The sequence below is a fragment of the Salvelinus fontinalis genome, chromosome 29 (assembly GCF_029448725.1).
Source record: "Salvelinus fontinalis isolate EN_2023a chromosome 29, ASM2944872v1, whole genome shotgun sequence".
NCBI lineage: Eukaryota > Metazoa > Chordata > Actinopteri > Salmoniformes > Salmonidae > Salvelinus > Salvelinus fontinalis.
The window spans coordinates 11,929,505-12,073,683 of record NC_074693.1 but is presented as its reverse complement, the minus strand read 5'-3'; the positions used below and the strand labels follow the sequence as shown (position 1 = coordinate 12,073,683).

At 43.2% G+C, this 144,179-nt stretch overlaps 6 protein-coding genes across 7 annotated transcripts in view; 1 reads left to right on the top strand and 5 right to left on the bottom strand.

The window, feature by feature from the left end:
• The first annotated feature begins 40,784 nt into the window (after positions 1-40,784).
• On the top strand, positions 40,785-43,094 carry LOC129827214 (uncharacterized). The gene is made up of 4 exons (XM_055887951.1): positions 40,785-41,188; positions 41,543-42,074; positions 42,220-42,346; positions 42,625-43,094. Exons 1-4 carry the CDS (start codon positions 40,785-40,787, stop codon positions 43,092-43,094), a joined length of 1,533 nt encoding a protein of 510 aa, XP_055743926.1.
• Positions 43,095-73,929: 30,835 nt separating this feature from the next.
• On the bottom strand, positions 73,930-94,826 carry LOC129827246 (homeobox protein EMX1-like). Its single transcript, XM_055887982.1, has 3 exons — positions 94,041-94,826; positions 76,531-76,715; positions 73,930-75,303 (listed from the first exon to the last, which is right to left on the bottom strand). The coding sequence occupies exons 1-3, from the start codon at positions 94,381-94,383 to the stop codon at positions 75,133-75,135; spliced, it is 699 nt and encodes a 232-aa protein (XP_055743957.1). The 5' UTR covers positions 94,384-94,826; the 3' UTR covers positions 73,930-75,132.
• A 6,042-nt stretch (positions 94,827-100,868) lies between these two features.
• Positions 100,869-108,616, bottom strand: LOC129827429 (beta-1,4-galactosyltransferase 7-like). Its single transcript, XM_055888271.1, has 6 exons — positions 107,820-108,616; positions 106,128-106,460; positions 105,655-105,880; positions 104,091-104,174; positions 103,391-103,495; positions 100,869-103,245 (listed from the first exon to the last, which is right to left on the bottom strand). The coding sequence occupies exons 1-6, from the start codon at positions 107,957-107,959 to the stop codon at positions 103,090-103,092; spliced, it is 1,044 nt and encodes a 347-aa protein (XP_055744246.1). The 5' UTR covers positions 107,960-108,616; the 3' UTR covers positions 100,869-103,089.
• Positions 108,617-108,762: 146 nt separating this feature from the next.
• Positions 108,763-112,891, bottom strand: LOC129827428 (transmembrane emp24 domain-containing protein 9-like). The gene is made up of 5 exons (XM_055888270.1): positions 112,704-112,891; positions 111,939-112,039; positions 111,656-111,781; positions 111,323-111,469; positions 108,763-110,799 (listed from the first exon to the last, which is right to left on the bottom strand). Exons 1-5 carry the CDS (start codon positions 112,849-112,851, stop codon positions 110,650-110,652), a joined length of 672 nt encoding a protein of 223 aa, XP_055744245.1. The 5' UTR covers positions 112,852-112,891; the 3' UTR covers positions 108,763-110,649.
• Positions 112,892-113,183: 292 nt separating this feature from the next.
• LOC129827427 (vesicular integral-membrane protein VIP36-like) lies at positions 113,184-133,903 on the bottom strand. Of its 2 annotated transcripts, none has more exons than XM_055888267.1 (8): positions 133,692-133,903; positions 117,134-117,252; positions 116,834-116,951; positions 116,570-116,652; positions 115,903-116,064; positions 115,506-115,620; positions 114,664-114,783; positions 113,184-114,408 (listed from the first exon to the last, which is right to left on the bottom strand). In XM_055888267.1, the coding sequence occupies exons 1-8, from the start codon at positions 133,855-133,857 to the stop codon at positions 114,248-114,250; spliced, it is 1,044 nt and encodes a 347-aa protein (XP_055744242.1). In that variant the 5' UTR covers positions 133,858-133,903; the 3' UTR covers positions 113,184-114,247. The 2 variants fall into 2 exon arrangements, with proteins under 2 accessions (XP_055744242.1, XP_055744243.1); XM_055888268.1 differs by lacking the exon at positions 116,570-116,652 and adding an exon at positions 116,439-116,518.
• Positions 133,904-144,091: 10,188 nt separating this feature from the next.
• LOC129827426 (cyclin-J-like) overlaps positions 144,092-144,179 on the bottom strand; it is a 26,333-nt gene continuing 26,245 nt past the window's right edge. The window contains exon 6 of the mRNA XM_055888266.1: positions 144,092-144,179. This exon is cut by the window's right edge and continues 3,622 nt beyond it. The gene's annotated coding sequence lies outside the window, so the exon portion shown is untranslated.

The window sequence follows — 144,179 nt, the reverse complement described above, 5'->3', positions numbered from 1 at the left end:
GATCACGGTAAGGAATTATTTCCAAATAATATAAAAAATGGAAAATTAACAAATGTACAGAAAGATCAGTGTGAAGGAAAAATTACAGAGGAATAACTTTTTGAGGCAATTAAATCCTTTCAGTCTGGAAATACCCCAGGGGTTGATGGCAAACAGGTAGAGGTATATCAATACTTTTTTGATATACTTAAAACTCCATTGTCAGATTGTTTTAACTACACCTATAGAAATGGTAGTCTGTCAGGTAGTCAGCAGGAAGGTCTGATTTCTCTATTATTAAAACAAGACCCAGATGGAAAATATAAAGATCCAGTCTATCTAAAAAACTGGAGGTCCCTTACACTTCAATGTTGTGATGCAAAAATACTATTGAAATGCATAGCAATCAGAATTAAAAAGGTTTTACCAGGAATTGTTCATCCTGATCAGACAGGTTTTTTACATGGACGATACAATCGAGATAATATACGACAACTGCTAGAAGTAATAGAACATCATGAAACATCTAAGAAGTCAGGCCTGGTATTTATAGCAGATTTTGAAAAGGTAATTGATAAAGTAAGATTGGATTTTATTTATAAATGCCTTGATTTTTTCAATTTTGATGATTCTCTTATAAAATGGGTAACAATAATGTATAGCAACCCCAGGTGTAAAATAGTAAATAATGGCTACTTCTCAGAGAGTTTTGAATTGTCAAGAGGAGTTAAACAAGGGTGTCTGCTGTCACCATATCAATTCATTATGGCCATCGAAATGCTAGCTTTTAAAATCAGATCCAATAACATTAGAGGACTACAAATCCATGGCTTAAAAATAAAGCTGTCCATTTGCTCAAGATGACTCAAGTTTTATATTAAGTCTGCAAGCTAGATCCCTGCAATGTCTCATTAAAGATCTCGATAACTTCTATGTACTCTCTGGACTAAAACCTAATTATGATAAGTGTACAATATTACATATTTGATATTTAAAAAATACAACTTTTACATTACCCTGCAGTTTACCTATAAAATGGGCTGATGGTGACGTAGACATACTTGGTATTCATATCACAAAATATATAAATAACCTATCCATAACGAATTTCAATAGAAAACTTGTAAAAATAGACAAGATCCTGCAACCACGGAGTGGTGAGTACCTGTCTATTTATGGAAAAATTGCCCTGATTAACTCCTTAGTCATATCTCAGTTTACTCACTTACGTATGGCGCTGCCTACTCCTGATGATTCGTTTTTCAAATCATATGAGCAAAAAATATTTTGCTTTATCTGGGACGCTAAACCAGACAAAATAACACGTGCCTATCTACAGTGGGGCAAAAAAGTATTTAGTCAGCCACCAATTGTGCAAGTTCTCCCACTTAAAAAGATGAGAGAAGCCTGTGATTTTCATCATAGGTACACTTCAGCTATGACAGACAAAATGAGAAAAAAAATCCAGAAAATCACATTGTAGGATTTTTAATGAATTTATTTGCAAATTATGGTGGAAAATAAGTATTTGGTCAATAACAAAAGTTTATCTCAATACTTTGTTATATACCCTTTGTTGGCAATGACAGAGGTCAAACGTTTTCTGTAAGTCTTCACAAGGTTTTCACACACTGTTGCTGGTATTTTGGCCCATTCCTCCATGCAGATCTCCTCTAGAGCAGTGATGTTTTGGGGCTGTTGCTGGGCAACACGGACTTTCAACTCCCTCCAAAGATTTTCTATGGGGTTGAGATCTGGAGACTGGTTAGGCCACTCCAGGACCTTGAAATGCTTCTTACGAAGCCACTCCTTCGTTGCCCGGGCGGTGTGTTTGGGATCATTGTCATGCTGAAAGACCCAGCCACGTTTCATCTTCAATGCCCTTGCTGATGGTAGGCTTTGTTACTTTGGTCCCAGCTCTCTGCAGGTCATTCACTAGGTCCCCCCGTGTGGTTCTGGGATTTTTTCTCACCGTTCTTGTGATCCTTTTGACCCCACGGGTTGAGATCTTGCGTGGAGCCCCAGATCGAGGGAGATTATCAGTGGTCTTGTATGTCTTCCATTTCCTAATAATTGCTCCCACAGTTGATTTCTTCAAACCAAGCTGCTTACCTATTGCAGATTCAGTCTTCCCAGCCTGGTGCAGGTCTATAATTTTGTTTCTGGTGTCCTTTGACAGCTCTTTGGTCTTGGCCATAGTGGAGTTTGGAGTGTGACTGTTTGAGGTTGTGGACAGGTGTCTTTTATACTGATAACAAGTTCAAACAGGTGCCATTAATACAGGTAACGAGTGGAGGATAGAGGAGCCTCTTAAAGAAGAAGTTACAGGTCTGTGAGAGCCAGAAATCTTGCCTGTTTGTAGGTGACCAAATACTTATTTTCCACCATAATTTGCAAATAAATTCATTACAAATCCTACAATGTGATTTTCTGGATTTTTTTTCTAAATTTGTTTGTCATAGTTGAAGTGTACCTATGATGAAAATTACAGGCCTCTCTCATCTTTTAAGTGGGAGAACTTGCACAATTGGTGGCTGACTAAATACTTTTTTGCCCTACTGTATAATATGAATTGGGTGGGTTGATATTATTAAATATAAAACCACTACACCTCTCTCTAAAAGTTTCACTTATTCCAAAGTTTTACTTGAACCCTAAATGGTTCTCAAGTAGATTACTAATAAAAGCTCATCCATTGTTTAAAAATGTCCCTTTTGCCTTTGTGCAGATTGCCATGTCTCATTTTCGATTAATTGAAAATTATACTTTTTTAAAGTATCTCTCTTTTTCAAACAAGCATTGCAGAGCTGGTTACAATTTCAATTTCATCCCCCTGAAAAGATAGAACAAATATTATGGCTGAACTCAAATGTGCTGGTTGATAAAATACCTGTATTTATGGGAAAGATGTTTAAAAAGGGTATTTTGTTCTTAAATGATATTGTAAATTGTAATGGTAGCGTTATGTCCTTCATGGAGTTATCAGATATTGTACAGGAAGGTCTGCTCAAACCAAGAGTACAACCAGTTGATTACAGCATTACCCGAAAAATAGTTGAAAGATATGTGTTGCATAGAAATCCCAAGAGGTGGCCAGCAGAGATAGATGGGATGGGCTGAGGGAAGCTGAGGGTTGGGATGTGGAATTGGAAACAAGTGGGAGTGGAGTTGCTCTGCGGGAGATAGAATGATGGTCAAAGATAAAAGTTTAAAAAATAAAACATAATAAAAAGTATGTTTGAATGACACTGAGGGGCCAGTGTTTTTATAGCTAATGCCGGTTTGCCTGAGGCTGATGCCGTGCAGGTGTTTGTACACATGCATGTACACACACTCTCGTTCAAATAAATGTATACAAGAACACACACGTACATGTAATAGTGCCAGACATACACACAAATATATACAGTTGGCATTGCTGTGATTATTTGAGTTGTTCTTGATGTCCTTTGTTTTTTAGTTGTTTTATTTGATTTATTTTTTGCATTGTTGTTTGCTGTTCTTCTGTCTTCTTTTTTCTCTTTAGTTCATTTTCTTGGTTGTTGGTGCGTTGGGGTTCTTGGGGTTCTTGGGGGAATGGAATTAATTGTATTTTTTTTTTTTTTTTAAGTATTCTTGTGGGAGGGGTCTCGAATGGTTGAGGGACAGCTATTGGGGAACTGTGGGGGGGATCTTGGAGGGTTTGGGTTCACGTTTTTTGGCCTTGTGGGAGATCTGTCAACGTGGCCTTGAGCAGGGCATTGACCCTGGATGCTTCTGTGTGTCGCTCTGAATGGGAGTCGGTTAGATGACTGGTATGATGTAGTGAATCGGCTTCACTGCAAGTATATTTTATGTTTCAGATATTCAATTAAAAAAAATGTATACTTATGTAAGTGTATAATTGCAGTTATTTTATATTTAATACATTTGCAAACATTTCTAAAAATCAGTTTTTGCTTTGTCATTATGGAGTATTGTGTGTAGATTGATGAGGGAAAACAACAATTTAATCAATTTCAGAATAAGGCTGTAACGTAACAAAATGTGGAAAAAGTCAAGGGGTCTGAATACTTTCCGAATTCACAGTAAGTACACTTTCTTTCAGAACAGTGATATACATGCCCTAACCACATTCTGTCTGTGACAACATCACAGAGACACGTCTTGCACCTCATCATTCTGCGTGCGCAACATCACAGAGAGACTCATCATTCATTTGAGTTCACTCTGTCTGTCAGACGCTTTTCAGCTCCCAGGCATTAGAAACAGTTTGGAGGTAAACCGTCATTCCGTCAAAGAGAAATGTAGTGGGGTTTTTTCTGCGACAATTGATATGAACACCTGTACAGGAGTGACATAGAGGATTACGTAACAAGTTATTAGATCATGACAATGGCATTTAGTGATGCAATATAATGTGACATTATGCTAGACATTTGACATTATGAGAAATGGCAATTACATTTTGTAATGCCAATTACAAGATATAAAACTTTATTAAACATAATGACAAAAGAAGAAAAGATAACTAAGCCTGACCTGTTTTTAAGCTTTTGTGTTTTTTCTAATTCATCAAACAAAAGACATTTCCTTCCTTCAAATACAACAGCGTTGAAACAATCGAGAGGACAGACAAACAAACAAGTCATCAACATAAAGACCAGCTGCAAAACAAACAGAGCAGGAGCACTGAGGTGTTTAAGGTGTAATGCTGTTCCTCCGGGGACCCGTTTGGGCTGGTTAAAGCCCCACGCCCTCCTGGGAGACAACTGGAAACATACGCCACCACAGGAACACCCTGGGGCCTTCAGGAGGAGGAGGAGGAGATGCATCTTTCACTCCTTCCCTCTGGCTGGGGGAAGACAAAGGTTGAGGCGGTCTTCTAGGCCCTGACACCTGTCAACACATTAGGTGTCAAATAAACAGCCTTTCAACCTGGGCCAGCAGGTAAACCAGGTAGATGAAAGTGCCAGTCTTCTGACAGGCTGGGTGTGTATCTGGCAGATCCAGCTCCAAGACCAGGTTGAAGAATAATGATCTGGCCTAGAGAGCATGCCAGAGGAGCTGTGATATGGTGTGTTCTATTCAGATACAGTCTCTGAAGTGAGAGCCCAGGAGACTGATAGTAGGAGACAGACCCATAGACTGGTAGTAGGAGACAGACCCATAGAGACTGGCAGTAGGAGACAGGCCCATAGAGACTGGTAGTAGGAGACAGGCCCATAGAGACTGGTAGTAGGAGACAGACCCATAGAGACTGGTAGTAGGAGACAGACCCATAGAGACTGGTAGTAGGAGACAGACCCATAGAGACTGGTAGTAGGAGACAGGCCCATAGAGACTGGTAGTAGGAGACAGGCCCATAGAGTCATTATGGTGATCATAAGACAATGCTCATGGCAAGTGTTATAATGTATAATAATCATGTTATAATAGTAATAATAAGTAATAATAATCATAACAAAATCACAAAGCGCTTGTTAAGCTAAATAAGCAACAAGAAGTAATTTAAAAATAAACATAGGCCACAACAGTAGCTAAATCCAGTCTGTTGGAGTGCTTCTAGATCCAGTCTGTTGGAGTGCTTCTAGATCCAGTCTGTTGGGGTGCTTCTAGATCCAGTCTGTTTCAGTGCTTCTAGATCCAGTCTGTTGGGGTGCTTCTAGATCCAGTCTGTAGGGGTGCTTCTAGATCCAGTCTGTTTCAGTGCTTCTAGATCCAGTCTGTTGGAGTGCTTCTAGATCCAGTCTGTTGGGGAGCTTCTAGATCCAGTCTGTTGTAGTGCTTCTAGATCCAGTCTGTTGGGGTGCTTCTAGATCCAGTCTGTTGGAGTGCTTCTAGATCCAGTCTGTTGGGGTGCTTCTAGATCCAGTCTGTTGGAGTGCTTCTAGATCCAGTCTGTTGGGGTGCTTCTAGATCCAGTATGTTGGGGTGCTTCTAGATCCAGTCTGTTTCACTGCTTCTAGATCCAGTCTGTTGGAGTGCTTCTAGATCCAGTCTGTTTCAGTGCTTCTAGATCCAGTCTGTTGGGGAGCTTCTAGATCCAGTCTGTTGGGGTGCTTCTAAATCCAGTCTGTTGGAGTGCTTCTAGATCCAGTCTGTTGTAGTGCTTCTAAATCCAGTCTGTTGGAGTGCTTCTAGATCCAGTCTGTTGTAGTGCTTCTAGATCCAGTCTGTTGTAGTGCTTCTAGATCCAGTCTGTTGGGGTGCTTCTAGATCCAGTCTGTTGGGGTGCTTCTAGATCCAGTCTGTTGGGGTGCTTCTAGATCCAGTCTGTTGGAGTGCTTCTAGATCCAGTCTGTTGTAGTGCTTCTAGATCCAGTCTGTTGTAGTGCTTCTAGATCCAGTCTGTTGGAGTGCTTCTAGATCCAGTCTGTTGGGGTGCTTCTAGATCCAGTCTGTTGGAGTGCTTCTAGATCCAGTCTGTTGGGGTGCTTCTAGATCCAGTCTGTTGGAGTGCTTCTAGATCCAGTCTGTTGGGGTGCTTCTAGATCCAGTCTGTTGGGGTGCTTCTAGATCCAGTCTGTTGGGGTGCTTCTAGATCCAGTCTGTTGGGGTGCTTCTAGATCCAGTCTGTTGGGGTGCTTCTAGATCCAGTCTGTTGGGGTGCTTCTAGATCCAGTCTGTTGGGGTGCTTGGTGAAAACCAACCTGAAGTCAGTAGCTGTAATTCAAATTCAAACAAACACTGGCTAGCTAGCATTAGCTAGCTTGTTGACAACGCCGTCACCGTAAATGGTCGCCGTGTCTAAACACATATGGGACACAATTTGAGGTATTTTAAATGATATTATTAGTAACCAATCAGATCAATAGGACTGTAGATGTTTTCAAAGTGAGGAGAAAAAGACAGGAAATGTTGATATTTTCATAAATTTACTCTGCACTCATTTAGCTATTGAAAAATAAAAAGTATAAAAATATTGACATAAAAATTATAAAAAATGATTAAATATGTACAGAATTTACATGAGCTCTCTGCCTAGGCTGCCACTAGGTGCCATGACAACTACAGCAAAATAGTTATTCATTATAGTTCTACTGCAGAAGAATGTGTTACCATTATTATTATTATTTAAAAAATGTATAGGTCTCTTGCATAATGTTGATGTCTGTCGGTCCAGTATTTATTTTTAAAATATGCATTTGTCTGTTTGTCCAAATGTCATGTAAGCTAAGCAGCCTACTCACGTCTGCCACATAAAACCTTCTTTTCCACTCTGGGGAGCTAAGGGGATGATGCCTGAAGCTGTCACAGATTGCCTTGTCAGGTATAACACTAACTCTGGGTTTATGGCTACTTAGGTGGTAATATATAGTTCCAGAATTCCACAGGTGTCTCTTCCCTTCCCAATTTGGTCTGGATCAGATAAGGCCTCTCTCCCAGCCAGTCCCTCTGCTCTCCGTCCTCCATCAGTTGCTGCTCGACTCTGCTGTCCTTCCCCAGCCCCCTACCCCCTGCTCCAGGCCTAGCTGTGTGGAGAGAAAGGCTGTATCAGACCGGAAGGAAATGTGAAAATAATTATATATTTAACAGAGACACCTTCCTATAAATCCACAGACAAATGGCTGTTTCTCAAATGGAACCCCATTCCCTATGTAGTGCACTACTTTTGATCAGGGCCCATAGCATAGGGGTCAAGAGTAGTCACTTTAAAAGGTAATAGGGTACCATTTGGGACGCATTCACAGACAATCAAATCAAACTTTATTGTTCACACGGGACGAATACAACTGGGTAGTAGACCTTTACAGGGAAATGCTTACTGACAAGCCCTGAACCAACAATACTGTTTTAAGAAAAAAAAGTGTTATGAAAGTATTTACTAAAAATAAACTGAACTAAAAATAATAATAATTTAAAAAAATAAACCAAGAGAAAAAGTTATTAGGAAAATAGAAAAATAACAATAGCGAGACTATGTACAGGGGGTACCGGTTCAGAGTCAATGTTGCGGGGGCACCGGTTAGTCGAGGTAATTGAGGTAATGTGTACATGCACGTAGAGGTAAAGTGACTATGCATAGATAATAAACAGAGAGTAGTAGCATCGTAGAGTGGAGGGGGGGGGGGGGGACAATTCAAATAGTCCGGGTAGCCATTTGATTAGCTGTTCAGGACTCTTATGGCTAGGGGGTAGAAGCTGTTAAGAAACCTTTTGGACAGTACCTCCAGCTAGTCCATTAGAGGTGGTGTGTTCCTACAGAAGTATGAAAATGACCCAATACGTGCAGAGACAGCAACAGAAACTACTCTTTAATGACAGGTATGTTACAGTGGTGAGTTGATGATTGTAGTGAAAGTTATTGGACGGGGGAGGCGTATGCCAGTTGGAGGTAAGCCCAGTTGCGACATGATGCGGCCTCAAAGCGTTTCCTAAGATGTCTATTTACCTGTGGTTGATATTTTTAGACAAATGACTACATCCCAGATGGCACTCTGTTCCTTACATAGTACACTACACAACACAACAACACTTCACTACACTACACTACACTACTACTACTACATAGGGCATAGGGTGACTTTTTGGATGCATTTTCCCTGCCTATTTTTGTGCCCAATCAACATATTTCAGTGACAATAACCACATGTCCATCCACAGTTTTGTATCAGAGTAAAGTCATACTTCTGTGTGCACTACCTCATCACCTAATTTTATCCGCACATTGTTTTGATGCAGATGTTGAATAATCGCATGAAAATCTGTCGCCAATTGGACGGAAACCGAGCTAGTATCCCTGAATGCACGTAGTAGCGATCACATGTACCTCAGCATACACATATTTGACTGAGACAAATATAGACTGTGGTTGCCACTTGCCACTGATCAAAACAGAGATGTTATGTTCGCATAATGCAGGGGTTCACAAACTTTTTTGTTGCTTCGTGACCCACTAATTGAGGTGTCTTTTGAGTCCACCATGAGGCTTGAACGGTGAAAAAACATACACAGATCAAAGAATAAATAGAAAATATTATCTTGGCAGCAGAGGGACAATGCTGCAGTTTGAAAACGAACCTTTTGCGATTCCACACATCTTGCCCTGGAGCTGAGATAAAATGTTGCAGTTTGAAAGCTAATTTCCTGCGATTCTGCACATTTTGACATGGCTAATGTTGTGTCTTTTTATGCTTAAAACATTTTATAACAACGTCAATGGGAGCCTGACTGTCTAGCTTTTATTTTGTTTATTGTAAATTCTCCAAGATTATAGGCTATTGTTGATAATAAATAGGTATACTATGTTTTCTACCTACTTTCTATTTGGTTTTAGTGTCACGCCCTGACCATAGTTTGCTTTGTATGTTTAATGTTTTGTTTGGTCAGGGTGTGATCTGAGTGGGCATTCTATGTTGTATGTCTGGTTTGTCTATTTCTATGTGTTTGGCCTGATATGGTTCTCAATCAGAGGCAGGTGTTTTTCGTTGTCTCTGATTGGGAACCATATTTAGGTAGCCTGTTTTGTCATTTTGGGTTGTGGGTGATTGTCTATGTGTAGTGTTTTTGTCAGCACGATTGTTCATTAGCTTCACGGTTGTCACTTTGTTGTTTTGTAGTGTTCAGTTTTCCATTAAAATGACGAACACTTACCACGCTGAGTATTGGTCCGACATTTCTTACTCCTCAGATGAGGAGGACGAAGACAGCCGTGACATTTAGTCATTTACGTTTACACTGAAATTATTTTTCTATCCTGAAAAATGTATTAAAATATATAATATACTGTATATATATATATATATATATGCACTTATTTATATAAATATATTTATTTTGCAATGCAATGCACAAACGTCATCCCGCTCCCCACCTGGACCCCTGCCCCCGACCAACAGTTTGGGAACTTGTTGCTAATGTAGATTTCAACATTGTGGGCAGATCTGTACACTTTATTCAATAGGGTATGATTGGAAAAGTTGCTTGTGTACACTAACGTATTGGTGTGTCTAACTCTGCCCTAAAATTACATGTTGTGCGTCAATAGCATGTTACTTTTTAGAAACTTTAGCAGAGATGGTAGTATGCCACGGTGTCAATTATCTATCTAGACCAACGCTAAACTGCCTAACACACACCTATGTTCTGGAGTGAACGCAACAAAATGTAATAATTCTGTCAAAACCTTTTTGCCAGAACAGGATAACAGGAAGTCATTTAGGTATCAATAGACACAATAAAACGAAATATAACATACCACAATGTTGTTGGCTTGAGACTTTGTTCAACCTAGCATTTGATCACGCCTGTCATTCTTTTGTCTTAATGAAGCTACGGTATTCCTTTGGATAAACTGTAACTCTGTTCCAAAGGCCACACTACTGAGAATGAAGCTTTATATTAGGATGTATGTATTCACTTTCTAGTCTGGTGGCATAGTCTCACATCTAGTCATTATAGAATCCTAACTTTTAACAGTGGCGGAGATTTAACAACGTGAGATAATGTCTTAAGCATTCCCAATTTATAGACCAAACATCTTCCTCAATTGTATGACGCCAAAGCTCTGACGTTTGGTCAAACATATGAAATGACTGCTGAATAAATCCAGCCACAGATTTCAGGGAAACCTAGATGTTACTTAGCCATGAAGGGATCTTAATCACACTGAGATGATCTTAAATACAATTGTATCATGAATACTTTCGCTGGCTCGTAGAGCTGTCATCCCAGGCCCAAACTTGCACTATTTACCTCAACATCAACTTACTATCAACTATTTAGCAAGTAATGTTTAAAATTAAAAACCCTTCAATGTCAGGTGGTTTGGTGTCTGACAATTCATAACTGACAGATTAGCTTGAGAAGAAAACACAACCGTCTCAGTTCTCTTGCTCAAGGCTCAATCATCGTTTTGCCCCAACACTTCTCTCTTGTCGGCTTAGTTAAGATAATATGGTGACATATGCACATCATGCCTTCAGGTCCTGAGCTACAGGCAGTTAGATTTGGGTATGTCCTTTTTAGGCACTTTTTTTTTTTAAGGTTCCGATCCTTAAGAGGTTTTAAGATAATATGGTGACATGTGCATATCATTGCTTCAAGAGAGGTTTTAAAGAGGTTTAAGATAATATTGTGACATGGTTGTGCAACTGGATAATTCCAAGGTACCAGTCTAAATTGAGGATTGCATTACACGCACGTCATACTTAGGATGTACTTTCTTTCTATATAATTTATATAGAAATATATACTATGTTTTCTTTGTATATACTTTATATACAAATATATACTATACTTTCTTTCTTTCTTCCTTTCAATCATACGTTGTATCTTGGTATTGTATTTGCTCTCGTCTTTCTACATCGAAGACTTCGAAACTTCAACATTTATATACCGTGATAGTAGAAAGACAAGATGAAATAAGCACAGAAAGACATTGTGTTGAGAGAATATTGACCCCGTGCAACAGAAAGACATTGTGTTTTGAGAATATTGACCCCATGCTGCAGAAAGACATTGTGTTGAGAGAATATTGACCCCGTGCAACAGAAAGACATTGTGTTGAGAGAATATTGACCCCATGCAACAGAAAGACATTGTGTTGAGAGAATATTGACCCCATGCAACAGAAAGACATTGTGTTGAGAGAATATTGACCCCATGCAACAGAAAGACATTGTGTTTAGAGAATATTGACCCCGTGCAACAGAAAGACATTGTGTTGAGAGAATATTGACCCCATGCAACAGAAAGACATTGTGTTGAGAGAATATTGACCCCATGCAACAGAAAGACATTGTGTTGAGAGAATATTGACCCCATGCAACAGAAAGACAATGTGTTGAGAGAATATTGACCCCATGCAACAGAAAGACATTGTGTTGAGAGAATATTGACACCGTGCAACAGAAAGACATTGTGTTGAGAGAATATTGACCCCATGCTGCAGAAAGACATTGTGTTGAGAGAATATTGACCCCAGGTTAAGACAGACAGGTTGAGACAGACAGGTTGAGACAGACAGGTCAGATAGACAGACAGGTTGAGAAAGACAGATCAGACAGACAGGTCAGATAGACAGGTTGAGACAGACAGGTCCGACAGGCAGGTTGAGACAGACAGGTTGAGACAGACAGGTCAGCCAGACCGGTTGAGACAGACAGGTTGAGACAGAAAGGTTGAGACAGAAAGGTCAGACAGACAGGTTGAGACAGACAGGTTGAGATAGACAGGTCAGACAGATAGGTCAGACAGACAGGTCAGACAGACAGGTTGAGACAGACAGGTCGAGAAAGACAGGTTAGACAGACGGTTCAGACAGATGGGTCAGACAGACAGGTTGAGACAGACAGGTCAGACAGACAGATTGAGACAGACAGGTTGAGACAGACAGGTCAGACAGACAGGTTGAGACAGACAGGTCAGACAGACAGATTGAGACAGACAGGTTGAGACAGACAGGTCAGACAGACAGGTTGAGACAGACCGGTCAGACAGACAGGTTGAGACAGACAGATTGAGACAGACGGATTGAGACAGACAGGTTGAGACAGACAGGTCAGACAGACAGTCTGAGACAGACAGGTTGAGACAGACAGACTGGTCAGCCAGATATGTTGAGACAGACAGGTCAGACAGACAGGTTGAGACAGACAGGGCAGACAGACAGGTTGAGACAGACATGTCAGACAGACAGGTCAGACAGACAGGTTGAGACAGACAGGTTGAGACAGACAGATTGAGACAGCCAGGTTGAGACAGACAGGTCAGACAGACAGGTTGAGACAGACAGATTGAGACAGACAGGTTGAGACTGACAGGTCAGACAGACAGGTTGAGATGGGACAGAGACAATACACACCACCTCTTAGTTTTCTGTCATAACTGTTGTATTGTGATTGGGTGTCTGGCTGGCTGCTTCACCCTGGATGAGCGCAGTAAAAAATAAAGTAAAAGTCCAGAGGAGAGAGCTGTGAGATCCGGCTCAGTATAATACTTTCATTTGTGGTTATGCTACAAGCCTCACTAGAAACCAGCAGGCCCTATTGAGCACAGACAATGGGAAGTCATCACGCCCGTCACCCTCTGCAAACACAGGGAGGATTAGGGAATCAAAGATGTGAGAACTGACTGTGACCGAAATGAAAAGCGACTCTGTCAACTCTTTCCACAAACATCACCAACGCTAAACAGAAACCATTGTAATGGAACATGGTAATAGTGTGTGTGTGTGTGTGTGTGTGCGTGCGTGCGTGCGTGCGTGCGTGCGTGTGTGTGTGTGTGTGTGTGTGTGTGTGTGTGTGTGCGTGTGTGCGTGCGTGTGTGTGCGTGCGTGCGTGCGTGCGTGTGTGTTGCGTGCATTTGCCTGTATCCGTGATGAGCTATCGTCTACAGAGACTAGTCTCCACACAGAAGCCACAGATGGGAGAGTGATTTTTTCCCATTTAGCTGTGTCACTCAGGGAGGGAGAGAGAGAGGACTCATGCTTAAGCATCCTAAATGCGACCTTATTCCCTATATAGTGCTCTGTGTGCCCTGGTCAAAAATAGTGCACTACATAGGGAACAGGGTGCCTTTTGGAGCACAGCCCTGTTGAGTCCCTCACAGCCCCACAAGGGAACAGAGGTGAGCTTGACTAGAGCCTTCAGCCGTTGGAGGTGAGAAGTGTTAATCATGAATTAAATGCTCTGGCACTTTACAAAATACGAGACAATTACAGGGATAATTATACCAAGCCTTCACACAGCGCCCGTGGGTCACAATTATCATCATAGAGTAGGCTTCACACATAGGAGAGCTGTTTCAGCATCAGTCTCCTCTCTCCAAGTATTACTGTCACAGTGGAGGGGCCCACAGACCAACAGTAGAGAGGTGGAGGGTGGAGGGGCCCACAGACCAACAGTAGAGAGGTGGAGGGTGGAGGGGCCCACAGACCAACAGTAGAGAGGTGGAGGGTGGAGGGGCCCACAGACCAACAGTAGAGAGGTGGAGGGTGGAGGGTGGAGGGGCCACAGACCAACAGTAGAGAGGTGGAGGATGGAGGGGCCCACAGACCAACAGTAGAGAGGTGGAGGGGCCACAGACCAACAGTAGAGAGGTGGAGGGTGGAGGGTGGAGGGGACCACAGACCAACAGTAGAGAGGTGGAGGGTGGAGGGGCCCACAGACCAACAGTAGAGAGGTGGAGGGTGGAGGGGACCACAGACCAACAGTAGAGAGGTGGAGGGTGGAGGGGCCCACAGACCAACAGTAGAGAGGTGGAGGGGCCACAGACCAACAGTAGAGAGGTGGAGGGTGGGGGGGCCCACAGACCAACAGTAGAGAGGTGGAGGGTGGAGGGGCCCACAGACCAACAGTAGAGAGGTGGAGGGGCCCACAGACCTACTGTAAAGAGGTGGAGGGTGGAGGGGCCCACAGACCAACAGTAGAGAGGTGGAGGGTGGAGGGGACCACAGACCAACAGTAGAGAGGTGGAGGGTGGAGGGGCCCACAGACCAACAGTAGAGAGGTGGAGGGTGGAGGGGACCACAGACCAACAGTAGAGAGGTGGAGGGTGGAGGGGCCCACAGACCAACAATAGAGAGGTGGAGGGTGGAGGGGCCCACAGACCAACAGTAGAGAGGTGGAGGGTGGAGGGGACCACAGACCAACAGTAGAGAGGTGGAGGGTGGAGGGGCCCACAGACCAACAGTAGAGAGGTGGAGGGTGGAGGGTGGAGGGACCACAGACCAACAGTAGAGAGGTGGAGGGTGGAGGGGCCCACAGACCAACAGTAGAGAGGTGGAGGGTGGAGGGGACCACAGACCAACAGTAGAGAGGTGGAGGGGCCACAGACCTACTGTAGAGAGGAGGAGAGTGGAGGGTGGAGGGGACCACAGACCTACTGTAGAGAGGAGGAGAGTGGAGGGTGGAGGGGACCATAGACTTACTGTAGAGAGGAGGAGAGTGGAGGTTGGAGGGGACCACAGACCTACTGTAGAGAGTTGGAGCATGGAGGGTGGTGGGTGGATTGGACCACAGACCTACTGTAGAGAGATGGAGGGTGTAGGTGACCACATACCTATTGTCGAGTGATAGAGGGTGGAGGGGACCACAGACCTACTGTAGAGAGTTGGAGCATGGAGGGTGGAGGGTGGAGGGTGGATTGGACCACAGACCTACTGTAGAGAGATGGAGGGTGTAGGTGACCACATACCTACTGTAGAGAGGTGAAGGTTTGAGGGTGTAGGTGACCACAGACCTACTATAGGTAGGTTGAGGTGGGATGGGTGAGGGGGGGAATTGCTTGGTTGATATTGGTTTATATGTTTGGCCCTGTCCGGGGGTATCATCGGATGGGGCCACAGTGTCTCCTGACCCCTCCTGTCTCAGCCTCCAGTATTTATGCTGCAGTAGTTTATGTGTCGGGGGGGCTAGGGTCAGTTGGTTATATCTGGAGTACTTCTCCTGTCTTATCCAGTGTCCTGTGTGAATTTAAGTATGCTCTCTCTAATTCTCTCCTTCTCTCTTTCTTTCTCTCTCTCGGAGAACCTGAGCCCTAGGACCATACGTCAGGACTACCGGGCATGATGACTCCTTGCTGTCCCCAGTCCACCTGGCCTTGCTGCTGTTCCAGTTTCAACTGTTCTGCCTGCGGTTATGGAACCCCTACCTGTCCCAGACCTGCTGCTTTCAACTCTTAATGATCGGCTATGAAAAGCCAACTGATATTTATTCCTGATTATTATTTGACCATGCTTGTCATTTATGAACATTTTGAAAATCTTGGCTCTCTCTAATTCTCTCCTTCTCTCTTTCTTTCTCTCTCTCGGAGGACCTGAGCCCTAGGACCATACGTCAGGACTACCGGGCATGATGACTCCTTGCTGTCCCCAGTCCACCTGGCCGTGCTGCTGCTCCAGTTTCAACTGTTCTGGCTGCGGTTATGGAACCCCTACCTGTCCCAGACCTGCTGTTTTCAACTCTTAATAATCGGCTATGAAAAGCCAACTGACATTTATTCCTGATTATTATTTGACCATGCTTGTCATTTATGAACATCTTGGCCATGTTCTGTTATAATCTCCACCCGGCATAGCCAGAAGAGGACTGGTCACACCTCATAGCCTGGTTCCTCTCTAGGTTTCTTCCTAGGTTTTGGCCTTTCTAGGGAGTTTTTCCTAGCCACCGTGCTTCTACACCTGCATTGATTGCTGTTTGGGGTTTTAGGCTGGGTTTCTGAACAGCACTTCAAGATATTAGCTGATGTACGAAGGGCTATATAAAATAAACTTGATTTGATTTGATTTGATTTGATATGTGTGTGTAAAAATGTAATAGACCTTGAATTTCTCGTTTGTTCACAGTAAGGGTCATTTACAGTAAGGGTCATTTACAGTAAGGGTCATTTACAGTAAAGGTCATGATTCACTGTTGAGACAGCAGGGGTTCAAAATGTAGAACCCAGTTCCTACATTTGAATATACAAATTGATTTTATCAAATGAAAATATGCTGCATTTTATCTCATGGACCCTCTGGATGACAAATCAGAGCCAGATTACTGAATGTAAGTACATTATTTAACTTCAGAGGTGAACTTATCAAACCAATTGCCGTGATAAAAGTGTTTTGTTGTTGTGCACTCTCCTCAAACAATAGCATGGTATTTTTTAAACTGTAATAGCTACTGTAAATTTGACAGTGCAGTTAGATTAACAAGAAATTAAGCTGTCTGCCCATATAAGACATGTCTATATCCTGGAAAGTTGGCTGTCATTAGCAACAACCGTAACGGTTTAGATACACCGATCCCGTAGAGGATATTAAATGAATGCACTCCAAACATGTTATTGGCTGCACAGCGTTCTACAATTATCCCATTCTAATTATTCACTAACGTACCAAAGAGATACAGTCGCCTCAATTGTGCCTCTAGGAAACATTGAAAGTGATAAACCATTTTAATAAATGTCACAAAAATTATCATATCATAATTTACATACATTTAAAGTCACAGTTGTATGTAATTTAATTTCAAAAACAGCAATTAAAAATGCAGTGTTTTCCCAATAAGAGTTTGTTTACACCTGCAGTATTATATGTAATTCCTCATTTAGTCGTCATTCAGATAGCAAATGTCAACGACGCTCCCTACAGACAGTAAATACTGAAACAAACACACACACACCACACACACACACACACAGCTCTCCTGCTCTCTCTCTCTCTCTTCCCCCCTTTAAGGCTACTGAAATGACTTTAAGGCTTCTGATATTTCCAAAGAGAGCAGAGCAGCAACTGTCTGTCCTGCGACCACCATAGCACCATCTGTCTAAGCAGCTTGGCATCAGTCATTAGCCACGCTACAATTATCTACAGAGAGAGAGAGAGACGAGTTCTTTTAGCCATATCCCAAAACACCTGTCCCTGTACTGCTTAGTTTAGTGACAGTAGGGTTGCAGTTTAGGGACACTTTTTTTCTGATTTTAAATGAAGGTATAAATGTACAGGGACTCATTTTCACTTTTGATAAATCATCTGATTTGTTAGTGCCTAAGCAGCATGATAATGTTGTTAATAGGTGGGGTTGTAATGTTGGCAAGGACATCTGAAGCCAGTCGGCGACAGCATATGGAACGACCTCAACTTGTCTTAGTATTATATGTCTAAATCTGCCTAGCGCTAATTAGCAGTTTATATGCCTGTGATAATTGTAGGTGATAATTGTAGGCGTCAATTTACACTCTAAGCAATTCGCCACAGCATATTGCATTAAATGAACATACTGCCTGTGTCTTTAGAGATTATGTCTAATTCTTGAGTGGACCAACCGGTGTAATTTATATGATGGCCTAAAATGTAACAAGTGCCCATAAACCTTACATGTCAAGTGGTTGAGTCTTCATAGCAGAGACAAAAACAACCAGTGGACTATTTATTTTGGCCAACAGTGCCTTGACAACCAAGCTGACACGCGTCTGTACTGGGTCTGGCCTGCATCTGGCCTTGGTCTGGCCTGTGCCTGGTCTGGGTCTGGCCTGGGTCTGGTCTGGGTCTGGCCTGCGTCTGTCCTGAATTTGGCCTGTGTCTGGCCTGGGTCTGGTCTGGGTCTGGCCTGGGTCTGGCCTGGGCCTTGTGTGTCTTCTCTCCTTCCTCATTAATTCATGCAGGATCCTAAAAACTTGCCTTCGACCGGTTCTGTCGTTGTTATAATGGACATTTGTCCTCCTTTTTCCCTCCTTTCCTCTCCTTTTCCTTCCCAAACAACTGTGACTGTTTTAATTCTCTGTTCCTGATTAGTCTGGATCAATTAAATTCTCCCTGCTGGGCTCAACAGCTACACAGCAGGGGACACTTAGACTGGCATTCATCAGGACCAGCTTCTTAATCATGTCTTAATTACTCACTGGTACTAGAGTGATAAAGGAGGACGTTAGTGGACTGTTCTGGTCTGGATGAATGAGGACGTTAGTGGCCTGTTCTGGTCTGGATGAATGAAGACGTTAGTGGCCTGTTCTGGTCTGGATGAATGAGGACGTTAGTGGCCTGTTCTGGTCTGGATGAATGGCGACGTTATTGGCCTGTTCTGGTCTGGATGAATGACGACGTTAGTGGCCTGTTCTGGTCTGGATGAATGACGACGTTATTGGCCTGTTCTGGTCTGGATGAATGACGACGTTAGTGGCCTGTTCTGGTCTGGATGAATGAAGACGTTAGTGGCCTGTTCTGGTCTGGATGAATGACGACGTTATTGGCCTGTTCTGGTCTGGATGAATGACGACGTTAGTGGCCTGTTCTGGTCTGGATGAATGACGACGTTAGTGGCCTGTTCTGGTCTGGATGAATGAGGACGTTAGTGGCCTGTTCTGGTCTGGATGAATGACGACGTTAGTGGCCTGTTCTGGTCTGGATGAATGAGGACGTTAGTGGCCTGTTCTGGTCTGGATGAATGAGGACGTTAGTGGCCTGTTCTGGTCTGGATGAATGAGGACGTTAGTGGCCTGTTCTGGTCTGGATGAATGACGACGTTATTGGCCTGTTCTGGTCTGGATGAATGAAGACGTTAGTGGTCTGATCTGGTCTGAATTAAAGGGAATGTTGGTGGCCTGTTCTGGTTTGGATGAAGGAGGGTGTTAGTGGAGGTGGAAATTAGTTCCAGGATCAATGACCTCTTAAACCCCATTTATACCTGGTTATAACCAGCATCCTTTGTCCTCATCTTGTCCACATTCTGACTCTGCCCACATTTTCAGATACTGTAGGTCTAGATGATTTAAAGACACATTGTGATCTGATTGTGATCAGATCTTCTTGACCATCTCCGGAGGTAATCAGGGACCCATTGTGTCTGGATCATACATGTGCAGACAAATCTGGATCGTGAAACCATTGAAATCAACATTATCCCACCTTTGGGTGGCACCATTGACTTATTGGATCAATGTCTTGAATATCATTTTTTTAAAGAATAGCCGGCCAATAATTTGCATACAGGAAGGGACCAAGAAATCTGGACACATTGCGGATGGATATAAGACACATTTTAATATCATGTGTAGACATATTTCTGAAAATGTGGGTCCAACCAGACTGTGGAAAAGATCAGCACAAAGGAAAGTTTTAGAACCCCTAATCATTCAAGGGTTTGTCTTTATTTTTACTATTTTGTACAATGTAGAATAATAGTGAAGACATCAAAAATATGAAATAACAAATATGGAATCATGTAGTAACCAGAAAAGTGTTAACCTGTTGGGGATGGGGGCGCTGTTTAGACTATTTATGCTAACTTGGCTAATTTTTTAAACGGCTTCCCACAAAATCCTTGATCGTACAATATGCATATTATTATTATTATTGGATAGAAAACAGTCTATAGTTTCTATAGGAGTTGAAATTTTGTCTCTAAGTGGAACAGAGCCCATTCTACAGCAATTTCCCTGACATGGAGTCAGATTTGAGAAATGTTGGCCACTCTTCTGAAGTCAGTTAAAAGGGCACTGTCATTGCTATGACTACACGGACACTTCTTACGTCTTCCCCTGGATGCCTTTACGTGATGACGATTCCAATGGGGTCGATTGCGCGTTCACAGGCCCCACAAATGAAAAAACCCTGAAGCTAGTCATTCTTTTGGAGCTGCGTCATGCGCCTAGAGGACACCGGCGCGCACCTGTTCCAAGCGTTAGTTTAGCCTGTTATATTTCTCCGGTCATCTTTTCACTCGTTATAGGAGTTAAAAACATCATAAGGTAGTTAATTTAAAGCGTTTTATAGCAATTTATATCCGTTTAGTGCGATTTTGGGACATTTATTTTTGCAACGATGTGAAAAGTTGGGCACGCTTTTCAGTTCATCCCGAACGCAGTTGACATTTCCACATGGCAAGAGGACAGCTTTCCACCAAAAGACGATTTCTCCCAAGAAAGGATCCTTTGCCCAAGATACTGATGGAAGAACAGCTCAAGGTAGGACATTTTTATTATGATAAATCGTGTTTCTGTCGAAACATTTTAGTGGCTTAGGACGCCATGTTTTTTGACGTAGCTTCGCTTGGCGCAAACTGTATTGAAAAGTAAGGATAAATTAAAAAATGTAATAACGCAATTGTATTAAGAATTAAATTGTCTATCAATCCCTGTCCACCCTATATTTTTTAGTCACGTTTATGAGTATTTATGTATAAGAGTAGATCACTGTCTAAGTGGCGCAAGGACTTTTTCTTTACCAGCTTGTCTACATTTCACATTGTCTAACCATGATTTTGGTGGCTAAATATAAACATTTTCGATCAAACTGTATATGCATGTTGTAATGTGATGTTACAGGAGTGTCATCGGAAGAATTCTGAGAAGGTTAGTGAAAAAATTAATATCTTTTGGCGATGTTGACTTTTATCGCTCACTTTGGCTAGAATCAATGCTGGGCTGCTAATTGCTATGTGCTAAGCTAATATAACGATTTATTGTGTTTTCGCTGTAAGACACTTAGAAAATCTGAAATATTGTCTGTATTCACAGGATCTGTGTCTTTCGATTCGTGTATGCTGTGTATTTTTACGAAATGTTTGATGATTAGTAGTTAGGTAAACACGTTGCTCATTGTAATTATTCTAGTCCATTTGTGACGGTGGGTGCAATTGTAAACTATGCCATCTACCTGAAATAGGCACTTTTTTCTAACAAAACCTATCCCATACCATAAATATGTTATCAGACTGTCATCTAATGAGTTTTTTTGTTGGTTAGGGGCTATAAATATCTTAGTTTAGCCGAATTGGTGATGGCTACTGGTGTTGGTGGACAAATAAAAGATGGTGGATTATGCTAATGTGTTTTTAGGTAATAGATGTACATCTTTACATATTGTGTCTTCCCTGTAAAACATTTTAAAAATCGGAAATGTTGACTGGATTCACAAGATCTGTGTCTTTCATTAGCTGTATTGGACTTTAACCTGTCTAGGATCAGCGTGGCGCTAGCGGCACCCCCCCCCCCCCCCCCCACTGAAAAACCAGTGCCGCGAAATTCAAAAAAAATATTTTTTAAAAATATTTAACTTTCACACATTAAAGTCCAATACAGCTAATGAAAGACACAGATCTTGTGAATCCAGTCAACATTTCCGATTTTTAAAATGTTTTACAGGGAAGACACAATATGTAAAGATGTACATCTATTACCTAAAAACACATTAGCATAATCCACCATCTTTTATTTGTCCACCAACACCAGACTTAACCCCATGAATCAAAATGACCTGAGTTCTATCACTGAGATAGTCGTTAAACCATGAACCGGCGTCAGAGCTCAGGCCTATCGAGGACAAAGTATTCAATAACATAGCATGATCAACAGTATCAAAAGCTTTTGACAGGTCCACAAACAAAACAGTACATTTCATTTTAGTGTCAAGATCATTAACAACTAAAGTGGTTGCTGTAATAATGCTATGCCCAGGCCTAAACCCTGATTGGTTTACATTCAAAATACATTTCTGAGAAGAAGAAAAAGAGCAAAGTTGTACAAATGTACCAAGGATTCTAGAATCTTAGCTAGACAAGGAAGCCTTAAAATAATGATAATGTTGAAAATCTCTACTCTCCTCATCCTTACAGACAGGCAGCACAACAGCTGATTTCCATCGGTTTTTGGAGTATTTCCTGATAACAATGTTGAATAAAAAATATGGGTTACTGAGCCAACAATGATGGGAGCTGCACACTTCATAAGCAAACTGGGATCCTATTGGTCGGCCCCTTTGGATTTCTTGTTGTTTATTGTTAGCAAAGCATCCAGTACTTTTTGTTGTGTAAATAAATATAAATGAGGCTTTAGAAAGTATACCGCTGAGTGATTTGTTATACTGTTACTGTTTTGTGAGGGATGCGGAGAAGGTTCCCTTCTCACAGAACCAGTTCATGTGTATGTGATAAAATATTACCATCGCAGAAGTTGTCATTTCTTTGAAACTGTATGGATAATACGATGTCAAGGAAGGGCAGTAGTTGTGAATTTTGGATCACTGGAAAAAAGACATTTCCAACATTTCAGTTTACAGTTCATGTAAATTCAGAGTCCGTTTTTTTTTTTACATTTCATCTGTTAGGAGAAAAAGTTGAACATCTTTTTTTATAAGGTGTAACTAATCCGTTTGTCCTCTCTTGTTCCGAGTTCCTAGTCCATCAAAGCAAACGGCAGCTAAGGAATAACATCATTTTGCGGTCCAATCAATATAGATAAACTGCAGTCTGTTAATTAAAGCTCCTAGTCAACTAATCCCCAATGGCATTGTGGGAGTTTGGAGGGAATAAAGGAAGAAAAAGCGAAACGCTTTAATGCCATCTAATGACGTTACCAAACGAATAGCCCCATACCGATGGGAACAAGCTAATCCAACCCTGGTCCTTTTCTAGTGGTCGTGTTCAAACCAACCGCCTCCCCTCCTACCCTCCTACTCTTAAACCCCTTATGGAGAGTCGCCTCCCCTCCAACTCCTAAACTAAACCTCTCATGGTGAGTACACACAATAGGCACCTGCAGGAGCCCCCTGTCAGCCCCGACTCTCACAACACCTCACTCCTTTACTGGGCCGTGACAGGGGGATCAGGGTGTTATTTTCATCAATTAGTAAAAGCTTGTATTGGTCACTTCCTCTCTGCCCTGAAGGTGAGTGGAACATTCCCGTATTCATACTGTCATTAGCAGAGTTATCAATGCCAACAAAGCTTGGAAAAGCAGTTTTTTTTAAAAAGCTTTCGGGACTATGCAATTTAACAAAAAATATAAAAGTTGAGTCTGTTAGTAGAGCTATTAAGACATCTATTATAGTAACTAAAGGGAGGTCAGTGGAATGGGACATCTTTACTATCTAATCGAGGGATTGCAACGTGGACTCACTATCAACCACCATTTCCAGTACACTGAATTACACATTAACCCACTATATGCATTTCATGTCACGTACAGCGTGTATTGTCTAGCTTGAACACAGACAGTTAAATAGACAGAGTGAAGCAGGCTCTCAAGAGTCCCTCCTCTCCCATTCAGTCCAAGCTACAGACGTCGCCCTCATTAGCAGCTAGCCATTATAACCCTGAAAAGAGACAGAGATGAAAGCTTTGATTTAACTTCTCCTCTCATTTCCTCTCCAGTGTTTAACTCCATTTCCTTTTGTGGAATTAGGGACAATCTGGGTGGAGTGGTGTGGGGATGAAAAGTGAGGTTGAATTGTATTGAGTGTATTACGTACGTTTACGTTTTAAGTTATTTAGCAGACGCTCTTATCCAGAGGAGCCTTGCTCAAGGGCACATCGACAGAATTTTCAACTCGTTTGCTCAGGCATTCAAACCAGCGACCTTTCACACATACTTATTAATACACACTTGTACGTGTGTGAAATAGGACAAATATAAGCACCCACCAAATTACTATTATGGTTACTGGCCCAACGCTCTTAACCGCTAGGCTACCTGCCGAGGCTACCTGCCGAGGCTACCTGCCGAGGCTACATGCCGAGGCTACCTGCCGAGGCTACATGCCGAGGCTACCTGCCGAGGCTACCTGCCGAGGCTACCTGCCGAGGCTACCTGCCGAGGCTACCTGCCGAGGCTACCTGCCGCCACGTACTAATGCCGAAATTATACGCCGCCATTTCCCTAGTATTTTTAACATGAATAGGGCTAATGGTCAGACGAACTTCGTGGTGTGAACAGAACAGTGCATAAGCCATGTGTGTCGGATAATATTCAGTTGATTTCATTTGCTGGCAGTGTCATAAGCACCATATCTGGACCCTTTCTACAATGAGATCTGTCTACAATGAGATCTGTCTACAATGAGATCTATATACAATGAGATCTGTCTACAATGAGATCTGTCTACAATGAGATCTGTCTACAATGAGATCTGTCTACAATGAGATCTATATACAATGAGATCTGTATACAATGAGATCTGTCTACAATGAGATCTGTCTACAATGAGATCTGTCTACAATGAGATCTGTCTACAATGAGATCTGTCTACAATGAGGTCTGTCTACAATGAGAACTACCTACCTCCCTACCGCCCTACTCTTCTACATTTGCACACACTGTAAAAAAATATATATTGTGTTATTGACTGTACTTTTGTTTATGTGTAACTCTGTGTTGTTGTTTTTGTCGCACTGCTTTGCTTAATCTTGGCCAGGTCGCAGTTGTAAATGAGAACTTGTTCTCAACTGGCCTACCTGGTTAAATAAAGGTGAAATAAAAAAAATAAATGAATAAAAATATCTGTATTTTGTCCACTTTACAATGTCCCACATATTGTACTTCCAATGTTGCCTGTTTTCTCTCAAATTTTGGGGACTATATTTGGATGAGCAGTTGCCATTTAACTTGTCTGTGGAGACTGCTTTATTTCAGAAAGGCGTGGAAGAGTGGCTTGTCCCTCCGTGCCAAGGAAAGCTCTCGCTGCCGAAGAAAAGAGAGACAGATGGCTATTCCATTTAAAAACAGTGGCTCAGCGCACAGCGCTTCTCTAGACTCTGTAGATACTCTGCCGTTCAGTTTGCTAGAAGTCACGAGAAAGCAGATGCCGGTGCATATGGTTTTCTTCAAATGATCCGCTTCACTGGTGGGATGGATGGACACTTCAAAACAAAGTTGTTATTGTTTTTTCTTCCCCCGCAGTCTAGTCTGCGATCTGTCCCGTCTGTGATCCAGGACCCAAGGGTCAGGTATCATTTGATTTGGTAGAAGTGGTCTAATGTTGGGTACTAATAGCGCTTGAGCGGGTGAATGGGTGATACAAGGAACAGGCAGCCCCATTAAAAAGGCAATTAGTGAAGGGGAAGTGGGCGGATCACATCCCTATGGAACACTGGGAACACTACAGAACTCTGGGGACACTACGGAAAACTGGCAACACTACGGAACACTGGGAAACACTACGGAACACTGGGTACACTACGGAACACAACGGAACACTGGGGACACTACGGAACACTGGGTACACTACTGAACACTGGGAACACTACTGAACACAACGGAACACTGGGAACACATCGGAACACTGGGGACACTACGGAACACTGGGTACACTACGGAACACTGGGTACACTACGGAACACTGGGTACACTACTGAACACTGGGAACACTACTGAACACAACGGAACACTGGGAACACATCGGAACACTGGGGACACTACGGAACACTGGGTACACTACGGAACACTGGGTACACTACGGAACACTGGGTACACTACGGAACACTGGGAACACTACTGAACACAACGGAACACTGGGAACACTACGGAACACTGGGTATACTACGGAACACTGGGTACACTACGGAACACTGGGTACACTACTGAACACTGGGAACACTACTGAACACAACGGAACACATCGGAACACTGAGGACACTACGGAACACTGGGGACACTACGGAACACTGGAGACACTACGGAACACTGGGAAACACATCGGAACACTGGGAACACTATGGAACACTGGGGACACTACGGAACACTGAGAAACACTACGGAACAATGGCAACACTACGGAACACTGGCAACACATCGGAAAACTGGGAAAAACATCGGAACACTGGGGAACACTAACGGAACACTGGCAACACTGGCAACACATCGGGAAACACTGGGAACACTACAGAACACTGGGAAACACATTGGAACACTGGGAAACACATCGGAACCCTGGGAACACTACAGAACACTGGCAACACTACAGAACACTGGGAAACACATCGGAACACTGGGAAACACATCAGAACACTGGCAACACTACAGAACACTGGCAACACTACAGAACACTGGCAACACTACAGAACACTGGGAAACACATCGGAACACTGAGAAACACATCGGAACACTGGCAACACTACAGAACACTGGCAACTCTACGGAACACTGGGAAACACATCGGAACACTGGGACCACTACAGAACACTGGGAAACACATCAGTACACTGGGAAACACATCGGAACACTGGGAAACACATCAGAACACTGGCAACACTACAGAACACTGGCAACACTACGGAACACTGGGAAACACATCGGAACACTGAGAAACACATCGGAACACTGGGAAACACATCGGAACACTGGGAAACACATTGGAACACTGAGAAACACATCGGAACACTGGGAAACACATCGGAACACTGGGAAACACATTGGAACACTGGCAACACTACGGAACACTGGGAACACTACAGAACACTGGAAAACACATCAGAACACTGGGAAACACATCGGAACACTGGGAAACACATCGGAACACTGGGAAACACATCGGAACCCTGGGAACACTACAGAACACTGGCAACACTACAGAACACTGGGAAACAGATCGGAACACTGGGAAACACATCGGAACACTGGGAACACTACAGAACACTGGGAAACACATCGGAACACTGGGAAACACATCGGAACACTGGGAACACTACAGAACACTGGCAACACTACAGAACACTGGGAAACACATCGGAACACTGGGAAACACATCGGAACACTGGGAACACATCAGAACACTGGCAACACTACAGAACACTGGCAACACTACAGAACACTGGGAAACACATCGGAACACTGAGAAACACATCGGAACACTGGGAAACACATCGGAACACTGGCAACACTACAGAACACTGGCAACTCTACGGAACACTGGGAAACACATCGGAACACTGGGAAACACCTTGGAACACTGGCAACACTACAGAACACTGGGAACACATCAGAACACTGGGAAACACATCAGAACACTGGGAAACACATCGGAACACTGGGAAACACATCGGAACACTGGGAAATACATCGGAACACTGGGAAAAACATTGGAACACTGGCAACACTACGGTACACTGGGAAACACATCGGAACACTGGCAACCCTACGGTACACTGGGAAACACATCGGAACACTGGGAACACTACGGAACACTGGGAAACACATCGGAACACTGGGAAACACATCGGAACACTGGCAACACAACGGAACACTGGGAACACAACAAAACACTGGGTACACATCGGAGCACTGGGTACACTACGGAACACTGGGGACACTACGGCACACTGGGGACACTACGGAACACTGGGTACACTAAGGAACACTGGGAAACACTATGGAACACTGGGTACACTACGGAACACTGGGAACACTACGGAACACAATGGAACACAACGGAACACTGGGAACACATCGGAACACTGGGGACACTGAGAACACATCGGAACACTGGGGACACTACGGAACACTTGGGACACTACGGAACACTGGGAAACACATCGGAACACTGGGGACACTACGGAACACTGGGGACACTACGGAACACTGAGAACACTACGGAACACTGGGGACACTACGGAACACTGGGGACACTATGGAACACTGTGGACACTGGGGACACTACGGAACACTGGGGACACTACGGAACACTGGGAACACTACGGAATACTGGGGACACTACGGAACACTGGGTACACTACGGAACACTGGGAAACACTACGGAACACTGGGTACACTACGGAACACTGGTAACACAACGGAACACAACGGACCACTGGGAACACATCGGAACACTGGGGACACTGAGAACACATCGGAACACTGGGGACACTACGGAACACTGGGAAACACATCGGAACACTGGGAACACTCCGGAACACTGGGGACACAACGGAACACAACGGACCACTGGGAACACATCGGAACACTGGGGACACTGAGAACACATCGGAACACTGGGGACACTACGGAACACTGGGAAACACATCGGACCACTGGGAACACTACGGAACACTGGGGACACTACGGAACACTGGGGACACTACGGAACACTGTGGACACTGGGGACACTACGGAACACTGGGGACACTACGGAACACTGAGAACACTACGGAACACTGGGGACACTACGGAACACTGGGGACACTATGGAACACTGTGGACACTGGGGACACTACGGAACACTGGGGACACTCCGGAACACTGGGAACACTACGGAACACTGGTGACACTACGGAACACTGGGGACACTACGAAACACTGGAGACACTACGGAACACTGGAGACACTACGGAACACTGGAGACACTATGGAACACTGGGGACACTGGGGACACTACGGAACACTGGGGACACTGAGAACACATCGGAACACTGGGGACACTACGGAACACTGGGAAACACATCGGAACACTGTGAACACTACGGAACACTGGGAACACTACGGAACACTGGGGACACTACGGAACACTGGAGACACTACGGAACACTGGAGACACTACGGAACACTGGAGACACTATGGAACACTGGGGACACTGGGGACACTACGGAACACTGGGGACACTGAGAACACATCGGAATACTGGGGACACTACGGAACACTGGGAAACACATCGGAACACTGTGGACACTACGGAACACTGGGGACACTACGGAACACTGGGGACACTATGGAACACTGGGTACACTACGGAACACTGGGAACACTACGGAACACAACGGAACACAACGGAACACCGGGAACACATCGGAACACTGGGGACACTGAGAACACATCGGAACACTGGGGACACTACGGAACACTGGGGACACTATGGAACACTGTGGACACTGGGGACACTACGGAACACTGGGGACACTACGGAACACTGGGAACACTACGGAACACTGGGGACACTACGGAACACTGGGTACACTACGGAACACTGGGAAACACTACGGAACACTGGGTACACTACGGAACACTGGGAACACAACGGAACACAACGGACCACTGGGAACACATCGGAACACTGGGGACACTGAGAACACATCGGAACACTGGGGACACTACGGAACACTGGGAAACACATCGGAACACTGGGAACACTACGGAACACTGGGGACACTACGGAACACTGGGGACACTACGGAACACTGTGGACACTGGGGACACTACGGAACACTGGGGACACTACGGAACACTGGGGACACTACGGAACACTGGGGACACTACGGAACACTGGGGACACTATGGAACACTGTGGACACTGGGGACACTACGGAACACTGGGGACACTCCGGAACACTGGGAACACTACAGAACACTGGTGACACTACGGAACACTGGGGACACTACAAAACACTGGAGACACTACGGAACACTGGAGACACTACGGAACACTGGAGACACTATGGAACACTGGGGACACTGGGGACACTACGGAACACTGGGGACACTACGGAACACTGGGAACACTACGGAACACTGGGGACACTACGGAACACTGGGAAACACATCGGAAAACTGTGAACACTACGGAACACTGGGGTCACTACGGAACACTGGGGACACTACGGAACCCTGGAGACACTACGGAACACTGGAGACACTACGGAACACTGGAGACACTATGGAACACTGGGGACACTGGGGACACTACGGAACACTGGGGACACTACGGAACACTGAAGAAAGGTAGAAAGAAAAAACATTGGGGAAAATGGAAAATCTCAAATCAGTCATCAGGCAAAATACTATTATTTGCAGTGAACAGCAGGATCTGGGCGTTGGGTGGTGATTGAAGGGAGCATGGTACAAATACCTTCCTGTCCCTGCTAGAGGTGCCAAGCCCCGGGGTGGTGGAGGGGGGCGTGGTGGAGACTGGTGTGTGAGTGTGTGTGCATGCGCTTGCTGGTGCTCTGCAGCAGGCAGACTCCTTCAACGGAAGGCCCTGAGCGAACAATCTGTGGTGACAACAAGGTAGCTTCATTATCAGATACTAACTCTCACTCCACACCTTCTCTTCATCACACAGACACACACACACACACACACACCTTCTCTTCATCACACAAACACACACACACGCACACACACACCTTCTCTTCATCACACAAACACACACACACACACACACACACACCTTCTCTTCATCACACAAACACACACACATTCTCTTCATCAGCAGGCCTGGCTGGCAGCTGAGGTGCCAAAGCTGAGCGGGCTGGGCAGGCCCTGCTGCCGCATGGCACTCTGGGTAGTGGGCACTGGTACCCACACACACACACACCTCCTGCAGTCCCAGGAGCTGATGATCACACACTGGTATTGGTACCGCCACACCACCGTCGTAAGTACACATACACAACATGGCCAAAGTATATGGACACACCTTCAAATTAGTGGATTAGGCTATTTCAGCCACACCCGTTGCTGACAATCGAGCAAACAACCATGCAATCTCCTTAGACAAACATTGGTAGTAGAATGGCCAATACTGAGGAGGTCAGTGACTTTCAACGTGGCACCATCATAGGATGCCACCTATCCAACAAGTCAGGTCATCAAATTTCCGCCCTGCTAAAGCTGCCCCGGTCAACTGTAAGTGCTGTTATAGTGGAAATGTCTAGGAGCAACAATGGCTCAGCTGCGAAGTGGTAGGCCACACAAGCTCACAGAACGAGACCGCCGAGTGCTGAAGCGTGTACACTTCTAAAAAGAAAAGATTCCTGGAGTATCCTTTAAGGGTTCTTCAAATTGAAACTGTGAGGGAACCCCTATAAGTTGTTCGAAGAACGTTTTTGAAGAACCTTTTGGAGTCCATTTTTGAACTACCCCCCCCTTTCCATCCCTATTATTATTATTAATAATAATACCCATAACAATAACAATAATAACAACAATAACAATAATAACAATTATAACAACAATAATAACAACAATAACAACTATAACAACAATCATAACAATAATAACAACAATACCAACTATAACAACAATAATAACAATAACAACAATAACAGCTATAACAACTATAACAACAATAACAACTATAACAACAACAACAACTATAACAACAATAACAACTATAACAACTATAACAACAATAACAACAATAACAACTATAACAACAATAATAATAATACCAACAATAACAACAATAACAACTATGACAACAATAATAACAACAATAGCAACAATACCAACTACAACAACAATAATAACAATAACAACAATACCAACTATAACAACAATAATAACAACTATAACAACAATTATAACAACTATAACAACAATATTTGAGTTGTAACTGTTTATTATGATTTTAGTGACAAAGCAGAATAAAAACATCAACATATGAGTTAAACTTCCAACAGAGCCCCAAATCTATCCTCTGGCGTGCTGATGTTAATGTCTTGTTCTCCGTATCCATAGCCAGAATGATTTTGTAGTGCACGGTGATAGAACAGGTTTCATGTTATATTCATCAGAGATGTAGGGAGGGTGAAGTCTATGAATCACCAAAAAAAAATTGTAATTATACAGATGTTTAAAAAAAACATGCACATAACAGTATTCATACCTTGTTTCTTGTGGTAAATCTGAATGAAAATTATATATACCTCGTCCATATTGTAGAGGCCTATGGGATATTCATTGAAGAGGTAAGGGAGGATGGTACATGTGATCTCCATAACACGCCTGCTCCGGCTCGCCCTCTCTGACGCTCGAGTGTTAAATGTTCACTCCCTGTACCCGCTTCTCGTCTACCAGCGTCGATCCTTACAAACATACCAATTGACATACCTTTGTATGCCTCCTCGTCTGTACACCTTTGTTCTTAACTGACTTGCCTAGTTAAATAAAGGTTAAATAAATAAAAATACAAATAAAATAAAGACAGACAGACAAAAGAGCGAGCACATCAGTCATCTGCACCCAATACAGCTTGCCTTCTACATATTCTTATAATCAACATATTCTTATAGTCTACATAATATTATAGTCTACATATTCTTATAGCCTTCAACATATTCTTATAATCAACATATTCTTATAGTCTACATATTCTTATAGTCTACATAATATTATAGTCTACATATTCTTATAGTCTACATATTCTTATAGTCTACACAATATTATAGTCTACATATTCTTATAGTCTACATATTCTTATAGTCTACATATTCTTATAGTCTACATATAGTCTACATATTCTTATAGTCTACATATTCTTATAGTCTACATATTCTTATAGTCTACATAATATTATAGTCTACATATTCTTATAGTCTACATAATATTATAGCCTTTAACATATTCTTATAATCAACATATTCTTGTAGTCTACATAATATTATAGTCTACATATTCTTATAGTCTACATATTCTTATAGTCTACACAATATTATAGCCTTCAACATATTCTTATAATCAACATATGCTTATAGTCTACATAATATTATAGTCTACATATTCTTATAATCAACATATTCTTATAATCAACATATTCTTATAGTCTACATATTCTTATAGTCTACATAATATTATAGTCTACATATTCTTATAATCAACAAATTCTTATAATCAACATATTCTTATAGTCTACATATTCTTATAGTCTACATATTCTTATAGTCTACATATTCTTATAGTCAACATATTCTTATAGTCAACATATTCTTATAGTCTACATAATATTATAGTCTACATATTCTTATAGTCTACATATTCTTATAGTCTACACAATATTATAGCCTTCAACATATTCTTATAATCAACATAATATTATAGTCTACATAATATTATAGTCTACATAATATTATAGTCTACATATTCTTATAGTCTACATAATATTATAGCCTTCAACATATTCTTATAGCCTTCAACATATTCTTATAGTCTACACAATATTATAGCCTTCAACATATTCTTATAATCAACATATTCTTATAGTCTACATAATATTATAGTCTACATATTCTTATAGTCTACATATTCTTATAGTCTACATAATATTATAGCCTTCAACATATTCTTATAGTCTACATAATATTATAGCCTTCAACATATTCTTATAGCCTTCAACATATTCTTATAGTCTACACAATATTATAGCCTTCAACATATTCTTATAATCAACATATTCTTATAGTCTACATATTCTTACAGTCTTCATATTCTTATAGTCTACATATTCTCACAGTCTTCATATTCTTATAGTCTACATATTCTTACAGTCTTCATATTCTTATAGTCCACATATTCTCACAGTCTTCATATTCTTATAGTCTACATATTCTTACAGTCTTCATATTCTTTTAGTCTACATCATTTAGCCGATTCTCTTATCCAGAGCGACTGCATACATTTTAATCATGTTTTTAATACTGGTTCCCCGTGGGAATCAAACCCACAACTCTGGCGCTGCAAGCACCATCCTCTACAAACTGAGCTACATGGGACTGTTACTGAGTTCCCCAACCCTTGCAGTGAATCACGACCCTTACTGTAAATGTTGGTGGGGGTCCTTGCAGGAACCTAAATCCCCACCTGAAACATTTGGATTTGAATTTGAAAAGACAGCAGGTGCAGACACTTAACTGAAAAATGTAAAGATCTCCATAATTTAAGGCATGGATTGTCCCTTATATAATCTACATTGATATTATATGAAGGATAAAATAATAAGTAGTCTATAAGTATATGTAGACTATAAGAATATATAGACTATAAGAATATGTAGACTATAAGAATTTGACTGAACTGCTCACGGACGGGAGCAGTTCAGTCAGTTCAGCTCAGAGGGAGGGAGGGAGGGAGGGAGGGAGGGAGGGTGGGAGGGAGGGAGGGAGGGAGGGAGGGTGGTGGAGCAGTGACAAAGAGGGAAGAAAAAATGCAACACTAGAAAGCCAAAGAAAGAAAGGCTGTCAGGATCTGGAAGGCCTCTCCGGAGGGGATTAAGGGAGGGACAATTAAACACACACACACACACAGGGATCATTGAATCCTCAGTGTGCTGATTCAGAAGGCTTCAGTCAAGGTGCGAAATGGAGGGAGTGTGCTGCAGTGTGAACTGCTCCTTCATTTAGGTGCTGTTGGAGGCTGGAGAGATGTGTGTGTGTGACTGCGTCTGTGTGTGTGTGTGTGTGTGTGTGTGTGTGTGTGTGTGTGTGTGTGTGTGTGTGTGTGTGTGTGTGTGTGTGTGTGTGTGTGTGTGTGTGTGTGTGTGTGTGTGTGTGTGTGTGTGTGTGTGTGTGTGTGTGTGTGAGAATCCCTAAAGTCTTCCTGTTGAGGTGTGCTCTGATTGTGTGAGAACCCATGGATGTCTTCTGAAAACCCTCCATCCAGGACCCCTGAGACAGGGACAGCTAGGAGAACCAGGTTCACCCCTGAGACAGGGACAGCTAGGAGGACCAGGTTCACCGCTGAGACAGGGACAGCTAGGAGGACCAGGTTCACCGCTGAGACAGGGACAGCTAGGAGGACCAGGTTCACCGCTGAGACAGGGACAGCTAGGAGGACCAGGTTCACCCCTGAGACAGGGACAGCTTGGAGGACCAGGTTCACCCCTGAGACAGGGACAGCTAGGAGGACCAGGTTCACCCCTGAGACGGGGACAGCTAGGAGGACCAGGTGAACCCCTGAGACAGGGACAGCTAGGGGGACCAGGTTCACCCCTGAGACAGGGACAGCTAGGAGGACCAGGTTCACCCCTGAGACAGGGACAGCTAGGAGGACCAGGTGAACCCCTGAGACAGGGACAGCTAGGAGGACCAGGTTCACCCCTGAGACAGGGACAGCTAGGAGGACCAGGTTCACCGCTGAGACAGGGACAGCTAGGAGGACCAGGTTCACCGCTGAGACAGGGACAGCTAGGAGGACCAGGTTCACCCCTGAGACAGGGACAGCTAGGAGGACCAGGTTCACCCCTGAGACAGGGACAGCTAGGAGGACCAGGTTCACCGCTGAGACAGGGACAGCTAGGAGGACCAGGTTCACCGCTGAGACAGGGACAGCTAGGAGGACCAGGTTCACCCCTGAGACAGGGACAGCTAGGAGGACCAGGTTCACCCCTGAGACGGGGACAGCTAGGAGGACCAGGTTCACCCCTGAGACAGGGACAGCTAGGAGGACCAGGTTCACCCCTGAGACAGGGACAGCTAGGAGGACCAGATTCACCCCTGAGACAGGGACAGCTAGGAGGACCAGGTTCACCCCTGAGACGGGGACAGCTAGGGGGACCAGGTGAACCCCTGAGACAGGGACAGCTAGGAGGACCAGGTGCACCCCTGAGACGGGGACAGCTAGGGGGACCAGGTGAACCCCTGAGACGGGGACAGCTAGGGGGACCAGGTGAACCCCTGAGACAGGGACAGCTAGGAGGACCAGGTTCACCCCTGAGACAGGGACAGCTAGGAGGACCAGGTTCACCCCTGAGACAGGGACAGCTAGGAGGACCAGGTTCACCACTGAGACAGGGACAGCTAGGAGGACCAGGTTCACCACTGAGACAGGAACAGCTAGGGGGACCAGGTGAACCCCTGAGACGGGGACAGCTAGGGGGACCAGGTGAACCCCTGAGACGGGGACAGCTAGGGGGACCCGGTGCATGAGCTATATACAGTTGAAGTCGGAAGTTTCCATACACTGAGGTTGGAGTGATTCAAACTCTGTTTTCAACCACTCCACAAATTTCTTGTTAACAAACTATAGTTTTGGCCAGTCGGATAGGACATCTACTTAATTACTCTAATTTATTTTTCCAACAATTGTTTATAGACAGATTATTTCACTTATCACATATCCAGTGGGTCAGAAGTTTACAAACACTAAGTTGACAAAACAGCTTGGAAAATTTCAGAAAATGATGCCATGGCTTTAGAAGCTTCTGATAGGCTAATTGACATCATTTGAGTCAATTGGAGGTGTACCTGTGGATGTATTTCAAGGCCTACCTTCAAACACAGTGCCTCTTTCCTTGACACCATGGGTAAATCAATAGAAATCAGCCAAGACTTCAGAAAGAAAAATGTAGACATCCACAAGTCTGGTTCATCCTTGGGAGCAATTTCCAAATGCCTGAAGGTACCACGTTCATCTGTATAAACAATAGTACACAAGTATAAAAACCATCGGACCACGCAGCCGTCATACCACTCAGGAAGAAGACGCGTTCTGTCTCCTAGAGATGAACGTACTTGGTGAGAAAAGTGCAAATCAATCCCAGAACAACAGCAAAGGACCTTGTGAAGATGCTGGAGGAAACAGGTACAAAAGTATCTATTTCCACAGTAAAACGAGTCCTATATCGACATAACTTGAAAGGCTGCTCAGCAAGGAAGAAGCCACTGCTCCAAAATCGCCATAAAAAGCCAGACTACGGTTTGCAACTGCACATGGGGACAAAGATCGTACTTTTTGGAGAAATGTCTTCTGGTCTGATGAAACAAAAATAGAACTGTTTGGCCATAATGACCATCGTTATTTTGGGAGGAAGAAGGGGGAGGCTTGCAAGCCGAAGAACACCATCCCAACCGTGAAGAACGGGGGTGGCAGCATCATGTTGTGGGGGTGCTTTGCTGCAGGAGTGACTGGTGCACTTCACAAAATAGATGGCATCATGAGGGAGGAAAGTATGTGGATATATTGAAGCAATATCTCAAGATATCAGTCAGGAAGTTAAAGTTAAAGACTATAAGAAATGGGTCTTCCAAATGGACAATGACCCCAAGCATACTTCCAAAGTTGTGTCAAAATGGATTAAGGACAACAAAGTCAGTGTATTGGAGTGGCCATCACAAAGCCCTGACCTCAATCCCATAGAACATTTGTGGGCAGAACTGAAAAAGCGTGTGCGAGCAAGGAGGCCTACAAACCTGACTCAGTTACACCAGCTCTGTCAGGAGGAATGGGCCAAAATTCAGCTTATGGAAGGCTACCCATTTGATCCAAGTTAAACAATTTAAAGGCAATGCAAACAAATACAAATTGAGTGTATGTCATCTTCTGACCCACTGGGAATGTGATGAAAGAAATAAAAGCTGAAAAAAATCATTCTCTCTACTATTATTCTGACATTTCACATTCTTAAAATAAAGTGGTGATCCTAACTGACCTAAGACAGGTAATGTTTACCTAAGACAGGTAATGATTAAATGTCAGGAATGTTTAAATGTATTTGGCTGAGGTGTATGTAAACTTCCAACTTCAATTGTATCTATCAGAATTCCACATAAACAATTAACTTATTACAGTTTCAGTCTCAGGGTTAGGGTTGGTGTTAGGGTATTGTCTAGGGTTAAGTTTGGTGTTAGGGTAATGTCTAGGGTTAAGGTTGGTGTTAGGTTAATGGCTAGGGTTAAGGTTGGTGTTAGGTTAATGGCTAGGGTTAAGGTTGGTGTTAGGGTAATGTCTAGGGTTAAGGTTGGTGTTAGGGTAATGTCTAGGGTTAAGGTTGGTGTTAGGGTAATGTCTAGGGTTAAGGTTGGTTTTAGGGTAATGTCTAGGGTTAAGGTTGGTGTTAGGTTAATGTCTAGGGTTAAGTTTGGTGTTAGGGTAATGTCTAGGGTTAAGGTTGGTGTTAGGGTAATGTCTAGGGTTAAGGTTGGTGTTAGGGTAATGTCTAGGGTTAAGGTTGGTGTTAGGGTAATGTCTAGGGTTAAGGTTGGTGTTAGGGTAATGTCTAGGGTTAAGGTTGGTGTTAGGGTAATGTCTAGTGTTAAGGTTGGTGTTAGGGTAATGTCTAGGGTTAAGGTTGGTGTTAGGGTAATGTCTAGGGTTAAGGTTGGTGTTAGGGTAATGTCTAGTGTTAAGGTTGGTGTTAGGGTAATGTCTAGGGTTAAGGTTGGTGTTAGGGTAATGTCTAGGGTTAAGGTTGGTGTTAGGGTAATGTCTAGGGTTAAGGTTGGTGTTAGGGTAATGTCTAGGGTTAAGGTTGGTGTTAGGGTAATGTCTAGGGTTAAGGTTGGTGTTAGGGTAATGTCTAGGGTTAAGGTTGGTGTTAGGGTAATGTCTAGGGTTAAGGTTGGTGTTAGGGTAATGTCTAGGGTTAAGGTTGGTGTTAGGGTAATGTCTAGGGTTAAGGTTGGTGTTAGGGTAATGTCTAGGGTTAAGGTTGGTGTTAGGGTAATGTCTAGGGTTAAGGTTGGTGTTAGGGTAATGTCTAGGGTTTGGGTTGAGCCGGTGTTTGGACATTTTTGTATTACTTTTTATTTATCCGTTATTTTACCAGGTAAGTTGACTGAGAACACGTTCTCATTTACAGCAACGACCTGGGGAATAGTTACAGGGGAGAGGAGGGGGAGGAATGAGCCAATTGAAAACTGGGGATTATTAGGTGACATGAAGCTAGGGTTAGATTTATTCTAGTTATATACAGCTCTGTACATTAGACATTGATATGACCTTTGTATCATCAGTACAAACAGTTTTATTGAATAAAGTAAATGTCTTCTACGGAAGTTCAAGTCGTTTTTGTTATTGGTGTGATTCCCATGAATCCACAATTATATGATAATGATGCAATCAACATGCATGGCTTGCAATATTTTGTCATACATTCATTTGTCATAGTATTTACACTGTTCTGTAGAGAAGTGAGATGTTGATTGGCTGTCAACAACATTCCACTCACTTCTTTTTTTTTTTTCCCGCCAACACAATTCTGAACAGTCTAATTAACTCAATGTGCTACGGGGCGAACTCAGAACACGTTGCAATATTTCAATACATGAACAATAAATTACCATAAACAATGCACTAATAAAACACACGTTGAAGTGTCCCGGGATGTGTCCCAAATGGCACCCTATTCCCTACATAGTGCGCTTATTTTGACCAGGACCCTATGAATCGGGTGCCGTTTTGGGACGCAGGGCAGATCCCGGGTTGGCTCATTATGTACAGTCAAAACTAGAGACTTCTAACAGGATTCAGTAGAGCTGTCACAGAGCATGTGTTGTTAACGGAGACTTCCCTCAACTGAACTGGTGAAGAAACCTGAATCACAGACTGATACTTTTTGTTCATTAGGAATCAGTGGCAATAACACCTGAGAGAGAAATGTGTTTAGCTACTGGAAAATGTATTCTCAAAATTCATGATTGATCGCTGCCAATCAACACCTCGCTGCAGCTAGAAATGTTGCATTTCCAGACTGCACCCTGATGTACAAACAGCAGGCCTATACTTTACACATACCGCAGTCTTCTTGAACAGGCTAAGCATATAAAAATACAGACAAGACAAGCGAGTAATTACTCACAGACCATCTCATCGTACACCCTTACATTACCATCAACAGATGACAAACTGCAGGTTAGAATGACAAGTGACACGTCTGTCTCAAGAAGTCTGAGGAGAAAGGGTAGAGAGAGACTTGTCTTTGCATGCCATCTGTCCCTGACTCCTCGTCTCTGACGCTTGGTCTAATTACTGCTTCTCTCTGGCTAATGCTGCCTCATTAGACAGGGGGGAGCATGTGCAATCCACACAACGAGCAGCACTAAGAACGCTAGCTGGAACCATAATGGGGAGACGAAAATCTGTCTGGTGCGAAAGGCAATTCACACTGGCGCCTAAACGCTCATTTTGCTTTTTCCTTCTTACTATGTCGGTCTGAGATTTGATCATTGAGCGTCATCCAACCACAACAGACCAGTGTTCTTCCGGTTTAAATGGCTTGGCAGGGTTCTGCTCCAAGATTAGGACTGGGACAGGAGGGGAGGGGAGGGGTGGGGAGATTTTGTCACACATACAGAGCCTACTACTACTATAAGATCACACTGACAAAGACACATTTATAAACGGGAGGATTGGGAAGGGCATCAGGTATGCAATATGGCAGTGCCTGGCCAGCCGAGGTGTTTATTAACACATAAACACAACCAGTGAACTATTATCAAATCTACTGTAGGTTTCCAAACAATGTGAAACAGGATGGAAGGTTTTCTGCTGTATCCCGTCTGTTATATCCAAAATGCCTTGTTCTTTCAACAGCTTCACTAGCAAGTAATTAGTTTATTCGTGTGATGCAGTGTGAGGTTTAAACTTTCTTTTTGTGGCTACACCATTTAGTTAAGAGACAGATGGACATGAAACTGGTATGACTAATTACTGTTTACAAGTTACAACCTAATTCCTGAAATCATATTTCAATCAGCAGTTGATTTTGAAGTGATGTTTTCAGAGGTTGTTCAAGACAATGTTGTGGCAACTGGTTAACCGAAACTCACAAGAGCTGGAGATTGTTATCTTTGGATCAAAAATATATCAGTCTTGGGATGGTGTGTATGAGAACAGAAAGCTATTAATATTCCTATTACTCAATGAACACAGAATATTAAACCTCAGGTAGAACCATGGAGAATCCTCCTTCTTAAGAACATCCATTATGACATCACTAACTCCTGATAATTACTGATAATTATAGTTCCGGAGTCATTCAGCATCGGCTGATGGGGAAGCCAAACACAGGAATGAAAACAGAACTAAGACGAGACAGAATAATAATAGCACAGATTGATTCACAATTTGGAATGATGAGTTATAAGATACTGTACGTACAGTAGGATTCCTGACCCTAACTCTAACCCTCATCCCCTGCAGGATGTCATCAGGTCCTGTGGTGGAGAGTGACGGTAGCAGAGCACAGGCCAGTCTGGCAGTGACTTCAGTGTACAGTGAAGGTCCCCCCTCCCACCTGGCTGTGACTGTGTTGAGGGCCACTGGCCTCAGAGCTAAGACCTTTCATGGGGGCAGCAACCCTTACGCTATCCTCCAGCTGGGGCAAAGGAGAATCACCACCCCTGTCATCCACGATACCCTGACCCCCCACTGGAACTGTGAGCTCACCTTCCCCCTGCCCTCCTCGGCCCCCTGGGATGCCAACGCCGCAGCCCTGACCCTGACCATCCACCACCGACGCTCCCTACTGGCCCTGCCTGATAAGTTCCTGGGTACTGTGAGCTTCAGGCTGGAGGATGTTGTCAAGAAGAAGGACGGGAACAAAGAGTGAGTTGAGAAAAACTGATTTCAACTGATGTAATGTAAATATATATACCTTTTATCCAAAGAAATTAACAGTCATGCGTGAATACATTTTTTACATATGGGTGGACCCGGTAATTGAACCCACTATCCTGGTGTTGCAAGAGCCATGCTCTACGTAGTGAGCTACAGAGGACCATTAATATATCAAATATAATGTACAGGATGTAATGTATATGATGTACCCAATCTGGTGGCATACTGTATGCTGTAGAGATCATATCTCTATAGCTCATTCAAAACATACATTTAAAGCTGTGATATGTGAACTACTCACAAAAGAAGAGCAAGAAACAAGTATTGTTTTTTCTTCTGCAGGTGGTTTGTCCTCAATTCTGAGCCGAGGAAGAAGCTAAAGAAGCGTGGACATGTGGAAGTGTCTTTCAGGCTGTACACAGAGCGTAGCTGCCTTCCATCCCACTCCCAACCTGTCACCCAGACCCACTCCCAACCTGTCACCCAGACCCACTCCCAACCTGTCACCCAGACCCACTCCCAACCTGTCACCCAGACCCACTCCCAACCTGTCACCCAGACCCACTCCCAACCTGTCACCCAGACCCACTCCCAACCTGTCACCCAGACCTACTTCCAACCTGTCACCCAAACCCATTCCCAACCTTTCACCCAGACCTACTTCCAACCCCTCACCCAGATCAAATCCCTCTCCCACTCCCAACCCTGCACCATTCTCTCCCACTCCACAAGCCTCTCCCAGCCCTCCAACCTTCCCTCCCACTCCCTCACCCAGCCTCACTCCCAATCCCACTTCCAACCCTCCTCCTCCATCTGCACCAAGAGCCACATCAGCTGGGAGAGTGACACACACTGCTTACCACCTTCTGTTCAGGTCAGTCCTTTAAGACAGGAACATGACGGCAGTTCTAGAATAGAATAGAATGGTGTTGGGGGTTTGTGTGTTGAGTAGTGAGTGACTGGCCCTCTCCATTGTGTTGGGGTTGGTGTGTTGAGTACTGTGTCCATTGTGTGTGCAGCCGGTGGTAAAGCATTGGAAGCCAAACCATCCATCTTGTGGAGAGGAGAATTCTGAAGTGCTGGACTCAGTTCCACCACCATCTGTACCAGCAGACAGCCCAGACTGCGTCAGCATCACTACAGCTGGTATGATGTCTTTGTATGGTTTTGTCTCTTAGAAAGTATTTGTCAGTCAAATTTTTTTTTGTAAAAATAGATTTGCTTGATCACTTCTGTAATTGTATACTTTCATATCATTTGATAGCGATAAGGAGTGACAGTAGTGTAGTGTGTTTTGCATTAAAGCATTGAGCTCTGATGGAGGACAGAAAACAGAGAGATCACCAGAATTACATCCAGACAATAGACAAGTGGAAAACTCTCTTTCCCACCTTCTCTCTTTCCCTTCCATCTACCCAACCCAGAGTGCAGCAATAACATCAGACCAGTATCCTATTTCCCTGCATCCATCCTCACTTCTGAGACTGGAGACCTGGAGGATGGCCAGGAGGCCAGGGAGTATCTGCTGGACCCAGGACGAGGACACAGCTCCCGTCAGGGTCCCCTGGAGGAGACATCTACAGCAGGGAGCACCATCGGGGCTCAGACTTTCAGTAAATTCCAAATGTTCCCGTTCCAACATTCCCAATCCCAAGGGAGGGGGAGAAGGGTCTCTTTCAGGTCCTCCTTCCTTTCCAGACTGAGGCGTCACCGCTACAGGTTGGACTCAGGAGAAGCCAGCGGGGAGAGAAGGACTCTGAGACTCCCGGTCTGCTCCAGGGTGCTCTCCCGGTCGACCTCTCCACCTTATGACAGGTTCCCCAAGATAGATGTGTCAGAGAGGCCACAGGGTTTCTTGTCACGGCTCTTCCCCTGTCTAGGTAGAAGAGAATGACAATAAAGAAATACAAGCCTGACTGCACAGAATGTATCCTGTTCCTTATAATACAACATTTCAGATGTACGGTGTCCATTTTAGGAAACAGTCACACATCCATGAATGTTAAAATAACTTTCTCTTTTCTACCAAACTTCAGTTCTTCTTGTTGTAATTCACAGTTTGTTTGTATCGTTTGTTATACAGAACACTTGTGTTGTTTTGGAAAAAGGGGGGGGTGACAGAAAAGAAGCGACAATTTCTCCACACCTGAGGTGGCGAAAATCTCACCTCCAGAGCAGCGCCAGGTGTGATGGTGGGAGAGACAATAGACTGGTTTCAGCTCTAAAGCCAATCAGAAGAAAGTTTCAGAAATAGTTAAAAGTTATATTTCTTTCTACATTATACACCACCCACATCTATGCGGGTGAAGGTTTAGATAGGCAGGTAGAGGTATAGTTAGGCAGGTAGAGGTTTAAGTAGTAGAGGTATAGTTAGGTAGTAGAGGTATTTATACATACCAATAAGTAGGAATGGAGATAAAAATGAACTTTTTGATTGTAGGTTTCTGAAGATGTGTTATTTTCAGAGGGGAAATTGGTGTAAGAAGGTATTTAACCACACTGTCTGCTGTGGGGGTGTTAGAGTACAACACCAAGGTCCCATACAGACAACAGGAGGCGGATGCAACTTCCTTCCAGACAGACAGGAACCTGTATCCCAAATGGCACCCTTTTCCCTTTATAGTACACTACTTTTGACCAGGGCCCATCAGGCTATATAAGCACTAAATAAGGAAAAGGGTGCCATTTGTGTGACTCATCCAGGCTGTGTCCCACAGTCCATGTGGTGTGTGATGCATCTGGAGGTAACAGGACAGCAGAGTGAGGTTGGTACCTTTTCACACGTCTGATGAGTGATACAGAATTGAGGGTGGAAGTGGAATAATTGATTTGGACGACTGCCACTGTGCATCATGGGAAACAGCTGTTGAGTTGACGATCACACCACCACCACAACTTGTGATGGCATAATACAAACACTATAAATCAGGGACCAATATGCAAATTATATCTGGAAAGTAAATAGCCTGTGTCTACATCTTAAACAGCTATAATACTGAAGTGTCACAGGTTCAGTGGCGATTTTATTATGTAAATCTTGTTGGGGCAAACTCAACCAAAATGTTTTTCGATGCATGCCAGCAAAGCCACTACACAACACTAAACAATACATTAATTGGACTATAATGGTGCCCACAAACTGTTAAGGCCTACGTGACGCTGTCCCAGCAGCAGTCCCAACAGCAGTACCACCGTTATACCTGGCTATCAGCGGAGCCTTGTCTGGCAGCGAAACAGTTAATTCAGCCCCATTTACTGCCTTTTAAAAATGCATACCTGATATGGCTCACTTGCTTAAACTAATGTGGTTTTTACTGACAATTGAGATGTACAAACTATGGCATAAGGGGACGACGAGCTGATAAGAGGCAATCCGTAATTTCGATTAAGACATTAATGAGCGAGCTAGGACGGACATAGTCAATATAACTATTTGTTCAGCACTTTTGAAATGTACAGTGACAGAACTCAGAACATGGGCTGTTCTTACAGTATTCTCCCTGTATACCAAGTCAGAACCATAGAATAAATAAATGGGGCATATAAACAGACAATGAAAGCTCTCACAATATTCGATGACGACATTTCTCTAAAACAGGTTATAAACTATGTGCACCACCAAGTCAAAACAGTAGGCTAAGTTCTGATGGGGAAAGGGACCAAATTATTAGGGTGATGCACATGGGCTACTGTCACGATCGTGTACTGGAGAGACGGACCAAGATGCAGCGGAATAATGATACATCTTCTCTTTTTATTTAAAGAAGATGAACGAACACGACACACTTTAACAAACTATACAAAACAACAAACGACCGTGAAGCTAAATAACGTTGTGCACATACACATACAGGCTACAAACGTTCTACATAGACAATTACCCACATCACATGAAAGCCTATGGCCACCCTAAATATGGCTCCCAATCAGAGACAACAGAAATCAGCTGTCTCTAATTGGGAACTCATTCAGGCAACCATAGACTCTCCTAAACAACTAAACCAACATAGACAACGCTAGACACATGCACTACACACAAACCCATACAATACACCCAACACCCCCTTTACCATATAATCACCCAAAACCGACAAAACACAAACCTTCCCCATGTCACACCCTGACCTAACTAAAATAATAAAGAAAACAAAGAATACTAAGGCCAGGGCGTGACAGCTACTAACAGCTTAATACACAATAATTTGGTTTTGACTTGGTGGTGCACATAGTTTATAGCCTGTTTTAGAGAAATGTCGTCATCGAATATTGTAAGAGCTTTCGTTGTCTGTTTATATGTCCCATTTATTTAATACACTTAGTATTACTTTATTAGCTACGGTATACATAGCTCCATGGCATATTACATAATTTATGCAGCAGTATACAATACATTTTTGGACTCACCTTGTTGTGCTGTGCTCACTTGAACAGGAAGGTGGCGTGGCGGTCCATCTTGGGCAAATTTTTGTCATCAAACTTTGCCATCAAAGTCTGGCATTCTCTGGATTTATGGTGCTTTCAAGACAACTGGGAGCTCTAGAAAGAGGCCCGAGTTCCCCACTTGGAATTCCGAGTTGGATGACCTTTCAAAACATATTTCTCTCTACATTATACACCACCCACATCTACACAACATACACTTAGTATTACTTTCTTGGATACAATACCCCTTCAAGGCTGTTGGAAAAGCATTCCTCGTGAAACTGGTTGAGAGAATGCCAAGAGTGTGCAAAGCGGTCATCAAGGCAAAGGGTGACTACTTTGAAGAATCTCAAATATAAAATATATTTTGATTTGTTTAACACTTTTTGGGTTTCTGCATGATTCCATGTGTTATTTCATAGTTTTGATGTCTTCACTATTATTCTACAATGTAGAAAATAATACAAACAAAGAAAATTCTGGAATGAGTAGGTGTGTCCAAACGTTTGACTGGTACTGTATATATATATAATTATATATTTTAGCTGCACAGTTGGAGCGGCTCAAACAGGTGGGGCTCTTCCCCACCCGCCCTGAATGACTGTTCGCCACTGCATAGCTGTGACAGATTTGCATGCCTGGTCATGTGACTTGAGCTGCATGTATTTAAACTCCCGTTTTGTGTTTCTTGGGGCCGCCCACAGGAAGTGAATGAAGTCTGGAGGCATGGTGCAGCACATGTTTTTGACAGAGCAGGTGATGACTTATTTTGGTAAAAACAAATGGCTATTGTATTTGTTTGAGCTGAAGTGAGCTCTTCAGAAACTGAAAAACTGCCTCTTGGGCAGCATTGCTTCCTGTGTCCCTGTTTTGTTTCTTTGTATGGTTTCTGCTGCCTGCTCAATACCACACCTAGAACCTGTCACCTCAGCTTCACACTGTTCAATACCACACCTAGAACCTGTCACCTCAGCTTCACACTGCTCAATACCACACCTAGAACCTGTCACCTCTGCTTCACACTGCTCAATACCACACCTAGAACCTGTCACCTCTGCTTCCTGATGCTCAATACCACACCTAGAACCTGTCACCTCTGCTTCCTGATGCTCAATACCACACCTAGAACCTGTCACCTTTGCTGCCTGCTGCTCAATACCACACCTATAACCGGTCCCCTCTGCTTCCTGCTCAATACCACACCTAGAACCTGTCACCTCAGCTTCCTCCTGCCTGCTCAATACCACACCTAGAACCGGACACATCTGCTTCCTGCTTCCTGCTCAATAAGACACCTAGAACCGGACACATCTGCTTCCTGATTCCTGCTCAATACCGCACCTAGAACCTGTCACTTCTGCTTCCTGCTGCCTGCTCAATACCACACCTAGAACCTGTCACCTTTCCACCTTGTAACAAAAGTAACACTTTAATACTGTACAATCTAAAGAGAAGTAGCTGAAACAATATCATCCTGATCATTACTGCACCTACCACAGCACAGAGGAAGAGACATGGCCTTAGGCCTGACAATGGAAGCACCTCAACAGCAAAGAGACACTGGCTGTGTCCCAATACCCATAGAGTCCCACAGTATGAGTCATAATACCCTTAAAACCTTGCGGTCAAACAAGGAAATGGTTCCAATCGTTTTTCCACCATTCTTTTTTCCTATAGGGGATTTTAGAAATACTTATCAATATATAACGTCACGCCAGGGTAAGCCAACACGAAACACAGCCCTTATTTTAAGTGTTTCTAAAATCCCCTATTGGAAAAAAATGAAGGGTGGAAAAACAATTGGAACCATTTCCCTGTTTGACCGCTAGGTTTTATGGGTGTTATGACACCTCCACTGTAGGAAATCTTTACTTGCATCCTAAATAGTAGGCCTTTTGAGTATGTGAACACATAAAGTTTAATAGAATGCGACATTTTGAAAATCGAGAATACTTTAAATGCCGGGATGTCATAGTCACTTTGGCTTTGACAACAGCTGATCAATTAGACATGGGGATGCACTATCGAAATGAATGAATAGTGAGGGAAAAAAACATTCTCAGTATGCGAAAATATCATTTTTTTTATGTCCATGTAAAAACAATTGTATGGTTTAAGTGCCAGGATGTTATACACAATTAGATACACACTTTTCCCACAATGCTTTGGAAGAGGTGGGCTGTGAGTGATAGGCGTTAATTCTCTTCAAGTAGCCAAACAATAAAACTGTGCTACTTAATTGGGGAAACGCCGTCTAGTGAAGCTTTTGCTATGGTGTTCAAATATACAGTAGGCTAAGTCATTTTTTTCCTCATTAATATTATCACGAGTATCGCATTGTACAGTCGTGGCCAGAAGTTTTGAGAATGACACAAATGCTAATTTTCACAAAGTTTACTGCTTCAGTGTCTTTAGATATTTTTGTCAGATGTTACTATGGAATACTGAAGTATAATTACAAGCATTTCATAAGTGTCAAAGGCTTTTATTGACAATTACATGAAATTGATGCAAAGAGTCAATTTTTGCAGTGTTGACCGTTCTTTTTCAGGACCTCTGCAATCCGCCCTGGCATGCTGTCAATTAACTTCTGGGCCACATCCTGACTGATGGCAGCCCATTCTTGCATAATCAATGCTTGGAGTTTGTCAGAATTTGTGGGTTTTTGTTTGTCCACCCACCTCTTGAGGGTTGACCACAAGTTCTCAATGGGATTAAGTTCTGAGGAGTTTCCTGGCCATGGACCCAAAATATCGATGTTTTTTTTGTTCTGTGTCTGAAATAACATCACTGAGAACTGGAGTGATTTGTGGGGATTTATTTTGACACCTTCAGAGTTGACAACCGGTTTCAGTGTCAGCTCTTGCGCACCTTCTCCCAAGGATAGACAGATGAGAGAGCACTCACAAAAATGTATTGTGGTGCACAAATGCCGTGCACCTAGCACACCACAATACAGTTGAAGTTTGAAGTTTACATAAACTTAAGTTGGAGTCATTAAAACTTGTTTTTCAACCACTCCACAAATTTCTTGTTAACAAACTATAGTTTTGGCAAGTCGGTTAGGACATCTACTTTGTGCATGACACAAGTAATTTTTTACACAAGTAAACAATTGTTTACAGACAGATTATTTCACTTATAATTCAATGTATCACAATTCCAGTGGGTCAGAAGTTTACATACACTAAGTTGACTGTGCCTTTAAACAGCTTGGAAAATTCCAGAAAATTATGTCATGGCTTTAGAAGCTTCTGATAGGCTAATTGACATGATTTGAGTCAATTGGAGGTGTACCTGTGGATGTATTTCAAGACCTATCTTCAAACTCAGTGCCTCCTTGCTTGACATCATGGGAAAATCAAAAGAAATCAGCCAAGACCTCAGAAAAAAATTGTAGACCTCCACAAGTCTGGTTCATCCTTGGGAGCAATTTCCAAATGCCTGAAGGTGCCACATTCATCTGTACAAACAATAGTATGCAACACCATGGGACCACGCAGGCTTCATACCGCTCAGGAATGAGATGTGTTCTGTCTCCTAAAGATGAACGTACTTTGCTACGAAAAGTGCAAATCAATCCCAGAAGAACAGCAAAGGACCTTGTGAAGAGGCTGCAGGAAACAGGTAGAAAAGTGTCTATATCCACAGTAAAACGAGTCCTATATCAACTGAACCTGAAAGGCTGCGCAGCAAGGAAGAAGCCACTGCTCCAAAACCGCCATAAAAAGCCAGACTACGGTTTGCAACTGCACATGGGGACAAAGATCGTACTTTTTAGAGAAATATCCTCTGGTCTGTTGAAACAAAAATAGAACTGTTTGTCCATAATGACCATCATTATGTTTAGAGTAAAAGGGGGATTCTTGCAAGCTGAAGAACACCATCCCAACCGTGAAGTATGGGGGTGGCAGCATCATGTTGTGGGGGTGCTTTGCTGCAGGAGGGACTAGTGCACTTCAAAAAATAGATGGCATTATGAGGAGGAAAATTATGTGGATATATTGAAGCAACATCTCAAGACATCAGTCAGGAAGTTAAAGCTTGGTCGCAAATGGGTCTTCCAAATGCACATTGACCCCAGGCATACTTCCAAAGTTGTGGCAAAATGGCTTAAGGACAACAAAGTTATGGTATTGGAGTGGCCATCACAAAGCCCTGACCTCAATCCCATAGAACATTTGTGGGCAGAACTGAAAAAGCGTGTGCGAGCAAGGAGGCCTACAAACCTGCCTCAGTTACACCGGCTCTGTCAGGAGGAATGGGCCAAAATTCACCCAACTTATTGTGGGAAGCTTGTGGAAGGCTACCCGAAATGTTTGACCCAAGTTAAACAATTTAAAGCCAATGCTACCAAATACAAATTGAGTGTATGTAAACTTCTGACCCACTGAGAATGTGATGAAATAAATAAAAGCTGAAATAAATCATTCTCTCTACTATTATTCTGACATTTCACATTCTTAAAATAAAATTGTGATCCTAACTGATGTAAGACAGGGAATTTTTACTAGGATTAAATGTCAGAAATTGTGAAAAACTGAGTTTAAATGTATTTGGCTAAGGTGTATGTAAACCTCCGACCTCAACTGTACATATGCTATAGTATAAAATTAAATATAAAAGTTATTATTTGCAATCCTTTTTATAAATTATATTAAAACATGCCTGCAGAGAGTTGACAAAAACAGGTTGCAGTGTCAGGTCTGACGCACCTGTCCGGGCATAGCAACCACTAAGTACATGGCAACAATGCACCATGGTACTCAACAGGCTGCGCTGCTAACACTGATAGTAAGCTAAATAAACTTTTGAAACATGCTCGTGCGTTAGAAATAATTATATACAATGATAATTACAGCAAAATATATTCATACAAATGACAAAACAATTCTCCCACTTAAAGAGCGTTTACATATTTGACACTTAAAAATAGAGGAGCCGAGGACAACATACTGTACCTTCTCCCAGGGATAGGAAGACGAGAGAGGACAATAAAAGGGGAAGCAACAGGACCAAACAAATGGACCAAACCAACCAAGGAAGCCCTATCAAACCTGACATTATAAATGGACCAAACCAACCAAGGAATCCCTATCAAACCTGACATTATAAATGGACCAAACCAACCAAGGAAGCCCTATCAAACCTGACATTATAAATCGACCAAACCAACCAAGGAAGCCCTATCCAACCTGACATTATAAATGGACCAAACCAACCAAGGAAGCCCTATCAAACCTGACATTATAAATGGACCAAACCAACCAAGGAAGCCCTATCCAACCTGACATTATAAATGGACCAAACCAACCAAGGAAACCCTATCAAACCTGACATTATAAATGGACCAAACCAACCAAGGAAGCCCTATCAAACCTGACATTATAAATGGACCAAACCAACCAAGGAAGCCCTATCAAACCTGACATTATAAATGGACCAAACCAATCAAGGAAGCCCTATCAAACCTGACATTATAAATGGACCAAACCAACCAAGGAAGCACCTTTCAAACCTGACATTAAACATTTTTTATCATGAGCTAATACACTGTAGTGTTTTTACATCCAATGAAATGACAGCAGATAAAATAGTACACATAGAATGTAAATAATACAAAATAAATGAATCACCTCTTGAAGTGAACAATTGACCCAGTCCTCTGCACAACTCCTTCAAAATGAATGTTCTCTGCACAACTCCTTCAAAATGAAAGTCCTCTGCACAACTCCTTCCAAATGAATGTCCTCTGCACAACTCCTTCAAAATGAATGTTCTCTGCACAACTCCTTCAAAATGAATGTCCTCTACACAACTCCTTCCAAATGAATGCCCTCTACACAACTCCTTCAAAATGAATGTTCTCTGCACAACTCCTTCAAAATGAATGTCCTCTGCACAACTCCTTCCAAATGAATGTCCTCTGCACAACTCCTTCCAAATGAATGTCCTCTGCACAACTCCTTCAAAATGAAAGTCCTCTGCACAACTCCTTCAAAATGAAAGTCCTCTGCACAACTCCTTCAAAATGAAAGTCCTCTGCACAACTCCTTCAAAATAAAAAGTAATCTGCATAATCTAGGGTAACAGCATCACTCTGCTACATTAGGAATCACTTGCTTTGACGGATCCACTTCTAAAACAATAAACGTCTGCTCTGTTCAGGCCTTGTATTCTTGAGCTTTTCTTGTCTGGTAAACACAACCTAGCTTGTTTTCTCACCCTCCCACCCCTTTTTACTTTAGAATCTGTTTCAGCCACCCCCAAAAATTGGCTCCAGCTCGGCTAGACACCCGTCCTTCTCTTCTCTACCCGGCTCTGTGGCGCTCTCATTTAAAACGTGAGAAATTATAATTATCAGAATTATGCTTTTAATGATGCGTTAATTAGACTCCTAGAGTGAGATTAGCAAGCGCTTATGAATTATTAGCTGTGAAATCCTTCCAGATTCATACGTTTTTTTTTACAGACGAGACCATAGAAATGTAGCTTTCTGCTTGGTGATTAGCGCGCCTCAAAATAACAGAACAGATTTTGGTACATATGCTTATGATTACAACTTTTATAAATGCATCGATTTAACTCTGTGTTGTACAGGCAGTCTTGTAGCCTACTTGGTTTAAGTGACTATACACTTATACTCCTTGATGGCCTGGTTCACAGTCAGCTTTTGACACAACAGATGTTTGACTTGAGTTTGATGTAACTAGCTGTTACATCAAACCAATATCAGGACCTTATTGTGTCTGTGTTAAACTAAGTCAGAATATCCTGGTATAGGAAGGAGTCACATAGACCTAGTACACTCAGTTGTACAACTTGTAAGAGGCCATGTTGAGAGCACTTCTCTGACTGTCACTAGTGTACCTGTAAGAGGCCATGTTGAGAGCACTTCTCTGACTGTCACTAGTGTACCTGTAAGAGGCCATGTTGAGAGCACTTATCTGATTGTCACTAGTGTACCTGTAAGAGGCCATGTTGAGAGCACATCTCTCTGTCACTAGTGTACCTGTAAGAGGCCATGTTGAGAGCACTTCTCTCTGTCACTAGTGTACCTGTAAAAGGCCATGTTGAGAGCACTTCTCTCTGTCACTAGTGTACCTGTAAGAGGCCATGTTCTGACTGTCACTAGCGTACTTGTAAGAGGCCATGTTGAGAGAACTTCTCTGACTGTCACTAGTGTACTTGTAAGAGGCCATGTTGAGAGCACTTCTCTGACTGTCACTAGTGTACCTGTAAGAGGCCATGTTGAGAGCACTTCTCTGACTGTCACTAGTGTACCTGTAAGAGGCCATGTTGAGAGCACTTATCTGATTGTCACTAGTGTACCTGTAAGAGGCCATGTTGAGAGCACATCTCTCTGTCACTAGTGTACCTGTAAGAGGCCATGTTGAGAGCACTTCTCTCTGTCACTAGTGTACCTGTAAAAGGCCATGTTGAGAGCACTTCTCTCTGTCACTAGTGTACCTGTAAGAGGCCATGTTCTGACTGTCACTAGCGTACTTGTAAGAGGCCATGTTGAGAGAACTTCTCTGACTGTCACTAGTGTACTTGTAAGAGGCCATGTTGAGAGCACTTCTCTGACTGTCACTAGTGTACCTGTAAGAGGCCATGTTGGGAGCATTTCTCTGACTGTCACTAGTCGAGAGACGACAAAGGGAAAACTTAACAGAGCATGCAGGGAGAATTTGGGTAATCCTTCCTTGTAATAACTACCTCTAGGTTGTTTTGAATCTGAGGCGTCCCAGACGGCCATTCTTGTTCAACCACTGTGTCCGTGGCCCTCCTCTTTAGGATGTTCAACCATCTGCTGTCCAAACTACAGAAGGGAAATGGATGGTAATGGAGCTGCTAATTTGCAGGATGTGGGGCTGGGAACATCCTACCATCTCCTCCTGCTGCTTAACATGCACGATGGGGGAAGCTGAAGCTACAGAGTTAAAGGATGCACGGTGGGGGAAGCTGAAGCTACAGAGTTAAAGGATGCACGTGGGGGAAGCTGAAGCTATAGTGTTAAAGGATGCACGGTGGGGGAAGCTGAAGCTACAGAGTTAAAGGATGCACGGTGGGGGAAGCTGAAGCTACAGAGTTAAAGGATGCACGGTGGGGGAAGCTGAAGCTACAGAGTTAAAGGATGCACGGTGGGGGAAGCTGAAGCTATAGTGTTAAAGGATGCACGGTGGGGGAAGCTGAAGCTATAGAGTTAAAGGATGCACGGTGGGGGAAGCTGAAGCTATAGAGTTAAAGGATGCACGGTGGGGGAAGCTGAAGCTATAGTGTTAAAGGATGCACGGTGGAGGAAGCTGAAGCTATAGTGTTAAAGGATGCATGGTGGGGGAAGCTGAAGCTACAGAGTTAAAGGATGCACGGTGGGGGAAGCTGAAACTATAGTGTTAAAGGATGCACGGTGGGGGAAGCTGAAGCTATAGTGTTAAAGGATGCACGGTGGGGGAAGCCCTCAGCTATAGTGTTAAAGGATGCACGGTGGGGGAAGCTGAAACTACAGAGTTAAAGGATGCACGGTGGGGGAAGCTGAAGCTACAGAGTTAAAGGATGCACGTGGGGGAAGCTGAAGCTATAGTGTTAAAGGATGCACGGTGGGGGAAGCTGAAGCTACAGAGTTAAAGGATGCACGGTGGGGGAAGCTGAAGCTACAGAGTTAAAGGATGCACGGTGGGGGAAGCTGAAGCTACAGAGTTAAAGGATGCACGGTGGGGGAAGCTGAAGCTATAGTGTTAAAGGATGCACGGTGGGGGAAGCTGAAGCTATAGAGTTAAAGGATGCACGGTGGGGGAAGCTGAAGCTATAGAGTTAAAGGATGCACGGTGGGGGAAGCTGAAGCTATAGTGTTAAAGGATGCACGGTGGAGGAAGCTGAAGCTATAGTGTTAAAGGATGCATGGTGGGGGAAGCTGAAGCTACAGAGTTAAAGGATGCACGGTGGGGGAAGCTGAAACTATAGTGTTAAAGGATGCACGGTGGGGGAAGCTGAAGCTATAGTGTTAAAGGATGCACGGTGGGGGAAGCCCTCAGCTATAGTGTTAAAGGATGCACGGTGGGGGAAGCTGAAACTACAGAGTTAAAGGATGCACGGTGGGGGAAGCTGAAGCTACAGAGTTAAAGGATGCACGGTGGGGGAAGCTGAAGCTATAGTGTTAAAGGATGCACGGTGGGGGAAGCCCTCAGCTATAGTGTTAAAGGATGCACGGTGGGGGAAGCTGAAACTATAGTGTTAAAGGATGCACGGTGGGGGAAGCTGAAACTATAGTGTTAAAGGATGCACGGTGGGGGAAGCCCTCAGCTATAGTGTTAAAGGATGCACGGTGGGGGAAGCTGAAACTACAGAGTTAAAGGATGCAAGGTGGGGGAAGCTGAAGCTACAGAGTTAAAGGATGCACGGTGGGGGAAGCTGAAGCTACAGAGTTAAAGGATGCACGGTGGGGGAAGCTGAAACTATAGTGTTAAAGGATGCACGGTGGGGGAAGCCCTCAGCTATAGTGTTAAAGGATGCACGGTGGGGGAAGCTGAAACTATAGTGTTAAAGGATGCACGGTGGGGGAAGCTGAAGCTACAGAGATAAAGGATGCACGGTGGAGGAAGCTGAAGCTACAGAGTTAAAAGATGCACGGTGGGGGAAGCTGAAGCTACAGAGATAAAGGATGCAAGGTGGAGGAAGCTGAAACTATAGTGTTAAAGGATGCACGGTGGGGGAAGCTGAAGCTACAGAGATAAAGCATGCACGGTGGAGGAAGCTGAAGCTACAGAGTTAAAGGATGCACGGTGGGGGAAGCTGAAGCTACAGAGTTAAAGGATGCACGGTGGGGGAAGCTGAAACTATAGTGTTAAAGGATGCACGGTGGGGGAAGCCCTCAGCTATAGTGTTAAAGGATGCACGGTGGGGGAAGCTGAAACTATAGTGTTAAAGGATGCACGGTGGGGGAAGCTGAAACTATAGTGTTAAAGGATGCACGGTGGGGGAAGCTGAAGCTACAGAGATAAAGGATGCACGGTGGAGGAAGCTGAAGCTACAGAGTTAAAGGATGCACGGTGGGGGAAGCTGAAGCTACAGAGATAAAGGATGCAAGGTGGAGGAAGCTGAAGCTACAGAGTTAAAGGACTGGAGCAGTTTGGATGGGAACAAATGATATCTGGACCTGTATTAGCATAGAGTTCCAGAGTACGAGTGCTGACGTAGGATCAGTTTAGCATTTTAGATCAAAATTAATAAGATTACATGGACAGGGGGACCTGATCCTACATCAGCACTCCTACTCTGAGATGTTTGTTGAATACAAGCCCTGCATTTTACTGTGTCAATGGACAAGCACCAGACTTCTTCACCTACTTTCATCTCTAAAAAAATACTCATCACCCCTATGCCTACCACCACCACATTATCCACCACCCCCACCATCACCACCACCCCACCATCACCACCATCAACACCACAATCACCACCACAATCACCACCACCACCACCACTACCATCACCACCATCATCACCACCATCACCACTACTACCACCAGCACCACCACCACCACCACTACCCCCACCATCATCACCACCATCACCACTACTACCACCAGCACCACCACCATCACCACTACCATCATCACCAGCACCACCACCATCACCATCATCACCAACATCACCACCACCACCACTACTACCACCACCACTACTACCACCACCACCATCACCACCACCACCATCACCAACATCACCACCACCACCACCATCACCACCACCATCATCACCACCACCACAATCACCACCACCATCACCACCACAATCACCACCACCACAATCACCACCACCATCACCACCACCACCACCACCATCACCACCACCACCACCACCACAATCACCAACATCACCACCACCACCATCACCACCACCACCACCCCCACCACCACCATCACCATCACCACCACCATCACCAACATCACCACCACCACAATCACCACCACCATCACCACCACAATCACCACCACCACCACCACCCCCACCATCACCACCATCATCACCACCACCACCACCATCATCAACACCACAATCCCCACCACCAGCATCATCACCACCACCATCACCATCACAATCATCACCACCATCATCACCACCACCATCATCACAACCCCTACCACCACCATCATCACCACCCCTACCACCACCATCATCACCACCCCTACCACCACCATCATCACCACCCCTACCACCACCATCATCACAACCCCCACCATCATCACCACCACATTCACCACCACCATCATCAACACCATCATCATCACCACCCCTACCACCACCATCATCACAACCCCACCATCACCACCACCATCATACCACTCCCATCATCACCACCCACACCATCACCACCATCATCATCACCATCACCACCTCCACCACCATCATCACCACCATCATCATCACCACCCTACCACCATCACCACCACCCCTACCACAACCATCATCACAAGCCCCACAATCACCACCATCACCACCACCACCACCATCACCACCACCATCACCAGATTTGTCTGTCGGACTGCCAGATGGTGAAGCGGGATTCATCACTCCAGAGAACGCATTTACACTGCTCCAGAGTCCAATTGTGGCGAGCATTACACCACTCCAGCCAACGCTTGGCATTGCGCACGGTGATCTTAGGCTTGTGTGCAGCTGCTTGGTCATGGAAACCCATTTCATGAAGCTCCCGATGAACAGTTATTGTGCTGACGTTGCTTCCAGAGGCAGTTTGGAACTCGGTAGTGAGTGTCGCAACCGAGGACTGACAATTTTTACACACAATGAGCTTCAGCACTTGGTGGTCCCGTTCTGTGAGCTTGTGTGGCCTACCACTTCACGACTGAGCCGTTGTTGCTCCTATACGTTTCCATTTCACAATAACAGCACTTACAGTTGACCGGGGCAGCTCTAGCAGGGCAGAAATTTGATTAACTGGCTTGAAAAGGTCGTATCCTATGACAGTGCCACGTTGAAAGTCACTAAACTCTTCAGTAAGGCCATTCTACTACCATGTTTTTGTCTATGGAGATTGCATGGCTGTGTGCTCGATTTTATACACATATAAGCAACGGGTGTGGCTGAAATAGCTCCTAGTGGTATTATAAAGGCCTCAGTGTACAACACAACAACAGAGCACTACTCAGGTTATATTACCCAGAGAGCCCTCCAACAACTCTGAGGATATTGGATAGATGCTCACCAGACCTGGGTCCAAATACCATCTGAAATAATGTCTATATTTCAATTACGTTATCTGTGCTTAATCTGTGCTTATTCTGTGATTGAGCTTGTCTGGCTTGACGGACAAATAGAATAGTGCAAAAAAGTATAAGCCCCGCCCATATGGCGGAGCTCAAAGTGTTGAGTATTAGAACCCAGCCTGTATTGGAGACACACAGCCAGGTATGGCTTTGTGTTGTTGCACTTTATGCTAATGAGCTGACGTTGAACCCGTTGTCTCCTCTCGTTATAACATTAATTAACACACTGCTACCTTGCTCAATATTTGGTAACATAACCACTGTCTGCTTGCGGATGTAAAAATTTACAGGATTCCACTTTTAATTAAGAAGCTCATGCAGCACAGGTGTGCTAAGGAGGAAGCCTACCTCATTTGAATAAAAATCATCCTGTTTAGAGGGAAAATTAATTAGCGCTGCTCGGAGTATAAACGATGAAGATGACATTTCTGGGAAAGAATAGTGAAATGATGCCAAAATACTAATTGAGATCTCAATAGGCTTCCGGGTATTTGTTATATGCTTATTTAATGAGGTTTGTTTTGAGACAATTATTACTTCAGTTTGTTTTTTCATTTAGTCACCAACTCAGTAATTTATATATCATAGAAGCTCTGGAAATCACTCTACCTGGGATTTGTTATTTACACTGTACCACCACATAATTCCAAATGGAGTTGAAAATGAACTCTTGAACCCTTGACATGAACCCTTAAAATTAAAACGAACCCTTGAACCCTTGACATTAACCCTTTAAATGAAAATGAACCCTTGAACCCTTGACATTAACCCTTTAAATGAAAACGAACCCTTGAACCCTTGACATGAACCCTATAAATGAAAACGAACCCTTGAACCCTTGACATGAACCCTTAAAATGAAACAGAACCCTTAGTGATTATAATCTCTGAAGGTAAATTGATACGGTAAAGCTGGGCTTTGAATAAATTTACCCCTAATATTATGAATAGCAATATTGACTTCCAGTAGTTTCTATTCTATTCTACTGTGTATCATGATTCAGCCATGAGTCTAAAGCCCAGCTTTACCGTGTCAATTTACCTTCAGAGATTACAATGTTTAAGGGTTCATTTTCATCAGACAACATTAGACAAAATGACAGAATAATAACACTACATTAAGTATCATCGTGACATGTGGAATTCACAGAGCTGCTGGTAAGGTAGCTACTGTAGATAAGGTAGCTAATGTAGGTAGGTTAAAGGGGGAATACCGGGCTCTTCTCTTTTGGAACGATAGCTGCCTCCCAAATAGGTCCTGGTCAGAAGAAGTTGTTCACTGTAATAAGGGAATAGGGTGCCATTGGGGACACTGAGAGTGTTGAATGTTGGTTTAACCTGCAAGCCTGCCATTAAAATGTTCTCTCCTCGCCTGCTTAAAGCAGCAATTAGTGAGCGTTGTGAAACAGGTATTGGGTATTAAAAAAAAAAACTCTCTCACGCCATATCTCATGATCTATCTACTTTGAACATTCTAAGTCAATACCCACTTGGGGAAAATGCAAATCCTTTCCATATCTAAGATAGCTAGGTGCTTTTACCTCTCCTCACATTTTAACATTGATAAAAAAGAAACCACAGCGTGATGATGAGGTGGTGTTTTATCCCAATCATACCACCTAAAAAGACGAAAGACAGCTACCCAACAAAGGCCTGACTAGACAGCAGTGGAACAAGCCTCTGCCTACAGCCATGAATAACTTACAGTAGTCTGTGTGTGTGGTATGTCTGTGAATTAATAACACAGTAGAGAACCTTGTCTTCAGAACTTTACCAGAATTCACATCATCAACCTTCACCTGCAGTGAATCAACCAAGAACCTGTCTCACCCGCTCTCCTGTCTCACCCTCTCTCCTGGCTCACCCTCTCTCCTGTCTCACCCTCTCTCCTGTCTCACCCTCTCATCCTCTCTCCTGGCTCACCCTCTCTCCTGTCTCACCCTGTCTCCTGTCTCACCCTCTCACCCTCTCACCTGTCTCATCCTCTCTCCTGGCTCACCCTCTCTCCTGTCTCACCCTCTCATCCTCTCTCCTGTCTCACCCTCTCTCCTGTCTCACCCTCTCTCCTGTCTCACCCTCTCTCCTGTCTCACCCTCTCACCCTCTCTCCTGTCTCACCTGACTCACCCTCTCTCCTGTCTCACACTCTCACCCTCTCTCCTGTCTCACCTGTCTCACCCTCTCTCCTGTCTCACCCTCTCTCCTGTCTCACCCTCTCACCCTCTCTCCTCTCACCCTCTCTCCTGTCTCACCCTCTCAACCTCTCTCCTGTCTCACCCTCTCTCCTGTCTCACCCTCTCTCCTGTCTCACCCTGTATCCTGTCTCACCCTCTCATCCTCTCTCCTGGCTCACCCTCTCTCCTGTCTCACCCTCTCACCCTCTCTCCTGTCTCACCATATCCCCTGTCTCACCCTCTCCCCTGTCTCACCATCTCTCCTGTCTCACCCTCTCTCCTGTCTCACCCTCTCACCTGTCTCACCCTCTCTCCTGTCTCACCCTCTCACTCTCTCTCCTGGCTCACCCTCTCCCCTGTCTCACCCTCTCACCTGTCTCACCCTCTCCCCTGTCTCACCCTCTCACCCTTTCTACTATCTCACCCTTTCTCCTGTCTCACTCTCTCTCCTGTCTCACCCTCTCACCTGTCTCACCCTCTCACCTGTCACCCTCTCACCCTTTCTCCTGTCTCACAATTTCCCCTGTCTCACCCTCTCCCCTGTCTCACCCTCTCACCATCTCAACTGTCTCACCCTATCCCCTGTCTCACCCTTTCTCCTGTCTCACTCTTTCTCCTGTCTCACCCCTTCTCCTGTCTCACCCTATCCCCTGTCTCACCCTCTCACCCTCTCTCCTGTCTCACCCTATTGGGGGTGGAGCTCCATTCCAGCCTGTTAAATCTAACCCGAACTCTAAGCCTAGCTTCATGTCCACATCCTGGTTCAACCCTAACCCTGAATCTTCATCATGGGTAGGCCAATACCCTCCCTAAACCTGAATCTCCATCATGGGTAGGCCTATACCCTAAACCTGAATCTCCATCATGGGCAGGCCAATACCCTCCCTAATCCTGAATCTCCATCATGGGTAGACCTATACAGTCTATGGGTCATCTGATGGGAGTACAAGTCATTATTTTACTTTTGTCTTGATTTCCTGTTTTAGATAATGGTTAAATCAGATCATCAAAAAATTACCAAAGATTTAGACTTCCATCTTGTACATCCATCAAAGGATTAGCATCATTGTCAGTGGCTTCTATATACAAGATCTAGAATATAACAAGGCCCTTATAGGCAAGATGAATGGAAAGGAGAACAAGGAACTGAGAAACAGGCCGGTCCCTTTAAATAGTAATGAACAGAACACAAACAAGAGATGCGCGATCACATCGGACGAAACCTGCTGTCGAGTGTTGATTCTCGCTGTCTGTCTTTGTCTATCTGTCTGTCTGTCTGTCTGTCTGTGATGTAGGGAAGAAGCGCTAATGGGTAAGTGTGTCAGTTTAAAGGGGCAATCCGGGATTGGTACATCCGTTTTTTTGGACTTTTAAATTAATGATGTATAGCCATTGATTCTTGAAGAATATAACTTATAATGCCTCATGAGCTAAGTTCAAATGTCCTACCCACAACATAACTCCAAATACAGTATATAATAATACAAAAATTAATAAATAAAATAGTAATAATAATAAATCGCATGGATAGTCAGTCCTGGCAACCATAGCCCCGTCTATGAATTTGTGAGTGGTTACATTTCTCCAGACCCCTCCCTCAGCTGATTACAAAAAAAAAATGTGGTCGCTTTGTTTTTTCAAATCACAGATTGCCACTTTAACGTTGGAGTCTGCAGGAGAGGCGTTGGCAGGGGAAGAGAAGGCTCTCATCAATGTTTATTAATCATCAGCTAGATATGATACAGTAATAGCTGTGGTATTTTTACACCCCACCACAGTGAACATAACGCACAAAGTGGCTTTGGCTAAAAAATCTTATAGCATTGACTTAATTAGTTTTAAGTCTGCTTAAAAGACACGCAGAACTGCTGGTATAACAGACAACGTCCTCAACTAATCAACTGTCAGTCAAGGTCTGAGCCAAAAGTGAGAGTGTCTGTTTCTCAGAGTTGTGATTGCAAACAAGTATGGTGGTCTGGCATGGCCAATAGTAGGCTACTGTATGAGAAACATTAGGACCCAGTCTGACCTATACCATAGATACATTAGGAACAGATAACATTGTATTACTGTAATATAAGTATTTTTGGGGGTATTTTATTAGGATTCCCATTAGCTGTTGCAAAAGCAACACACAAAACATGAACCATAATACAGAATGACATAATTACAGAACATCAATAGACAAGAACAGCTCATGGACAGAACTACATACATTTGAATAGGAGAAAAGAAAGAATAATCTTTATTATTGTGGCTTTCCGTGTGTTTGAAGGAACCACAGATCCGGTTCTACAGAGTTTTCCAACAGCAGGTGTTACTAAGGGTTGCTAAGGGTGATTCATTCTAATCCAATCAGTGTTTTTTTCAATGATAGTAAACACACCTCTATTATGTCTGAAAGCGTTATAAGACATGTTTGTCAGGGCGAGAAATAGCTGGGTGTTTGTATTCAAAACATCATTATATCTAGCCTTTACGTTGAGATAGCACTTAAGTACACGTGTCTATCTGGTTGTGTCATTCCGGGTCAATCCAAAATGTCAGTTACATATGGTACTGAGCCCTTAGTGATAGCTAAAATGACTGTCAGTCTGTGTGGTGTGTGTAGTGTAAACAGATCGTGGTTGTTTTAATGGCAGTGATGAACATGTTTTGATACGTCTGAATGGTGTTAGTCTGATCACAAGTCTTTGTCTATGCTTCATACTTGAGCTTATTGTCAACTTAAGACAGTGCGCCTGTGGAGATGGAAGACTCATCAACAAACACACAGACACAATCAAATCCAATCATTATTTCGCTGAACATTTAGAATAGATTCTTCCTGATTTTTCCAAAGTGGCATATTTTTTTAATTATATTTTCATCATTTATTACACTTTAATTAAAAAACGCACTCCAGGACCCTTAAGCACAACTAATTCGTAACATATAGTACGAATTGGAAAATTATAACAGACAAAATAAACATTTTGCAGGTCATAGCATACTATACGAAACGGATGAGGTAGCGCACAATCTGATGAAGAAAAATAAGGGACCGCCTTTTGGCTCGTGGGCAACACCTACTGGCTGGAATTATACACAAATTCCATAATGCCTCTTTAAAGCCTCTTCTTCTGATTCATAAAACCAATCAATTACAATCTGGGTCTGACTAGCAGCACCCTATAATTGGTTAGAGCTGCTGTCCTTTTCTCTAGTACCCTGTAGCCTATGACTGCAGACTAAACAGGTGTCCGGCGAAGAAACAGGCCCTTCCAGTCTGTAAAGCAGCTAACTAGCTCCCCGGGTCGTGCCAACCTGTAATTATTACATCATTTAGGTTGTAAATCACATCCACTCTTGACATGGTATCATCACATCCACAGCGGCAATTTCAGAGCTACAAATCTAGCTGGACATGTGGTGGAGGAGGTGCCTGTCTCGCGTGATGCTATGCCGCAAGGTATCAAGACAGGCAGGATTAATGGGATGGTATGGAACCTGCCCGGGGGACTTAGCATAAATAAATAATATGTTAAATAACGCCACTTCAATAATGTTTACATATCCAACATTACTCATCTCATATGTATATACTGTATTCTATATCATCTACTGTATCTTGCCTCCCAGGCATCGCTCATCCATATAAACTCAGCAAAAAACTATCAACTCCACTATCAACTGCGTTTATTTTCATCAAACTTAATGTGTAAATATTTGTATGAACATAACAAGATTCAACAACTGAGACATAAACTGAACAAGTTCCACAGACGTGTGACTAACAGAAATGGAATAATGTGTCCCTGAACAAAGGGGGGGGTCAAAATCAAAAGTAACAGTCAGTATCTGGTGTGGCCACCAGCTGCATTAAGTACTGCAGTGCATCTCCTCCTCATGGACTGCACCAGATTTGCCAGTTCTTGCTGTGAGATGTTACCCCACTCTTCCACCAAGGCACCTGCAAGTTCCTGGAAATTTCTGGGGGGATTGGCCCTGGCCCTCACCCTCCGATCCAACGGGTCCCAGACGTGCTCAATGGGATTCAGACCCGGGCTCTTCGCTGGCCATGGCAGAACACTGACATTCCTGTCTTGCAGGAAATCATGCACAGAACCAGCAGTATGGCTGGTGGCATTGTCATGCTGGAGGGTCGTGTCAGGATGAGCCTGCAGGAAGGGTACAACATGAGGGAGGAGGATTTCTTCCCTGTAACGCACAGCGTTGAGATTGCGTGCAATGACAACAAGCTCAGTCCGATGATGCTGTGACACACCGCCCCAGGCATTGACGGACCCTCCACCTCCAAATCAATGCCGCTCCAGAGTACAGGCCTCGGTGTAACGCTCATTCCTTCGACGATAAACGCGAATCCGACCATCACTCCTGGGGAGACAAAACCGCAACTCGTCAGTGAAGAGCACTTTTTGCCAGTCCTGTCTGGTCCAGCGACAGTGGGTTTGTGCCCATAGGCAACGTTGTTGCCAGTGATGTCTGGTGAGGACCTGCCTTACAACAGGCCTACAAGCCCTCAGTCCAGCCTCTCTCAGCCTATTGTGGACAGTCTGAGCACTGATTGAGGGATAGTGCATTCCTGGTGTAACTCAGGGAGTTGTTGTTGCCATCCTGTACATTTCCCGCAGGTGTGATGTTCGGATGTACCGATCCTGTGCAGGTGTTGTTACACGTGCTCTGCCACTGCGAGGACGATCAGCTGTCCGTCCTGTCTCCCTGTAGCACTGTCTTAGGCGTCTCACAGTACGGACATTGCAATGTATTGCCCTGGCCACATCTGCAGTCCTCGTGCCTCCTTGCAGCATGCCTAAGGCACATTCACGTAGATGAGCAGGGACCCTGAGCATCTTTCGTTTGGTGTTTTTCAGAGTCAGTAGAAATGCCTCTTTAGTGTCCTAAGTTTTCATAACTGTGACCTTAATTGCCTACCGTCTGTAAGCTGTTAGAGTCTTAACAACCGTTCCACAGGTGCATGTTCATTAATTGTTTATGGTTTATTGAACATGGGAAAGCATGGGAAACAGTATTGAAACCCTTTACAATGAGGATCTGTGAAGTTATTTGGATTTTTATTAATTATCTTTGGAAGACAGGGTCCTGAAAAAGGGATGTTTCTTTTTTTTGCAGAGTTTATTGATATGTACATACTCTTATTCATCCCTTTACATTTGTGTGTATAAAGTAGTTGTGAATTTGTTAGATTACTTGTTAGATATTACTGCACTGTCGGAACTAGAAGCATTAAGTATTTATCTACATTCGCATTAACATCTGCTAACCATGTGTATGTGACCAATAAAACTTTGATTTGATAAAGAACTAATATCTTATATCTATAATTGGTTATGTATGATCATGCCACTTCTCTTGATCAAATCAGATTGTCTAAAAAAAAAGGTTGAACTTATCAAACGGCGTGTTATGTCTAGCTTTCTGAGGGTCCAAATCCCCAAAACCAACAAGGTCAAACTGTCTTTATTCAACTCCCGTATATTTAACTAGGCAAGTCAGTTAAGAACAAATTCTTATTTACAATGACGTCCTAGGGAACAGTGGGTTATCTGCCTTGTTCAGGGGTAGAACGACAGATTTTTACCTTGTTAGCTCCGAGATTCAATCTTGCTACTTTTCGGTTACTGGCCCAACGCTCTAACCACTAGGCTACCTGCCACCCCAAAGTGTATCGATCCTCATCTCGTGTCTACATGATCTGTGATTAAGGCTGGCCCATAAAAGGCCCACCACTGCTCCAAGGTTAGACGTTTTGATCGCACTACAAGAAATCCAAACTATTCTGGAAGTTCCCTTCGTCAAGTCATGACACCCATCGGTTGCATGTTGCCCACCCATCTCTCCTGTCTCAACATAACTCTAGACACCCATCATTACACTCGCCTTCATCATCAGCCCTGTCAATCACATAAAAATTCCCTGAATTACTTTAGTCAAAGTCAGACATCACAAAGCATGATTCTACTCTTAAAGTCGAATCAAATCCATAATAGATTGTTTTATACACTAACAAAAGGATTGAATTAACCTTTAATGTATACTGTATGCAAAATGTGCATTTTGTGCAATTCCTCTTAGACAAACGACCTACCAAAATTTTAAAAAACGATGATACATACAGTGTATATTCATACAATACATTGAATATGGATAAAGGCAGTAAGAATGATATGGCAGTGGTGGAACTGTCACGTGTCAGGGAAACCTTCCACTCCGTAACACGGTGGCGAAGACTTGGGGCTGAAAATTTATGGGGTTGCAGGGCTTGTCATCTCTTGTCATCTCTTTGTACAGACACTCAACAATGCTGACAACTTAACCATTTACTGTCTTCAGCAACTAGGAGCTAAAAATGAATAAGTCAAGCAGTCAACCTATCTTAACCCTGCTAACTTATCTTAACACTTTACCCTGCTAACTTATCTTAAGATAAGTGTGTTGTGTTGTGTGTTGTGCTTGTTTTAGTGTTGGTCAGGATGTGAGCTGGGTGGGCATTCTATGTTGTGTGTCTAGTTTGTCTGTTTCTGTGTTCGGCCTAATATGGTTCTCAATCAGAGGCAGCTGTCAATCGTTGTCCCTGATTGGGAATCATATATAGGTGGCTTGTTTTGTGTTGGGGATTTGTGGGTGGTTGTTTCCTGTCTTTGTGTTTTCTATGCACCAGCTAGGACTGTATCGGTTTGCCACATTTATTATTTTGTATTTGTTAAGTGTTCACGTTTATCGTTCGTATTTAACATGTTGAGCACTGGCTACTCTGCGTGTTGGTCCGATCCCTGTTTCACCCTCTCTTCTAGTGAAGAGAGGAAAGGCTGCCGTTACGGTCAGACACCTTGAGTAAAAAACACTTTGATTTATTGTGTGAAGAGTTACTACAGGAACTTTTGGATGGGCTTTGTTCCCTGACGGAATGCCACGACCAAGGGTTTAAGGCTATTATGGAGCAAATCAGGGAGTTAGCTCATAGGCAGCCTGCCACCTCTGCGAACACCCAACCACCCAGTAACTTTTTCCCTATTAGTGGTGAGTTTGTACAGCTCCCCGAGAACCCCACTTACCTCCTCCGGAGCGACATTCTGGGGATCCTGGTACCTGCCGGGGTTTTCTTTCTCAGTGCTCTCTTATTTTTGAGCTACAGCCATCTTAGTTTCCTTCAAACCGATCAAAGATAACGTATCTTATTACGCTAATGTTGGGAAGGGCGCTCTCCTGGGCTATGGCAGTTTGGGAGCAGCAATCCGACGTTTGTCGTCATCTGGAGGATTTCATGGAAGAGGTGAGGAAGGTGTTCGTTTCTCCGGTATCCGGGAGAGAGGCGGCCCGAAAACATCTTGAATTACGTCAAGACTCCCGTAGTGTGGCTGACTACGCTGTTGACTTTCGCACGTTGGCCGCCGAGAGTGCCTGGAATCCGGAGTCTCTTTTCGATGCCTTTCTTCACAGATTATCTGAGGTGGTAAAAGATGGGCTAGCTGCTCTGGAATTACCGGTGGACCTCGATTCCCTCATCGCTCTCACCATTAGAATTGATGGACGTCTACGGGAAGGCAAGAGTGAGAGGAGGTCTGGCCGAGGTCACACTCGTTCATCCGCAGTGGCTCGCTCACCTTCAAAGGAATCCGGAAGTCCCCGAAGGCTGTTGTTCCGAGAGGATCCGAAGCCACCCAAGCTCCCTCGAGAATCATTGGCGACAGGTGAGTCAGGTACTCCGGAACCTATGCAACTGGGCAGAGCTAGGTTATCGCCTAGGGAACGTTCACATAGGCTAAGTTCCAACAGTTGTCTGTACTGTGGGGCTGTGGGACATTACATAGCCACCTGCCCAGTTAAGAGACCTATTTCTGTAGTAGGTACAAGTACTCTGGTGAGCCAGACTGGGAATCCTCTAAATCCCATCAACTGCACTCCTTTTTTTGTGATACTGCTGTGGGGAGACCAGTCTAAATCTCTCCGGGTGCTCATTGACTCTGGGGGCGGATGAGAGTTTTTTGGATGCTACCCTGGTTTCTGAAGAAGTTATCCCCAATCAACTCATCTCTGTTCCCATGGACGCTAGAGCACTGGACGGCCGCTCTTTTGGCAGAGTTACCCGCTGTTCCTGTTAATCTACGGGTTTCAGGAAATCACGGTGAGGCTATACAGCTTCTCCAAATTGATTCCCCCCATGTTCCTGTTTTGGGATTTTCTTGGCTCAAAAATCACAACCCCGTTATTGACTGGACCACAAGATCAATCCTGGGTTGGAGTCCGTTCTGCCATTAACATGAACTCAAAGCAGCGCAGCCTTCCCCGAGACGGTCTCCACGGGGCTTAAGTCAAGTCTCGGATTTCTCTGCCGTCCCCACAGAGTACCACGACCTCCTGAAGGTCTTCAGCAAAGCACGGGCTACTTCTCTTCCCCTGCACCGTCCTTATGATTGTGCCATTGATCTCCTCCCAGGCACCACAACACCTTGTGGTAGGTTATATTCTCTATCCGGGCCGGAGACCAAGGCCATGGAGGAGTACATAAAGGAGTCTCTGGCTACTGGGTCTGTTCGTCTGCATCTCCTGCTGGCGCAGGGTTTTTCTTTGTGGAGAAGATGGACAAGACCCTGCGTCCGTGCATTGACTACCGGGGTCTGAATGACATTACGGTTAAAAATCGTTACTCCCTACCACTCCTCTACTCAGCTTTTGAACCTCTCCAGGGGGCCACCATTTTTTCCAAACTGGACCTTCGGGAATGCTTACCACCTGGTTCGGATACGCGAAGGAGATGAGTGGAATACAGCATTCAACACAGTGAGGGGACATTATGAGTTCCAGGTCATGCCTTGTCTGCATCTGGGTCTCGCCGTGTGCCCTTATATTGACAGAGCTTGAAGAATGTTGAAAAGAATAATGGGCAAATGTTGTACAGTCCAGGTGTGGAAAACTCTCAGACTTACCCAGAAAGACTCATAGCTGTAATCGCTGCAAAAGGGTGATTCTAACACGTATTGACTCAGGGTTGTGAATACTTATGTAAATTAGATATTTATGGATATTATTTCTAACAACATGTTTTCACAATATATTTTCTAAAATATATTTAATCCATTTTGAATTCAGGCTGTAACACAACAAAATGTGGAATAAGTCCAAGTGTCACGCCCTGACTTTAGTTATATTTATTTTCTTTATTTTTTGGTTAGGTCAGGGTGTGACAAGGGTGGTTTGTTTAGTTTTTGTATTGTCTTGGGTTTTTTGACTTGTCTAGGGTTTTTGTTTATCTATGGGGATTTTGTATGGTCTAGGGGTATGTAGGTTTATGGTGGCCTGAATTGGTTCCCAATCTGTTTCTCGTTGTCTCTGATTGGGGAGCCTATTTAGGTTGCCATTTTCCACCTGTGTTTTGTGGGTCATTGTTTTCTGTCTTTGTGTCTGTACCAGATAGGACCGTTTCGTTTCGTTTCGTTTCATTTTCTTTGTTATTTTGTTTAGTGCTCTGTTTTTTATAAATTAACATGAACACTTACCACGCTGCGCTTTGGTCCGATGACTACTCTTCATCTGAAGACGAATATCGTTACACAAAGGGTATGAATACTTTCTGAAGGCACTGTACTTTGAGTTGGGTTACTCACATGGTTCTAGGTAGCGGGTTTCCACAAAAAAAATGCATTTTTAGTGGAACAAATTACTTTTTACAGTGCACTAACGCACGCACACACACACACACACACACTCACACACACACACACACACACACACTAACTCATACACACACAGAGGTACTGTAGGTTGTGTAGTTGTCTGATTAATGCTATCACTCAGGTCATTATAATGACTGATACTAATAGCCTACACTTCCACCAGGTTTCAAAACACTATTACACTGTAATGTAAGGTATATTCATCTTCACACAACCCTTGATAACTCTTGTCTGGCTTTCAACAAAGGAAGCACACTTCTTCTCACTTGATGGTGTTTACTTTAAGCCTAATGTTTGAGAACTATTGAATAAGAAAGAACAGTTGGGGGGGGGTTTAACTTGAGAAAGGGTAAAGGGAATGTTTCCATCTATGTCATGTCAATGTGAGCGGTCTTTGTCTTTGACATCCAGATAAACAGGGGTCTCATAATGGAGCCTCATGGGACTGTCAGTCACTAATTAGTAATAGAGATGAATTACATCTTTCAATCAGCAGAGAGTAGAAGAACACTCATAGCTCATATACCACGCAACTGACTCATATGACACTTACTGGAAATGCTACGGATTTGACTGTTGCAATGCATGACGTTCTGTTAGCTTGACAGTAAATATCCCCTTCTACCTCTTCTATTAGGGTCTGAATATCAGTCCTATGTCGTTCTCTGGTTCTATCACTACAGTTTTAGTCTCTATTTCTAGAGTAATAATATTTAACTATATAGGTCTCAACTCTAGTTCTAGACTTCTAATATTTAATTACATAGGTCTCACCTCTAGTTCTAGAGTTCTAATATTTAATTATATAGGTCTCAACTCTAGTTCTAGAGTTCTAATATTTAATTATATAGGTCTCAACCCTAGTTCTAGAGTTCTAATATTTAATTATATAGGTCTCAACTCTAGTTCTAGAGTTCTAATATTTAATTATATAGGTCTCAACCCTAGTTCTAGAGTTCTAATATTTAATTATATAGGTCTCAACTCTAGTTCTAGAATTATAATATTTAATTATATAGGTCTCAACTCTAGTTCTAACATGGGGAATATTTAAAACCTCTACAGGATTGCTGGGTTCCCCTCGGGACGGTTGAGCTCACGTAGGCTAATGTGATTAGCATGAGGTTGTAAATAACAAGAACATTTCCCAGGACATAGACATGTCTGATATGGGCAGAAAGTTTAAATTCTTGTTAATCTAACTGCACTGTCCAATTTACAGTAGCTATTACAGTGAAATAATACCATGCTATTGTTTGAGAAGAGTGCACAGTTATGAATTTAAAGTTATTAATAAACCAATTAGGCACATTTGGGCAGTCTTGATACAAAATGTTGAACAGAAATGCAATGGTTCATTGGATCGGTATAAACTTTACACATACACTGCTGCCATCTAGTGGCCAAAATATAAATTGCGCTTGGGCTGGAATAATACATTATGGCCTTTCTCTTGCATTTCAAAGAAGATAACACAAAAAAAAATGAAAGAATGCATGTTTTTTTCTTTTACCAGATCTAATGTGTTATATTCTCCTAAATTAATTTCCCATTTCCACAAATGTCAAATTGTTTCCTTTCAAATGGTATCAAGAAAATGCATATCCTTGCTTCAGGTCCTGAGCCACAGGCAGTTAGATTTGGGTATGTCATTTTAGGCGAAAATTGAAAGAAAGGGTCCGATCCATAAGAATTTTTTAACAATGCTAAGTAACTGAATTTCTAGAATTAGAAAATGTTTCTAAAATTTGTCGCAAATCTCTAAATATATGGCTCACATATGGCTCTGGAAAATACTATAATAAATCTACTATTAAATAATCTACAATCTTCAAATCTATAAACTATTGTAGATTATGCCTACTATACCATGAACCTATGCAATACTATAATATAATATACTAATATACTACTATACTATACAATGCAATACTATACTATGATATACTATAATACAGTATACTGTACTATACAATATAATGCCATACCATACTGTACTGCACTGTACTATAATATACTGTAATATAATATACTGTAGTATACTATACTGTACTGTACTGTACAATACAATATTATACTTTACTTTACTGTACTATACTATGCTACACTATAATATAATAAACTATACTATATAGGCTACTATACTAAATACTAAATATACTATAGATGAATCCCCATTCCAACAGTACCAATAAGATTATTTAGGATTACTAAAAGAGAGCTTGTTTGCATTCGATTTATACATCAAGCAGAACAGAAACAGCGGTATCAATTGAACAACAAAATCCTAGCATCCATGAATGTACGTAATTGAGTACGTAATTGAACCCGGAAAAAATATTCAGGCCCAATTACCGAGAATTTGAGTAGTTTGCTCCTACATTTTGTTCACAGTTTATGTGCCTATCTGCCGATAATGAGGCTGTCTATTGTAAAAAAAATAAAATAAAAAAAAAGGTGATGAAAATGACGGAAATCTAACACCTCTCAATTGCTCGGGGCTTGAAGAATTAGTAGGTGTAAATCACAATGCATAAAGGTGATATGAATAAATTTTCCAGCTGGTAAAACAGAACCGAAGGCCAGCAGAGGCCCTACAAGCAATGTTTAATCGATCTACATTAATACAAGCTAATTATCAAACACTACAATGGTGACATAGAATAGAATAAAACGTAGAATGAAATTAGGGACAATTAGAGTTTTAAGAACAATGACCCTAAATGATTGACCACTCAGAGGTCCATGCTCCATATATCACTGATTATACTCTATTGATATACATGTTACCAAATAAGTAAGGAATAAGCAAACTATATAGTACTCCATATTCTTTCTATTCTGTTCTGTTCCAGGGTAGGCTGATGGTCATCTATTGTCCAAATAAAACACATACTTTAGGCTTATACGCTGTTTGATCAGGCTACAGTAATGACTCGAAATAAACGAATAACTATTAATGGCTCACGCAAGACTTGTCTCTATTGCTCAAAGAAAGCCGTTTTAGTAACGGGGTCATGTCCTATTAGTAATAATAGCAGGGACGGGTTTTGACCTGTTGCTGGTTGATCATGTCTCTCTCGCTATGATAGTCTCTATCCGAGCTGTATCGACGGTGTCTTGACGTAATTCCAAAACAAGGTTCCTCACATGTGTGTCGGCATATCGGAGAAGTTACGTTGTTTTCACATAGCAGCATATCATATATATCATGTATGTCATTATTCGGAATTAAAAAAGGCTTCTGTTTCTGACATACCTTTTTTGGAACTCTGCTGAAAGTATGGCTTTAAATATTTCCCGAACGATTAGCCAAGGCTAATCAATTATATTTGTCAATCTCTAATTTTTCGGTTGTAAGTGTTGCATATGACCATCGGTGTGTCCTGAAAGAAAAGCATCTCTGGCGCAATAATATTTCCGGTGAAAAGTGTATTTTGAAGAGCACGAGACGGAACGGAGTGCGTTGTTTCATGTCTCTTTGAACTTGTCCTCGCATTTGACCATGCACCAATCGCAACCTATCCATTTTAGGCCTATATGCACAAGTCCAGACGAAGAATACATTGAAAAAGGATTGGCCCAAACGTAATAGGCCTACTGCCGTCTAAAGAACCTCTATATGTTTTATGTTTTCGTCAAAAAGTAATCTACGCTAATTGTTAATAACCCTATTATAGCCTATGTATAATTTAGGATAAGCCTAATAATGAAGGCTATCCGCAAACTGAATAAACATCAGTAAAACACAGGCAACAGACCATTGGGGTTTCTTATAGATAATATATTTTAAAAAATAACACAAGATAAAGATGTATAAACCGTAACCACGGCTCTGTATATAGGCTATGCTAGGCCTTCTGTACTTTATTTAAAATATATATTTAATTAATTTAACAAATATACGCTGATGCCTTGACGTGTAGCTAAGAATATTCAACTGCAGCTCACAAAAAAAAGATTAACAGCTGTTCTACAAAGGTGTAGACCAAATAACCAATAACAAATCGTTGTGTATCAAATTAACTTTTCAAGTTCTGTGTCATTTAACCGATATGTGTATGTAGTTTGAAGTGATGACATGTCGACAATTATAGGATGTTGAAAATAGGTTCGAAAATTAACGCTTAGACATACTCGCACATAATAAATATCGGTAGATGTTTTTATTTTCCAAAGTCATCTGACCACACACAGAAAGTACAAAAACGTTCACTCTCGGGAGAAATAGGTCAAACGAAAGATTCCTACTTACAATGCATCATTTCTAATCTATTTAAAACAAATGCAAATGTATATTCCACTACGAAGTGCTACGTAACATGATATCTCAGGAATGGTAACGGTTGCTGAAATAAATGTAGTATTGAGGTACATTTGTTTTTCTTGTCATTCTTGTGGACAAGTTGTAATGTGCCTGCACTGTACATTCTACATGGTCTCAATATAATTTATCAAATATTTGTCAAAGGCAAAAGCAAACGTGGAATGAATTTAAAGTAAGTAACAAACTAGACAAAAATAGCCTTTTTTAAATCCAGAGGAAACAAAACAAGGACAAAATATGCATAGAATACCTTTTTTTAAATTTGTATAAATACTTACACTTTAAATTGTCCAAACTATTCCAATGTGAGAATCCAAAACATATTTCAGGGTAACATGGCATCAGTATGATGTATTGTCTGTAGTGGTGGTTACCTACTTTTCAGTGGGACTGGTCTAAAGACTATAATTAAGACAAACAAAATCCTAAACTGAAACAGCAGGTTCCTCTATAGCTATCATACCAATGGCTTATTTTTTACCACAAATATATTGTGCATATTTAGCATTGTACAAATACACATCAACAAACTGAAAATGCTAAAACAATAATGATGTTTTGTTAAATGTGAGTAAGGACAATCTCAAGTTCAGGTAGACAATAGAGTAACAAACTGTACTGAACAATTCCTCCAAGTCAAACAGTCTCTCTTCAGTAGTTTGTGCTACTACGGCAAGCAACATAGACCAAATGCAGATATCCACCACGTTTACAGCAGCCGGAGCTGTGTAATAACATGATAAACTTGGGTTAAAAACCCTTCAGCTACAAAATGTCAGATCTGTCTCTTTAACGATCAAACAAGAGTTCTTTTGTCCAACATGAATAAGTCATTCTGATCGTTTTCATTAAAGTTGTTCATCTGTTTGATCAACAACAGGTGGTGTCAAAGGTCAAATTAAATCAAATCAGGTGTTCAGAGGAGCACACAGACTGCCCATATTCAGACACAAGTCAGTCAGCAGTCGGTCAGTGTGCGTTCATGTTGAATGATTTATGACGGTTCAATCAAGGTGACAACGACGTACGTCAGTCCTCTGAGATGACATCGATGTCCTCGTGGCTACTGCCCTGGTGCGTAGCCACCCTCCAGCGGCTGACGTGCTGGCTTCCTTTCCTCTTCTGCTGCGACTCAGGTGACTCTTCCTCCAGCTTCTGTCTCTTGTGCTTCGTCCTCCTGTTCTGGAACCAAACCTTTACCTGGGAGAGAAAGGAGAGACATCAAGTTTAGTACTGAAAGAAACAATGGTAGAATAAAGAAGTGTGCTTGCTGTAAAAACTACTACAACTCGTTCTTCCACTTCCATGAAATACTTTGAGACAGCTGAAGCAAGCACACACATTTTCTTTAGTAAATTTACCTTTTCTAGTTATAGAATAATAACGCAAAGTGTCTGCATGTATCTGCCCTATGATTTTTAAGCGAAGCTTTTTTTCAAAGTGTCATAGCAACAAAGATTTTGCCAAGACAATATTTCACAGGGTGTAAAACTGTTACTGCTTCCATTTTCTTTCTATAACACTGCCAAACATCGCCTGCCTAAGGCTTCACATACTGTCGTTCTTTACAGCTTTTTGCCGTGCAAAGAGCATCATATTTTGATATTAATTTCCAGGCATTGTTTGGTTGTCATTTTTATGTCCTATTTACAACATAGATTCAATAATTGGCCTAATTCTATTGAAATTAAAAGTTCAGCACATCGCAATACTGTATTCCCAATGCATGATATAGTGCATGAGATGATTGCGAAAAGCCTGAATTGCTGTTAGTTAGCAGCGTGTTTCTGATGTGATTAGAGAAATTAGGTCATAAATAATAATTGTGAAATTAACTACATGAGTTATTGGCATCACCTTGCCCATCCCCATAGCTACTGTAGGACAAACATCGTGTGGTGGAGAAAGCTGGTTTTGCTATACGTTGGTTGAGAGGGTGTTGTGGAGTTCTGACTACGAGTCCACTCATATCCGTTTCAGCGCTCTGGAATGCAGCCATGCCTTAAAGGCTGTGCATGGTAAATCCAACTTCTGCCGTGTCCGTACAGCATTTACTGTGAAACGGCCTCTGAAGTCAGAGCCTCTGAAGTCAGGGCAGAGCTGTTGTGAAGGATGTTGTCAAGGAAATTAGTTTGTGTTTATACAGGACCTGCCGCCCTCACATACCGTCAAGCAATCATTTTAATGCGAAGCTATGCAGAGCCCTTCGCGTTGTTAAAACATTTGGGAGGCGCACAGCGACAGTACGGAGCTCGATCTGGCCTCCGCAAGCCTCGTGGCTCCGTAATTGCGTCACACCCTCCATACAGAGCCTTCAACCACATTTTCTGATCGAGCATAAATTGTCTTTCAATCCCTAGGGGTTTAGAGCGCATTAGAAAACATGTTAGGGGTGCGTTCAAGATCGCTGTGCCCCCTCACACTCACCTGTGTCTCGGTGAGGCAGAGGCCGCTGGCGAGCTGCTTCCGCTCTGCTCCCACCACATAGTGGTTCTTCTCAAAGGCCCTCTCCAGCCTGAGGAGCTGTGAGGGGGAGAAGGCTGTCCGGATGCGCTTCGGCTTGCGGGAAAAAGGCCCATGAAGGAGCATGTTCTCTGGGCTGCTGTCCTCACCTGGAGAGAGGAGAGGAGGGAGAGGAAGTGGAGGGTTAGACTTAGGGTTGACAGACAGGAATGACACCGTAGCAGCTCTTGTTGTATGTGTAAAGAGATAAACTAGAGTATACTAACTGTTGTACACTAACTGTTGTACAACTCAGCAAACTGATACTAATGGTTTGTACTAAGTGTTTTTTGTTCGTAGGCTATGGTGTTGTTTTGTGATTAATAGCTGGTCCAATTACACTTCAAAAAGAGGGCAAAGCACTGACTAAGGAGGACTTCAGTGTTGATACGTAGTGCATGCTGCTAAGGAGGGCATCAGTGTCGAAACACATTGCATGCTGCTCTCTAGGTCAGTATCAGTCATATCAATGTGCCCCGATGGGCTTCTTCACTTGACTCATCATTCATGACACTTTCGCATAACGTGAGTAATTGATTCATGTAAAAGTTACTAATGTTAGGTTGTGATATCATCCTCCATTTCACAATGCCACCACGCCTCATTCCACATGCTTGTTCTAGTATGTAGACAGATTTATCGTTAAGGAGATGATGTACTGTATGCATTACACATCACGTTTGAACGTCATCACAGCTAGGAAACGGTAGTGTTGAATGACATCACAGTTAGGAAACGGTAGTGTTGAATGACATCACATTTAGGAAATGGCAGCGTTGAATGACATCACAGTTAGGAAATAGCAGCGTTGAATGACATCACAGTTAGGAAATGGCAGCGTTGAATGACATCACATTTAGGAAATGGCAGCGTTGAATGACATCACAGTTAGGAAACGGTAGTGTGAATGACATCACAGTTAGGAAACGGTAGTGTTGAATGACATCACAGTTAGGAAACGGTAGTGTTGAATGACATCACAGTTAGGAAACGGTAGTGTTGAATGACATCACAGTTAGGAAACAGTAGTGTTGAATGACATCACATTTAGGAAATGGCAGCGTTGAATGACATCACAGTTAGGAAATAGCAGCGTTGAATGACATCACAGTTAGGAAACAGTAGTGTTGAATGACATCACATTTAGGAAATGGCAGCTTTGAATGACATCACAGTTAGGAAACGGTAGTGTTGAATGACATCACAGTTAGGGAACGGTAGTGTTGAATGACAGCACAGTTAGGAAATAGCAGCGTTGAATGACATCACAGTTAGAAAATAGCAGCGTTGAATGACATCACAGTTAGGAAATAGCAGCTTTGAATGACATCACAGTTAGGAAACGGTAGTGTTGAATGAAATCACCGTTATTAAACGGTAGTGTTGAATGTCATCACAGTTAGGAAATAGCAGTGTTCAATGACATCACAGTTAGGAAATAGCAGCGTTGAATGACATCACAGTTAGGAAATAGCAGCGTTGAATGACATCACAGTTAGGAAATAGCAACGTTGAATGACATCACAGTTAGGAAATAGCAGCGTTGAATGACATCACAGTTAGGAAATAGCAACGTTGAATGACATCACAGTTAGGAAATAGCAGTGTTGAATGACATCACAGTTAGGAAATAGCAACGTTGAATGACATCACAGTTAGGAAATAGCAGCGTTGAATGACATCACAGTTAGGAAATAGCAACGTTGAATGACATCACAGTTAGGAAACGGTAGTGTTGAATGTCATCATAGTTAGGAAATAGCAGCGTTGAATGACATCACAGTTAGGAAATAGCAGCATTGAATGACATCACAGTTATTAAACGGTAGTGTTGAATGACATCACAGTTAGAAAATAGCAGCGTTGAATGACATCACAGTTAGGAAATAGCAGCGTTGAATGACATCACAGTTAGGAAATAGCAGCGTTGAATGACATCACAGTTATTAAATGGCAGTGTTGAATGACATCACAGTTAGGAAACGGTAGTGTTGAATGACATCACAGTTAGGAAATAGCAGCATTGAATGACATCACAGTTATTAAACGGTAGTGTTGAATGTCATCACAGTTAGGAAATAGCAGCGGTTGAATGACATCACAGTTAGGAAATAGCAGCGTTGAATGACATCACAGTTATTAAACGGTAGTGTTGAATGTCATCACAGTTAGAAAATAGCAGCGGTTGAATGACATCACAGTTAGGAAATAGCAGCGTTGAATGACATCACAGTTAGGAAATAGCACCGTTGCAAAATGTACATAGTGACATGTTGGTTCAGCCACCATGGACGACATCCTTCTCCAGAACAATCTGAACTGGTGACAGATAAAGGGACTGGCCTCCCGGGTGGCGCAGTGGTCTAGGTCACTGCATCGCAGTGCTAGCTGCGCCACCAGAGTCTCTGGGTTCGCGTCGTCCGGGTTAGGGAGGGTTTGGCCGGTAGGGATATCATTGTCTCAGTATGTAAAATGTAATGTAATGTAAAATGTATGCACTCTACTGTAAGTCGCTCTGGATAAGAGCATCTGCTAAATGACTAAAATGTAAATGTAAAAATGACTGGGACTTTCAACAACGAGCCTATTGGTTACACGCACGCACGCACGCACCAACACACACCACACAGAGAGAAACATTTAAAAGAAGAAACACCTCCCTGATTTATCATGGTCATGACCAATATTCCCTCTAATAGCTACTGGCAGAATAAATATGAGCCTACCGAGAGAAGCACGAGACTGAACTTCACTCAACTTTCTAGAGTTTTCCCCCTTAGTTAACACTATCAACGTTTCCCTTTACTGTGGTAATTGTGATCATAATCAATGCAATATAAGCCCCTTTCAATGCAACATACTGAAACAAAACTAACTATGCAAGAGACTTTGTTGTAGGCAGAACGCATCGGAGTAGGATTTTATTGCAGTGAAACGCATGACTCAGCTCGTACTCTACACAGATAGCTGCGGTATAACCAATCAGAGCTATAGTAGGCCTATATGCAAAATGACCATTGCCATATATAGATCTGTGCCATTTACTTTGAACTGGACTGTGTTAACAGCATGAGCGGTTATGAGTAGATGTGCTTGTTTTGAGATCAAAGGGAGAGCTGCATGTAGCCATGTGTGCACATTCTGTTCATATCCTTTGCTGGTTAGTGTGTTAATAGCCCAGTTACAGATCATTTGTAGTCAGCAATGGGGGAGGGATTGCTTCCTACAAAACGTGTACATTTCTAGACGTCTTTGAAAAGCCAGTCAGGTAAAGAGCTTTTTGTCTTAAAGGGGCAGTGTTGTATTTTGAGACAGGCTTGAATAAGCTAAGTAGCGAATAGGCAGAGGGAAGCACAATTTGTCTGATTATCCCTAATAATGGTATGGGAATAATGATGCAATTTATTTTGTAAAGTGGTTTCTTCCATCAAACAACATAACACCATTTACAGTCACCTCCTTGTCTGAAGGACAAGTGGATAAACAGGTTCATGTCAAGCCCTGCATGTTTTTTTTCAAAAGTCTCATGGAATGTAGGCCTACACTGAACACCACACATTGTCTGTTACTGTAGTCTGAATGATAGAACAGCTAATTCCATGTTAAAACGTTATGGGGTGCATTTTCTCCATTGTTTTTGATGGTAGGCCACTCTGATAGGCCAACATTATGATTAAATAGCCACAGTAGACTACCTGACCACTGTTAACACTAACTTAAAGAGGGTACAGCCTCAGTGTTCACAGTAAACGTGCGCTGAAAGTTGAAAATAATTTTCACAACATTCAAGTTTCCGCTCAGCAGACCTGAAATTTGCTCAGTGACGGGAATTTTGGGTTGTTGAGAGAACATTGGTCACGGCCCATCGAGAACACACAGAGGGCCCATATAAGCATATGTTTATTGTGAGAGAAACGTATCTTTGCTATTCAGATCAAAGTGTTTCAAAATAAGATACTTTAATTAGGACATTGCTTCGTAGTGCAAAACGTAACAAAGACATGAATCACATGTATGCGTTTTAATAGTACTGTAATTTAAAGTGATTTATTCCATAAAGCTTTGTGAACACTTCTCTTAGGCTAGACTCAATTAAAACCTCCAGAACTAGATTGTCTAGTTTCAATACTGATTCCCATTATTTCATTCATGAGTTATGGATGGCAGGTTCATTCAGAACTAGAGGGGTATTCTACCACTGTGGACGACAGGTTCATTCAGAACTAGAGGGGTATTCTACCACTGTGGACGACAGGCTCATTCAGAACTAGAGGGGTATTCTACCACTGTGGACGACAGGTTCATTCAGAACTAGAGGGGTATTCTACCACTGTGGATGACAGGTTCATTCAGAACTAGAGGGGTATTCTACCACTGTGGACGGCAGGTTCATTCAGAACTAGAGGGGTATTCTACCACTGTGGACGACAGGTTCATTCAGACCTAGAGGGGTATTCTACCACTGTGGACGACAGGTTCATTCAGAACTAGAGGGGTATTCTACCACTGTGGACGACAGGTTCATTCAGAACTAGAGGGGTATTCTACCACTGTGGACGACAGGTTCATTCAGAACTAGAGGGGTATTCTACCACTGTGGACGACAGGTTCATTCAGAACTAGAGGGGTATTCTACCACTGTGGACGACAGGTTCATTCAGAACTAGAGGGGTATTCTACCACTGTGGACGACAGGTTCCTTCAGACCTAGAGGGGTATTCTACCACTGTGGACGGTTCATTCAGAACTAGAGGGGTATTCTATCACTGTGGACGGCAGGTTCCTTCAGAACTAGAGGGGTATTCTACCACTGTGGACGGCAGGTTCCTTCAGAACTAGAGGGGTATTCTACCACTGTGGGAGACAGGTTCATTCAGAACTAGAGGGGTATTCTACCACTGTGGACGACAGGTTCATTCAGAACTAGAGGGGTATTCTACCACTGTGGACGACAGGTTCATTCAGAACTAGAGGGGTATTCTACCACTGTGGACGACAGGTTCATTCAGAACTAGAGGGGTATTCTACCACTGTGGACGACAGGTTCATTCAGAACTAGAGGGGTATTCTATCACTGTGGATGGCAGGTTCATTCAGAACTAGAGGGGTATTCTACCACTGTGGACGACAGGTTCATTCAGAACTAGAGGGGTATTCTACCACTGTGGACGACAGGTTCATTCAGAACTAGAGGGGTATTCTACCACTGTGGATGACAGGTTCATTCAGAACTAGAGGGGTATTCTACCACTGTGGACGACAGGTTCATTCAGAACTAGAGGGGTATTCTACCACTGTGGACGACAGGTTCATTCAGAACTAGAGGGGTATTCTACCACTGTGGACGACAGGTTCATTCAGAACTAGAGGGGTATTCTACCACTGTGGACGGTTCATTCAGAACTAGAGGGGTATTCTATCACTGTGGACGGCAGGTTCCTTCAGAACTAGAGGGGTATTCTACCACTGTGGACGGCAGGTTCCTTCAGAACTAGAGGGGTATTCTACCACTGTGGACGACAGGTTCATTCAGAACTAGAGGGGTATTCTACCACTGTGGACGACAGGTTCATTCAGAACTAGAGGGGTATTCTACCACTGTGGACGACAGGTTCATTCAGAACTAGAGGGGTATTCTACCACTGTGGACGACAGGTTCATTCAGAACTAGAGGGGTATTCTACCACTGTGGACGACAGGTTCATTCAGAACTAGAGGGGTATTCTACCACTGTAGAGCAGTTCAGGGACTCCACCTCTCTATATTGTGACATTAACCTCATTTGTATACATGTAGGGCCTTTAGTTTATTCAACGCTGAGCATGAAACCTAAGTGTTCAGTAACGCCTCATATGACATCACACGTAAATATCTCGGGCTGGGAAAATGCAAAAAACAATTGTTGTGAAGATGAAGTGTTGTGCAATTAAGCAAATTGAATCGTATGAACATACCCGACTTCATTCAACACAGGGCAATAGTAAAATGTCCTTGTCTTTCAGTTTCATTGTGTACATGACTTTCTTCTCGCCACAGGCCCAACATCTGCCCTCCCAGGATTAGGGTTCGTTTATTAAAATGACACATAAAAAAACTAAATATTTTACATAAGCAAATCCATCAATAAATTATTTGACCGCCACATGAAAAGGTTGTGCCTGGCTTGAAAAGAACCTTGCAGCACAAATATAACCTCAAACACGTGTACGCAAAAGTCGGTTACAGCTCGGCAGTTGAGAGACAGTGTGTGCACCGAAAGCTGTGAGCAATGAGGAGTCTGTCAAACCAAATGAATGAAATCAGCGACAGCAGGGCATCAGTGTCCAGCCACATTCATTCACATGCAAAACATGGACCGAAGAAGGAGCATCTACGAAAGGAGATGGATACACGGAAGCCATCAAACTGACCATGACCTTGGACTAGCAAATACTGATGCTATGGTACACAAGCTTTGAAAGCGACCAAAAGGTGTACTGAATATAGGATTACATGTACTATGGAAATACCTTGTTGTGATATTGCTATGATGAAACATTATGTCTACAAAAAAAAAAATATGATTATGTCACGCTAATATAAACCTAGTTAGAAACTGCCCTGATACTCTCTACTACAGACAGTTAAATGAGTTAAATGAAAGCACTGTCCGTGGAAAAAAAACATGTATTTCTTCCCTAGCATAACATATGTGCTTATCGTCAACTCTTCATATCTTCTCTAGCAGGTCTGATATGACCTGCTGCATTACTCACAGACAACGGTTCTGAGTTACACATGAAGAGGTTTTGAAGAGTTTGATAGAGTCCGACATCCAGTTAATCTAATAGCAGTCTTTCTTATTATTTTATTTAAACTAGTCAAGTCAGTTAAGAACAAATTCTTATTTAAAATGATGGCCAACCAACCCCCGTCCCCGCAGGAGGCTGGGATTGGGATTAAAAATACAAAAATAAAATAAAAATATAGGACTAAAAAAACACACATCACGACAAGAGAGACAACACTACATAAAGAGAGACAACACAACACTACATAAAGAGAGACCTAAAACAACAACATAGCAAGCCAGCAACACATTATTTGCAGGTAGCACCTGGTAATAGCACCTGGTAATAGCAAATGGTAATAGCACATGGTAATAGTAGCTAATAGTAGGTTTCCTCGGCTTGTATGGGTATTGGTGGCTTATTACAAGACAACAACAAAAAAGCGACTACACCTTCTACTCAAAACAATGCTATAACAATGTTTTCCCCCCCATGAACAGATTAATATATATACACTGAGTTGACAAATCATTAAGAACACCATCCTATTGAGTTGCACCCCTCCCCTTATGTCCAGAGAACTAGCCTCAATTCCTCAGGGCATAGACTCTACAAGGTGTAGAAAGCGTTCCACAGGGATGCCGGCCCATATTCATTTAAATGCTTCCCACAGTTGTGTTAATTAAGTTGGCTGGATGTCCTTTGGGTGGTGAACCATTCTTGATACACACAGGAAACTGTTGAGCGTGAAAAACCCAGCAGTGTTGCAGTTCTTGATACAAACCGGTGCGCTTGGCAACTACTACCATACCCTGTTCAAAGGTACTTCAATCTTTTGTCTTGCCCATTCACCTTCTGAATGGCACACCTACACAATCCATGTCTCAGTTGTCTAAACAAGCTTGAAAAATCATTTTTTACCCTGTTTTACCCCTTCATCTAAACGGATTGAAGTGGATTTAACGAGTGACATCAATAAGGGTTCACCTGGTCAGTCTGTCAGGGGTCTCCAGTAGCTCACCGCCCACCTATGAGTAGCTTGCCAAACAATTCTGAAAGTACATGTAATTTTCGTGTGTTCCACTGCAAACTGTCATTAGCAAATCTCACAAGCATCAGACAGTGCAAGCTCCCAGCTACTATCTAATTGACGTAACATTGACATTATCCCACCACTGGTTAGCCACTATTGGCTTAAAAAAGACAAACCTAACACCATATCTGCCAATTAATTTCCAGCAATATTGCCTCTGTCGGTCTGTGTGGTGTGCGCGTTTGTCTACCGTGTGTGGCCATTTAATGTGATAACCATCTAGTGGGATTACAGAAATAATTTCCCCAAAACGGTCTCAATTAAATGTTAACTGCAAAGTAGTCTTACCTGGCAGAAGTATATCACGAGTAAGTATATCATTTGTATCTATTATTTGTTATTTGTTAACTTTGGCATTAGAACCATCACTCGACCGGCAAATTATATCGCACATTCCTCACTCGCTAGATGCGCAATTAAAGAGCCAGACGCGCAATTAAAGGGGAATTACACTCATAAATCCTAATGTGTTCTTCAGGGCCTAAAAAAAATGTTCTTCTGATGTGATTTCACCATTGACATGTACTCAGAACATCCAATTTCGTTGTTTCTCTATGAAGAATTGTACTTTTGAGAGTGAAAAACAATAGTAATCAAAAACCAGTATAAATTTTACTGAGAAAACAGAATTTGGGAAAATATAAAGATTTTATAGGGCCCACCTTAGAGTTGTTTATTAACCCTTATTTTACCAGGTATATTGGCAAGAAAACATAGTGCACTATTTTATGTGGAACACTAAATACCTGGGGAAGAGCTGCAGAGGAGAAGAGAAGATTGTGCCTATTTAATGGCTAGGAAGAAAATGTGTAGCTCGCGACATGTTAGAAAAGGTTGGAGACCCCTGCTCTTTGAACGTTAGCTAGCAGGACGGAATTCAAGGGCAGATTAGCCACTTGTCGCCTGATGCTCACAAGGCACCCTGATCTCTTTCCATGCTGGTTCTGGCTGGTGGTTTAGCCACTCAGATAGACAGTCAGACTGGCATCATCTGTCATATGGCGTTTGTGGCGTAACCTCCACTCAAATCCCTCTGGAGAAGACTGAGACTGGGGGAAGAACTCACCAGGCTGAACACTAATGCTCAGTAAGAGTGCTGATCTAGGATCAGTTTATCCTTATAGATCATAATAAATATAACAATATGTACTGGGCGACATGATCCTAAATCAACACTCCGACTCTGAGACTCTTTGTGAATACTAACCCTAGACTGTAAGGGTGGCTCAGCCCCAGCAACAGAGGGAATACCCTCCAGAGGATGAGCCTTCAACACTTTGGCCTGTAGTCAGCGGGTGGGGGAACATGGGGGAACATGCCTCCAACATGACTACCAGGGAGCAGATGGCAGTGCCAGCCAGAGAGCTGTGTTCATCACCAGTAACACCAGTCCCCTGGCACCAACAAGACTGGTCTTGTCAGCAGTAAGCTACACACTGGGTAGTGGTGGGGGCCAATCTCTCATTCTAACCCTAGATGGATGAATATGGAGGCAGTCGGATGGATGATGATAAATAAGAGGGAAGGGTGGTGGTAAATAAGGGGGAGGATGGTGGTAAATAAGGGGGAGGATAGTGGTAAATAAGGGGGAGGGATGGTGGTAAATAAGGGGGAAGGATGGTGGTAAATAAGGGGGAGGATGGTGGTAAATAAGGGGGAGGATGGTGGTAAATAAGGGGGAGGGATGGTGGTAAATAAGGGGGAGGATAGTGGTAAATAAGGGGGAGGGATGGTGGTAAATAAGGGGGGAGGATGTTGGTAAATAAGGGGGAGGATGGTGGTAAATAAGGGGGAGGATAGTGGTAAATAAGGGGGAGGATGGTGGTAAATAAGGGGGAGGATAGTGGTAAATAAGGGGGAGGATGGTGGTAAATAAGGGGGAGGATGGTGGTAAATAAGGGGGAAGGATGGTGGTAAATAAGGGGGAAGGATGGTGGTAAATAAGGGGGAAGGATGGTGGTAAATAAGGGGGAGGATGGTGGTAAATAAGGGGGAGGATGGTGGTAAATAAGGGGGAGGATGGTGGTAAATAAGGGGGAGGATTGTGGTAAATAAGGGGGAGGATGGTGGTAAATAAGGGGGAGGATTGTGGTAAATAAGGGGGGAGGATGGTGGTAAATAAGGGGGAGGATGGTGGTAAATAAGGGGGAGGATGGTGGTAAATAAGGGGGAGGATGGTGGTAATGATGGTGGTAAATAAGGGGGAAGGATGGTGGTAAATAAGGGGGAGGATGGTGGTAAATAAGGGGGAGGGATGGTGGTAAATAAGGGGGAGGGATGGTGGTAAATAAGGGGGAGGATAGTGGTAAATAAGGGGGAGGGATGGTGGTAAATAAGGGGGAGGATGTTGGTAAATAAGGGGGAGGATGGTGGTAAATAAGGGGGAGGATAGTGGTAAATAAGGGGGAGGATGGTGGTAAATAAGGGGGAGGATAGTGGTAAATAAGGGGGAGGATGGTGGTAAATAAGGGGGAGGATGGTGGTAAATAAGGGGGAAGGATGGTGGTAAATAAGGGGGAAGGATGGTGGTAAATAAGGGGGAAGGATGGTGGTAAATAAGGGGGAGGATGGTGGTAAATAAGGGGGAGGATGGTGGTAAATAAGGGGGAGGATGGTGGTAAATAAGGGGGAGGATTGTGGTAAATAAGGGGGAGGATGGTGGTAAATAAGGGGGAGGATTGTGGTAAATAAGGGGGGAGGATGGTGGTAAATAAGGGGGAGGATGGTGGTAAATAAGGGGGAGGATGGTGGTAAATAAGGGGGAGGATGGTGGTAATGATGGTGGTAAATAAGGGGGAAGGATGGTGGTAAATAAGGGGGAGGATGGTGGTAAATAAGGGGGAGGATGGTGGTAAATAAGGGGGAGGATGGTGGTAAATAAGGGGGAGGATAGTGGTAAATAAGGGGGAGGATGGTGGTAAATAAGGGGGAGGATGGTGGTAAATAAGGGGGAGGATGGTGGTAAATAAGGGGGAGGATGGTGGTAAATAAGGGGGGAAGATGGTGGTAAATAAGGGGGAAGGATGGTGGTAAATAAGGGGGAGGATGGTGGTAAATAAGGGGGAGGATGGTGGTAAATAAGGGGGGAGGATGGTGGTAAATAAGGGGGAAGGATGGTGGTAAATAAGGGGGAAGGATTGTGGTAAATAAGGGGGAGGATGGTGGTAAATAAGGGGGAGGATGGTGGTAAATAAGGGGGAGGATGGTGGTAAATAAGGGGGAGGATGGTGGTAAATAAGGGGGGAAGATGGTGGTAAATAAGGGGGAAGGATGGTGGTAAATAAGGGGGAGGATGGTGGTAAATAAGGGGGAGGATGGTGGTAAATAAGGGGGAGGATGGTGGTAAATAAGGGGGGAGGATGGTGGTAAATAAGGGGGAGGATGGTGGTAAATAAGGGGGAAGGATGGTGGTAAATAAGGGGGAAGGATTGTGGTAAATAAGGGGGGAGGATGGTGGTAAATAAGGGGGAGGATGGTGGTAAATAAGGGGGGAGGATGGTGGTAAATAAGAGGGAGGGATGGTGGTAAATAAGGGGGGAGGATAGTGGTAAATAAGGGGGAAGGATGGTGGTAAATAAGGGGGAAGGATGGTGGTAAATAAGGGGGGAGGATGGTGGTAAATAAGGGGGGAGGATGGTGGTAAATAAGGGGGAGGATGGTGGTAAATAAGGGGGAAGGATGGTGGTAAATAAGGGGGGAGGATGGTGGTAAATAAGGGGGAAGGATGGTGGTAAATAAGGGGGAAGGATGGTGGTAAATAAGGGGGGAGGATGGTGGTAAATAAGGGGGGAGGATGGTGGTAAATAAGGGGGAGGATGGTGGTAAATAAGGGGGAGGATGGTGGTAAATAAGGGGGAGGATGGTGGTAAATAAGGGGGAGGATGGTGGTAAATAAGGGGGGAGGATGGTGGTAAATAAGGGGGAAGGATGGTGGTAAATAAGGGGGAAGGATTGTGGTAAATAAGGGGGGAGGATGGTGGTAAATAAGGGGGAGGATGGTGGTAAATAAGGGGGGAGGATGGTGGTAAATAAGAGGGAGGGATGGTGGTAAATAAGGGGGGAGGATGGTGGTAAATAAGGGGGAGGATGGTGGTAAATAAGGGGGAGGATGGTGGTAATGATGGTGGTAAATAAGGGGGAGGATGGTGGTAAATAAGGGGGAAGGATGGTGGTAAATAAGGGGGAGGATAGTGGTAAATAAGGGGGAGGATAGTGGTAAATAAGGGGGAGGATGGTGGTAAATAAGGGGGAGGATAGTGGTAAATAAGGGGGAAGGATGGTGGTAAATAAGGGGGAAGGATTGTGGTAAATAAGGGGGGAGGATGGTGGTAAATAAGGGGGAGGATGGTGGTAAATAAGGGGGGAGGATGGTGGTAAATAAGGGGGAGGATGGTGGTAAATAAGGGGGAGGATGGTGGTAAATAAGGGGGAGGATAGTGGTAAATAAGGGGGGAGGATGGTGGTAAATAAGGGGGAGGATGGTGGTAAATAAGGGGGAGGATGGTGGTAAATAAGGGGGAGGATGGTGGTAAATAAGGGGGAGGATGGTGGTAATGATGGTGGTAAATAAGGGGGAGGATAGTGGTAAATAAGGGGGAGGATGGTCTATTTCCATATAAAGTATACGTATAGAGAAATAATAGTTTTTTCTTTCTCTTGAATATGAAAAGGAAACCATCAATACAAAAATTATAATCTACTATATTAGGATTATGCAAATAATGATAACGTTTATCCTCCTCATGCAGTCCATCTTCATCTGACTATGGTTGATTGATTGATTGTTTGTTTTTCTGTCTGGTTATAAACAAAAAGGACTAAACGACAAGAAGAAGAGGAGCATTCTATGAACTATCCAATATGTCTGGAAAATAATGTTTACAATGCAGTTATCCTATAAATTAACTTCCAACACATATCTCCTGGCATTCAACACCCAAAATGTGTCAAAGCAAACCTCCAGACCATCAGACCATGAGATCAATTTGACTGTCTGCCTTCCTTCCTGGTGATAACAATCCCATACACACTGAAATGCACCCCAAAGGCTACACACTGAAATGTACCCCAAAGGCTACACACTGAAATGCACCCCAAAGGCCACACACTGAAATGTACCCCAAAGGCTACACACTGAAATGCACCCCAAAGGCAACACACTGAAATGTACCCCAATGGCTACACTGAAATGCCCTGAAATGCAGCCTTAAGGCTACACACTGAAATGTACCCCAAAGGCTACACACTGAAATGCACCCCAAAGGCTACACACTGAAATGCACCCCAAAGGCTACACACTGAAATGTACCCAAAAGGCTACACACTGAAATGCACCCCAAAGGCTACACATTGAAATGTACCCAAAAGGCTGCACACTGAAATGTACCCCAAAGGCTACACACTGAAATGTACCCCAAAAGCTACACACTGAAATGTACCCCAAAGGCTACACACTGAAATGTACCCCAGAGGATACACACTGAAATGTTCCCCAAAGGCTACACACTGAAATGTACCCCAAAGGCTACACACTGAAATGCACCCCAAAGGCTACACACTGAAATGTACCCCAAAGGCTACACACTGAGATGCACCCCAAAGGCTACACACTGAAATGCACCCCAAAGGCTACACACTGAAATGTACCCCAAAGGCTACACACTGAAATGTTCCCCAAAGGCTACACACTGAAATGTACCCCAAAGGCTACACACTGAAATGCACCCCAAAGGCTACACACTGAAATGTACCCCAAAGGCTACACACTGAAATGCACCCCAAAGGCTACACACTGAAATGTACCGCAAAGGCTACACACTGAAATGCACCCCAAAGGCTAGACACTGAAATGTACCCCAAAGGCTACACACTGAAATGTTCCCCAAAGGCTACACACTGAAATGTTCCCCAAAGGCTACACACTGAAATGTACCCCAAAGGCTACACACTGAAATGTACCTCAATGGCTACACACTAAAATGTACCCCGAAGGCTACACACTGAAATGTACCCCGAAGGCTACACACTGAAATGTACCCCGAAGGCTACACACTGAAATGTACCCCAAAGGCTACACACTGAAATGCACCCCAAAGGCTACACACTGAAATGTACCCCAAAGGCTACACACTGAAATGCACCCCAAAGGCTACACACTGAAATGCACCCCAAAGGCTACACACTGAAATGTACCCCAAAGGCTACACACTGAAATGCACCCCAAAGGCTACACACTGAAATGTACCCCAAAGGCTACACACTGAAATGTACCCTAAAGGCTACACACTGAAATGTTCGCCAATATAAATATGTGTAGGACCTAAGATCCTGTTTATATTGTACTGTTCTCAACCTCTCTCTCTCAACCTCTCTCAACCTCTCTCGCCCTCTCTCAACCTCTCTCTCCCTCTCTCAACCTCTCTCTCTCAACCTCTCTCAACCTCTCTCAACCTCTCTCTCTCTCAACCTCTCTCAACCTCTCTCTCTCAACCTCTCTCAACCTCTCTCAACCTCTCTCTCTCTCCCTCTCTCAACCTATTTCTCTCAACCTCTCTCTCTCAACCTCTCTCAACCTCTCTCAACCTCTCTCTCTCAACCTTTCTCAACCTCTCTCAACCTCTCTCAACCTCTCTCAACCTCTCTCTCTCAACCTCTCTCTCTCTCCCTCTCTCAACCTCTCTCTCTCAATCTCTCTCAACCTCTCTCAACCTCTCAACCTCTCTCTCTCAACCTCTCTCATCCTCTCTCATCCTCTCTCAACCTCTCTTTCTCAACCTCTCTCAACCTCTCTCTCTCAACCTCTCTCTCCCTCTCTCAACCTCTCTCTCTCATCCTCTCTCAACCTCTCTCTCTCTCCCTCTCTCAACCTCTCTCAACCTCTCTCTCTCAACTTCTCTCAACCTCTCTCTCTCAATCTCTCTATCTCTCAATTCAAAAACAATTCACTCTAAACATTACACTTATAAAAGTTCCAAAAGAATAAAGACATTTTAAATGTCATATTATGTACATATACAGTGTTGTAATGATGTCTCTCTCTCAACCTCTCTCAACCTTTCTCTCTCTGTCAACCTCTATCTCTCTCTCAACCTCTCTCTCCCTCTGTCAACCTCTATCTCTATCTCTCAACCTCTCAGGAAGTGGGGGAGTAAGAAAGAAAATCAATCTCCCATCCATCCATCCATCTCTAACAGTAAGTGACAGTCATGATGGCTAATCCTCTCCTCTCACTCCTCCGGTCTGTAGTTAGCCTTGTCTAAACACTAGTTTTCATGGTTATTGGACACCATCAGTGAGTGGATCTGCTGTGTCTGTAAACAACACTTTATCTGAGCCCCTGATCTGAGCAACAGTGACAACAACCTCTGACTCCCACTGATTACCTGACTGAGGTACACCCTGAAGGTTACCTGGTAAAGAGGTGGAGTGCTGATCTAGGATCAGATTCCCCCCCTTTGTCCTCATGATCTTATTCATTAATGATCTAAAAGGCTAAACAGATCCTAGATCAGCACTACCCCCCTGAGAACACTGTGAATACGGCCCTGGGCTGACTGGTCAGAGTGTAACATACCTGAGAGCACACCTGATGTGACTAACCACTGCTGTCCACTGAGTCAACGAGATGAGCGTTGAAAGTTATTGATCTGTCTGATTTAACTAATTGCTTTGTTTTTGAGGACCACCCAGCATCAGTTAGTAAGGATGTTCACCATTTCTTGCATATATGCACTGCAAATAGCTTGAATAAGAAGATTTAAGGTTTTGGTCACTGAATACTGAGATTTTCCATTATTCAATTTCTCTCATGGCTTTGTTTGGTTGCTAAAGCTGGTCCATTTTCAAATAGTTATTGTCTTATCAGAAATGGGCAGCCTTTAAATCTAAAGTAGAACACAAAGCAAATGAATTGAATGAAATAGTATTATTATTATTGTTATTATTTGCTTATTGTTTATTATTGCTGTTTTTATTTGTAATAATACTATAATATTATTATAAACTAATAATATTACAATATTGCCGTCTCTTGTTACTTTTCATTAAAATAACTTTCATATTAAATAATTATTAGTTAATTATATCTAAATATTTGAGAAACAAAAATCCTTATAATCAGTGGTGTAAAGTACTTAAGTAAAAGTACCATATAAGTATTTTTAGGGAGAGGTATCTGTACTTTACTATTTATATTTTTGACTACTTTTACTTTTACTTCACTACATCCGTAATGAAAATGATGTACATTTTACTCCATATATTTTCCCTGACAACCAGAAGTACTCGTTACATTTCGAATGTTTTGCAGGACAGGAAAACGGTCTAATTCACAGACGTATCAAGAGAACATCTCTGGTCATCCCTACTGTCTCTGATCTGGCGGACTCACTAAACACAGATGCTTCGTTTGTAAATGATGTCTGAGTGTTGGAGTGTGCCCCATGGCTATCCGTACATAAAAAAAAAAAACAAGAAAAATCGTGCCGTCTGGTTTGCATAATAGAAGGTATGTGAAATGATTTATAATTTTACTTTTGATACTTAAGCATATTTTAGCAATTACATTTACTTTTGATACCTCAAGCATATTTAATATATTTAAAACAAAATACTTTTAGACTTTTACTCAAGTCGTATTTTACTGGGTGACCTTTACTTGAGTCATTTTCTGTTAAGGTATCTTTACTTTTACTCAAGTATGACAATTGGTTACTTTTTCCACCGCTGCTTATAATTAACATTCTGAATAATGCAAAACCTAAAACGAATGGGTAGGCAAAAGGGGGGAAAAAATATTCATTATAGGCCTATTTGTTAAAGAAATATTGTTCTTATTTTATATTATTTTATTTGTATAATTGCATAGAGCTTACACATTTAAATCACAATTCAATTACCCTAGTATTATTATTCATCACATTAGACTATTGATCTCCTTTTTGGGAACAAACATTATAAGAAAGTGCAATGATTTTGATGTGCATTTTAAATGAATAAAAATAAACAATATAGTCTACTTGAATTAAAACATATATTAATGCTACAAAATTAAACTACTGAAATGTTATAGGTTTTAAAAAAGTTGTTTTAAGCTACGGGCGGGTGCAAATCCAGGGTGCGATGTTTTTACGTTTATTTAAATGCGTCCAATCTCTGACATGTACCAATAATGCATAGATCTAACTTAAAAAGCAAAATTACTTGAAATATAAATAGTAAAAATTATAGTTGGATGTTGAAACTTTTCCATCTCCAAACAGATTTCAGTAGTTTTAATAATTTGCTTTGGTCCTGTTTTTGTTGCTTTAACCTTTTAATAGATGATTTGTATCCTGAATGAAATACCATCCCTAACAACATGTTGCATGTTCAGGGATCAATAAGGACATTTCTTCCATCAGTCAACTAGACTGAGTTCTCATTTCTGATGCGTACATTCGTTGTAATTTAGCTCGTGCATAATATATCCCTATATGTTTCTTTAACAATCATGCAAGGATATGCCCAAACATATGATATTATTGAAAATAACGTTGTTAATATTCATTAAATTAAAGAACCTGTTCGCTTACCTTGAAACCTGTGACCGAGATATCTGTTTCGAAGAACCCACGGGTAGAAATTCAACGTGTCTCTCTGATGCGGGTTGAAGAAAGGCTGAGATGGAAGCTGGAGGGGATGCAGGGGCAGACCGGAGTTCCCTGTGTGTGTACCCGGGTCAGGGAACATCATGTCTGGACTGCCGTATAAAGTCCTGCCGGAGTTCTGGAAACAACTCCCAAAAGGCGCCTGGTGAATTGATTCCATGAACCTCAGCGCTGTGGGTCTGATCGGTTCGTCCCCGTTAGTCGAAGAGTTCACGTCTTTCCCAACAAGGGATTCGATGGTAAAACATTTCTTACTATTTTGGTACATGATCAAAAATAGGCTATAGTTTATATATTTCTAATAATATATTCAATAACACAGTTATAAAACAGGTGATGCAGAAGAAAACCTCACAACAGTAGAAGTAGAACAGTTCCCGGGAAATCCATAACTCGCAGTCCCTTGCGCGTGCAAATCGTGTTGCCTATATCCGTGGACCTCTGGAAGCGGGTTTCCCGTAGAGCAAGTTCACTTGTCTCCGAACCTTGTCTTCAGTAGGTTATCGACCGGATTTCTCTGCTTTAACAATCTGCCAAAAATCAAGTTTCGGTTCTAGATACCACTGCAGCGTCAGATTTATTAGTCTGTGATTATGTTTATGACCGTCTGGCTCTTGTCTCAGTCTCATCACTCCTGGAAATAAATGTTGGACTGTGCTGTACTAGGAGCCAGGATCAGTAGGCTAAGCCCTTGACAAAAAGCCTGTCACTCGTCAGACTCAATACCTGCCCTCAACTGTCGCTGACATAGGTGTGGTGGGCATGCGCAGATAGCACCGTGTAGCCTAGCATAACAGCCATTTTGTAAATCTAAGTGGAGTGGCTTCTGATTTATTGAAATTACTTGTGACTAATAGCCTATCGATATGCGTTTATTTCAATGTTGCAAAGTGATATTATATTAAATCAGAAGAAACATAATTTGAAGGATTTTCTTGTTAATGATTTAGTAATTCTAACTTACTTATAACAAGTTTATTATGCCCTATGTCTTCTCGTCATCCCCCAAATGGTCCCTAAAATCTAGGAAATTAGCCTCCTAATAGAAAACAATAGAAAAGGTTTTCACACAAAACTTATTCTGGTAATGTATCCTATAGCTGACAGTGGCACCTGTAGGTTGATTGATCAATTTAATTCTAGGTCAAAGTTCAGACTAGTCCAGACCTTTAAAGCCACTTCTAACAATTTAAACATGATAATTCTAGGGATTAACTACAAAATATCTCTGAGGTTTACTATGATTTGTTTTTATTTATCAAGGTATCCAAAACCACTGTGGACTGAAACTCTTTTAAAGTGTATTCGGGAAAGTATTCAGACCCCTTCCCTTTTTCCACATTGTGTTACGTTACAGCCTTATTCTAAAATGGATTTAAAAAAATCCTCATCAATCTACACACAATAGCCCATAATGACAAAGCAAAAACAAGTTTTTAGAAATACCTTATTTACATAAGTATTCATACCCTTTGCTATGAGACTCAAAAAGGAGCTCAGGTGCATCCTGTTTCCATTGATAATCCTTGAGATGGTTCTACAACTTGATTGGAGTCCATCTGTGGTAAATTCAATTGATTGGACATGATTTGGAAAGGCACACATCTGTCTGTATAAGGTCCCACGGTTGACAGTGCATGTCAGAGCAAAAAACCAAGCCACGAGGTCGAAGGAATTGTCCGTAGAGCTCCGAGACAGGATTGTATTGAGGCACAGATCTGGGGGAAGGGTACCAACACATTTCTGCAGCATTGAAGGTCCCCAAGAACACAGTGACCTCCATCATTCTTAAATGGAAGTTTGGAGCCACCAAGACACCTAGAGCTAGCCGCCCGGCCAAACTGAGCAATAGGGGGAGAAGGGCCTTGGTCAGGGAGGTGACCAAGAACCCGATGGTCACTCTTACAGAGCTCTAGAGTTCCTCTGTGGAGATGGACAACCATCTTTGCAGCACTCCACCAATCAGGCCTTTATGTTAGGGGCCAGAAGGAAGCCACTCCTCAGTAAAAGGCCCATGACAGCCCGCTTGGAGTTTTCCAAAAGGCACCTAAAGGACTCTCGAACCATGAGAAACAAGATTCTCTGGTCTGATGAAACCAAGATTGAACGTTTTGGCCTGAATGCCAAGTGTCACGTCTGGAGGAAACCTGGCATCATCCCTACTGTGTAGCATGGGGGTGGCAGCATCATGCTGTGGGGATTTTTTTCAGTGGCAGGGACTGGGAGACTAGTCAGGATCAAGGGAAAGATGAACGAAGCAAAGTACAGAGAGATCCTTGATGAAAACCTGCTCCAGAGTGCTCAGGACCTCAGACTGGGGCGAAGGTTCACCTTCCACAGGACAACAACTGTAAGCACACAGCCAAGACAACACAGGAGTGGCTTCGGGACAGGTTTCTGAATGTCCCTGAGTGGCCCAGCCAGAGCCCGGACCTGAACCCGATCGAACATCTCTGGAGAGACATGAAAATAGCTGTGCATCGATGCTCCCCATCCAACCTGACAGAGCTTGAGAGGATCTGCAGATAAGAATGGGAGAAACTCCCCAAATACAGGTGTGTTTTGCTTTGTCATTATCGGGTATTGTTTGTAGATTGATAGGGGGGAACAATTTAATACATTTTAGAATAAGGATGTAATGTAACAAAATGTGGAAAAAGTCAAGGGGTCTGAATATTTTGTGAATGCACTGTACATTGGTCTGCAAAATGACCGTTTTTTACAGAATAGACCTATAGGTCTCCTAAATTAAGTACTTAACAGAATAGGTCAACTATTTTTTTACTAAGGTCAAAGGTCTGGGAAATATTGCTTCTTTATGTTATGTCCAGGGTACCTTCCCTCCCTCTTTTGGTAGTTACCATCTTAGATGTTGTTGAGGGAGAAGAGGGTGGGGGTGGGGTACCAGTAGATCAGAGACTCAGCCAGTCCCAGGAACCCAGGACAGATGTCAGTCCTTTCAGGGGAGAAATAATCAGGGACGAACCACAAAAGCCCCCCTGCTTCCATCTTTCATGATCTGCTCCTGTGGAAGCTGATGTGAACCACCAAGGGCCAAAGAGCCCAGTGAGACCCAAAGGAGTTGTCTCCACCCCTCTTGTCCCCTATACCAATCCTATACCGCCCAGTCCTCCTGTATAGAATTAATAGGTTTAACTGGCAGATCTAGCCCCGGAGCCTTTGATTCAGGCGGCCATTAACAACTATTAATTTTGCCTCTGGCAATTAATGATAGATTTTGCTGGTCTGAAAAGAGGGATTAAGCAGTTGGAGTTTTTGTAGGCACGCAGGGGTGTAAAGCCGAGTTAAAATGTGACTATTGTCCCCTTGCATGGTCTGCCTTGAATCAGCTAACTGGAGTTAAGTCCCTTTTACAAGGAATGAGGTTACTCTATTCAGGAAGGAACAGCAATGGGATGCGTTATAGGAAATGCCTGCCATTTACGTTATTCTGTATAGTAAGCTGTAAAGAACAGAACTCTGTTGAATGGAACATTCATCGACACATCAGGTCATTACAGATTACATTTATAGTTTCAGTACATCGAATGAGGAATGGAAACAGTCCCCTTAAATATGCATCTTCGTTTATGATATTAATTCAGTATTTTATTCATAACTTTATTAATTCAAATACTTACAGTATAGCCTTGGGTTAAGTACAACGGTCAAAGGTAAAGTTGACAGACATAGTTTTGTCATGTCATCTGCTGGCTTAATCATTTATTTTAATTTACATTTAATTTGGTGGTAAATTAATGATGTCAAGTGAATGAATTGGTTAATCTGGGGGAGTTCTATTGATGTGGTCAATGCCCACCAGTGGATGTTGATGGCGCCCTCTAGTGGCTTTTAAAGATAATATTGATGTTACGTTCAAATGAGATCTGGGAAAGAATTGATGATATCTGTTATAATTTTAAAAAAAATACAAGGCCTTCTATTTTTCATAATTACCTATTTGCAAAAATGTGTTTTATTTCAATTCAACAATGTGATTTTTAAAATGTACCCCGAATTACTATAACTTTATTGTAGTTAATTATATAATATTTATTAATTTCACGTGTATTATTTTGTAATATCTACATAATGAAAACTTCCATCTACTACCTAATTGCAATTGAACCTTGAAGCATATTTAGGCTCAAATTGGGGAACGTTTTGCGCGCCTATAATTGCTGTCTCTCTCTCCGGGCGGTCTGATTTATTTACTCTCGCGCACAAACATTTCCTGTCTCTGTCAGCTCGAGTCCATAAAGGTCAATTAGGGAGAAGAATGTCAGTGTTGGGTCTGACTTTAAGCTTTTACCGCTACACACCTGGCTTCTAGGAACATAATACCTGGTTAAGTGAGGGCCAGTATGCCTGGAGCGACTTCTTTACTCATGGAAAACGAATTAACAGACTGTAGTGGCCCATAATGCATTAGTCGCTCAGTTTGGGGCTATACCTGCAGTCTTGTGTCCATCACACTATTGTAACCCGAGTATATTAGAATTAGTCAATTTAGATGATATATTTATGTATAACTATTTGCAGTTTGTTCATTAAATAATCCACATTTTCTGTTTTGGACACAGCATTTTCTATTTGAAAATGATTGTATAGAAGGCTAGGCCTATATCCTGGGTTCAGTATAGAAGGCTAGACCTATATCCTGGGTTCAGTATAGAAGGCTAGACCTATATCCTGGGGTCAGTATAGAAGGCTAGACCTATATCCTGGGTTCAGTATAGAAGGCTAGGCCTATATCCTGGGTTCAGTACAGAAGGCTAGGTCTATATCCTGGGTTCAGTATAGAAGGCTGGGCCTATATCCTGGGTTCAGTATAGAAGGCTGGGCCTATATCCTGGGTTCAGTATAGAAGGCTAGGCCTATATCCTGGGTTCAGTATAGAAGGCTAGGCCTATATCCTGGGTTCAGTATAGAAGGCTAGGCCTATACCCTGGGTTCAGTATAGAAGGCTAGGCCTATATCCTTGGTTTAGTACAGAAGGCCTATATCCTGGGTTCAGTACATGGATAAATGCACCACATAAACTGAAAAGAAACCCAATGAAAAGTCTGTGTGAAAAGGAAGGGGTGAAAAAAACAAAATTACATAAGAGATGTTGTGAAAGAGGAATATAAAATACATTACAAAAATGACATGGCTAAATCTGCAGTGAATCATAGCCTAGTTGATAGCTGATTGACGAGCTGAAGCACCCCATGCCAGGCCACACAGAGGTAAAATATAGACAATTCTCTCGTTTGACAGTAATTCAAGAATCATCGTGAATGTGTCTGATGGCCACAAGGCATTTAGTAATATAACTTTAAATCAGAAATACACCGATGACTCGTCATTGTCCACGGATATCCACTCATCTCCTTGCACCGTGCGCGTGGCTCTCCGGTAAACCGGCAATGTCCCCGTGGGCCTTCCTCCACCGCGTTCTCCTGTTCTGGAACCAGACTTTGACCTGTGTCTGGGTCAGTCTCAGCGCTGAGGCCAGAAGACTCTTCTCCGTCCCGGTCATGTACCGCTGCTTACTGAACACCTCTTCTAGTTTGGTCAGCTGGTCGTCGGTGTAAATGGTGCGGATTCTCCTGCCAGATCTCCGCACGAAGGTTCCCCTGGATAGACTGCCCGGTTCCCCTGCAGAGAGAAAACAAACATTAATTTCCAGACAATAGTCTTCCTTACACATTATCACAATGACACCTATTCCATTTTCCATATGTAATTAAGAGACAGATCATCAGTTTTACAAAGACAATGCAATGCGAGACCTATAATGTAGGCTAATATCCCTTGGGCCAAAACAATCAAAGTCGGAAACATTGAGGACATACATTGATCTCACCATTATACAGACCTTGATTATAACCACTTAGATGCTAGTAGTAATCTGGGTGAAGTGAATTTGTGTCTCCAATATGTGACCAGGTCAGCATCGCCGGATGGTGCCTTGCGCCTCCGCCTGGTTGCTGGATGTTCATGGCTTGTTGTGCGGCTGCTTCCCGGGAAGGACCCACGGAAAGGATAACTTCAACACTGAAGAAGCACGCTTTATTTGTCTTTGCCGTTATTATAACCTTGTTTGGCAACCATGGGGAGATGTCCGTTGCTCCACCATAAAAAGGAAAATGTGATGGAAAGGAGAAAGAAGATGTCCCGTTGAGGGAACTCGCGCTTAGGCTTCCTCTCGTCATGGTGCGCCGTTGAGTGTGGCTCAATGTGGTTCCTTCTCCAGGCGGGAGGCGAGGACTTTATACCCCGCCTCAACAGATAGATCAGAGGGCCTGAAAGGTGTTGTCCCATCGAGTCAGAAACTACTTTGAGGAGATTAGTGTAAAGCTGTCGTGATGGGGCGGTGTTCTGGTCGACCGTGAGCCGATGGATCAATTATGACCTGACAAAGACTTCAGACAGGGGCTTTGCATGCGGGGCTGAAGTGACAAATCACCACAAAGGTAATCATTATTGAGTATTTTCATGTGTTGCTGCCATGCTACGCTGTTGTCTTGGGTCTCTCTTTATGTAATGTTGTGGTGTCTCTCTTGTCCTGATGTGTGTTTTGCCCTATATATATATATATATATATATATATATATATTTATTTTATTTTTTTATCCCAGGCCCCCGTCCCCGCAGGAGGCTTTTTGCCTTTTGGTAGGCTGTCATTGTAAATAAGAATTTGTTCTTAACTGACTTGCCTAGTTAAATAAAGGTTAAATTTAAAAAAAAAAAGTAATGAAGCAGAAATAGGCATAACTTCTGCAGTCTTGAGCAGACTTTTATAAACTTATGTCATATGCTAAATTACAGACACAGTATATTGTAGACTTCTTGGTAGTGGTACAAGTATCTGTTTTTGCATTTCTAGTGGATTCAAAATTAGGCTTGTCTATAAACCAGTGGGACAATGCAGGGGTTGACTTCAAACGTGTGTGAAAGTCCTCATTACTGTCTGTTTACAGGATCAGTAAGATTAAAGTCACACGTGGAATGACAGGCTAGTTACACACCTTCATTTACACTCTCAAATCAAAGTAGCATCAGTTCACTAATATGCATTTCTTGAGTAGATATCAAGTGCAACAAATGCTGTATCTTTTTTTCCCAATTATAGTGAGAGATGTCAACATAACAAAGCTCAGGTACAACGGTCTTCTGTCAGAACTTCAAACAGATCAAATAGATGATGTTAAGTATTGAAAATACAATACAGATGTGTTGTTAACCACATTATGTACAATGAAGACCTTTATAAATTAGGGAAAAAAATGACAATGCATGCTTTTCCCATGTTTTTGAGTCATAACTTCATATACATACTGAATATTGTACAAATACATTTACGATACCATTGACTTGTCTAGTCATTCAAAAATACATTCCAGCAGTATGTTGTAAACACACCTTAATTTACCCCAAAATACCTTCATAATGTCTAGTCGGTCTCTGATAACCTTCTATAGCACAGTTGTAAACCTTTACTGTTTTACCATCACCAACAAAGTCAAAATGGCCCCCGGACACTCAACTCACTACCAGTTGAGCACATGATGGGTTACAATGGATACCGGATAAGAATACAGCGCTACGGATCATGGAGGTGGCATGCCAATCCGGTGCATTACAATGTCGGAAAGAAAACCCTTTCATAGTAAACTAACTCTGATGATAATATATTAAGTATAGCAGACTTTAGCTGAAGGACAGAGGAGGGATTCCTGAAAAGTGCAAATGGTCCATCGGGATCACACCCCAGCAGCAAACCATCCCTACATCCCACTGCTGGCTGGCCTCTGAAGCTAAGCAGTGTTGGTCCAGCCCAGATGCTGCTGGAAGTGGTGTTGGAGGTCCAGTAGAAGGTACACTTTCCTCTGGTTTAAAAAGAAAATCCCAATGTCCAAGGGCAGTGATTGGGGACATTGCCCTGTGTAGGGTGCCGTCTTTCGGATGGGACGTTAAACGGTTGTCCTGACTCTCTGAGGTCATTAAAGATCCCACGGCACTTATTGTAAGAGTAGGGGTGTTAACCCCGGTGTCCTGGCTAAATTCCCAATCTGGCCCTCAAACCATCATGGCCACATAATCATCCCCAGTTTCCAATTAACTCATTCATCCCCCCTCCTCTCTCCTGTAACTATTCCCCAGGTCATTGCTGTAAATGAGAATGTGTTCTCAGTCAACTTACCAAGTAAAATAAGGGTAAAAATAAATAAACAAACAAACAGATACAAAGGCCATTGCTTATTATTTCAGTACACCTTTCCTTTCATGTATCGTCAATATTGGTAAAGTGTCTGTAGTTCAAAGCCCCTGAAGTTAGGCCTGCATGAGATCCAGTCACTCACGGATCCAGTCACTCACAGATCCAGTCACTCACAAATCCAGTCACTCACAGATCCAGTCACTCACAGATCCAGTCACTCACAGATCCAGTCACTCACAGATCCAGTCACTCACAGATCCAGTCACTCACAGATCCAGTCACTCACAGATCCAGTCACTCACAGATCCAGTCACTCACAGATCCAGTCACTCACAGATCCAGTCACTCACAGTTCTGAATGAAAGTTAGACATACAGTTCTAAAGGATGACATCATATAGCTAGTTCAATATAAATACATTCCATCTCTCCAATGAGGGAAGGTGTTGCTGAGGTCAAAGGCCAAAGCCTCTTCTCTGGATCGTCCAGAAGATGGCACCCATGTCTTCTGATGTGGTTGTTTGATACATTTTTAAAATAATAATCTACATTTTATTTTTTATCCATGTCTTCCAGACACATCAGGTAGGGGAGACATCACCCCTCTGTAGCACCAGGGTCATATTCATTAGGCCACTCAAAAACAAGTGTTTCTCATTCCAGAAGCTCAGGTAGTCCCTCCCTGTTTTAGTCTGTTTTATTCCGTTTGGTGGATAATGAACATAACCCAGATGAGAGGCAGCATGGGTCTATCATTGGGCTCCTCTTAGTTCAACAGACACCAGGGAGTCTTGTCTGTGTCACACTCCAGTTTGGTGTGGAGGACAGTGACAGGGGCTCCACTAATAGTCAGCTCCTGTCTCGAATCCACCTTGTACTGCAAGTTAGTCAGCCCGCCCTCAGGGTCAACCTTGAATTGTTCCTTCCAAAAACGAGGAGAGAAAACCATAATGTCAGTAGTGTGATTGGAAATACAACCAAAGAGATCAATCCAGTATCTGTCTATCTGAGAATGCAACACATAACAATACAACACGGTAGTAGGTTCCCAGTGACTGCATCTCTACCTGTTTCTGTGCAGCCACTCTCTTCTGGTCTCTCTTCCTCCAGGCAGGGTCATGGATGTGGCGAAAGGTTTTATACCCTGTTTTTATCCCACTGGGCCTGAAGAGCTGGCAAACAGAACATGACAGATTGATTATAATATTCATAGTATTTAGAGACGTGGCGGCAGCTGTTTCTTTTACTGGTCTACATGCAGACGTACTCTGGAGTTTTCCTAATATGTAGGTAGATGTAATATGTAGGTAGATGTAATATGTAGGTAGATGTAATATGTAGGTAGATGTAATGTGTAGGTAGATGTAATGTGTAGGTAGATGTAATGTGTAGGTAGATGTAATGTGTAGGTAGATGTAATGTGTAGTTAGATGTAATGTGTAGGTAGATGTAATGTGTAGGTAGATGTAATGTGTAGGTAGATGTAATGTGTAGGTAGATGTAATATGTAGGTAGATGTAATGTGTAGGTAGATGTAATGTGTAGGTAGATGTAATGTGTAGGTAGATGTAATGTGTAGGTAGATGTAATGTGTAGGTAGATGTAATGTGTAGGTAGATGTAATGTGTAGGTAGATGTAATGTGTAGGTAGATGTGTCAGATACTGATGCTTATCAGTCATTGACTTGTCATTCTTTTGGAGTAATTTAAGGGATTAGCCAGCTATCTCTGTCTCTTTGTGACACGTAAAGGACAGTTCTGGTTTACCTGTAATCCAGCACTTCTTAGTCTCCTGTAGAATTCATCGTCTTCTCTCCCCCATCCCCAGAACCGGTTGGACATACCGTTGCACTTCAGGAACACAGAACATGACACAGCTAAAAACAGCACACAGAACATGACACAGCTAAAAACACCACACAGAACATGACACGGCTAAAAACAGCACACAGAACATGACACGGCTAAAAACAGCACACCACCACCCGGCACAATCATACAACTATTATTATCTATCCTGATGCCTAGTCACTTTACCCTGCCTTCATGTACATTATCTACCTCAAATACCTTATTATTATCTATCCTGATGCCTAGTCACTTTACCTTGCCTTCATGTACATATCTACCTCAAATACCTTATTATTATCTATCCTGATGCCTAGTCACTTTACCCTGCCTTCATGTACATTATCTACCTCAAATACCTTATTATTATCTATCCTGATGTCTAGTCACCTCAAATACCTTATTATTATCTATCCTGATGCCTAGTCACTTTACCTTGCCTTCATGTACATATCTACCTCAAATACCTTATTATTATCTATCCTGATGCCTAGTCACTTTACCCTGCCTTCATGTACATATCAACCTCAAATACCTTATTATTATCTATCCTGATGCCTAGTCACTTTACCCTGCCTTCATGTACATATCTACCTCCAATACCTTATTATTATCTATCCTGATGTCTAGTCACTTTACCCTGCCTTCATGTACTTATCTACCTCAAATACCTTATTATTATCTATCCTGATGTCTAGTCACTTTACCCTGCCTTCAAGTACATATCTACCTCAAATACCTTATTATTATCTATCCTGATGACTAGTCACTTTACCCTGCCTTCATGTACATATCTACCTCAAACACCTTATTATTATCTATCCTGATGCCTAGTCACTTTATCCTGCCTTCATGTACATATCTACCTCAAATACCCTGCACATTGATCTGGTACTGGTACTTCCTGTATATAACTCCACATCGATCTGGTACTGGTACTTCATGTATATAGCTCCACATTGATCTGGTACAGGTACTTCCTGTATATAGCTCCACATTGATCTGGTACTGGTACTTCCTGTATATAGCTCCACGTTGATCTGGTACAGGTACTTCCTGTATATAGCTCCACATTGATCTGGTACTGGTACTTCCTGTATATAGCTCCACATTGATCTGGTACTGGTACTTCCTGTATATAGCTCCACATTGATCTGGTACTGGTACTTCCTGTATATAGCTCCACATTGATCTGGTACTGGTACTTCCTGTATATAGCTCCACATTGATCTGGTACAGGTACTTCCTGTATATAGCTCTATTCTTGTGTATTTTATATCATTCCTCATGTGTTACTATTTTATTTTTAAACTCTGCATTGTTGGGAGGGGCTTGTAAAGTCTACACCAGTTGTATTTGGTGCATGTGATGAATAAAATTTGATTAGAATATGTGTAAATAATGAATTTAATGTACTGGAGCTCTGAAGTGCTGTCTATTATTATTGATAATGAATGATTATCTTAACAATAGGCTAACCTACCATGTGATAATGCTGTTTGGTGAGCAGCAGGATTCCTCCCACGTATGTCTTGTAGTGATACAGGGGGTGCAGCTCCGGTGAGGCCACGTGGAAAGGGCCCTCCTCTGGGAAACCATAGTCCAGAGCTTCATTCAGAGGTAACAAGTCCACATCATGCATGGCGATGTAATCAGTGTCGTTACCACTCTCCGTGTAACCAACGTTAATGAGAGAGGCTCTGTTGAACCTGTGGTGAGATAAGGGTGGAACTCATTATTTACTGCCAGGAGGAGTCAATATTTCATTGGTAAGGTGCAAATCAACGAGGCACACATCCAGACTATAGTTCCCCTGTGCCAATCAGAATTCATCAACAACCACTGGACTAAAATAGAATAGAACAGAATATATTGTGTCCTTCAGATTAGACAGTAACAGCGCTTCTGTTGTAGCCTAATGACTAACAAGGCAACATAACGTCTTCCATCACTTACCGATAGTGATCTATCTGGTTAATTACGAAGATCTTATGCAGTATCTTCTTGTTGTTCAAGAAGGTGTGCATGAAGGGGACAAACACCAGCAGCTCCTCAAATCTCTCCCTAAAAGGTATCAGGAGGGCCAGCTTGTGAGGACCCCAGGAAGGGTCGTCCGCAGCGGATGCCTGTCTCTCCAGGGGACAAGGCTGATGGGGGATGCGTCCGTCATCCACTACAACCCGGCTCATGTCTCCTGTACAGCTGAGTTGGAGCCATAGGAGGGAGACCAGCACCAGCACCATACACAGACCAAATAGTTTGTAGACTGTGCATTTCCCAGACCAGAATCTGAAAGTAGAACAGCCAGTCTCATTCAGCAATGTAGTGCAGTCAATCAGTGTTATGTTACACACCTGAACCACAAACTGACCAAGTGAGAGGTTTAGTAGCATTAACTCAGCTAGGCATAAGTATTGTACACTAAACGCTTGCACAACCAAACCCATACACACTGTATGCAATGGCTACGTCTAGATTAGTCTAGATTGTAAGGAATGGCTGGTTTATAATACTATCACACAATTTTACCAGAAATCAAACAAAAAAATCAATCCAACAACATTATTTCACACAACAAAATCTGAGAGCAACACACTTCTATTGTAGTCAACTACTCACTGATTACTATCTTCTTCTATTGTCATCAACTACTCACTGATTACTCTCTTCTTCTATTGTCATCAACTACTCACTGATTACTCTCTTCTTCTATTGTAGTCAACTACTCACTGATTACTCTCTTCTTCTATTGTAGTCAACTACTCACTGATTACTCTCTTCTTCTATTGTCATCAACTACTCATTGATTACTCTCTTCTTCTATTGTAGTCAACTACTCACTGATTACTCTCTTCTTCTATTGTCATCAACTACTCATTGATTACTCTCTTCTTCTATTGTCATCAACTACTCACTGATTACTCTCTTCTTCTATTGTCATCAACTACTCACTGATTACTATCTTCTTCTATTGTAGTCAACTACTCACTGATTACTCTCTTTTTCAATTGTAGTCAACTACTCACTGATTACTCTCTTCTTCTATTGTCATCAACTACTCATTGATTACTCTCTTTTCAATTGTAGTCAACTACTCACTGATTACTATCTTCTATTGTAGTCAACTACTCACTGATTACTCTCTTCTTCTATTGTCATCAACTACTCACTGATTACTCTCTTTTTCAATTGTAGTCAACTACTCACTGATTACTCTCTTCTTCTATTGTCATCAACTACTCATTGATTACTCTCTTCTTCTATTCTCATCAACTACTCACTGATTACTCTCTTCTTCTATTGTAGTCAACTACTCACTGATTACTCTTTTCTTCTATTGTCATCAACTACTCGGTTGAACAATACTAAGAAATATTTCAACCATCTTAAACATCTGACTGCAATCCATTTACACCAGCTGCATTCTTAAACGTTTTTAAAGAAATAGGCTAGTGTCCCAATGTAATAGCCAGAGATTTAGGCTTTAGTGTACCTACAGTAACATTAGTAGTGTATTGGTATGATTCACATAGGCCTAGCTAGTAGATAAAAAGTAAACATTTACTAGCTTGCTAATGTCGGTTCACTCATCTAGACTAATCATAGGACAGGATCATTGTGAACATCATGGCTAACGTTATGTTTTACCTTCTGTCTTCTTTGAAATAGAGGACTGGTTTCCTTCTTGATGAATACATCATTTTTGAGGTTGCAAATGACGACAGCTTCAAGATTTCACAGAAAAATAGAGTTATGCTATTCCCCCGATTTTGACAGTAGCTCCTCATGAAACAGAGAATGTCGTCGTGATTCTACAACCGAACTTCTCCATTATTCCTGGCTCTCTCCTTTTGCAGTCGGATTATTTTGATGTCCAACTGATGTTCTTGTCATATTCTTCCTCGAAATATCACATTAAGCCTTTGGTTACTGAACGTGAAATGCCGTGCCAATGTTCTTATTACATTGGCAAAGCTTTGGCTTGACGCTGGCTAATAACAGAGCAACATTGCTGCTCACTGCTAGCAGGGGTGTAATCATTAGTCTAAACAGTTGCAGAACGTTTAGCAACTAAAACGAGAGTTTCTATTGGACAAATTAAGGTTGGTCCCGCCTCGTTTCATTCTGTTTAAGAAACGTTTTGCAACAGAATGGCGTAATGACGACGCCCCGGGTGTACACGTTGCAACATAGCAGAGCAAGGAAATGTTGTTCCTATCCATGTCCTACTGCACAATGAGACCAAAGATTGTTCTGTGGTGAGACACGTGGATTTCGGGAAACAAAATAGTCTAGCAACAAACTACACAAATATAATTTGTTTCAATAATTAACTGTGTTTCACACACTACCATACAAAAGTTACATTGAAATAATTCGTTAATTCGCAAAAGAGCTTCTACTCAAGAAAATATCAACACCTGAATTTATAAGGTCCGCCTACGATATTGCTCCCGGGGAAACACCTTAAAGACTGAACGTTCCTATGCATTTAAAGAAATATAGAACGCAGTCCCTATGGATGGATCCACGTCTGATCTAACATTGTTGTTGGGCAAAGTGTCGGTGGAAAACAGTCATTCAAGATGGCTAGCCATTTGTGACAACTTTATTTTTTTGTGCAATTTAATCAAATTTTCACATTTACATAATCTAAAATTAAAATCCCCCCACCCAAAACAAACCAGTACCAATTGATTCAAATCATACTCGAAATCTCTGATACTGTATCTAACCATATAAATGCAAAAAAACAAAACAAATTATGAACTAATTCAATATGGAACAGTTTGGGTAATTATTAAGGAGAAACAAAAAACAGATTAATTGAACAAAAATATTTTTTACAAAAACGATCCAGTGTAGTTCAAATAGTTTTGTGAGTGACAAGAAGCAAGGACTGCTTTCTGGCTAAGTACTTTTCAAGTGTACAATGGATGTTTACACACAAATCAACTCCTTGTACATGATGAGAACTGGAGCAAACCTGTTAACCTGGACAACAATTCTTTACTTAATCAAATTGAATTAAATCAGTGTCTTCAAAACTCTACCTGAGTATTTGCAAAAAGGAAATGGACAAACCAGAGCCTGTAGGTTCACTTAGATATGCAGTACAGATTAAAAAACAACCAATGTTCACTTGACCACCATCAAGCCAGTAGATTGTGATAAGGGAACATCTTTGGCAGTTTATTCAGCAAGTTAGGGAAAAACTGTGTGAACTGCTTTCGTACTTCAGCAAATGCATAGCTGGTATGTCAAAGTTTTCCATGAAACTACCATATTAACATTAGACACTCTAGCACCAACCTTTAAACAAAAATGTCATGTTTCTTATCTCACTTTCCAGCTTTATAAATAAAACACAGACAGAGCCCATATTCAGAAAGTGTCTCAGAGTACAAGTGGTGATCTAGGATCAGTTTCTCCTTTTAAATCAAAATGAATAACAAGGGGTAGCAGATACTAGATCAGCACATCTACTCCGAGGTGCTTTGCGAAAACGGATACTGGTTAACAAGACAAGGAGAAGGTTCCCAATTTTCAAGATCTTCAATTTAAAAATCTGCATATTCTGGATGTCTTTCTGTTTCTAAACACGCAGACAGCGGCCAACAACTAAATACATCAGGGGTTGAAACGTACATTCATTTGAAGCTAAATAAAAACGTAAAGATTAGTATGCACACATGACCAAAAATAAGTTTCATAAATCAAGTCACCATTTCTGTTGTGTGGCTCTAAACCAAAATAGGTGCTCTCTCTCAGCCAGTAACAAAAACCCCATTACAATGCATGTAGAGTGAGAACAATGTCTAATCAGTTTGAAAACAAACCTGTTATGCTGAGAGAAGAGATGCGGCCTGTTATATGACTGACAGGCATTCTAGTCACAAACAGTGCTACAGAAATATCTTATGGGATGTCAGGGGGAGGGGGTTTATGAGGTGGGAAAAATACAGAAGTGGTTTTAACAATGTTTGATATTATCAATAGTACAAAACCATGTTTGATATCGATAGTACAATATCACCCCCCCCCCCAGCCAAATGTAAAACATATAGCATACAGTAGAGGATCATAAATACAACCAATTGCAAACAGTGTTCTTACAGAAACAGAGATGGGGAATATCAAAGTCACAAACAGGTCTTAAAAATCCAAAAGCAGAGCCCTTTCAAAATAAAAAGTAACTGGGTTTTCACTGATAGAACGGTAACCTCACCCGTCTGTACACATACCTCTGGGAGTAAACACACATTCTCACTGATGTTTAACTACTGCATTCAGACCAGGGTTGTATTCAATACACATCAATTCAGGAAGTTCATTCAAATTGAATTGATTAATGAAAAATGCCTCAGAAAACAAATGGGGGAATTTTCAATTCAAGAATAGTGTTTAAGTTAACTTCCTGAATTTACTGATTTGATCCCAAACCCGGACTCAGATAGAACAATATGAGAGTGCAGGTTTACACTAATTTCTTGGCCTCAAAGAAACTTTTGAGGTGTCTCATCTGCCAGAAGCCAATGGCCACAAGGATCAATGTCTGAACGATGGACCACCACAGAACCCTCTGGTTGGTGCTCTCGCTGGTCTGCCTGAAGCGCTCCTCACGGTACTGAAGGAGACATAGCAAAGCTTTTATAAAATACAAATAGTAGCACACAAGCAAAGGCAATGAATTTCCGGAATCTATTCACTAGTAGATCTGACAGGATTGGATAGGTGGAAGCAATATGGTGATATTTCCACCCAGCCATTCAGAAGACTATAGTAAGCTGTTACTCACATGCGAATATCTATCCAATCCCCTCAGATCTACAGGAGTGGCTAGAGTATGTGGGCTTGAGGTCTATTTGCAATTTAGCAAATGTCTTAAGGTTGCCTTGAACAGACATTTCATTGTATTTGAAGGAGAAAACATCGCACCAAATGGCAGTCTCGCGTTCATTCCGCTCGGTGTGTTTTAGGGACCATCCGCCAGTACGTGTCTGACTGACATTACTTGAGCATTTTTCTACATCTAGAATTGATTAGCAAATTACAGCTGGCACTCTGTTCAGAGGTGCTAAGTAGTCCTGGCCGGCAAACACTACCAGTGTGTCCAGGGCTTTACTCAGCAGGACAGCTGATGTACTCACCCTCTGATAGTTCTGCTCCTTCTGTATCTGGTCCACCTGCTCCACCAGCTGTCTCACTCTCAGCTGCAGCTCTGTCAGCTTATCTTTGGCTGCAATCTCTGCATAGTTATTGGTGTGCTCTCCCACTTGGATGTCCAGGTGAACTCTCTGAGGGAAAAAAGGGTGGTTCACAGCAATTGAGAGGAGAATCAATGTGGGTATTTAATTTTTTACCCTCTACTCCTACACCCCCCCCTGCATCCCTGCCATCAACTGTTCTTATTGACCAACAGTTCATATGCATATTGTGGGTGCAATAGCTTTTCCCCCCACATGTCACACTAATGTACTTACAAGCATTCCTCCAGCGAAGAGGGCAAACTTGGAAGAGTTGGAGTGAAGGCAGATCCGATGTTCTCCTGGAGTGTGAGAGGTGAAGGTGAATCTTCCCTCTGAGCCGTACTGACGAGACAGGATCACCTAGAGTCCAGACAGGAAACACACAGAGAGCAAAACTTTTTCAGTATCATCACTATTCAATTCAATGCAGCTTGGGTCATGATTGTTCTCACAAGTCTCTCTCTCACAGAATACCATATGAAGTGAATGACACTAGTTGCAAAGTGTAGCATCCTACCTTCTCATCAGGGTCTTTCACCTCAACAAACATCCCTAGACCCTGTGTGGCAGGTAGGTACTCCTCTTTCTGCTTGTCGTACAAGTGTGTACGATAGTTTCCTAAAAAGATAAAATACAATTGTTTACACATGCCAGCCAATGATTGCTTCTACCGGTCCTATCCTTACAAGTGCTTAGTTAGGGGGTAAACTGTTAGGACCAGGGGTTGTTTCTGGGCAAGACCTACAGTATGTCAAACAGTATATGGATGGTACGACAGTAAAATATGTAGTTACATGGTTTATTTATTAAAGTATCAAAAGCATGCGTAACGTATTTCTAATATTACAGTTCTAGCTAGGTGAGGACATCAATGACAGGTGTCTGCTTGTTTTTGTTGTTAGGTATTGCTGTATTGTTGTAGCTAGAAACATACGATTTTCGCTCTACATGCGATAACTTCTACAAATATGTGTACGCAACCAATAAACTTTATTTGTATAGCTAACGTTAGCTAGCTGATTAGCCTGCTCATGAATATGAGTAACTAGCTAGCCAAGTCTGCCAACTGAAAAGTTCACAGCCCCCTCTACAGACACGTTTAATGTTGGCTGTCTAAATAACTAGCCAACTAACTAGATTGCTGGGTAAATGTTAGCTAACTCGAATTCGGATGCTAGTTTGACGAATTATCGAATTAGCAAACTAGCTCGCTAGTTGTTAGCTGACTTCCCAAGGCTAACTAGCATAGCAATCCCAATCCCAATGGCCACAAGACACTGACCGATGATCATCGTTTCATCCGGAATTTCCTCTATGAAGCATTTCTTCTCAGTCTCCCCGATGTGAAAGTACAGCGAGGAAACAAATGTGTAATAAACGTTCAAAAGCAAAACTGACAAAACACAAGACCGCATTTTGACTGCCACCATCTTCCAGCCGGTTGTAGAGGACGGATGTTGTGATTTGAGTCTGCGTAGACACCAATGCCACGTAACCTATCGCTTACCATCGTCCAATCAACACTCGAGTTAGACTTGTGGTTGTTGTAGTTCTAAGTAATGTTCTTCCGGTATGCACTGTGCAGGGGTTTGTTTCAACACAAAACTAACAAAAGGAATGAAAATAATTAACTGATCATGGTCTTCAATTTAGACATCAATAAGTTGAATCAGTAGTAGAGCTTTGCTCGAAGAAGTTCACAGCAAACGTGTACTGCCTGTCACACATATCAAATGATATGGAAGCATTAGAAGATGCAGAGTTTACTCATTTGGGGAGACCAGTTTTATTGAGTCTTACAGGATAAACTCAACAATGGCCTTGTTCAGTTTGAATCATTCAAAACACATTAAAGAGATATTCCCACTCAAATAATCAGCGTATAAGCAGGTGTTCAAACACACAATTCCCATCGATTTAATGCAAGATGAGAAAGGTGGTGCAATCTCACAGTAGTGATTTGTAAAGCCTCCAGTAGGCCTCACTGAATATGAGAACATTGAAATCCTTCCCAACACCCACATGGTATAATAACGTCAAAACCTAAAATGTAACTAGTCTGTATAAATCAATCGTTGCATTATTAGTAGCCAAATTATTCTTCATATAGGCCATGTGACAGTGTGGTTATGGTAGTTGGGGGAGTTGTTCACCCCAAAATATTATTGTCTAAGTCAGCAAAGAAAACTTCACACATGGAGAAAGAAAATGGCAAAGGCCAGATAAGGAAGCCTTAGCATATCAGCATCAGAAGTGCAGCAATCACATTGAACCCAAAGTCAAAAGCAGTCAGTTAAAAACTAAATAAAATCCCATTTACCCATCTAAACTAGCCCAATCAGAACCCAATCACTATCCAATCAGAACCCAATCACTATCCAATCAGAACCCAATCACTATCCAATCAGAACCCAATGGTACAAAAAGCTTATACTGAACATGTTGTGAAAATAATCTCTTTTGAAAGTTGTATTTAACTAATCAGTGTTTTACAGATCGATCCAAATAAACAATAATTCAACAGCAATTATCCCCTGCACTGTGAAAGCAAAAATAACAGAGGAAAAGGTAAATAAAAACAAAAATGCTAAACTGCCTCCATCAAAAAGTCAAAGGTTACTCAGACACATGGTAGCAACCATTAGTCATGGTTATTTCACAAAAATTTGAATGATACCATAAGTGACTCATCATCACAGCGCTTCAGCAGATATAAACATTTGTACAATCTTTAGAAAATTCACTTAGAATAGAGATTCAACAACACATTCTTCGCAACAGTCAATTTCACAAATACCTCTCACATACAGAAATATGTTTTTCCTCTTAGTAAAATCTCCTGTTTCTTTCCTGGCGCTTCTGAAAGACTACAGCCCCTACAACACCACAAACTACAATTCCCAGTAGAGCACATAGCAGAAGCAGGAAGACCTTCCAGCCAGTAAGCGGCGTGCTTCGGAAGTTACCAGTAGGATCATCAATGTTGTCTGTGAAAGAGAAAATGAAAGAATGATCACGGTTAACTCTTCCTCTAACATGCCTACTCACCTATCGTATATGATCTACAGTAAGATGACAAATACCTGACTGTGACTGACTGTGACATGCCTACTCACCTACCGTATATGATCTACAGTAAAATGACAAATACCTGACTGTGGTCAAATAGAATACAAGCTTTATTGTCTATTTGATTAGAACGGAAATGGGTTTTCTTTATAAAATAAAATCAATCTACCTACCTTTGGGGGACTTCAGCAGGCTGACGCTTGGCTCAATCTTGGTCCAGTCCAGACTGTCCTCATCAGGTGTGTGTTCCACCATCAGTTGATACATCTTCATAGAGATGATGTCATGGTTATCTGCAACATGAGAGTTGTGTTAGCATAAATCCCCATAGACTTCAGATGTACAACTGACAAAGTCAGAATACGAGTAGTAATTGGTTCAATCTGTGTACTCTTCTGCACAGTGATAAAAAAATGAATAATAATAACTGAATCAAGGTCAGTCATTATCTTTCTCAGTGTGTAGTTTTTAACTTTGTGTTCTAGAGACCTACATTTATTTAGATCTACATCTCAAAATAATCAGTCTCTACATCCTGACCCAACCTACCAGAGATCCCCTGTAGCAAGAATCAGTCTCTACAACCTGGCCCAATCTACCAGAGATCCATTGTAGCAAGAATCAGTCTATTTAATCCACCCTGACCCAACCTACCAGAGATCCCCTGTAGCAAGAATCAGTCTCCACAACCTGACCCAACCTATCAGAGATCCCCTGTAGCAAGAATCAGTCTCTACAACCTGACCCAACCTACCAGAGATCTCCTGTAGCAAGTATCAGTCTATTTAATCCACCCCGACCCAACCAACCAGAGATCCCCTGTAGCAAGAATCAGTCTCTACAACCTGACCCAACCTACCAGAGATCCATTTGTAGCAAGAATTAGTCTCAACAACCTGACCCAACCTACCAGAGATCCCCTGTAGCAAGAATCAGTCTATTTAATCCACCCTGACCCAACCTACCAGAGATCCCCTGTAGCAAGAATCAGTCTCCACAACCTGACCCAACCTACCAGAGAGATCTCCTGTAGCAGCAGAAGCCCCAAAGTAGTACCCCGTGGGGAGGCGGACACCCCCGATGTCAATGCACTCTTTCCATTCATTCTTATTATCAATGTCAATCATCACCTGTAGAGATCAGAATGGTGCCATTATTTGAATAGAACTGTAACATGTCGAGTACATAACAGATACTCCATAACATTGAAATTCACCAATTTCATAACACAAGAGACCAGTTTCCCAGACAAAGACTAAACATAATCCTGGACCAAAGAGAATTCTCCAAGGAGCATCTCCATTAAGCATGCCTTTTAATACAGGACTAGGTTCAGCCTCATCTATGTTTAGGAAACCGATCCAAGATGTCTGAACTAGAGTAACTTATATAATTAAAAAAGGGATTCCTACCGTGAGTCTACCCTTGGAGTAACGGATGGCCAGGTAGGTGTCATGGTCTTTGTTCCTGATCTCAGAAGAGCAGCCTCCCAGTTCAGAGGTACGTCCATCATTCCCATGGTCATAGGGCAGAGAACCATTATTCACAATGGCATAGATGTAGGGGAAGGAACGCTAGTGGGAATCAAGGGATGTAAGGACAGAAAACTGGACAAATGTTCGTCAAAAATAGACATCGTCAATCAATTATTTGACCCGAATCCTGACTCAGTTACCAATCAATCCATCTTAGGCTGTGATGCCCCCAAAAATATTTGTACATGTAATTAAAAAATGTGTAATAAGCCAAATGTGGCATATTAAAAGGTGATGTTCATTGTGTTACAAAAAAAGTCCTTCTCAGAAAGCAAAAAATAAATAAAAAATAAAACTTCATATGACAAAATAACAAAGAAACTCAAAAAGAAAATACTTCACATTTAAAATCCATCCATCACATTGACATGAAACGCAGGACAATAATGATAAATGTAGCTGCATCAACTCACGTCAGCTGCCTCATCGTTATGGTACGTGTCTATAAAAAGGGCGAGGCCGTGGAACTTAGCATTGCTGCCAAACACAGACCCTGCAAAGGGAAGAATCACGTCAAGTCAACCAGTCAGATCGCTGCACTTACATCCATCCCATGGAGATCATTGCGGAAGGTATCCACAAATAAAGCCAGGCCAACAAAATGATCTTGGTTTCCAAAGACTGGGCCTGAATGGAAGGCAAAGAGGCGAGATATGATGAGCACATGACTGAGACATGAAGTGCTTACGGCAAATGCAACCCAGTGCTACCACATCACATTGTCTACTAATTTGATTGCCAAAGCTTTGTAATGGAATGAGGAAGTGATTGATGACAAAGATGTTATTTTGGCAAGATGATACATTACCTGGATGAAGTCTCTCCTTCGTGTACCAGATGGCGATGCCGTCACCATGGAGATTCTTCTTCCCCGACCCATGGATCTTGTACTGCACGTGCATCTCCCAGTCTTTCAGATATACAGGCTGTACAGTGAAAGGAAAATGACATTGGATCATCAATTCAACCATCAATTGGACATATTCAGTTCAAAATGTAGATATTCTCCAATCAAGCTATAATGGATTTGGGAGTGGACTCTATTGTTTGTGTATCTGTCTGTAAAGCCTAACATAATATATTTCCTAGAAGCTAGTTCCTTACTCACCACTGTGTTCCATATGGATCCCTGTCTACTTCTCTCATCAGGTGTCAGGCGCACATAGGAGCTGGTGACTAGCGTGCTCCCCCAGAAGTCCCACTGACTGGATGGGCTGCTTCCAACACCTGTACAACATGTTGGTGAAGAGTCAAGCAGGATTTCAAGGACACATGAGAGAAGAACGTGAATAATTCCATTGTGCTTCAATGACTCATTGCCACCCCTAGCCCAGCTCTGGAGAACTCAAGGGGGCAATGTAATGCAATGGAATTGGAGTCATGAATAAGATAAACCCTTAGCCTAGCTGACTAAACGTAGTTGAGTCGGCTACCCCAAGCCTAGCCAAAGCTGAGGAGCCTGTCGTTGCTCCTCAAAGTCCAGGGACCTTACGTTATCTTCAGAGGTAGACCGGCTCTGGCAGCCAAATACTCCATCTAATATGTCAATCGATTCTCAATTGCAATACGGTTCTAGAAACATAACTTTCATATCAAATCAATTTCACATCAAAAATAATCACATCAAAATAATTTCACAAATGCAAAAATATCCACACTGTTTTTAACCTGCTTTATCACAGTTGAAGCCCGACAGTATTTTACACAACACATTTCTGGAGACATTCTTCTGTTGCACACAGGTGTTCCCGAGCATGCCAGATGGCCAATTAGCAGGCTCTGTCTTCCATCGGTCTTCCGCAAACACGCTCTGTAACATGGGGATATGGCCATGTGGGAACACTACCCCTAACCCTATGTAATGGAACAGAGTCATGATCAAGGGCTAGAGTTCGTCACTAGCTACCACAGCCACAAAGTCAGAAGGACAACAGAGCACCCTCTTTTTCAAGTTGGCATATCTCAAGTTCAAGTAGCAAATACATTCGGGAACAAGACTTGGCAACGTCACTAAAATGAATAACATTGAGAAATGAAATCAGTTTTGGGCTAAAAGGGTACGTTGTCTTTTCTGTATTAGATAACTAGCAGACAACTGTTGCTACTCTCATCAAAAATGAGGTAGCTAGCTAAGACATATGTATGCCACCACACAAACAAGAAACATACTGCTGAAATGAAGGCAGTAAGTTCAATGACAAATCAGTCATTTATACCATACACTTTTACAACTTTACATTTCATTTTAATAAAATGTTAAAGTACTAATTAACAACGTCACTTCCTGTTAAACGAGGAACGAGGGAGAGCTCGGTTTGTGGTTTTGGAAAATGTTGAATGTCCATTGAAAAGTTTCTTAGTAGCTAGTTACCTTTTGAGTTTGGATCCCGCTGGGACTGCTACTATCTGTCCAGTGATCCTGCCGACCAAGGCCGGGTCTAAGGACCTGTTTGGTGTAGCAGCTAGCAGGGTTTTCTTGAGGGCTTGAACGGTCAGCCATTGTGGCTGGGACCGTGTATTGTCCCGGGCTTGTGGCTGTCTAGATCCCTGCTGTCTGTGGTTTAGAATCTTCCCTGTGACCTGCCCTGTCTGGAACCGCATGGAGTAACAACGCAACCTACGTTGCTACCATGACAAAGACCAAAGCCGGTGGGAGTACAGTTGAGTCGCTCTATCACAGGTAAAGAATCTATTTATTTTTTAAACCCACCCCCTTTTTTCTCCACAATTTCATTATTACGATCTTGTCTCATCGCTGCAATGGTCCCGGGAGGGGCGAAGGTCGAGTTATGCCCGCCAAGCCGCGCTTCTTAACACCCGCTCGCTTAACCCGGAAGCCTGCTGCACCAATGTGTCAGAGGAAGCACCGTTCAACTGATGACCGAAGTCAGCCTGCAGGCGCCCAGCCCGCCACATGGAGTTGCTAGAGGGCGATGAGCCAAGTAAAGCACCCCCCGGCCAAACACTTCCCTAACCCAAACCCCAGGCTTTAGTGATAATGCAACACTGCGTTACAGTGCCTTAGATCGCTGCGCCACTTAGGAGGCTGGTGAAGAATCTTTCAAACGAACAAAAATAGTATCCTGAAGCTGTGCACCAGAAGAGGAAAGAACTGATCCCAGCCATGAAAGCTGCCGTGGGGACATTGCGGGGGACATTGAGCCTATCATAGCGGATGTAAACAATGTCCACCCTCCCAACAGTCTGGAAGAGATGAGAGCCAAACCTAGGCGTTTGTAGCTTCAACCCCAATTACACACCAACCGATTAATGAACTGCTGAATGTATATATATTTTTTTAAATCAAGCCTGGTGTGCTCTTTTCAATATTATGTTTATCTCTGATAAGCTACCCATGAAAGGGATGAAAAAAGCCTATATTATATATTTTTTATTGATGTAGTTGTGTCCTTGAGCTGTTCTTGTCTATTAATGTTATGTATTACGTCATGTTTCATGTGTACCAACAGCTAAATGGGGATCCTAATAAAATACACAAATTAAATGTTACTAAATAAAATTGAAGATGGGTCTTTAAAAACGGGTGTCCAAACTCTGTGGTTACTAAGCATCCTATGGGGGGGTGCTTATATTGACATATCACTACATGTGTTTGTCAAACTGTATTTCCTATCATGTAATACTGTGTATAAAAGTACCATGTACACTACCGTTCAAACGTTTGGGGTCACTTAAAAAGCCTCTAACGCCTCACAAACCCGGATCCGGGAGCACCCCCATCAAAAAAGCTGACTAGCCTAAAGCCACAGGGATATCATATAATAAAATGTTCATGAAATCACAAGTCCAAGACACCAAATAAAAGATACAGATCTTGTGAATAAAGCCATCATTTCTGATTTTTAAAATGTTTTACAGGGAAGACAAAATATGTAAATCTATTAGCTAACCACGTTAGCAAAAGACACCACTCCCATACTCCACCATTTTCTTACTGCATCAGTAGCTATCACAAATTCGACCAAATAAAGATATAAATAGCCACTAACCAAGAAACAACCTCATCAGATGACAGTCTGATAACATATTTATTGTATAGCATAGGTTTTGTTAGAAAAATTTGCATATTTCAGGTATAAATCATAGTTTACAATTGCAACCCCCATCACAACTCTCACTAAAATGACTAGAATAACTACAGAGACCATCGTGTATTAGCTAATTACTCATCATAAAACATTTCTTAAAAATACACAGCGTGCAGCAGATGAAAGACACAGATCTTGTGAATCAAGACAATATTTCAGATTTTCTAAGTGTTTTACAGCGAAAACACAATATATCGTTATATTAGCTTACCACAATAGCAAACCAGACAACAGCATTGATTCCAGCCAAACATAGCGATAACGTATTCACCACCAAAATAAATTAATTTTTCACTAACCTTCTCAGAATTCTTCAGATGACAGTCCTGTAACATCATATTACACAATCCATATAGGTTTTGTTCGAAAATGTGCATATTTAGCAGCACAAATCGTGGTTATACAATGTGATCAGTAGCAACAGGTCATGCATTCTGGCCAGCGCCATCTTGGAAAGGCACCTAATCTAATCCATAAATAATCGTAAACTTGACAAAAAAATACAGGTTGGACATCAAATGAAAGATGCATTAGTTATTAATGCAACCGCTGAGTTAGATTTTTTAAATTAACGTTACTAGACATACAGTGTGCGTTACAGCCAGACTAGTACCGCAATAATGGCGGACAAATCCGTTTACATTTTTCCACATAAATACGGAATAACATCATAAATAGCTCTTACTTTTGGACGAGCTTCCATCAGAATCTTGGCCAAGTGGTCCTTTGTCCAAAAGAATCGTTGCTTGGTTGTAAAACGTCGTCTTCAACTTCGGAAATAGCAGCTAACAATAGCTATGTGGCCACAACATGCCCAAATCCTCAAAACGCAATACTAAGGAAATTCCGAAAATAGCAATATACTTGCATAAACTGATATAACTCGGTTTAAAATAACTTCGTTATGATGTTTCTAACACCTTATTCGAATTAAATTACAGACGGATATATCTAAGGTCGATAACTGAGCGTTTCAAAATGCCATCCTGAGGTCTTGCTTTGCGTAATGGTGAACGTCGAAAAGAGAGCTCCCCTCGTTCCTTGGCCTTTTATAAACTCTGAGAACTACGTAGAAAGTCCATTCCACTTCTCATTGGTTACTGACATCCAGGGGAAGGCGGGTGCAGTTCATGTCGACCCATAGGATACATACAGAGCTTTAAACTGATCTGAGAACAGAGCCTCGGTATCAGACCTTCGCAGTTCCTGTCATGGATTTCGCTGCAGAAAGAGTTCTGTTTCACCCACAGACATAATTCAAACGGTTTTAGAAACTAGAGAGTGTTTTCTATCCAATAGTAATAATAATATGCATATTGTACGAGCAAGAATTGAGTACGAGGCCGTTTAAATTGGGCACGATTTTGTGCTATGTCGAAATGGCACCCCCTAGTGGCAAGAAGTTTAAAAAGGTCCTTGTTTTTGAAAGAAAAGCACAGTTGTCTATTAAAATAACATCAAATTGATCAGGAACACAGTGAAGAAGTGACTCCGGGATGCTGGCCTTCTAGGCAGAGTTCCTCTGTCCAGTGTTTGTTCTTTTGCCCGTCTTAATCTTTTCTTTTTATTGGCATGTCTAAGATATGGCTTTTTCTTTGCAACTCTCCCGGTGTCTCTTCACTGTTGACGTTGAGCCAGGTGTTTTGCGGGTACTATGAAGCTGCCAGTTGAGGACTTGTGAGGCGTCTGTTCCTCAAACTAGACATTAATGTACTTGTCCTCTTGCTCAGTTGTGCACCGGGGCCTCCCACTCTTTCTAATCTGGTTAGAGTCAGTTTGCGCTGTTCTGTTAAGGGAGTAGTACACAGCGTTCATCAAATCAAATTTTATTTGTCACATGTTAATGCGAGTGTAGCGAAATGCTTCTGCTTCTAGTTCAGACAATGCAGTAATAACCAACGAGTAATCTAACCTAACAATTTCACAACAACTACCTTATACACAAAAGTGTAAAGGGATGAAGAATATGTAGATAAAAATATATGAATGAGTGATGGTACAGAACGGCATAGGCAAGATTCAGTATATGGTATCGAGTACAGTATATACATATGAGATGAGTAATGTAGGGTATGTAAACATATAAAAGTGGCATTGTTTAAAGTGGGTAGTGATACATGTATTACATAAAGATGGCAAGATGCAGCAGATGGTATAGAGTACAGTATATACATATGAGATGAGTAATGTAGGGTATGTAAATATTAAGTGGCATTGTTTAAAGTGGCTAGTGATACATTTTTTACATACATTTTTCCATTATTAAAGTGGCTGGAGTTGAGTCAGTATGTTGGCAGCAGCCACTCAATGTTAGTGGTGGCTGTTTAACAGTCTGTTGGCCTTGAGATTGAAAAACAGGCAGTGGCTTGGGTGGTTGTTGTCCTTGATGATCTTTATGGCCTTCCTGTGACATCAGGTGGTGTAGGTGTCACGGTGGGCAGGTAGTTTGCCCCCGGTGATGCGTTGTGCAGAACTCAGTACCCTCTGGAGAGCCTTACGGTTGTGGGCGGAGCAGTTGCCGTAACAAGCGGTGATACAGCCCGACAGGATGCTCTTGATTGTGCATCTGTAAAAAGTTCTTGAGTGCTTTTGGTGACAAGCCAAATTTCTTCAGCCTCCTGAGGTTGAAGAGGCGCTGCTGCGCCTTCTTCACCACCCTGTCTGTGTGGGTGGACCATTTCAGTTTGTCTGTGATGTGTACGCCGAGGAACTTAACCTACTACCCTCTCCACTACTGTCCCGTCGATGTGGATAGGGGGGTGATCCCTCTGCTGTTTCCTGAAGTCCACGATCATCTCCTTTGTTTTGTTGACGTCGAGTGTGAGGTTATTTTCCTGACACCACACTCCGAGGGCCCTCACCTCCTCCCTGTAGGCCGTCTCGTCGTTGTTGGTAATCAAGCCTACCACTGTAGTGTCGTCTGCAAACTTGATGATTGAGTTGGAGGCGTGCATGGCCACGCAGTCGTGGGTGAACAGGGAGTACAGGAGAGGGCTCAGAACGCACCCTTGTGGGGCCCCAGTGTTGAGGATCAGCAGGGTGGAGATGTTACCTACCCTCACCACCTGGGGGGCGGCCCGTCAGGAAGTCCAGTACCCAGTTGCACAGGGCGGGGTCGAGACCCAAGGTCTCAAGCTTGATGACGAGTTTGGAGGGTACTATGGTGTTAAATGCTGAGCTGTAGTCAATGAACAGCATTCTCACATAGGTATTCCTCTTGTCCAGATGGTTTAGGGCAGTGTGCAGTGTGATTGCAATTGCGTCGTCTGTGGACCTATTGGGGCGGTAAGCAAATTGGAGTGGGTCTAGGGTGTCAGGTAGGGTGGAGGTGATTTGGTCCTTGACTAGTCTCTCAAACCACTTCATGATGACGGAAGTGAGTGCTACGGGGCGGTAGTCGTTTAGCTCAGTTACCTTTGCTTTCTTGGGAACAGGAAAAATGGTGGCCCTCTTGAAGCATGTGGAAACAGCAGACTGGGATAAGCATTGATTGAATATGTCCGTAAACACACCAGACAGCTGGTCTGCGCATGCTCTGAGGATGCGGCTGGGGATGCCATCTGGGCCTGCAGCCTTGCGAGGGTTAACACGTTTAAATGTTTTACTCACGTCGGCTGCAGCGAAGGAGAGTCCGCAGGTTTTGGTAGCGGGCCTTGTCAGTGGCACTGTATTGTCCTCAAAGCGAGCAAAGAAGTTGTTTAGTCTGTCTGGGAGCAAGACATCCTGGTCTGCGTCGGGGCTGGTTTTCTTTTTGTAATCCGTGATTGACTGTAGACCTTGCCACATACCTCGTGTCTGAGCCGTTGAATTGTGACTCTACTTTATCTCTATACTGACGCTTAGCTTGTTTGATTGCCTTGCGGAGGGAATAGCTACACTGTTTTGTATTCGATCATGTTTCCGGTCACCTTGCCCTGGTTAAAAGCAGTGGTTTGCGCTTTCAGTTTCGCGCAAATGCTGCCATCAATCCACGATTTCTGGTTTGGGAATGTTTTAATAGTTGCTGTGCGTACGACATCGCCGATGCACTTGCTAATAAACTGGCTCACCGAATCAGCGTATTCGTCAATGTTGTTGTTTGACGCAATGCGAAACATATCCAAATCCATGTGATCAAAGCAATCTTGAAGCGTGGAATAAGATTGGTCGGACCAGTGTTGAACAGACCTGAGCGCGGGAGCTTCCTGTTTTAGTTTCTGTCTATAGGCTGGGAGCAACAAAATGGAGTCGTGGTCAGCTTTTCCTAAAGGAGGGCGGGGGAGGGCCTTATATGCGTCGCGGAAGTTAGAATAAAAATGATCCGGGGTTTTACCAGCCCTGGTTGCACAATCGATATGCTGATAGAATTTAGGGAGTCTTGTTTTCAGATTAGCCTTGTTAAAATCCCCAGCTACAATGAATGCAGCCTCAGGATATGTGGTTTCCAGTTTACATAGAGTCAAATACAGTTCGTTTAGGGCCATCGATGTGTCTGCTTGGGGGGAATATATGCGGCTGTGATTATAATCGAAGAGAATTCTCTTGGTAGATAATGCGGTCAACATTTGATTGTGAGGAATTCTAAGTCAGGTGAACAGAAGGAATTGAGTTCCTGTATGTTGTTATGATCACACCATGTCTCGTTAATCATAAGGCATACCCCCCCACCCCTCTTCTTACCAGAAAGATGCTTGTTTCTGTTGGCGCGATGCGTGAAGAAACCAGCTGGCTGTACCGACTCCGATAGCGTGTCTCGAGTGAGCCATGTTTCCGTGAAGCAAAGAACGTTACAGTCTCTTATGTCTCTCTGGAATGCTACCCTTGCTCGGATTTCATCAACCTTGTTGTCAAGAGACTGCACATTGGTGAGTAGTATGCTCGGGAGCGGTGCGCGATGTGCCCGTTTACGGAGCCTGACCAGAAGACTGCTTCGTCTGCCCTTTTACGGCGTCGTTGTTTTGGTTCGCCGGCTGGGATTCAATCCATTGTCCTGGGTGGTGGGCAAAACAGAGGATCCGCTTCGGGAAAGTCGTATTCCTGGTCGTAATGATGGCGAGTTGACGTTGCTCTTATATCCAGTAGTTCCTCCCGACTGTATGTAATAAAACCTAAGATTACCTGGGATACCAATGTAGGAAATAACACGTAAAAAAACAAAAATACTGCATAGTTTCCTAGGAACGCGAAGCGAGGCGGCCATCTCTGTCGGCGCTGGAAGTAGACGAACTTCAGTTTCTTGGCAATTTCTCTCATGGAATAGCCTTCATTTCTTAGAACAAGAATAGACTGACAATTTCAGAAGAAAGGTCTGTTTCTGGACATTTTGAGCCTGTAATCGAACCCCACAAATGCTGATGCTCCAGATACTCAATTAGTCTAAAGGCCAGTTTTATTGCTTCTTTAATTCAGAACAACAGTTTTCAGCTGCACTAACTTAATTGCAAAGGGGTTTTCTAATGATCAATTAGCTTTTTAAAATTATAAACTTGGATTAGCTAACACAACTTTCCATTGGAACACAGGAGTGCTGGTTGCTGATAATGGGCCTCTGTACGCCTATGTAGATATTCCATTAAAAATGAGCTGTTTCCAGCTACAATAGTCATTTATAACATTAACAATGTCTACACCGTATTTTGATGTTATTTTAAAATGGACAAAAAATAATAATCTGCTTTTCCTTCAAAAACAAGGACATATCTAAGTGACCCCAAACTTCTGAATGGTAGTGTACATGGTACTTTTATACACAGTATTACATGATAGGAAATACAGTTTGACAAACACATGTAGTGATATGTCAATATAAGCACCCCCCATAGGATCTTTAGTGACCACAGAGTTGGGACGCCTGTTTTTAAAGTGTGTCAAACTGTATTCCTATCATGTAATACTGTGTATAAAAGTACCATGTATGTCAAGTGTATGAATAATGTATGTCACTAAATATCTGTAAAAAAACAAAATAATGTTAATGGGGGGGAGGCAAAAAATACATACAAATAAAGAGTATGTAAGTGGGGTTAGGATGGAGAGTTTCCCCTATATATAGAGTGGGGTTAGGATGAGTATAGAGTGGGATTAGGATGGAGAGTTTCCCCTGTATAGAGTGGAGTTAGGATGGAGAGTTTCCCCTGTATAGAGTGGGGTGAGGATGGAGAGTTTCCCCTGTATAGAGTGGGGTTAGGATGGATTTCCCCTGTATAGAGTGGGGTTAGGATGGAGTTTACCCTTACACTGTAAGGTCCTGAGCAGGTTTTCATCAAGGATCTCTCTGTACTTTGCTCCGTTCATCTTTCCCTTGATCCTGACTAGTCTCCCAGTCCCTGCCGCTGAAAAACATCCCCACACCATAATGCTGCCACCACCATGCTTCACCATAGTGATGGTGCCAGGTTTCCTCCAGACGTGACACTGCATTCAGTCCAAAGAGTTCCATCTTTGTTTCACCAGACCAGAGAATCACTTTCCTCATGGTCGGAAAGTCCTTTAATACATTTTGGAAAACTACAAACAGGACGTCTTTTTCTTTTTTTTACCGTAGAGTCTGGCCACTCTACCATAAAGGCCTGATTTGGTAGACTGCTGCAGAGATGGTTGTCCTTCTGGAAGGTTCTCCTATCTCCACAGAGGAACTCCAGAGCTTTGTCAGAGTGACCATCGGGTTCTAGGACACCACCCTGACCAAGGTCCTTCTCCCCAGATTGCTCAATTTGGCCGGGCGGCCAGCTCTAGGAAGAGTCTCGCTGGCTCCAAACTTCTTCCATTTAAGAATGATAGAGGCCACTGTGTTCTTGGGGACATTCAATGCTGCATTCATGTTTTAGTACCCTTCCCCAGTTCTGTGCCTCGACACAATCCTGTCTCAGAGCTCTACGGACAATTCCTTCGACCTCATAGCTTGGTTTTTGCTCTGACATGCACTGTCAACCATGGGACCTCATATAGACAGGTGTGTGCCTTTCCAAATCATGTCCAATCAATTGAATTTACCGCAGGTGGATTCCAACCAAGTTGTAGAAAAAATCTCAAGGATGATCAATGGAAACAGGATGCACCTGAACTCAATTGAGTCTCATAGCAAACGGTCTGAATACTTACGTAAATAAGGTATTTTTATTTTTATAAATTTGCTAAACTTTCTTTAAAAAAAAACTGTTTACACTTTGTCATTATCAAGCATTTTGTGTAGATTGATGAGAAAAAAATATACATTTTAGAATACAGCTGTAATGTAACTATATCTAGAAGTCAAGGGGTCTGAAGACTTTCCGAATGCACTGTATAACAGTTGGTTTTGCTAATAAATCAACAAATAATTGATGGATCAGTAGAGCAAATATATGTCTGACTTTGTGGCTGTGGTAACTAGTGACGACCAGGGCTAGGGCTACCCCCCAAAGCCCAGAACTGGACCTGACTCCGTCCACCTCAAATCTACACCGCACCTTCAAAAACAAAACAAAAAATGTAGTTGGGACTTGCAGGAGTTCCAACTAGACAAAATAAAGTAGCTAGCTAACGTTAACTAGCTAGCTGAAGTATCTGCTGAACTTGTACACTTGACTTAAATAATTTGTATTACAACCACAACATATTTAGACAATTGGCATAACAGCAGAAAGGGAGGTTAGCGGCGAAGAACCCCTCTTTATACACTACATGACCAAAAGTATGCGGACACCTGCTCGTCGAACATCTCATTCCAAAATCATGTGCATTAATATGGAGTTGGTCCCCCTTTGCTGCTATAACAGCCTCCTCCACTCTTCTGGGAAGGCTTTCTACTAGATGTTGGAACATTCCTGCGGGGACTTGCTTCCATTCAGCCAAAAGACCATTAGTGAGGTCAGGTACAGATCTTGGGCGATTAGGCCTGGCTCAAAGTCAGCGATTCATCCCAAAGGTGTTTGATGGGGTTGAGGTCAGGGCTCTGTGCAGGCCAGTCAAGTTCTTCCAAACCGAAAAACAAACCATTTTTGCATGGACGTCACATTGTGAACGGGGACAGTGTCATGCTGAAATCAGGAAAGGGCTTTCCCCAAAGTGTTGCCACAAAGGTAGAAGCACAGAATTGTCTAGAATGTCATTGTATGCTGTAAGGTTAAGATCTCCCTTCACTGGAACTAAAGGGCCGAACCATCAAAAACAGCCCCAGACCATTACTCCTCCTCCACCAAGCTTTACAGTTGGCACTGTGCATTGGGACAGGTAGCGTTCTCCTGACATCAGCCAAACCCAGATTCGTCTGTCAGACGGTGAAGTGTGATTCCCTACTCCAGAGAACGCATTTCCACTGCTCCAGAGTCCAACGGCGGCGAGCTTTACACCACTCCAGGCGAAGCTTGGTAATGCTCATGATGACCTTAGGCTTGTGTGCGGCTGCTCGGCCATGAAAACCTATTTCATGAAGCTCAGTTTCTTGTGCTGACGTTACTTCCAGAGGCAGTTTGGAACTCTGTAGTGAGTGTTGCAACCGAGGACACACTTCGTGGCTGAGCTGTTGTTGCTTTTAGACGTTTCCACTTCAAAATAACAGCACTTACATTTGACCGGGGAAGCTCTAGCAAGGCAGAGATTTGACGAACTGACTTCTTGGAAAGGTGGCATCCTATGACAGTGCCACGTTGAAAGTCACTGAGCTCTTCAGTAAGGCCATTCTACTGCCAATGTTTGTCTATGGAGATCGCATGGCTGTGTGCTTGATTTTATACACCCTGGCTGAAATAGCCAAATCCACCATTTTTTGTAAACTCAGCAACAAAAGAAACGACCTCTCACTGTCAACTGCGTTTATTTTCAGCAAACTTAACATGTGTAAATATTTTTATGAACATAACAAGATTCAACAACAGACAAACTGAACAAGTTCCACAGATGTGTGACTAACAGAAATGCAATAATGTGTCCCTGAACAAAAGTGCGGTCAAAATCAAAAATAACATTCAGTATCGGGTGTGGCCACCAGCTGCATTAAGTACTGCAGTGCATCTCCTCCTCATGGACTGCACCAGATTTGCCAGTTCTTGCTGTGACATGTTACCCCACTCTTCCACCAAGGTACCTGCAAGTTCCTGGTCATTTCTGGGGGGGAATGGCCCTAGCCCTCACCCTCCGATCCAACAGGTCCCAGACGTGCTCAATGGGATTGAAATCCGGGTTCTTCGCTGGCCATGGCAGAACACTGACATTCCTGTCTTGCAGGAAATCACGCACAGAACGAGCAGTATGGCTGGTGGCATTGTCATGCTGGAGGGTCATGTCAGGATGAGCCTGCAGGAAGGGTACCACATGAGGGAGGAGGATGTTTTCCCTGTAACGCACAGCGTTGAGATTGCCTGCAATGACAACAAGCTCAGTCCGATGATGCTGTGACACACCGCCCCAGACCATGACGGACCCTCCACCTCCAAATCGATACCGCACCAGAGTACAGGCCTCGGTGTAACGCTCATTCCTTCAACGATAAACGCGAATCCGACCATCACCCCTGGTGAGACAAAACCACGACTCGTCAGTGAAGAGCACTTTTTGCCAGTCCTGTCTGGTCCAGCGACAGTGGGTTTGTGCCCACTGATGGAGGGATTGTGAGATCCTGGTGTAACTCGCGTAGTTGTTGTTGCCATCCTGTACCTGTCCCACAGATGTGATGTTCGGATGTACCGATCCTGTGCAGGTGTTGTTTCACGTGGTCTGCCACTGCGAGGACGATCAGCTGTCCGTCCTGTCTCCCTGTAGCGCTGTCTTAGGCGTCTCACAGTACAGACATTGCAATTTATTGCCCTGGCCACATCTGCAGTCCTTTATGCCTCCTTGCAGCATGCCTAAGGTACGTTCATGCAGATGAGCAGGGACCGTGGGCATCTTTCTTTTGGTCTTTTTCAGAGTCAGTAGAAAGGCCTGAGTTTTCATAAGTGTGACCTTAATTGCCTACCGTCTGTAAGCTGTTAGTGTCTTAATGAGCGTTCCACAGGTGCATGTTCATTAATTGTTTATGGTTCATTGAACAAGCATGGGAAACAGTGTTTAAACCCTTTACAATGAAGATCTTAGATTTTTACGAATTATCTTTGAAAAACAGGGTGTTGAAAAAGAGACGTTTCTTTTTTTGCTGAGTTTATATATAGTATATTGGTCCATTTTTAATCTATGACTCCAGGTGGGAGGCAGGGGTGCTCCAATAAAGTAAGCTAGATGGGGTAATGCACCGTAATGTTAGTAACCCCGAAACCCCCACAGACCCAATATAACAGCGCCAGAGTGGATGGCTGAAGTTTTACGGGCTCCTAACCAAATTGTGCTATTTTGTGTTTTTTCGTATCGTTTGTAACTTATGTTTCTACTACCGTCTCTTATGGCCGAAAAGAGCTTCTGGATATCAGAACAGCGATTACTCCCCTCAAACTGGACTAAGATTATTTTCTTTAATGAGTCTGACACGAAGAATATACAGCTGCTCCCGGACCAAATCCCTGTCATTCACATGAAGAAGGAGATACAGGGGCAGCAGATCCAGGTGCATTTTGTGAGAAATTGTTGGCGAGTGGGTAACCTGCCTCTACCATCCGTCCAAAGTGCAATCATTGGAGAATAAACAGGCTGAGCTCTGTTTGAGACTATCCTACCAATGGGACATTAATAAAAACTGTAACATCTTATGTTTCACCGAGTCGTGGCTGAACGATGACATGGATAATATTCAATTGGCTGGGATTTCGATGCATCGGCAAGACAGAACAGCTAATTCCAGTAAAACGAGTGGTGGTGGTCTATGTCTATTTGTCAAAAACAGCTGTTTTTTCTCACCTTAGGTAGAGTACCGCATTATAAGCTGTAGACCACACTATCTATATTTTTCGTAGGTGTCTACTTACCACCACAAACCGATGCTGGCACTAAGACCGCTCTCAGAGGTGTATAAGACCATAAGCAAACAAGAAAATGCTCATCCAGAAGCGGCGCTCCTAGTGGCCGGGGACTTTAAAGCAGGCAAACTTGAATCCATTTGACCTAATTCCTCTCCCTCAACCTGAGCAAGACAGAAGGAGCTGATCATGGACGACAGGAAAATAAGAGCCGAAAAGGCCCCCATTTAACATCGACGGGGCTGAAGTGGAGTGGGTCGAGAGTTTTTATAAGTTCCTTGGTCTCCACATCACCAACGAACTATCATGGTCCAAACACACAAAGACAGTCGTGAAGAGGCCACAACAACACCTATTCCCCCTCAGGAGACTGAAAAGATTTGGCATGGGTATCCAGATCCTCAAAAAGTTCTACAGCTGCACCATCGAGATCATCCTGACCGGTTGCATCATCGCCTGGTATGGCAACTGCTCGGCATCCGACCGTGAGGCCAAGTCATAGACTGTTCTCTCTGCTACTGCACGGCAAGAAGTACCCAGGGCACCAAGTCTAGGTCCAAAAGGCTCCTTAACAGCGTCTACCCCCAAGCCATAAGACTGCTGAACAATTAATCAAATGGCTACACATACTGCTACTCACTGTTTATTATCCATGCAGTCACTTTACCCCTACCTACAGGTACATATACCCCTACCTACAGGTACATATACCCCTACCTACAGGTACATATTACCTCGACTACCTCGACTAACCTGTTACCCGCACATTGACTCGGTACCGGTACCCCCTGCATATAACCACGTTATTGTTATTTTATTGCGTTACCCTTTTTTTTTTTTTTTTTTTTACTTTAGTTTATGTTGTAAATATTTTCTCTTATTAAAACTGCATTGTTGATTAAAGGCTTGTAAGTAAGCATTTCACAGTAAGGTCTACACCTGTCGTATTCGGCGCATGTGACAAATAAACATTTGATTTGCAACAGAAGAGGTGGGGGCGACCATGGTAGCTAGCTATAACTAGTATACACCGGTAGTGTCCTTCGACCCCGCCTGTCGGGAACTGTTCATGACGGTGCGCGATATACACTATACTGGCTTAGCCAGCTAGTCCTAAGGAGGAGTCCGGTATACAGCAGGCGACACCACAGGTAGAACAATGAGACAGATATTTTACCGGATGTATAAATGTGAAATATCCAGTTCGCGTTTCCACTCACTACCAAATATGGTGGTGAGAGGAAGCCCAGGGGCCAGCAGTGATATGGTGGTGAGAGGAAGCCCAGGGGCCAGCAGTGATATGGTGGTGAGAGGAAGCCCAGGGGCCAGCAGTGATATGGTGGTGAGAGGAAGCCCAGGGGCCAGCAGTGATATGGTGGTGAGAGGAAGCCCAGGGGCCAGCAGTGATATGGTGGTGAGAGGAAGCCCAGGGGCCAGCAGTGATATGGTGGTGAGAGGAAGCCCAGGGGCCAGCAGTGATATGGTGGTGAGAGGAAGCCCAGGGGCCAGCAGTGATATGGTGGTGAGAGGAAGCCCAGGGGCCAGCAGTGGGACAAGATAGAGATGGATTTGACGACATTCTGCTACTTTTCTCGTCAATTAAACATTTCTCTAACAATACAGTTTCTGTTTTCAAAACTAAAATCTGTTATGAACAGAATGGACTAATTTTTGTAGACTTTTCCCTTTGCCATGGTTGTATTTATTTTTGTTTAGAATGAGTGCAAGGGCGAATTGAGTTATTGCGCACTTCCCTCCCTAAATATGCAAAAACATAAAAAAAACATGCCAATAGGCTCTCACAAGCGTCACCACAATTAATTTGCTCAAATTGAAAACAGGCTGTGGTCTTTCTTGGGTTAGTTATAAATAAATGAAAATCCAACACCATATGTTAGCTGGCTAACTAGCAAGCTAGCACACTGTGCTACTAGTACACAGTGTCACCCCCGCCTCCCACCTGCTGTGTACCAGAGTAGCTAGCAGGCAATGTTCTCGGGTACACAACAGGCGGGGCAACACCGTGCTAGTTAAGAGTGTTCATGAAGGAACCAATGGGATGCTCGAGGGGGTGCGTTCCTGCAGATACAGGTACGCCCCGAATTGCAGGCTGCAGCTGCACACTATTTCACTGAGTTACAGTTCATATAAGAAAATCAGTCAATTGAAATAAATTCCTTAGGCCCTAATCTATGGATTTCACATGACTGGAATACAGATGTGTCTGTTGGTCACAAATACCTTTAAAAAAATAAAAGTAGGGGTGTGAATCAGAAAACCTGTCAGTGTCTGGTGTGACCATTTGCCTCATGAAAAGTGACAATTGCACACTCCCTTGGAACGTCTGTGGCATTGTGTTTTGTGACAAAACTTCCAATTTGAAGGGCCTTTTCCTGTCCCCAGCACAAAGGTGCATCGGTGTAATGATCATGCTGTTTAACCAGCGTATTGATATGTCACACCTGTCAGGTGGATGGATTATCTTGGCCAAGGAAAAATACAAATTAACTGGGATGTAAACAAATGTGTGCAAGCTTTTTGTGCGTGTGGATAATTTCTGGGATATTTTATTTAAGCTCGTGAAACCAAGACTTTACATGATGCGTTTATATTTTTGTTCAGTGTAGTATGACTTAGCAGCTAACGTTTCTAACAAGATAACAGTTAGCTAGCTAACTAAGCTATCGATTTCACATGCTGTTACCGTACTTACCCTGGTACGGCTTCATGAGCGAATGTTCACGCTTTAAGTGCTCAACATTGCCGTCTGTTATATCGCATTTCACTAGAGTAAAGTGAAGAAATAAGAAAAGCAGTGGCCTGCTGATAAATGTACAAAAACCTCTCATTTTGCTCACTCGGCCTATGTAAGACACCATGGATCCTGGATAACCATGTTCCTGATCCGGGTAGGAAACAGCAACTCCCACTAAAATGGTTCCTATGTTACTTCTCAAGAACTTTGACCGTGTCCTATTTTTTTGTTGTTGTTTAATTTACCTTCTATATGGGAATTATATTTTCATTGTTACCTTTCAAAGTTCAAAAACATTATTTTTGTTTGATTATCGCTTTCAACGTTGTATGGAACGTTTTTATAGTTGCTAAAACAAACATATATTGTCAATCATAGATGAGCACATAGTTAAAAAGCCAACGAAAACGAACAATCAGCGGATGCCTATAATTTAAACGTTCGAAGTATGCAAATGCTCACAACTTTGCAAATGGCGCCACTGAGGTTTCTCTCTTTCTCCACTAGATGGTGCCATTACATCAGTTTATGATCCTTTGAAGCGTTCCTGACTTCCTGCCTTGACGGCCCACCACAAGGTCGCGCCCAAGGTTGGGTAGTAACTGACTACATGTAATCATTTACAGTTACAAAAAATACGTATTGGATTACTTTTCTCAATGACATTCAGTTCAACATTGATAAAACACTCAAGTTGAAGTTTGTTCCACCTGAACAAATCTGATCACAAGTCAAATAAACCACTATGATGACACACCAAATCCGTTTTATGGATCCTTTTTGTCACTTCTAATGCCTTTTCAGTGGGAAGTAATCCAAAAGTAACTGAACAAACCCAGCCATCACCATGTCTTGAGACCACTTAAGACATTTTAAGACATGTCTTGAGAAGTCTTAAGACATGTCAGTAAAGATGATTTAAGACATGTCGTGAGACGTCAAGACATCTTTAAGATGCATCTACAGACGGTCTCAAGATGTCTTGAATATAGAAGACATCTTAAAAATAATAAGATGTTTCAAGGCTCTATAAATAGTATTTCTATGGTTCAGTTGCTTACTTACTTTGTCTTGTAGTGATTTGGCAATTACTTACTCATTTCTAGGACAAACAGTTTAAAGCAGTTGAACATATTTACTTACAGAAAACTTAATCAACACTTGCAGCATACCTCTGATGTTCAAGGACATAAGAACAGTGAAATATAAATAGCACATTTAACTATGAGATTATTTCTCAATAGGTGTGATATGTAAATGTAAGATTATAGAATAGATAGACATTCACAGAATGTACAGATTATAGAATAGATAGACATTGTGTGAATTTAAGTATGCTCCCTCTAATTCTCTCTCTCTCTTTTGCTCTCTCTTTCTCTCTCTCTTCTCTCGGAGGTCCCTAGGACCATACCTCAGGACTACCTGGCCTGATGACTCCTTGCTGTCCCCAGTCCACCTGGTCATGCTGCTGCTCCAGTTTCAACTGTTCTGCCTGCGGCTATGGAACCCTGACCTGTTTACTGGACGTGCTACCTTGTCCCGGACCTGCTGTTTTGGACTCTCTCTCTATGCACCTGCTGTCTCTAACTCTGAATGATCGGCTATGAAAAGCCAATTGACATTTACTCCTGAGGTGCTGACCTTTTGCACCCTCTACAACCACTGTGAATATTATTATCTGACCCTGCTGGTCATCTATAAACGTTTGAACATCTTGGCCATGTTCTGTTATAATCTCCACCGGCACAGCCAGAAGAGGACTGGCCACCCCTCAAAGCCTGTTTCTTCCTAGGTTCCGGCCTTTCTAGGGAGTTTTTCCTAGCCACCGTGCTTCTACATCTGCATTGCTTGCTGTTTGGGGTTTTAGGCTGGGTTTCTGTACAGCACTTTGTGACATCAGCTGATGTGAAAAGGGCTTTATAAATACATTTGATTGATTGATTGATTCACAGAATATACAGATTATTGAATAGATCGACATTCACAGAATGTACAGATTCTTAGAATAAAACCAAAGTTGCGCCCCTGGTGGAAAGTGTAAGGAAATGTAATTTACATTTAAGTCATTTAGCAGACACTCTTATCCAGAGCGACTTACAAATTGGTGCATTCACCTTATGATATCCAGTGGAACAACCACTTTACAATATACACTTTACACACTTTACACTTAACAATATCCACCTATCCCTACCGGCCAAACCCTCCCTAACCCAGACGACGCTAAGCCAATTGTGCGTCGCCCCACAGACCTCCCGGTCGCGGCCGGCTGCGGCAGAGCCTGGGCGGGAACCCAGAGACTCTGGTGGCGCAGCTAGCACTGCGATGCAGTGCTCTAGACCACTGCGCCACCCGGGAGACCCATGTCATAATGTCATATTATTTATTGTATATAACTGCCTTAAGGCAAAGGGTGGCTACTTTGAAGAATCTAAAATCTAAAATATATTTTGATTTGTTTAACACTTTTTAGGTTATTACATATGTGTTATTTCATAGTTTTGATGTCTTCACTATTATTCTACAATGTAGAAAATAGTTTAAAAAAAATATTTTTTAAAGCCTTGAATGAGTAGGTGTGTTCAAACTTTTGACTGGTACTGTAGATATAAAAACATAGAAACAAAATATGTAAAGTGTTGGTGCCATGTTAAAAAATAAAAGATCCCAGAAATGTTCCATGCACACAAAAAGTTTATTTCTCAGAAATGTTATGCACAAATTTGTTTACATCCCTGTTGGTGAGCAATTCTTGTTTGCCAAGATAATCCATCCACCTGACAGATGTGGCATATCAAGAATATGATTAAACAGCATTATCATTGCATAGATGCACCTTGTGCTCGGGACAAGAAAAAGCCCCTCAACAATTCACAGTTTTGTCACACAACACAATGCTACAGATGTCTCAGGTTTTGAGGGAGCGTGCAATTGGCATGCTGACTGCGGGAATGTCCACCAGAGTTGTTGTCAGATAATGTTCATTTCTCTACCATAAGCTGCTTCCAACATCGTTTTAGAGAATTTGCTAGTACGTCCAACCGGCCTCACAACCACAGACCACATGTAACCACGCCAGCCCAGGACGTCTACATCCGGCTTCTTCACCTGCGGGATCGTCTGAGACGAGCCACCTGGACAGCTGATGAAACTATGGGTTTGCACAACCAAAGAATTTCTGCACAAATTGTCAGAAATCGTCTCAGGGAAGCTCACCTACATGCTTGTCGTCCTCACCAGGATCTTAACCTGACCGCAGTTTGGCGTCAAAGGCAACAGTAAAAATGTAACAACCTGGATTTAGAGATGTTTTATTCATTTACCTCAGATAATGACAGTCGTTACCTAGCTAGCTAAACAGAGTCTTCAATATAACATTATGGCAGTGCTTAAACAAGATGTCAAAACATATTTCTTAATATTGACAAAGTGTTATTCTGGACTAACATATATTATCCATTCAAATGCTTTGCTTGCTTACAACAAGTTGAAAATCTGATTGTAAATCCTCCAGGTTTGACAGACTGTTGTTTTGAGACTTGCATCTACTGTCGGTTTTTCTAAAGAATGTTCCGTGAATTTGATATGTTGAACATTTCTAAGTTCCAAACTTTATGAACAGGAATATGAGTGCAGGCCAGAGTTGATCCTCACATGTATTTGAATTATGTTTTGTTTTGCCTTTTCTCATAATGCTTTGAATTCAAATGTAAAAGAGTGGCCTGGACACTGAGAACGCTACATATGAAGTTGTCCAACCAGAGAGATATTCTCTCTTCTCAGGGTTCAGGTCTCTCTCTCTCTCAATCATTATATATTTAGTATATTTCTTGAATATTTTGTATTATTGTTATCATTATTTAATAATATATATACATACAATATATACATACAATGTTGTTAGGTGCTGTCTAAATAATACATGTCTTGAGACATGTCCCATAGTATTGCATTGAATGTCTTCTTAGAAATGTGTTTTAATACGTCTTAAAACATCTGTGGACACATCTTCAAAAACGACAATGTCTCAAGATGTCTGAGTATGAAAGTAATGACATTATGTTACTGATTTTTGGGTAATCCAAAAATATATTACAACGATTACACAATTTTGCACAGGTTAGGCCTAAACAGTAACTGTAACGGATTACATTTAAAAATGAGTGGTTTGGCCACTCTACTCAAATGTCTGGTTTTATAAACTGGGCAGTCACAGAATTATCAACAAATGTTAACATTGATGTCAGTCAGTGTTGGAGGGGATTTAAATCACGCTGTTTGTCATTTGTCCAGGCCTACAGTGCAGAATGAATTCTAATGGAATACAGGCCTAGTAGTCTACAACTAAATAGACATTTATGGTTTTACTTTCTAAATAAATGTAATCCCTGGGCCAATGCATTAATCTTATCCTGGCCAGCTTGTCTTGAAGAAGCCCCCCCCCCCCACACACACACACACACACACACACAAACACACACACACCCTCCTTCAACAGACAAATTAAAAGGAAGCCGGCAACCCTCCATTTTAGCTCCACAAACAAAGCCTGGAGAGAATGATCCACTAGTGGCTCTAACACCCACCCCACCAGACCTCCCACTGCACCCCACCCCACCAGACCTCCCACTGCACCCCACCCCACCATACCTCCCACTGCACAATACCTCCCACCCCACCATACCTCCCACTGCACAATACCTCCCACCCTACCATACCTCCCACTGCACAATACCTCCCACCCTACCATAACTCCCACCCCACCAGACCTCCCACCCCACCATACCTCCCACTGCACCCCACCATACCTCCCACCAGACCTCCCACCCCACCAGACCTCCCACCCCACCATACCTCCCACTGCACAATACCTCCCACCTCACCATACCTCCCACTGCACCATACCTCCCACTGCACAATACCTCCCACCCTACCATACCTCCCACCCCACCATACCTCCCACTGCACCATACCCCACCCCACCTCCCACTGCACCATACCTCTCACCCAACCATACCTCCCACCCCACCATACCTCCCACTGCACCATACCTCCCACCCCACCATACCTCCCACTGCACCATACCTCCCACCCCACCATACCTCCCACTGCACCATACCTCCCACCCCACCATACCTCCCACTGCACCATACCCCACCATACCTCCCACTGCACCATACCTCCCACCCCACCATACCTCCCACCCCACCAGACCTCCCACTGCACCATACCTCCCACTGCACCATACCTCCCACCCCACCATACCTCCCACTGCACCATACCCCATCATACCTCCCACTGCACCATACCTCCCACCCCACCATACCTCCCACCCCACCAGACCTCTCACCCCACCAGACCTCCCACTGCACCATACCTCCCACTGCACCATACCTCCCACTGCACCATACCTCCCACCCCACCATACCTCTCACCCCACCAGACCTCTCACCCCACCAGACCTCCCACTGCACCATACCTCTCACCCCACCAGACCTCTCACCCCACCAGACCTCCCACTGCACCATACCTCCCACCCCACCATACCTCCCACTGCACCATACCTCCCACCCCACCAAACCTCCCACTGCACCATACCTCTCACCCCACCATACCTCCCACTGCACCATACCTCCCACCCCACCATACCTCCCACTGCACCATACCTCCCACCCCACCATACCTCCCACTGCACCATACCTCCCACCCCACCATACCTCTCACCCCACCAGACCTCCCACTGCACCATACCTCCCACCCCACCATACCTCCCACTGCACCATACCTCCCACCCCACCATACCTCCCACCCCACCATACCTCTCACCCCACCAGACCTCCCACTGCACCATACCTCCCACCCCACCATACCTCCCACTGCACCATACCTCCCACTGCACCATACCTCCCACCCCACCATACCTCTCACCCCACCAGACCTCCCACTGCACCATACCTCTCACCCCACCAGACCTCCCACTGCACCCCACCCCACCATACCTCCCACCCCACCATACCTCCCACTGCACCATACCCCACCATACCTCCCACTGCACCATACCTCCCACCCCACCATACCTCCCACTGCACCATACCTCCCACCCCACCATACCTCCCACTGCACCAAACCCCACCATACCTCCCACTGCACCATACCTCCCACCCCACCAGACCTCTCACCCCACCAGACCTCCCACTGCACCATACCTCCCACTGCACCATACCTCCCACCCCACCATACCTCTCACCCCACCAGACCTCCCACTGCACCATACCTCTCACCCCACCAGACCTCCCACTGCACCATACCTCCCACCCCACCATACCTCCCACTGCACCATACCTCCCACCCCACCATACCTCCCACCCCACCATACCTCCCACTGCACCATAACTCTCAACCCACCATACCTCCCACTGCACCATACCCCACCATACCACCCACCCCACCATACCTCCCACTGCACCATACCTCCCACCCCACCATACCTCCCACTGCACCATACCTCCAACCCCACCATACCTCCCACTGCACCATACCACCCACCCCACCATACCTCCCATTGCACGCCACCCCACACCCCACTGCACCCCACCCCACCAATCCTCCCACCCCACCATACCTCCCACTGCACCATACCTCTCACCCCACCATACCACCCACCCCACCATACCTCCCACCCCACCATACCTCTCACCCCACCATACCTCCCACCCCACCATACCTCCCACTGCACCATACCCCACCGTACCTCCCACTGCACCACACCCCACCATACCTCCCACTGCACCATACCTCCCACTGCACCCCACCCCACCATACCTCCCACTGCACCCCACCCCACCATACCTCCCACTGCACCCCACCCCACCATACCTCCCACTGCACCCCAAAATACGTCCCACTGCACCATACCTCCCACTGCACCATACCTCCCACTGCACCCCACCCCACCAGACCTCCCACTGCACCCCACCCCACCATACCACCCACCCCACCAATCCTCCCACCCCACCATACCTCCCACTGCACCATACCTCCCACCCCACCATACCTCCCACTGCACCCCACCCCACCATACCTCCCACTGCACCATACCTCCCACTGCACCCCACCCCACCAGACCTCCCACCCCACCAATCCTCCCACCCCACCATACCTCCCACCCCACCATACCTCCCACTGCACCCCACCCCACCAGACCTCCCACCCCACCATACCTCCCACTGCACCCCACCCCACCATACCTCCCACTGCACAATACCTCCCACCCCACCATACCTCCCACTGCACCATACCTCTCACCCCACCAGACCTCCCACTGCACCCCACCCCACCATACCTCCCACCCCACCATACCTCCCACTGCACAATACCTCCCACCCCACCATACCTCCCACTGCACCATACCTCTCACCCCACCAGACCTCCCACTGCACCCCACCCCACCATACCTCCCACCCCACCATACCTCCCACTGCACCATACCTCTCACCCCACCAGACCTCCCACTGCACCCCACCCCACCATACCTCCCACCCCACCATACCTCCCACTGCACAATACCTCCCACCCCACCATACCTCCCACTGCACCATACCTCTCACCCCACCAGACCTCCCACTGCACCCCACCCCACCATACCTCCCACCCCACCATACCTCCCACTGCACCCCACCCCACCAGACCTCCCACCCCACCATACCTCCCACTGCACCCCACCCCACCATACCTCCCACCCCACCATACCTCCCACTGCACCATACCTCTCACCCCACCAGACCTCCCACTGCACCCCACCCCACCATACCTCCCACCCCACCATACCTCCCACTGCACAATACCTCCCACCCCACCATACCTCCCACTGCACCATACCTCTCACCCCACCATACCTCCCACTGCACCCCACCCCACCAGACCTCCCACCCCACCATACCTCCCACTGCACCCCACCCCACCATACCTCCCACTGCACCCCACCCGACCAATCCTCTCACCCCACCAGACCTCCCACTGCACCCCACCCCACCATACCTCCCACCCCACCAATCCTCCCACCCCACCATACCTCCCACTGCACCATACCTCTCACCCCACCATACCTCCCACTGCACCCCACCCCACCATACCTCCCACTGCACCATACCTCCCACCCCACCCCACCATACCTCTCACCCCACCATACCTCCCACCCCACCATACCTCCCACTGCACCCCACCCCACCATACCTCCCACTGCACCATACCTCCCACTGCACCCCACCCCACCAGACCTCCCACTGCACCCCACCCCACCATACCTCCCGCCCCACCAATCCTCCCACCCCACCATACCTCCCACTGCACCATACCTCTCACCCCACCATACCTCCCACCCCACCATACCTACCACTGCACCCCACCCCACCATACCTCCCACTGCACCATACCTCCCACTGCACCCCACCCCACCAGACCTCCCACCCCACCAATCCTCCCACCCCACCATACCTCCCACCCCACCCCACCAGACCTCCCACCCCACCATACCTCCCACTGCACCCCACCCCACCATACCTCCCACTGCACAATACCTCCCACCCCATCATACCTCCCACTGCACCATACCTCTCACCCCACCAGACCTCCCACTGCACCCCACCCCACCATACCTCCCACCCCACCATACCTCCTACTGCACATCACCCCACCATACCTCCCACTGCACAATACCTCCCACCCCACCATACCTCCCACTGCACCATACCTCTCACCCCACCAGACCTCCCACTGCACCCCACCCCACCATACCTCCCACCCCACCATACCTCCCACTGCACCCCACCCCACCATACCTCCCACTGCACCATACCTCCCACTGCACCATACCCCACCATACCTTCCACCCCACCTTCACCATACCTCCCACCCCACCATACCTTGAACTGACTACCACATCCTCCAACAGCACTATAGAAGGCTGGGGTAACTGAAGGAGCCATGGTGGTTTTTTATATGTGCTCAAGGCTTCACATCCCACCCCCACTGCACTAGTCTCTACAGATGGGCTGTGTGGCTGGTGACTCCTGCTACGTGATCTCACTACATTATCCTCCGATGATAATCTAGTGATCCCATGGGAAGCTGTAGTATATCTGCATTTCTACATTGCACAATTATTTTGGAAGGATTTAATCGGATGGTAATGTGTGTCACTGTGTGACAACAGTGTGTGCTAAATGTGTGTTCATATTCACTACACACGCGTCATTGATAGTGAGTGATGAATGGGCCTCTATGACAGAATGTCATAGAACACAGACCACTCTGAATGAGACGGGTGGGTGGAGTGTGAGGGCTGAAGAGAAGAAGAGTTGATTTGTAGAGAAATGTCCGTGGGGCACTTTTTATATTCCTCCCCCTTGGTTTTCAGTCAGCTAGGCCAAGGTCCTGTTTGAATCATGTGAAAATTTTCTGTTGAACCTTTTCCCTCTTCCATGAAACATGTCAAATGGCCTGACGTGATTGGATCGGTGTAAGATATTTGTGCGTCCCAAATGATAATTGCAATTGGCTCAGAACAGGGCAGCACGGCTGGCCCTCGGATGTACACAGAGCTAATATTAATAATAGGCATGTCAATTTCTCCTGGCTGAAAGTGGAGGAGAGATTGACTTCATCACTAATTGTATTTATGAGAGGTATTGACATGTTGAATGTACCGAGCTGTCTGTCTAAACTACTGGCATACAGCTCAGACACACATGCATACCCCACAAGACCTGCCATAAGAGGTCTCTTCACAGTCCCCAAGTCCAGAAGAGACTATGGGAGGCACACAGTACTACAGGGAGTAATGACTACATGGAACTCTATTCCACATCAAGTAACTGACACAAGCAGTAAAATAACAATAAAAAAAACAGATAAAATACACCTGATGGAACAGCGGGGACTGTGAAGCAACAAACATTGGCAGACACTTACACACACGATAACATACGCACTATACATACACATGGATTTTGAACTGTAGATAGGCAGTGGTGGAGTAGGGGCTTGAGGGCACACAGTTTGTTGTGAAATCTGTGAATGTATTATAATGTTTTAAAATTGTATAAACTGCCTTCATTTTGCTGGACCCCAGCAAGAGTAGCTGCAGCTTTGGCAGCAGCTAATGGGGATCCATAATAAATACAAATACCCTATATAGCGCACTCCTTTTGACCAGAGTCATTTAGGCAATAGGGTGCCATTGGGAAGCAGCATTGTTTCAGTAAGGCCATGCCCATATTTCAATACCATACAATAACTTGTAAACGATAATTAAATAGCCTAAACATCAAACAAAAAAACACACCGACGGAGTGACGATATTTAGTTCATTTTTGTTGTTTATTTCAACGGCTCATCTGATAAAAGAAACTTATCTCTGTGTCACTTCAACAAAGACTACAAAAACAG

Excerpts from the sequence above, each read along its gene's own strand:
- LOC129827214 (XM_055887951.1), top strand. The coding sequence starts at position 40,785 with ATGTCATCAGGTCCTGTGGTGGAGAGTGACGGTAGCAGAGCACAGGCC. Across the intron at positions 42,075-42,219 it reads GCTTACCACCTTCTGTTCAG|CCGGTGGTAAAGCATTGGAA; the intron begins GTCAGTCCTTTA and ends TTGTGTGTGCAG. Across the intron at positions 42,347-42,624 it reads CGTCAGCATCACTACAGCTG|AGTGCAGCAATAACATCAGA; the intron begins GTATGATGTCTT and ends TACCCAACCCAG.
- LOC129827246 (XM_055887982.1), bottom strand. The coding sequence starts at position 94,383 with ATGTACCAAAATAGTAAGAAATGTTTTACCATCGAATCCCTTGTTGGG. Across the intron at positions 76,716-94,040 it reads TCTCGGTCACAGGTTTCAAG|GTGAGGACAGCAGCCCAGAG; the intron begins GTAAGCGAACAG and ends TCCTCTCTCCAG. Across the intron at positions 75,304-76,530 it reads TCTGCCTCACCGAGACACAG|GTAAAGGTTTGGTTCCAGAA; the intron begins GTGAGTGTGAGG and ends TTTCTCTCCCAG.
- LOC129827429 (XM_055888271.1), bottom strand. The coding sequence starts at position 107,959 with ATGAGGAGCTACTGTCAAAATCGGGGGAATAGCATAACTCTATTTTTC. Across the intron at positions 104,175-105,654 it reads CCAAACAGCATTATCACATG|TGCAACGGTATGTCCAACCG; the intron begins GTAGGTTAGCCT and ends GTGTTCCTGAAG. Across the intron at positions 103,246-103,390 it reads GAGTGGCTGCACAGAAACAG|GAACAATTCAAGGTTGACCC; the intron begins GTAGAGATGCAG and ends CGTTTTTGGAAG.
- LOC129827428 (XM_055888270.1), bottom strand. The coding sequence starts at position 112,851 with ATGGTGGCAGTCAAAATGCGGTCTTGTGTTTTGTCAGTTTTGCTTTTG. Across the intron at positions 111,470-111,655 it reads TCTTCGCTGGAGGAATGCTT|AGAGTTCACCTGGACATCCA; the intron begins GTAAGTACATTA and ends TTTTTCCCTCAG. Across the intron at positions 110,800-111,322 it reads AGGAGCAGAACTATCAGAGG|TACCGTGAGGAGCGCTTCAG; the intron begins GTGAGTACATCA and ends TGTCTCCTTCAG.
- LOC129827427 (XM_055888267.1), bottom strand. The coding sequence starts at position 133,857 with ATGGTGTCTTACATAGGCCGAGTGAGCAAAATGAGAGGTTTTTGTACA. Across the intron at positions 116,952-117,133 it reads GATCCATATGGAACACAGTG|CCTGTATATCTGAAAGACTG; the intron begins GTGAGTAAGGAA and ends TTCACTGTACAG. Across the intron at positions 114,784-115,505 it reads TGCTACAGGAGATCTCTCTG|ATAACCATGACATCATCTCT; the intron begins GTAGGTTGGGTC and ends CTCATGTTGCAG.